Raw genomic sequence first — 111,459 nt, 5'->3', positions numbered from 1 at the left:
ACACACACACACACACACACACACACACACACACACACACACGCACAAGTATGGAACTTTCCACACATCCATGAATCCCCTTGAATCCCCTTGTGCTCCTTTCTTTTTCTTTCTTTTTCTTTTTTCTTTCTTTCTTTCTTTCTTTCTTTCTCTCTCTCTCTCTCTTTTTCTTTCTTCCTTTCTTTCTCTCTTTCTCTTTTTCTTTCTTTCTTTTTCAGTCTTTTTGAGGCAGGGTCTTCTCTAGGTCAGTTTCTAGTCAATTCTTCCCCATCCGCAGTCCCAAGTTTATCATTATTATAACTTTGGTCACCAATTGAACCTGACTCTTCTAATCTCTGATCTCCCCACCAGGAGACTGACCCACTCTAACACTGAGCTGCACCTCTAGCTGTGTTCTCAAACCCTGTAAAATATATAATCATACATGTGCAGTTTGTTGTAATGGATTTCACATTTTATGTTGTAGCATTTATCAAGAGTTTGAATCCCCTATGTTATATTGTATATAAGAAAAAAATGCCAAGATATTCTTGTTAGAATAAGTATACTCAGGGTAAAATCAGTATGCAGGTGTAAAATCAATATGCAGAATCACACTTCTATCCATTTGTGACCCCAAGAAATTGAGAAAGCAACTGTGTTTATACCAGCATCACAGAGAACATAATATTTAGAAATAAACCAAGAAGAGCTGCAGCTCAGCTCTTCCAGAGGACCCCGGTTCAATTCCCAGCACCCACATTGTGGATAACAAGTCCATAACTCCAGTTCCAGGGGCTCTGACACCCTCTTCTGACCTCTGTGGGCACTGCATGGCACAGTATACTTACATACATGCAGGCAATACATGCATGCACATAAAATAAAAATAAATTAAATATTTTAAAATATATTTCATTATTTTTATTTTATGTGCATGCATGTATTGCCTGCATGTAGGTAAGTGCACCCGCGTTGTACAATGCCAAGGAGGACAGAAGAGGTCATCGGATCCCCTGGAACTGGAGTTATGGACAGTTGTTAGCTGCCATGTGGGTGCTGGGAATTGAACCTGGCTCTTCTGCAAGAACAGTCTGTGTTCTTAACCGGTGAGCCATCTCTCCAGCCCCAAATATTTTTTTAAAAAAATAAATAAAACGGAGCCTTTTGTTCCAGCACTTGGGAAGCAGGGACAGGTGACTCTCTGTGAGATCAAGGCTAGCCGGGACTACATAGCAAGGGCCAGGCCAGCTGGGGTTACAGGTAGACCTTGTCTCCAAAAGACCAAAAATAAATAAATAAATAAATAAATAAATAAATAAATAAATAAATAAAAGTGCATAGCCAGCTCTGGTGACACATACCTGTCATCCCAGCATTCAGGAGCTGAAGCAAGATTATTACAAGTTTGAGGCTAATGTGGGAACATTGTGAGAACTTGTCTCAAAACCAAACCACAAGGAAACTCTGAAAACTACAAACTGTTAATGAAAGAAAATAAAGATCTAAGTAATTAGAAAGACATCCTGGGACTGGAGAGATGACTTAGTGGTCAAGAGCCCGTGCTGCCCTTACAGAGGACCTGAGTTCAGTTCCCAGAACCTGCTTTGGGTGGTTCACAATTGCCTGTAACTCCAGCTCCAGAGGATCCAATACCCTCTCTGCCCTCTGTGGGCATCTCTGCACACAAGTACACATACACAAACACACACACACACACACACACACACACACACACACACACACACACTGCACAATTTAAAAAAAAAAAAAAGAAGGGTATCTCATGTCCATAGATGGGGACGTCAAGATGCTGGTAACTTAGCTGGGCATGGTGGTACACACTTTTAATCCTAGCACTCGGGAGGCAGAGGCAGAGACAGGCAGATTTCTGTGAGTCTGAGGCCAGCCTGGTCTACATAGCAAGTTCTAGTCCTGCCAGTGCTACATAGTGAGACCCTACCTTAAAAAAAAAAAAAAATGTAGTAACTCCAAATTGATATACAGATTTAACCTAACCTCTATCAAAATCTCAGCTGACTTCTTTGCATAAATTATCAAGATGCTCCTAAAATTCATATGGAAGGTGTCCTAGTTTGTCTCTCCATTGCTGTGACAAAACACTCTGACCACTACCAACATGGGGAGGAAAGGGTTTATTTTATCTTACATCTCCCGGGCCACAGTTTATCAGGGAATCTAAGGTAGGAACTCAGGGCAGGAACCTGGAGGCAGGAGCTGGAGCACAGGCCATGGAGGAACACTGCTTACTGGCTTGCTCCCCTGGCCCCTGCTCAGCCTGCTTTCTTATGCAACACAGGCCCACCTGCCCAGGGGTGGCACCACCCACAGTGGGCTGGGCCGTCCCACATTACAATCAAGAAGGTGTCCCATGGACATGGCCACAGGCCAATCCAAAGAAGGCAATTCCCCAATTGAGGCTCCCTCAACCCAGACGTGTCGAGTTGACACTAAAGCTATCCAGCACAGAAGGGGCTCAAGAGTAGCCAGAACAATATTGAGTGAAAAAAAAAAAAAAAAAAACTCACATTTCCTGTTCTCAAAACTTAAGAAGTGCCGGATGTGGTGGCGCATGTCTTTAATCCCAGCTCTAGGGAGGCAGAGGCAGATGGATCTCTGTGAGTTCAAGGTCAGCCTGATCTATGTAGTGAGTTCCAGGTCAGCTGGGGCTACAGGGAGACCCTGTCTCAAAAAGACCCCCCCCCGAAAACACAACAACAACAACAAAAAACTTATGAAGTAACAATAAACAAGATGACAGGGTACTGCCACATACAGTGAACTAGAACTAAGTCTAAAAATAAACCTTATGCTTTTAGTCTATTGCTTTCTCATGCAGTGGGAAGGGTTGGAAGAAGGAAGCTGTCCAGCAGGGGATCACACTTGTAAGCCCAAGCGAGGGAGGCTTGGGAAGATGGTCAGTTTGTGACCAGCTTCGATAATATAGTGAGACCTCATGTCAAACAAACAAACCCTCAAACAACATATAAAAGTATTATCATTTGGGGCTGGAGAGATGGCTCAGCGGTTAAGAACACTGATTGTTCTTGCAGAAGACCCAGGTTCGAATCCCAGTACCCACATGGCAGCTAACAACTGTCCATAACTCCAGTTCCAAGGGATCTGACAGCCTCTTCTGTCCTCTGAGGGCATTCACTGCACAACAAGGTGCACTTACCTACATGCCGGCAATACACACATACACATAAAATTTTAAAAAAATAGTAAATAAAATATATTTATTTATTTATTTATTTTTGTCCTTTTGAGATAGGGTCTCCTTGTAGCCCCAGCTGTCCTGGAACTTACTATGTTGACCAGGCTGGCCTCAAACTCACAAAGATCCGCCTGCCTCTGCCTCCCAAGTGCTGGGATTAAAGGCGTGAGCCACCACGCCTGGCCAAAATATATTTTTTTAAAAGTATTATCATTTAAAAATTTTTTAGACAAGGTCTCACTGGGTAGCCCTGGCTGACCTGGAACTCACTATGTAGACTAGGCTGGTCTCAAACTCAGAGATCCACCTGACTCTGCCTCCTGAGTGCTAGGCTTGTGCCACTATGCCTGACTTAAAATGAATTAGAAATCAATAAAAAAATCTATTTTGCTAAACTCATGAAATCTTTGAGGAAAATGTAAGTATAAATTTTTGTGACCCTGGGTTTCAAAATGTTTTCTTAACCATTTATTAACCTATTAAGGGCTGAACTGTGCCCCTTCCAACTCATATGCTGAAGTCTACGTTACCTAATACCTGAGATTGCAATGTGTTTGGATAGAAGTTCTTTGCAGAGGTAATTAACTTGAAAGGAGGTCTTCAAGGTAGGCCCTAATCCAATTTGACTAGTTTTCTGGTTAGAAGAGGAAATTTAGACTTAAGGAACTCACACCAGAACTGAGTTCCTATAGAGAAAAGGTCAGAAAGAAGTCAAAAAGACAGGCCACAGAAGAACTCAAACCTGCCCACCCTTGAGCTTGGATTTCTAGTTGCCAAAACTAGGAGACATTAAATTTATGTCTTCTAAGCCACCCAGTCTGTGACATTTTGTTATGGCAGCCCTAGCAAACTCATATAATACCAAAAAATTGATTTAATTCCCCAAAGTGGAAATAAGCCAAATATCTATCTACTGATGAAAGGACATACATTGTGGTATATCCACACAATGAAATATTATTTGGGAATAAAAAAGAATAAAGTTGCCAGGTGTGGTGGCATATGCCTTTAATCCCAGTTACCCTGGAGGCAGAGGCAAGGCTGATCTCTGTAAATTTGAGGCCAGCCAATTCAGTGAGCCACTAAAAAAAAAAAATATATATATATATATATCAGACAGTTAAATCATATAATATATATAAATTTACGTCACAATAAAACTTACCTTCTAAAAAACATTTTAATACAGAGAAATAGAGAAATATTTCATTGTATATACCATATACATTTGTTTCTTTCTCTTCCTTTCACAGTTTGTTACTGTTCAGGGTCCATGAAATTCCCTAAATTGACCATTTGGACACTGAGTCTCACTACAAAGGAGCGCTTTATTGGAGCCAACCGGTTGGGGACACAGACAGTCTCGGGAGCTGTACTGCGACCCTGAGCAATGAAAATGCAGGGCTTTTAAGCAGAAAAACCACAAAAACCACAAAGCAGGGGATGTCCATAGAAACTATACACAGAATAATCAAGAAAGGATTGAAACAGTCTAGGGCTGATTTCCAGAGACTTTACCTATACAGTCATTGGCTGTCTTACCTGGGGCAGACGTTCTTTCTCTTCTGCCCCAGATTATTCCCATAGAAACCATACACAGATGTATCAGGTATACTGCCATTGGCTAGCTTCCCTGGGGCAGAACGTTCTATCTCTTCTGCCCCAGATTATTCCCATAGAAACCATACACAGATGTATCAGGTATACTGCCATTGGCTAGCTTCCCTGGGGCAGAATGTTCTATCTCTTCTGCCCCAGACCATTTCCATAGAAATCATAAACAGATACCAGGAAAGGGTTTGAACAATGGAGGGGATTTCCAGAGTCAGGTGGAAGGCAGCTTTTTCTCAGAGGATAGGGAGGGGGTCTGAGGGGCACTCTCCTTCATTACAAGTCTTTGACCATTATTTGGTAGAGCTGCTGTGACATGGGCACGCATCTTTGCATGAATAAGTTGTGGTAGATCCACATGATGTAATGTTATTTGGCAAAAGAAAACAAAGTTCAGATGTGTACTTCAAAATAAATGAACCAAGCCAGGCGTGGTGGCACATGCCTTTAATCCCAACACTCGGGAGACAGAGTCAGGCGGATCTCTGTGAGTTCCAGGGCAGCCTGGTCTGCATAGTGAGTTTAGGCCAGCTGGGGCTACAGGGAAACCTTGTCTCAAAAAGACCAAAAAAAAAAAAAAAAAAAAAAAAAAAACCTTAAAAGTACTTCATTCCACCCAGCACTAGAATTGAAAAGAAGTCAGTGCCAAAGTTGTTGCATCGTTTTACATTCCCACTGCCCCTCCCCGTTTTGCATTGCCTGTATGTAAGTGCAGAGAGGACAGAAGAGGGTGTCAGATCCCCTGGAACTGGAGTTATGGATGGTTGTTAGCCACCATGTGGGTGCTGGGAACCGAAACCAGGTCCTTTGCAAGAGCAGCCAGTACTCTTAACCACTGAGCCATTCTCCAGCCCATCTCTCTCTCTTTTAAAAAATATTTTTATAAAAAAAAAGAGAGCAGGTGGCCTTGGGGGCTGGGGAGGTGATTTGCTGGCTTTCCCCTGCCCCCACTATATATTTTTAATTAATTCTTTGAAAGCTGCATACAATGTATTTTGATCATCTTCCCCATTCCCTAACTCCTACCAGATCCACCCCCACCTCCCTACTCACCCAAATTTGTGTTGTCTCCCCACCCCATTGAGACCAATTTATGTTGCCCAAATACTCTTGGGTGTGGAACCTACCCTGGAGTGTGGCTGATTTACTAGGATCACAACCTTAAAGAAAACTGATTCTCCATCTCCCAGAAGCTGTCAATTGCCAATAATCCCTCCACTGAGTATGGAACTTCCTGCTTTCCCCTACCCTCCATGCTGGGGTTTTGTCTGGCTTAGACTTGAGTAGATCTTGTACATGCTGTCACAACTGCTGTGAGTTCATATCTGCAATTACCCTACTGTCTGTAAAACGTGTGTGTGTGTGTGTGTGTGTGTGTGTGTGTGTGTGTGTGTGTATTGGCTTCTACAGTAGTAAGTTTCCATATGTTTTTTCAAAAAGCCTTTAGTGCTATTTTACCCATCTGCTTATTCCCTCCTCTACCCTCCCCACCTCCTTTAATCCTTCCGTTCCATTATTCCCTATTACATGGTTCTATTCTGTCTCCCTTAACTTGAAAAATCCCCTCTCCCCCATGTCCCTTTACTAGTTTTCTAACTGCTAGGGGTATTCCAAATGAAACACGCAAAACTAAAGAAAGCTAACATCCACATATGAAAAAAACATGTGATGTTTGTCTTTCTGGGTCTGGGTTCCCTCACCCACTATAAGTGTTTCCAGTTCTATCCATTTACCTGAGAATTTTATAACTTCCTTTTTCTTAATAGCTGAATAGTAGTCCATTGTGTAAATATACCACATTTAAAAAATTAATGCATCAGTTGATAGACATCTAGGATGCTTCCATTTCCTAACTATTATGAATAGAGCAGCAGCGAACATGGATAAGCAGGTATCTCTGTAGTAGGATAGAGAGTCCTTTGGGTATATTCCCAAGAGTGATATGGATGGATCATGTGGTAGATCTATTTCTATGCTTTTATGGCACCCCTGCACTGATCTCCATGGTGGCTACACCACTTTGCACTCCCACCAACAGTGAACAAGTGTTCCCTTTCCTCCAGATCTGTGTCAGCATTTGTTGTCATTTGTTTTTCTGAACTTAGCCAGTTGTGATTGGTGTAAATGAACTCTCAAAGTTGTTTTAACTTGAATTTCCCTGATGACTAAAAATGTTGGACATTTTAAAGAAGTGCTTCTCAGACATTTGTAGTTCATTTTTTGAGAACTCCGTTTAATTCCATGTTCCATTTTTAATCTCAAATTTTTTATTTATTTAATTTTTAAGACAGGGTCTCACTATGTAGCCCTTGCTGGCCTAGAACTTGCTGTATAGAGAAGGCTGGTCTTGAACTCACAAAGATCTGCATGCTTTTGCCTCCTGAGGACTGGGATTAAAGGCATGTACCACCATGCCCAGCTATGCCCCATTTTTAAGTTGGGTTTGTTGATTCCTTGTTAGCTTTCTGAGCTTTGTGTATTCTAGATAGTAGCCCTCTGTCAGAGGTGTAGCTGGCAAAGGTTTTTCCCATTCTCTACGTTGCTCCTTTACTTCAATCGTGATATCTTTTGCTGTTCAGAAGCTTTTTAGTTTCATGTGATTACATTTGTCAATTTTTGGTCTTAATGCCTATTCTATCAGAGTCATGTTCAGAAAGTCCTTTCCTGTGCCTATAAGTTCCAGGATGTTCTCGATTTTCTCCTCTATCAGATTCAAGGTGTCAGGTCTTACATTGAGGTCCTTGATCCATTTAGAGTTGAGTTTTGTCCAAGATAAGAGATATGAATCTAGTTTCACTGCAACTATCCAGTTCGATGAACACTATTTGCTGAAAATGTTCTTTTTTTCTAGGGTCTATTTTGGCCTCTTTGAAAAAAAATCAGGTGGCCACAGCTGTGTGGACTTATATGCAGTTGTTCAATTATATTCCACTGATCAGTGTGTCTGATTTTATTCCAGTACCATGCTAGTTTTATCACTGTAGCTCTGTAGTATAATTTAAAACCAGGGATGGTGACATCTCTAGCTCTTTATTTGTTGTTCAGGATTGTTTTGGCTATTCTGGGTTTTTGTTGTTGTGGTTGTTTTTTGGTGTGTGTTTCCACAAGAAATTTAAGATTTTTTTCTCTCAATTTATGTGAATTGCATTGGAATTTTGATGGGGATTGCACTGAATCTGTAAGATTGCTTCTGGTAGGATGGCCAAACTGATGCTACTAATTCATGGGCATGGGAAGTCTTTCCATCTCCTAGTATCTTCTTCAATGTCTTTCTTCAGTGTCTTAAGTATTATGCAAGTCTTTTACCTCCTTAGTTAGATTTATTCCGTGGTATTTTTTGATGCTATTGTGAATGGAATTGTTTCCATTTCTTTCTTGGGGTGTTTGTCATTTGTACATAAGAAGTCTACAGATTTTTGTGTGTTAATTTTGTATCCAGCTAGTTTGTTGAATGTGTTTATAAGTTATAGGAGATATCTCACAGTCTTTAGGGCCTTTTATTTATAGAGTTATATCATCTACAAATAAGGATACTTTGACTTTTTTCTTTCCTATCTGTGTCCCTTTTATCTCCTTTGTCTTATTGCCCTGGCTAAGACTTCAAGCACTATACTGAATAAGAGTGGAGAGAGTGGGTATCCTTGTCCATTCCTGATTTTTGAGTTCTTCTCAGTTTAGAATGATGTTGCCTGTGAGCTTGTATGTTGTCTTTATTATGCTGAGATAGGCCCCCTGTATCTCTAGAGTCCCTAGGATTTTTATCATGAAGGGGTGTGGGATTTTGTCAAAGGCTTTTTCTGTTCATGTGGTTTTTGTCCTTGTTTATGTGATAGGTTACACTTATTGATTTATAAAAGTTGACCCATCCCTGCATCTCAAGGATAAAGCTGACTTGATCATAGCGAACAATCTGCTTGCTGTGCTCTTGCATTCAGTTTACAAGTTATTTTACTGAGAATTTTTGTGTCCATATTCATCAGAGAGATTGGCTTATAATTTTCTATTTTTGTTGGCTCTTTGTTTGGTTTTGGTATCAGGTTAATAGTGGTTTCATAAAAAGAATTTGCAAGTGTTCCAAATTCCAAAGTTTTCTATTTTATGGAATAATTTGCTGAGTATTGGTTGTTAGCTCTTCTTTGAAGATTTGGTAGAATTCTGTACTGTATCTGTCTAGTCCTGGACTTTTGTTAGTTGGGAGAATTTTAATTACTATTTGTATCTTGTTGGTTATTATGGGTTTATTTTTTTATTTTATGCATATGAGTATATTGCTTGCATGTGTATAAGTGCACCTGTGTTGTGCAATGCCCACAGATCAGAAAAAGGTATTAGAGTCCCTGGAACTTGAGTTATGGATGGTTTTTAGCTACCATGTGGGTTCTGGGAATTGAACCCAGGTCTTCTGTAAGAGCAGCGAGTGCTCTTAACGCCTGAGCCATCTTTCCAGCCCTTGTTGTGGGTTTATTTAAGCTGTTCATTTTGATTTAATTTTTGTAGGTCATACATACCTAGAAATTCACCCATTTCTTTTTAGGCCATCTCTCTAGTCTCACCCCCTTCCTTTTTTTGGAGACAGGGTCTTGATAGGTAGCCCAGGCTGGCCTTGAACCTGTGATCCTCCTGCTTCAGTCTCCTGAGTGCTGGGATTACAGTCGTGCACCACCATACCTAGCTTCAGACTATATATATATAACTTTTATTTTATGTGTATGTGTGTATTGCCTGCATGTAGGTAAGTGAACCCATGTTGTGCAATGCCTGAGGAGGACAGAAGAGGCTTTGGATCCCCTGGAACTGGAGTTATGGACAGTTGTTAATTGCCATGTGGATGCTGAGATTCAAACCTGGGTCTTCTGCAAGAACAGCCAGTGTTCTTAACTGCTGAGCCATCTCTCCAGCCCCTTGAGGAAACTTTCTTTCTTTCTTTCTTTTTTTTTTTTTTTTTTTGGCATTTTTTGGAAAGGATCTCCCTGTAGCCCCAGCTGGTTTGGAGCTTACTATGCAGACCAGGCTGGCCTTGAACTCACACAGATCCTCCTGCCTCTGCCTCCTGAGTCCTAGGATTAAAGGCATGCACCATCACACCCAGCTTGAGTACACTTTATGTCCTCATATGTGATTGATTTTGGAGAAAGTTCCACAGGCTGCTGAGAAGAAAGTGAAATGTATTTTTAAGTGTTTGAGTGGAATGTTCTGTAAAGCCTGTTGTGTCCATTCAATTTTATGATGATGCCATTTAACTCCAAGTTTTCTCTGTTTAGTTTTTGTCTGCATGACCTGTCTGTTGGTGAGGGTGGGGTATTGAAGACACCCACTATCACTGTGCTGGGGTCAATCTGTGATTTTAGATCTGATAGTGTTTCTTTTATGAAATTGAGGCTCTTGTGTTTGGTGTGTTTATGTTTAGGATTATAATATCCTCTTGGTAAATTTTTCCTCTAATGAGTATAAAATGTACTTCTCTATCTCTTCTAACTAGTTTTGATTTAAAGTGCCTTTTGTCAGATATTAGAATGCCTACGCCCACTTGTTTCTTAGTTCCATTTGCTTGGAATACCTTTTTCTAGCCTTTACCCTAAAGTGGTGTCCATCATTGATGGAGAGGTGTTTCTTGGAGGCAGCAAAAAGATGGATCCTGTTTTCTTTTTTTTTAAGTTTATTTTTATTTTATGTGTATGAGTATATTGCCTGCAAGTATGTAAGTGCACCCATGACCTGCAATTCCCGTAAAGGTCAAAAGAGGGTGTTGGATCCCCTGGAACTGGAGTTACAGATGGTTGTTAGCCACCATGTGGGTGCAGAGTGTAAGAGCAGCCAGTGCTGTTAACTGCTGAGCCATCTCTCCAGCCCCAGATCCCATTTTCTAATCTAATCTGTTAGTCTGTGTCTTTTTATTGGAGGATTCGAGAGTGTTAGTATTGAGAGTTATTACTGACTAATGTTTATTAATTCCTGTTATTTTGTTGTGCTGTGTTCTTTCATGACTTGTAGGACATGGGTCCAAGTCCTTCTGTCTTTCATAGTCTCCACTGAAAAATCAGCTGTTGTTTTGGTGGGCCTGCCTTTATATGTGATTGGATCATTCTCTCTTGCAGCTTTCATTTTCTTTTCTTTGTTCTATATATTTGATGTTTTGACAGTTTTATGACATGGAGAGTTTCCTTTCTGGTCCTGTCTTTTTGGTGCTCTGTATGCCTCTTGCGCCTTGACAAGCTTACCTCTTTACCTCTTTCCTTAGATTGGAAGCTTTTCTTCTATGATTTTGTTGAAAATATTTTCTGTGCCATTGACCTGGGTGTCTTCTCTTTCTATACCTATGATTTTTAGGTTTGGCTTTTTAAGAGTTACTGCATGTTCTGTTCCTGGGTTATTTTAGATTGAACATTTTCCTTTTTCTTTCTTTATTTATTTAAATTTTATGTGTATGAGTGTATTGCCTGCATGTATGTGAGTGCACCCGTGTCGTGCAATGCCGCAGAGGTCAGAAGAGGGCTTCCGATTCCCCTGGAACTGGAGTTAAGGACAGTTCGTAGCCACCATGTGGGTGCTGGGAATCAAACCTGGGTCCTCTGCAAGAGCAGTCAGTGCTCTCAAACACTGAGCCAACTCTTCAGCCCCTGAACATTTTCTTTGACTGAGTAATCCATTACCTCTACGCTGTCTTCAAGATCTGATATTCTTTCTTCCATTTGATTCAAATTATTATTGAGGCTTTTTGTTTGACTTTCTGAATTTTTCATTTCAAGTTTTATCTGTTTGGCTTTTCTCCAGAGAATCTATCTCCTTATTAAATCCTAATTTAATTTCTTGAATTTTTACTTATTTCATTCAACTGTTTATGATTTCATGGTCTTCATTTACCTTTTATTCTATCCTCTTTGAGTTCCTTAAACATATTTATAATTGCTATTTTGAAATCATTGTCGGGGCTGGAGAGATGGCTCAGTGGTTAAAATCACTGACTGCTCTTTCAGAGGACCCAGGTTCAAGTCCCAGCACCCACATGGCAGCTAAAAAACGTCCTTAACTCCAGTTCCAGGGGAATCGGAAGCCCTCTTCTGACCTCCGCAGCTTTGCATGATATGGGTACACTCACACACATGCAGACAATACACTCATACACATAAAATAAAAATAATAAAATATTAAAAAAAAAAATATATATATATATATATAATTGCTATTTTGAAATCATTGTCGGGGCTGGAGAGATGGCTCAGTGGTTAAAATCACTGACTGCTCTTTCAGAGGACCCAGGTTCAAGTCCCAGCACCCACATGGCAGCTAACAACTGTCCATAACTCCAGTCCAGGGGATCCGACAGCCTCTTCTGACCTCCATGGGCATTGCACGACACAGGTGCACTTACCTACATGCAGTCAATACATGCATACACATAAAAGAAAAATAATAAATAAAATTTTAAAAAAAAGAAATCGTTGTCTTGTGCTGGGCATGGTGGCTCATGCCTTTAATCCCAGCACTGGGGAGGCAGAAGCAGGTGTAACTCTGTGAGTTCACGGCCAGCCTGGTCTGCATAGTGAGATCCAGGCCAGCTGGGGCTACTGGAGACCCTGTATCAAAAAGACCAAAAATAAAATAAAATAAAAATAATAAAATCATTGCCTTGTGTATCAGCTAAATTGCAAGAGAAATTGTCTTGGTTATTCATGTTGCCTGTGTTTTTGCAATGGGACCTAGGGATTTTGAGCTATGTTTTGGTGTTTCTTGGTATGGATAAGCTGATCTCGCCTCTATTATGTGGGTGTTTGAATTTTCGTTTGCTATTACTCCAACTGGACAAGTTGTGGACCAGCTGAATGGTGCTTGCTGTTCAGTCTTGGGGACATTCTGCCTTGATGTGTGAACAGGGTGTCCCATGTGGACTTATTTCAGCTAGGGGTAGGTGCAACTTCTGAGCCTAGGAACAAACTTTCTATAGGCTTAGAATATTTGTACTGCTGATCTTGTAGAGTCTGTGGAGTTTCTCACTAGATTCTACAAGTAGTTGTTGGGTGGCAGGGTCTGGGGTCACAGTATGAGTGGGTGGTGCTCCATGGGGGTGGGTGCAGGGTAGATGCAGGACATCAATACTGTTGTTAGGTGAAGTAGCTATGGAACACAGGACACCATGTAGTCCCAGAGTGTCTTGGTAGGTGGTATGGTGGGCTGGCCTTGGAGGTCCTGATCTGGGGTCATGGTCACAGGATATCACGTGGTTCCTGAGCTGAGCTATGGGTGGGATGACTGGCAGGCAGGCAGACTAGGTCTGGGGAGGCCCTAACTGCAGTTCCAGGTAGGACTTCATGTGGTCCTGGAGCCCTGAGGAGGGTGGGGTAGATGATAAGTTAGCTAGACGGTAGGCAGACTGGGTCTGGGGGTCCCTATCTGTGATTCTGGGGTATCTGCTAAGCTAGATCACTACCTTTCTTGTTTCATTGGGGGGATCTTTTTGAGACAGGGTCTCCCTGTAGCCCCAGCTGGCCTGGAACTTGCAATGTAGACCAGGCTGGACTTGAACTCACAGAGATCTTCCTGCTTCTGCCTCCCATGTGCTAGGACTAAAGGCATGTGCTGCCATGCCTGGCATTTCATTTTTTAAAAAAATTTTTTAATTGAACTTTTGTGTATTTCATATAGAACATCTTAATCAGCTTTATACCCCCTTGGCACCTCCCATAGGCCACCCCCCCCCACTGGAATTCACACATTCTGTCATTTGTAAGGTCTATCATGTCAAGTTAGTGTCCCCAGATGTCCCTCAGTGCATGTTTATGCTTTATACATAGTCATACAGTACTATGAATTAAGTTATAAATATGCATATTATTGAGTTGCCTAATAAAAACATTTGATATGTGAGAAAAATATTTTCCCTGACAGAGGACCCTGAATAAATGAGTTCTACAGTTGGGGCTAGGAAAAAGTTGGTGTTGATAAAGGGCCTTGCATTAATTTCCTATGGTTGGGTATAGTGGTGTATGCTGGTAATCCTAGCACTTGGGAGGCTAAGACAGGAAAGATCATAAATTCAAGACCAGCTTGTACTACAAAAATCTCAACAAGAATTTCCCCCTAGGGATGCCCTAACAAAGGATCTACAGGGGTCTTTTTTCAAGTGAGGTCACAGTCACAGGTTTTGGGACTTAGGACACACACATTTTTCTGAGAGGATAGTTTAGCCCACTACTAGCCTATATGCAGAAGGAATGGAGAGGTGGGGTGCAAGAGACAGTGTGGTTTGATTTATTTGGTTTCCTTTGTTCTGGATGGATTTGGTGGCAGAGTAGATGTGGCCTTTGGAGCATAAGGGACCCAGTGTCAGGGCTCAAGTTTCCAGCTTAGTTGACAGAGAGTGAGTTCTGCCCGAGACTTTCCCAGACTCTGTCATGGCATTTCCCTGGGTTCTCATTTTGCTCAAATGTCACATCCTCAGAATGGCCTTGTCTAAAATGATACCCCAGCCCCTCATTTGTTTAGTCTGTGTGGGCTAGGAATAGATTTGGCTGGTCCTGAAAGAAAACCCCCAAACAGCAGTAAACAATGGAATTTAACTTTTCTCTTACTTTTAGAAATCTGGATGTTGGCCAATAGACTGATATGCCCCTGGGTCACTGGGCCATGGGCTTGTCTTTTATTTGTTCCTTTATTTTGTATTGCTGCCATTTCCAGCGTTGTTTTATAATCCATGGAGCCAGCAGGAAGGAGGAGAGTGGGATTTGGGAGGGAAAGCTGCATCATAGCTGTGGTGCCCTATAGGGCAGGTTTCCGTAAGGCTTGGTCCTATGGCCATAGGTAGCCGCAGAAGGGGCTGGGAACGTGATCTTTATTGTGGGGACCTGGGTTCAGCTAGAAAATGAAGCATTTATTAGTTAGGCCAAAGGGGGAGTAGCTGTCATGGACTGTGCCTGTGTAGGCTACATCCTGCTGGCTTAATGTACATTTAATGTATATTTATTTAGTGATTTATTCAGTCTCTCTCATCCCTAGAATGTTGGGAGACATTCTGTCTTGTTTACCGCCACACTGGGAGTGACCAGGGAAGTTTGTTGAGTGAATACATGACAAGGTGGGAAGTCGAGGACAAGTTTGATTCTTTTGTTTTGTTTTTGATTTTCTGAGACAGGGTCTTACTATGTAGCCTCTGGCTGGTCTGGAACTCACCAGGTAAACCAAGCTGGCCTTGAATTTGTGGAGACCTTCCTGACTGTGTTACCTGAGTGCTGGGAATATAGAGTGAGCCACCACACCCAGTAAGAATAGGTTTAAGAAAAAAAAGACTGTGGTGGGAGGGAGGCATACCACATTTCTAGTGTCTGGGACAGAGCAGGTTTGATGTTCAGAGGAGTTGGAAATATGTATCAGAGGCTTGGGAAGGAGATGGAGGCTGAAAGTCTTGACAAAAGTGATTCTTTAAGACATTCACATTGAGATAGAGGGGCTGGTGAGCTGGCTAATCAGGTAAAGGTGCAAGCCTGACCACCTGAGTTCGAGCCCCAGGACCCACATGGTGGAACGAGAGAACGGACTCCTGAAAGTTGTCTTCTAACCCCCATATGTGCACCATGGTATGTGCACATACACATACAAATAAATGTAATAAAACCTTTTTAAAGATAGATACTCCTATAGAGCAGAACTCCTTTATTTTTATCTTTTATTTTTTTGAGATAGGATTTCGCCTATATATCCCTGGAGAATGGAACTTGCTATGTAGACCAGGATGGCCTCAAATTTGGAGGGATCCTCCTGCCTCTGCCTCTTGATAGTTTTGGATAGAACTGGGCTAAACTTTTTCTACTTGTGACTTATTTTTGCCTGAGAATTTTTTACATTACCCTGAGTACATAGCCTACAAGACAGATATACAAATCAAACATTTACTGTTAACAAATGATAAAGAAATTTATTTTAAAACATTTCTTTGGTATACATAAACTTCAAAATTTTTTAATTTATTTTTGAGACAAGGTCTCTTTATGTAACTCTGGTGTGGAACTCACTCTGTAGGCCAGGCAGAAGCTAAGAATGATGTGTGTATGTGTGTGTGGGAGGGATCTGGCCCTCTCTGAGCAGTGGTGAATGGGTTAGGCAGGCAGGCAGAAGCCTTTATGATAACTTGAAGGGCAGGTATCTGGGGGAAACCTAGAGAGGTATCCAGTGTGCAAAATCTACGTGCAAAACTTAAATTCTGCATCCTATTCACCTCTTGCATCATCTTAACCCTGGCTCTAAAGCCTGAGGCACTTTGCCTGTAAAGTCCAATCACTAGGAAGAACGAAATGCCATCCAGGCACTATCAGAGTGTCAATCAGTGAGTGGGTAGGTTGGGTGGGCTTGGTGCCTGTCCCTGGCTGAAGGGGTCAGTGACTGCTCTCAGATCTGACCCAATCTTGCCACATAATCAGTCACCCATATGGGTAGTGTGGCTAGACTAGAGATGCCAGAAACCTGAGTTTAAAAGTAGTCTTTTAATGTTAAGTGTTTGCTCATAGTTTTGAAACATCAGCTGCACTAAACAAGACACTATAGAGCACAGCTTTAGCCTGACCATTGCTAGCCAGTTGACCCTGTTATGATGCTGGAGGGAAGAACTTTGGGCAGACGAAAGAGGGAAAGAGACAAGCCGAGAATATTATTTTACTGGTCCAGCCTGGGGTGCTCGTGCATCCTCCCCAGACTTCTCATGAAAAACCCAGAGGAGCTCCAAGTGAATTTTCACCCCTTCCTGCTCTGGATCCTGAGTCCCGGCAGGCTGGAGAAGCTGCTAGAAACATCACAGGGCAACTCATTTTATTTTATTTTATTATTTTTCTTTTGTGTATGAGTGTATTGCCTGCATGAATGTAGGTGCACCTGTGTTTGTGTAATGCCATGGAGGTCAGAAGAGGGCATCAGATTCCCCTCAAACTGGAGTTACAGATGGTTGTTAGCTGCCATGTGGGCGCTGGGAATTGAACCTGAGTCATCTGCAAGAGCAGCCAATGCTCTTAACCACTAAGCCATCTCTCCTGCCCAGGGCAACTCATTTTAGAAGTCATTGTGTCCCTATATGCCCATGGGAAGTCTGGGTCTGAATGAGCAAGTCCCATTAGGCAAGTTCTCAGCCAGGTTACAAACCAGGGATGCAACTCACAGAAATGCAAATGCAGTGCAGGCGCTGGGCTGTACGCTTTTCTTGCTCTCTCTGTGAGACTGTGGGCCCTACAATCTTCCCTCACACCTCATTGATTGATTAAGTGTGGATAATGATATTTGCCCTTCTAACCTCTCCAGGCTGTTATCAGGAGAAATGAGGCAATAAATGAAAGGCTGCTCTGTAAACTGTCAACGTTGTGCAAACATAATTTTCTGGTAGGATGCTGGTAGGAGTGCACGCCCAGGTGCTGGGTGTCTGTGCATGTCTGCTATGGATCATGTGGAGTAACATTCCTAGTGCTGTGGGTCATGTGGACAGGAATAGAGATGTTCTTAGTACACAGCCTGCATTGTCTGCTGAGCAGGTGTGCTTGGTGGGGTGGCAACCTGGCAACATTTGATCCCCCAGCTTGTAGTAGGAGAACCACAGTAAAGGAACTGAGAGTTCAGGAGACTTGAGGGAGAGGACATTGCCCAGAAGGGGAGGAAGCTTGTTGAGACTCTGGGATGAAGTCTTCCTGCGGTCTAGGGAGTAATAATCAAGGCAGCTGGGCTGGGGTTTAAGACTTGCCTGGCACAGGCTGGGAATAGAGCTCTGGTGGTAGAGTGCTTGCTTAGTATGGGAGGTGATACATGCCTGTGATCCCAGCATTCAGGAGGTGGAGCAGGAGGACCAGGAGTTCAAGGTCATCTTTGGCTACATAGAGAGCTCAAGGCCAGGTTAGACTATATGAGAACTTGTCTTTTAAAAAAAGAAGTAAAGAAAAAAAGATGTGAGACTAATCAGGAGCCATGCATGAGGTGATCTGTGGCTTGATTAAAAGGGAACACAGCACTGCCCCAGTGCAGGCTTCAGGAAGCAGTCTGATGGGAACAGATAAGACCAGTCCCCAAGAGACAGTCACCCTTATCAGGGAGGCGGTCCTGACTGTGTGTTGCTTATCTGGGGCCCAGGCTGCCTGAGGTGGTGGGGTAGGCTGGACCTAGAGCTCTGGCTGGGCATCAGAACTAGGTTTGAGTCCTGGCTCCGAATTCTACTGCAACGTGCCACTGGGCAAGATGGCCCACCAGTTGAGCGTCAGGCTCCTCATCTGTAAAGAAGAGCCTTGGTCTCCATTTGGATGGACTCTGAGCACTGTCCGAGTATGCCCTGTGGAGGTGCTGGAGCCTGGGAGGCCAGGGTGAGTAGCTGAGGTCAGGGAAGGCTGACTGAGGAAGGAAGGTCAGATGTGCCTTTTGTGACAGTTGACATTTGGCCAGGTGCAGGAATGCAGAAGGCAGGTGAGCAAGGTAGTATGGAATGGACCTGGTGGGGGTGAGAACAGTGGGACGTGGCCTTGCTATAGCCAGGGGTAGAGGAAGAGATAAGTGGGAAAGAGTGGGGTCAGATTACAGAAGGCCTCAGCCACTAGGCCAAGATGTTTAAATTGGCTCCATCAGGACAGAAGGCCAGGGAGGGACTGTGGCAGGGGCATATGATTAGGCTACTTTTTAGCAGGATTAATGTGACCTGGAGCTTGGAATGACTTGGATGGCAGGAAGCCAGCAACCAGGACAGCTCTAATGCTCTTGTTATATTTCTGGCTAGGGCAGAGAAGGACTAGGGGGTTGGAAGCAGCAATAGGTCTGGCCTAGAGATGTGTTATCAGGAAATAATGCTAAGCCTTGGAGCCTGTGTGTGTGCGTGTGCATGTATTGAGTCACCTTTACTAGGGCTGGGGGAAGGGACAGCAGAGACACCTACCTGACTACAAGCATGGTCAGATTCTTCCCAACTCTAGCTTTTGGATGATGGATGTAGTGGGTACAGGTGGTGGTGACTGGGGGCTGGCTGAAGGCTACATCCTAGTAAGGCTTGGCTCATTCCGCTGAGTGGTACCCTAGGCTAGGTGTGTAGCCAGAGCAAAACCTTAGAGTTCCCAGCCTTGAGAGCTGGTAGAAACACATTTTCAGATTCAAATGGCAGCTCACAGCAACCATGTTGTCCTTATGGCTGTGTTGGTAGTTTCATATACACCAGAAAACCACATTGTTCCTGGTTTATAATTATCCAGGGGCAGACTGAGGTATTAATGGGACTTGAAACTTAAATAAAAACTTTTTGGAAGGGAGTCTTTGGAAAAATGTAACTGCTATGCCCTCTCGAGGCCTGGAAATGGAGACATACAGGTGACAGGCATCACAGTTTTTACCTGTTAAGTTTCCAGTCCATTTCATAACATCGACCAGTTATTGTTAGATGCAGATTTTTATTTATGGTGTTTTATAACCACTACAGGGGCATGGGCATTAGTAGCTGCAGCGCCATCTTATGGATGAAGAAAGAGGCTCAGGGAGGTGACTCTGGGTACATCTGCACCTGCATTAGGCAAGGTGGGGATGCGCTGTAGTTTGAGACCCCTAGTCTCCAGGCCTCTGGTCTGAGCTCCTCTTCGGTGGGTGATGGCAGCTGGCAGGGCCTGGGGTATTTGAAGGCTGCCCTGGAAGCCAGGCCATCTTCCCCTTGATGCAAGGCCTCAGTCCCTGGATGATAGCTGGCCTGTCAGCAATCCTTGAAGATACTAAGACCCAGCTTTAATCCTGATCCAAAACTGTAAAGTGGGCCTCAGGTTCCTTACCTGTTTGAATCAGGGCGGTAGTCACTTCTGTATGTTTGGATTCTTATACGTCTTGTAAGGCACAACGCCCCACCCCAAGCCCCCGCCTCCAACTTGGGAAAAAGAAAAAGACAGTATATTGGAGGGGCGCCGGAACTGTATCCCCCAACCTCCGTGGGCCTGGATGCCCAAGAGCCAGAGAAGGAAGGGTGAGTGGATGGGGACCCGCTGAGGCCTGTGGCTCAAGTTCCTCCCGGCAGCCACGCGCTCTGCTGGGGAGTGACCAGCGGGCGACGCGGGGGAGCTCAGGATTTAGTGATGCGAAGTCCCCAGCCTGGGTTGTAGGAGATGCTCCGCCGTTCGGGTCTAAGGTGATCGGCTCCAGGATCCGTGAGTACCAAAGGCGCGAGAGCCTGGCACTAGAGCCCAGAGACCGCTTCCGCTCGCTTTCCACGCCTACTTGTGCGCGTCCCCGTCCCCGTCCCCATCCCAGAGGCGGCGGCGGCGGCGGCGGGGGGCGGGGGGTTTAGCCATGATTTCCGAGAAGGGGTGTGACCCCGCATCTTCCAGTCTGCGGTCTCCCGCGGCAACACCGGGGTCCTCTGGTCCCCTCCAGATGGCGCGCGCGGCACCTCCCCACGTCCTGCCCACCGGCTCAGGCACGGCGCCGCCACGCGTGACAGTGCGCTCTCGAGCGCTCCCTACATGGGGGACGTGCAGGGTGATGCCCGTCCGGGGGCTGGGGACTCGGTGATGTCGCCTGCTTCCTTTCCGGAGCAGGAAGGAGAGACCGCGGCTCCCGGGCTCCAGGCCCGGATGCCGATGCCCCAGCCACGCGCAGCATCGCAGCATCGCAGCCAATGGGCGCAGAGGAGGTGGGCGGGCGGCGCCAGTCACTCGGCCGGGGACGCGATCGGGAGCGCGCCGGCTGATGCCGCGCCTCGGGTGCTGCGGGGGAGGAGCCAAGAGAGGCGGAGGAGGAGGAGGAGGAGGAGGAGGAGGAGCTGCGGAGCTGCCCTCGGAGGACCACTGCTCACCGGGGCTGCGGAGAAGCCACCGGCCCCACGTCTGCTTCCCCGCGCCGCCGACCGCCACCATGATCGCCGCGCAGCTCCTGGCCTATTACTTCACCGAGCTGAAGGATGACCAAGTCAAAAAGGTGAGCCCCGCCCGCGCCGCCGCCGGCGCCCTGGCCGCAGCCTTTCGTTCCGGCATCCGCTTGCTGCCGCCGTCTCCTCCGTCCTCCAGCGCCCGGCTTCTGCCAGGCAGCATCTAGTTGGACTGAGGGCTCAGGCGAGAGGCCTCGTGCTGGGACTCTCCCGGGCATTGTCAGCGTGCTTGCGTGTGTATGTGTATTGAGGAGGGGGGGCAGCGGGCCACCCTCTCTCTCCCCAAGGCTGGATTTCATGCTGCAGTGTCCTTGAAAAGGGCCGTGGATGTTAGATAGTTCCCCGTGCATCTGTGCCCAGACTAGGCTGGATGGGCGAGGGCTGGCCTGTCTGCAGAGCCTGTTTGGAAAGGTCGGTGTGCTGTGGGCGGAGGGAGGTGTGATCTCTGAGATGCTGGGGAGGTGAGTGAGCAGCTGGTGGGGGTGCTGGCTGGAGGCCAGGCATCCCATATTTGGGGTTCCCAGCGGAGAACGTGATGGCCCCGTGAAACAGTCAGCGGGCTCCCTCAGCTGTTGCAGTTGCTCCTTAATCTGAGGACGGGGTGACCCGCCTGGCTTTCCGGCGCGGGGAGGGAAGCGGAGGCCACCGGAAACTTTGCTCATAGGCCTCAGGTCTGGAGCCGCACGTCTGAATGGAATTTTTTATTCCTCCAAAGCTGTAATTTCCAGGCAGTCTCAGCCTAGGAATGCAAATAAGAGACTTTGGTCACTTGAAGAGCAGGGAGGCCTTGACATGTGTTGCTTGTGGCATGTGTGCTCTTGCACATGGACACATGGGCTTGCCTTATGGGTGATGTCTGTCTAGTGTAAAATGCTTTTTGTTGGTAGGTCATAAAGTTGTCTCTCACCTTTCCACCAGTTTAGACAGGATATTTTTCCAGAAACCTAAGATGTACAGAAAGCTTAAGATACAGGGAAAACACCTGTTTTATCTGTGCTAGAGCTCCTTCCCCCACCTAGGGTGGGTGATATTATTTCTGAGGTTAGCTAGGATGTAGTCAGCCTGACTTTGATGGTCAAACCAGGAGTGCTGTCTACAGGTGAGAGGCAGAACTGACAGGCTTGATCGTTCTGCCCCAGTTAACCATAGGATGACCTGCCCCACCTGAGACCCCCTCATCTGACACCTTAGGAAATAGGCCTATAGTGGGCAGTGACCTCTTCAAGGGCACCCAGCTAGTTAGAGGTGGAGCCAGGGCTGGGCTCCTGCCTCCCTCCACCCAAGAACTTGACCAGGCTCCTCCTGGGAGTCAGCTGAGGGGGCGGTGCTCAGGGACCAGGCTGCTGGAGATGCTGTTCCCTTCCTGGATCTTGGGCTGGGTGGGGACCAGGAGTAGGGTAATTAGGAGACAGGCTTGGGAACCTGCTGTGAGCCAGGGTTGTCACACCTTGGGATGCACACCCACTCCTCTGGAGAGGCTTGACCTCTGGGGGCCTTGCGTCAACTCATGTAGTTCCCAGTTTTCTTCCCTGGTGGTTTGAATTGCTGAGACTCTCCCCATTGGAAAGGGAGACAGAAGTCCGAGCATGGCACAGTGTGCCCAGAACAGGCCTTCTGAAGCCAGGTCTACTGACCTGCTGATCATGGTGTCCTCTATAGCTTCAGAACCACAGATCCTGGGGTGAAGGCCCAATGACCTTGTAAAGGAAACTGCCAGCATCACACCCACAGCCACCTGTGTGACTGCCAGCTGCTCTGGTTGCTCCTTGCCCGTGGGTGGCCTCCAGCAGCAGGGATGTACTAAGGTTTGGACTAAAGCTCTCCACCTCCATGAGTGGCCTGATTCACCCCATCACATTCTATCTATCAGGCCCCTGTAGGTATCTGAGTATGTGACTTCTGATTCAACTGATGCCTTAACTAAAGCTCTCCTCTGTCTGTGACCTGAGATTGCAATGTCTCTTCCTTGCTCTACTCCAGAACCCTGCTGGAGGAAGGTCCTGAGGCCAAAACTATCACCTTATTTGTCAAGGAGATGATTCAAAACAAGAGATCGCTCCTGCACCTCCTGCACCTCACACAGGACTTAGACTGTTTCTTCTAGGAGCTGAGTTGATTCCTGTCAGGCATCACCTCTACCTACATGGTCAGAGTGTGACACTGCCATGGGTGGGTATGGTCCCTCAGAGGCACAGAATGGGCACTTGCTCTGATGACCCAGAATTCCCCACTTCTGACTACCTCTAGGGCTCAGTACTTACAGAGACCTGCCCTTCCTACCTACTACTCATCATGGGAAAGCTGCCTGGGGATGCAGGACTCTAAGCCCTGCTCTTTTTTGTGAAGCTGGGTCCTGCATGCTACACTGAAGGGGACCCAGGAGAGACATCTGAGTGTGGGCAGCCATGATGATTCAGCCCTCCAGCCCTAAGCAGCCTCTGGGCCTCTGGGCCTCTGGAGACTCTGTCTCCAGTAATTCACACTGTCTTATTGCTCTCCAGTAGGAGGAAGGAAGTTGGATCATACTGGGGAAGGTTTTCAGGGTTGCACAGAATACAGAAACACCGGTGAGGGGGTACTGTTTCCCTCCACTGCCTGGGAGACACATCAGTAATCCAACCTCACAAACTATGTTCTGAGCTGAAAGAGCTGAAGTGCTTGACCTCTGGGCTAGGAGCCATGTGCTCCAGGCTGGTTTTTTTTTTTTTTTTCTGAGATGGTCTCACTATGTAGCCCTGGCTGGCCTGGATCCTGGCTGGCCTGGATCTTGCTAAGGAGACCAGGCTGGCCTCAAACTCACAGAGATCTGCCCGTTTCTGCAAGAGTTTGTATTGTACTGCTCTTGAGGCTGGAGAGATGGCTCAGTGGTTAAGAGCACTGGCGGCTCTTGTAGAAGACCCGGTTTGAATCCCAGCACCCATATGGCAGTTAACAGTCTGTAGGTTCAGTTCCAGGGGATCCAATGCCCTCTTCTGACCTCATTGCTTGACACAGGTGCACTTATGTACATGCAGTACACTCATACATTAAAATAAAAATAAATAAAAGTTTGTACTGAGTTTGTACAGAGCTCGGTGCCCATCACCTAGGTTGGATGGCTTACAACTGCCTGTAACTCTTAATTTTGGAGCTCTGATGCCTCTGGGTTCTGAGCACCTGCACTCATGTGCACACAGATGCAATTGAAAAAGGAAAAGAAAAAGAAAAAAAGGAAAAGGAGGATGTTGAGCCAGGAGTATCAGAATATGGTCTGAAAAGAAAGACTGGACTCTTTTTTTCCCTCTAGGTTTATCAGAACAGTAAGCAAACTCACTGTTAAAAAACCAGTGGATTTTCTCTGGGTGGGTCCCTGACATAATCCCCATTAGCAGTGAGCAAACAGGTGTGATTTGTCCAGTGGCCCAACCCAGGAGTTCTTGGCCCAAGAAGGCCAGATAAAGTATACTTGTCAATGATAGGGCTGCCGAAAGCCATTCCCTCGGAGTGGAGCACGGGTGTTGTGGCTGTAGCACCCTGTGAAAGGAAGGCAGAGAAGGAAAGAAAAGGAGATGGACAGGGAAGGAAAGACGGGAGGCGGGGGCTGACTGTGGTGGCTCATGCTTGTAGTGCTGAGACTTGGCAGGCTGAGGCAGGGGAGCTGAGAGTTCTAGGCCAGCTTGGGGTACATAGTGAGACCTGTCTCAAAAAAAAAAAAAAAAAAAAAAAGGAAGAGGGAGCAAGCAGTTCTGTTCCTTATTGCTGGGAGGCATGGGTGAGTTAGAAGATTATGAAAACTGGATGAGTGAGATGGCTCAGCAGGTATAAAATTCTTGTTATACAAGCCTGATAGAGCTGTGGATCCCACAATGGAATTAGAGAGCCAACTCTCACAAGTTGTTTTCTTACCTCCACACAAATATGCCTGTACTCACAATAATAATAATAATAATAATAATAATAATAATAAATTATGAACATTTTCTTTTATACTTTACAACTTACTGTTGCCCAAGCAGCAGGGGAAGGTCTCCTTGAGTGAGTCTAGCTGCCATAAACCCTGGTCTCTCCACCGTGGGTGTTCCCAGAGCAGTGGCTCATCCTTCATTGTCAATTGGCTCATGAGAGGATGTCGTGAGAAAATAAACTGGGCAAGTGGCTGGCTGTGAGGTGTCTCCTTGTCTGACCACGCCACATGGTGCTGCCGCCCACAATCCTGCTGTTCTCCAGAGAAACTGTGGACAGCTTTCTCCCTAAAGACAGACTGGGTGTGATGGGGACTGCCTCCCTGCCTGTGTGCAGGATTCCTGACTGATAAAAAGTTAGCCTCTGGGGCCAGCTCTGTGCATGCCTGAGGAAAAACTGAGAGAGACGATGGATAGACAGAGGCAGCTGCCCCCCTCCCTCTGTGAGACAAACCACCCCCACTTGCTCATTGACTTGAGGTCCTTTAGAACCAAATCCAGTCCTAAGAGGACCACCATCAGAGCATGGAATGGGCAGAGTGTGGGTGGGAAATCACTAGCTCCTGGGCTGTGTAAATCAATTCCAGATGTGTTCCTCGGGGGAGGGGTGGGCAGTAGTTTGGTTGGGGAAGGAGGACAGGTGCCACTTCAGCCTAATAAACCACATCAGTGGGATCTTAGGAAGCCACTTAATACATTGAGTTCATCGTATCTATCCTAAAGAGAAACAGTTAAACATTTTACTGATAGATAGGTTTTTATTTCTGGAAATAGCTTTGGCTTCTGGTAAACTGTACCAACGGATAGTAGAAGCTTCGGAAGGTGGCATTAAATGGATAGTAACCGTTGTGTAGTTTTGGTTTCTTATTTTAATGATTTCTTAACTCTGAGCATTCTGAAATACTTTGTCATATCAGGTGACACACACACACATAATTGAAATTACATCATGAAAAAAATGCAAAGTATATATGCTTTCTTTGATGTTTCAGAAACCTTATGGAGGGCTGGGATTATAGCTCAGTGGTAGAACCTTTGCTTAGCATATGCCAGGCCCTGGGTTACAAACCTAGATTACAAACCCTTTTACCATTATGTTCCCCATTCAGAAGCTGGGCTTGGAGCCTACATACAGTCGATAAGCCTTCCGCTCCTCGGTTGTAGGGAAATTGTGAATGAATGGGATTCAGAGGGCTCTTGTTCTTTCTACCTCCTGTAGGAGAAAAACTCAATTGCTGTTGATTTTAATGGTTTACCTTGGAACCTATATTTAAGTTCTTTCCCCCACAAATAAAAACATGTGAGTTATTTTGATTAGGAAATAAGTGAGGCACATAAAAATATTGTGGTTCATGTACCCAATGTATATGTACACATTTCTTGATTTAAGAAGTAAGACACAGTTAACATTACAGACACTTCAGACCCCATTGTCTTCATTTCCCTCTCGAAGTAGGCCATCCTGACTTTTTTATTTTTAAAATCTTTTATTATTTTTATTTTGTGTGTATGAATGTATTGCTTACATGTACGTAAGTGCACCGGTATAGTACAGTGCCCTCGGAGGTCAGAAGAGAGCATTGGATTCTCCTGGAACTGGAGTTACATATGGTTGTTAGTTGCCATGTGGGTGCTGGAAATTGAACCCAGGTCCTCTGCAAGAGTAGCCAGTGCTCTTAACTGCTGAGCCATCTCTCCAGCCCCTGAACTTTTTATATTTATTTATTTGGTCTTTTTGAGACAGGGTCTCCCTGTAGCCCCAGCTGGCCTGGAACTTGCTATGGAGACCAGAATGACCTTAAACTCCCAGAGATCGACCTGTCTCTGCCTCCTGAGTGCTGGGATTAAAGGTTTGTGCCACCACACCTGGCTGAACTTTTTATTTTTAAAGATCTCACGTGAGACCTGGCTGACCTGGAACCTGCTAAGCAAACTAGACTGGCCTGGAACTCACAAAGCTCTACCTGCCTCTGCCCCCTGAATGCTGGGATGGGACTAAAGGTGTGCGTCATCATGCCAGAAAAGGGCATCGGATTTCCTGGAGCTGGAGTTATGGGCAGTTGTGAACCACCCAATGTCGGTGCTGGGAACTGAACCCTGGTCCTCTGGAAGAGCAGTAAGTGCTCTTAATCACTGAGCCATCTCTCTAGCCCCTTTGCATCCTGAACTTGGTGTTTATCATTTCTGTGCATGCTTCTGCAGCTGTATTACACACATGTGTATACACAGCATCTAGAACTATGAATGCAGCTGTGCTGCCTGTATTCAGGTGGTGCTAGTGGCGCTACTTTGTGTGGTTTTAGGTTTTATGATCGGTGCTAGACTGTGCAATCTCCTGCCAACTTCCTCTTCTTAAACTCAACATTATATTTGAGGATCTTTTTCATGTTGATCATGTAGTTTGTTTAAACTGCTATGTGGTCTTACGTTATGTATCTACAGTTAATTTAGCTGCTCTTTTGATAGGCATTTGGGTTTCTAGTTTTCAGGTAACAATGTCTATATATGACCTTTCTCTCAACCCCTCTAACACCTTAACAGCCTTCTCTAAGCTACCCTGTTACCTCTGGCTGGAGGGGGGAGGGAGTGTGTGTACTTTGCTATTCATCAGATTTTGCCACATTGCCATCCTTGATAGTTGTGCCCATCAGAGGTATGTGTTAGGTATTTGCTGGTCATGCCAACCTTGGTATAGTCAAACCTTTACATTTAAAAAAAATTTATGCATTTATTTAATTTATTTGTGTGTGTGTGTGTGTGTATGTCCCTGTGTACCATAGCATGTGTGGAGGTCAGAGGAAAACATCTGGCAGTTGGTTCTTTCCTTCCACCTGGGATCAAACTCATGTCCTTAGACTTGCATTGCAAGTACCTTTACCCACTGAGCCATTTCGCAGGCCCCTAACCCTTTATGTATTTGTAATAAATCACTTTCAATGTTTCTTTCAAGTCACTTCCATTCACATGTCAGTTTTGGAGTATATAGTTAAAATTAGCCTGTTTCCTAATTTACCTTATCCAATGGCCTTGGTGGCACAGTCTCACCTAGTGAACTTGACAGCTTTAGTTGTGAGTTGAGGGCCCTCTTTCCTGCTGAAGCTGAGCCTTTTGTATGAGATTGGGCAAGGGGGTGACTACAGAGTGCTCTCTTTCTCTCTCTCTCTCTCTCTCTCTCTCTCTCTCTCTCTCTGGATCAACCTCTGGCAGAGCAGGCTTATCTGTCCTCTAAACGTGCCCAGCCCTGTTCAGAGAAAACTCAAGCCAACAGCCTATTTTCTGTAAAAGGAGAGGGTGGTTATGTCCCCCATGCTTCAGGGAAAACTGAACAGCGAAGCATGTGGCCCAGCCCTTGGCAAACAGTAGCTGAGCCTGCCCAGGACAGGAAGAAAATGTCTGCACAGGCTCCATTCAGTCCACACCTATTCTAGGCTCCAGAGGCTTGGGGACCATCCTCTGGGCTAGGGGCACTGTGCATGCTACAATCTGTCTTTACTTTTATTTATCCTTTTTGTGTGAGTGGTATATATTTGTGTGTGCACACATGTACATGATGTATGTTTATGTGGGGAAGCCAGAAGTTATGTTGTGTCTTCTTTCTCAGTTGTGCTCTATCTTAATTCTAATTTCTTTTTTTTAAAAAATACTTTATTATTTTTATTTTGTGTGTTTGAGTGTATTGCCTGCAAGTATGTAAGTCCACCCATGTCATGCAATGCCTAAGGAGGTCAGAAGAAGGTGTCAGATCTCCTGGAACTGAAGTTATGGACAGTTGTTAGCCGCCATATGGATACTGGGAATCAAACCCCTGAAAAAGAGTAGTCAGTGCTCTTAACTGCTGAGCCAACTCTCCAGCCCCAATTCTTTTTTCTTTTAAACAGGGTCTCACTATGTAGGTAGACCAGACTGGCCTGGAACTCACAGAGATCCCCCTGCCTCTGCCTCCCAAGTGCTGAGATTAAAAGTGTGGGCCACCACGTACAGCCTCTACCTTATTTTTTGAGACAAGGTCTCTCACTGAACCTGGAGCTGATGGGTTTGGCTAGACCGCTGGCCAGCAAGCTCCAGGGATCCACCTATCTCTGCCCTCCCCCTGCTTTCCCAGTGCAGGTGTTACAGACATGTGTTACAGCGTCCATCTTTCATGTGGGTGCTGAGGATCTAGACTCGGGTGCTCATGCAGTTCAGTGTGCACTTTACTCACTGAGCCATTTCCTAGCCCTGAAAAAAATTCTTTTTAAAGATACCATCTCTCTAATCCTGGCTAGCCTCAAACTCCCAATATAAACAGACTGGCCTTGAATTCATAATCCTCCTGACTCAGCCTCCCGAGTTCTGGGATTACTGAACTGTCTGCCTGGCTTCACAACTCCCCATCTTACAGTGTACAATACAGTGAGGTCTAATACATTCACTAGACTGTGTAACTATTACCACCACCTGGTTACACAACATTTTCATCCCTCCCAAAAGGAACTTGTCCTCATTAGCAGTCCCTCCCCATTCCTCTGTCCCCCAAATCCTGGCAGCCACAAATATACTTTTGTGTTCATGATTTACTTTTTCTGGGTATTTCGTATGAGTAGAATTATACAAAATGTGACCTTTTGTGTCTGGCTTCCTTTGCTTGGGGTAATAAGGCTCACAGGCTGTAGCATGGATTGGGATTTCCATAAGACAGTGTCTGCCTTGTTTGTTTATCCATTTATCAGTCGATGGGCATTTGACTTGGTTCCTTTGGGCTATCATGGAGCATTGCTGTGAACATTCGTGCATGAGCTTTGGCTTGGACATGTGCTTCTATGTCTTTGGCTATATGTGTAAGGCTAGAATTTCTGCATGAGTCCCTGCTTTTAACTCCCAGAGGAAGGCATCATCTCCATTTAGAAATGAGGAAATTGAGGCCCCATAGTGGGGCAGTGCCTTGCTAATGTCAACTGGGCTTGTGAGTGATAGGGCAGGAGTGTTAAAACAGCAGGTCCCCTGACTCAGAAACCCGTTTTGTTATACCCAGCACTCTCAAATTGCAGTTTAGGGAAAGGCTGGGCTGGAGAGGGGCAGAGCTGGCTTTGGATCATCCAGGTCCCTGACCTCCTCGTCCCCATCTCCTGCTCCTCTCCAAAACCAGCTCCCTGTCAGAGTGTAGAAGATCCCTTCCATTTGGAAAGGAAATTGATCCAGCAAGTTCATTTACAATGACTTGTGAACGAATTGCAAATTTCTTCCATCCCCTTCCACTAGCTCTGTTTACATTTAAAAGGGGACCCCAGGGAGGGCAGTGCTTACCCCCACAAAGGAGCCCCACTGTTGACCACTGCCTGACTGCACAGTGAGCCACTGTTGATTTCATCCATTGATCAATGCAGTTTGCCTTCAGTGGTTGGCTTGTTCAGACCTCATTTCTCTTGGAGATCCTAGTGCCTTCTGGGACCTTCCCTGGGTGGGTGGGGTGAGTGGAGTAGGAGATACAGGCCACCACAATAATGACAGCACCTCCCCTTTGCAAAGTTTACTCCCATTTACTTGATACAGAAAGTTGCTTGGTTTGGTTGAGTCCTTCTAGTGAGCTTGGAGATAGGTATTTCTTTCTGCATTTTACCTAGGGTGCAGGTGAAGCCTTAATACTGGGGTTGATGTCATCCCAGTGACCAGAAAGCAGTCAGGCCAATCTGAGAACCCAGACTTCCTTGATACCATGGGGAGCTCCCACTGTGGTCCAGGACTTCAGATTCTCAAAGATATTGATGGGGCTCTAGGCAAACTGCCCCCTAATATCCTTTCACATTTGAGAAAGTACTCGAAGCTCTCCCCCAAAGCAGGAAGGATTTTTCTGGCATTCTACTAAAACAAGTCTTAAGACAGACCCTCATTCACAAACACACTCCCACATACCTGCAGTAAAAGACCATTCTGATCTCTTAGCATACAGGCCTTGTGTAGTTCTCCCCAGTTTATTTTGAGTCAGGGTCTTTCTATGTAGTCTAGGTTGAGCTCTTGAGCCCCCTGCCTTAGCTTCCCAAGTACTGGGATTGCAGACTTGTGCCATGGCCCCCAGCTTGGAAATCCCCATTCGTGTTGGGGAAACTGAGTCTCTAGAAACAAGAACATGGACTCATCCTACCCTGCACTGCTTGTAACATGGCCATGAATGTTCTCATTTTACATAGGAAAAACCGCAGGCTTCATGGTTAAGTGAAATTGTCTCAAGCACCCCTGGCCACACAGGCATGTAACAAACAACAAACAGCACTCTTCCCTTGTTCCTTACTCCTTTTGCCAGGAAGACCAGAGTAATACCCAAGTCAGGCTCAAGGTCCTAGCCAGTGACCTTGGCACCTATTATATTAACAAGAGGTTCCAGAGAGGGGAGAGTGGCCAGCATCATGCCCAGGAAGAGAACAAAGCTATCACTTTAAACCAGCTAAAACTCCAGGAGACTGTGCCTTTCAGGGAAGACAGTGCCCTCCTGGAATGTGGTGGGGCAGGAACTTCTGGCCCAGTCCTCAGCTTCCTGTGACTGGCAGGGCAGGGGACCAGCCTTCAGCCTCCTAATTCCCAGTGTCCCAGGCTCTCAAGACAAAGAGAGGGTGATACCTGAAGTGCAGACAGGCTTCCTATCAAGACGCTTCTGTGGAGGGAGGAGAGAGCAGGCCACAAATGGAAAGTCCTTGGGTCTGGTGGCTCAGCAGGTGGGAACCGTGACAAGTCATTCCCATCTTCACATGCTTCTACCAGTGAAACAGCAGTAATGAAATATGGCAGGCGCACCGATGCCTCAGAGTGTGTACATTTCAGATGCCCACAGTGGCTTTTTATCTGACTGTTTGTACAGGGAGTACGGACACTCACAAGGGCTGTGAGCTTTCAGACTGAGTTAGAGACCAAGGCAGAATGGTGCCCAGGAAGGCTGGAGAGATGGTTCAGCGGTTAAGAGCACTGGCTGCTCTTGGAGGGGTCCGGGTTCGATTCCCAGCACCTGCCTGACAGCTAACAACTGCCTGTAACTTCAATTCCAGGGGAATCTGACGCCCTCCTCTGACCTCTTCAGGCACTGCATCACACAGGTGCACTTACATACATGTAGGCAATACACTCATACACATAAAATAAAAATAAATAAAATATTAAAAAAAAAGAATGGTGGCCAGGATTCTTGCCCAGGACTCCTGGCTCTGATTACCCAGGAAGCCACCCCCCTCACCTCCCCCCAACACCTGACTGTTGAAGGTGCCTGCAGGTGTGTTATGGGTGAGCCACAAAAACAACACCTGGTATTTGTGGAGTCCTGAAAGCTTTCCAAACAGTTCTACATTTTCCTCTAATTTGGCAAGTGGATAGGTAACAAGGCAGGAATCATTTTCCTCATATGACAGGTAAGGAAACTGAGGCTCAGAGAACTTGATGGCCACCTTATAATACTGCCAACCTGGACTTCCATAACCAGTTCCAGGCCAGCCTGAACTACACAGCAAGACCCTGTCTTAAAAAATAAACAACAGCAACAATAAAATGGGTCTCAAGAGATGACTCAGTTGGTAAAGTTGTGCAAGTGTGAGCCTGGGTTTGGATCCCCAGAACCCACATAGAAAGCCTGGTATAGGGGCTGGAGAGATGATTCAGTGGTTAAAAGCACTGGCTGCTCTTACTGAGAGAGGACTTGGTTTCAGTTCCCAGCACCCACATGGCAACTAACTATGTGTAACTCTAGTTCCAGGGGATTCAATACCCTCTTCTGATCTCCATGGGCATTGTCTGACATGGGTATACCTACATATGTGCAGACAATACTTTCATACACATAAAAATAATAAATTAGGCTGGGCATGGTAGTGCACGCCTGTAGTCCCAGCACTTGGGAAGCAAAGGCAGGTCAGCCTGATCTACATAGTGAGTTCCAGGCCAGCTGGGGCTACAGGGAGACCCTGTCTCAAAAAGACCAAAAAAACCCAAACCTTTTTTTTAAAAAAAAAAAAAAAAAAAAAAAAGTAACTTTTAAAAAAAACCAAAAAACCTGGTACAGTGGCCTTATCCTGTAATCCTAGCACCTGGGACTGAGACAGGAGGATCTCTGGGGCTTGCTGGCTAGCCAGTCTAGTTGAATTAGGGAGCTCCAGGTTCAGTGAGAGACCCTGTCTTTAAAAAAATAAATAAATAAATAAATAAGGTAGAGAGCTAGAGAGATGGCTTAGCGGTTAAAAGCACTTGCTACTCTTGCAGAGGACCCAAGTTCAGTTCCCAGCACCCATGTCATACAGTTCATAACAGCCTTTAACTCTAGCTCTAGGGGCCTGTGAGACCTCTGGCCTCAGAGGGCACCCAAACTCATGTGCACATCTCTACCCAAACATAGGACATAAATAATAAAAGTAAGGTGGAGAGAGATTAAGGAAAACACACAGCAGCAGCCTTTGGGCTCCATAGGCACATGTGCATGTGTGTGTGTTCACACACACACACACACACACACACACACACACACCTCATAGAAAAGAATGGGTATCTCCTTTTCCTTTTGTGTTGTGAATAGGGTTGTGTAAAGAATCCTTGGGGCTTAATCCACATGTTCACTAAGGGCAGAACAAACAGTTCAGATGCATAAACCTTAGGGTAGAGAGCTGTGTGTAAGCCTGGGGGAAGAGAGAGGATCTTTTCCTCATTGTTTGTTTTTTACTTTGGGGATATTTGTACCAGGTCTTTGAGGAGCCTATACAGGGGAATTCAATTTCCAAACTCATTTCCTCATTCCCAAGTTCCTTGGTGACTTGTGGACAGCTGAACAGCCTCTGGGAGGCTTGAACAGGAACATGAGAATCTGATTAGCTTTAGGGCCCTGGTGTCCTCCTGGATCTCAGCCAGCTAAGGAAGATGTATGAGGGGGCAGAGGGAGTTGGAATGGCTTAGAACTCACAGTTTCTCAGAGAGGGGCTGGTGATGGGACGGAAGGGCTGGGCCATTTGGGGAAGAGGAGACAGACACTAGGCTTTATCTGAGCCAGCAAACCCTGCCTCCCTGGAGGGCTAAGTGGCACCAGAGGCCTCCCGCTCAGAGGAGGAGCCACCTCGTGGCATCATCTCCAGGACTTGGGGGCACATAGAAGGTGTGGACAAGGCACCTTCACCTTAGGTACTTGAGGTCCAGTAGAGATTGACTGTGTATGTGTCCCTGTGGCATCAGGAGAGACACACATCATGATCTGTGCTCTGGGCCAGTTGACTTCTATATAGAGGACACCTAAGGCTGGGGGGATGCTGAGGAGAGGAGCAGATGGTGTGGGGCCAGGTGGATCATGGCATGTCCTGTGCTGAAGGTGAGTTTGAAGGTGGACTTGGGAGGAATAAGAAGCAAGGGTCACAGAAGCCTTTGGATGGTGACTCTGCAAGGAAGCACTTTGAGGGGTAAAGTGCTTTTAGGGTACTGGCAGCATGAGGGTAGTTGATGACTGCCCTAGGCACCCCAACAGGTCGCAGTTGCTTCCCCTGTGGTTAACTCCATCCCTCCTTAGAAACTGCTGACCAAAAGTTGGAAACAAACCAGTTTCCTACTGAGGTGAGGTTGGCCCACTGGGGAACCACGTGCCACAGGAAGTGGAGTCTCAGGCTGGCTCTGCTCTGGTCTGGCACCAACCACAGTGGAGGGTCAGGTGGGCCCAGGCTCTCCAGCTTGCTATGACTTCTGAGCTTCCTGTTCAGGGTTGTGTGACTGGGGAAGGGAGCGGATACCTGGGCTGCTGGCCCCTGCCAGAGGGTGAGCTGGACCTCCTGGATAGCACATAGACATAGAGTACTTTCTGCAAAGCTCAGCAGGCATGCTGCTTAGAGGGGTGGATGGTCCTGCAACATTAGTGCCACCTGTGTTCAGGTGTCTCATTACCCCAGGAAGCCCCAGGGCTGGCTGTTGAGGAGAGCCACAATCTTAAACGTTGGACCCACCAGGCTTAGAGGAAGGAACATAGGACCAGCGTCCACACCAGTTATTTAACTGGCCAGTGAGTCTCCTTGGCTAATTGAGGAACCTTTCCAGCCTCTGACTTTTCCTTGGCACATTGGAAATAACAGTATCTGTTCTGCTTCTCTGGACAGGATGGTATAGACCAGTGATGAAGTGCTTGCCCACAGGGGTCTTTGTAGATCAAGGTCACTGAACATATCCACAGAACAGATGGGTGGGAAGGGGAGAAAGGCTGAGGTGTGTTGACATTGTCCCTTCTGTGTCTTGTGTCCAGCCAGCCAGGGTCCTGAGCAGGGTTCTGTTTGATTCAGGGAGGTCTTAAGGCAATTCCCAGCAGCAAGAAAAAGGCAGAATTAGGGAGTAAGTGTTCATGACCTGATAATAAACAACAAAATTTAAAAACCAGCATCTGTGTATGTGTGTGCTTGTGCAGGTGGGAAAACACTTTGAGAACACAGAGTTCTTATTAGTAGGAGTATTTTAGGGGTGGGAGAGAACTCAGACTTTTCATTTTGGTGCATGAATGTGTATTTGGCTGTTTTAAAAAGTAGATTCTTATTATTACTATTCTGTCTGCTTGCTTATCTGTCTGTCTATTGGCCTAAATCTCCTTGAACTCTTTGTAGCCAATGTTGACCTTGAACTCTGATCCTCATATCTCAGCCTCCTTAGTGCTAGGATTACATGCTGGACCCAGCTTATTTCTGCTGTTTGTTTGACAGGGTCTCCCTAGTCCCAGACTGCCTGGAAGTCACAGTGTGGACCGTAGCCTTCTTAGGTGGAACTCTTATCTCCATTTTGAAAGTGAGGACGAAATCAAGACTCAGGGAGGCTAAGCAACTTACCTAAAACCACAGAGCTAAGAAATGGCAGACGTCGAATCCAAAGCCAGCTCTCCCCACAACCCCTTCTTTTCTCTGTAACACATGAGAAAGAAGGGGAATGCTTAAAGAGAAGCCCCAGATGAGGGTACGAGATCTAGAATCTAGACCCTGCTACCACTTAGCAGCCGTAGTCTCAATTTTCTCTCCTATAAAATAGAGACATGGACCTTTCCTGTCACCTGTTGTAGGGGGCGGGGCTTATGGATGGACACTTATATATTGCAACTCCCCCTTCTTGTCTGGCACCTGGTGTTTGGCCCTTTTCATCTCTTCTTCTGAAGTTCAAGTGGGATGGTGTAGGTGAAAGTCCTGGGTGCCAATGGCAAAGCCCTCTGTGTGTGATGTGAATTAGCACCAGACGCAGTGTCAGTCACTTAGGAAAGGGAAGTGAGCCCTGTGTTGAAATATCCATCCTGCCCATAAGCTAAGGTCCCTCTTAACCCTTCGCTGGCCGTTGCCCAGTTTCCTTTGTAAAGTGTCTTGCTCAGAAGCTCGTGTTAAGGCTAGCACTGAGCACTTTCAACCATACCTCTTGCTTTACCTTACTATTTTTTTTTTTATTTCTGTTTTTGAGACAGAGTCCATGTAGCCCAGGCTGGCCTCAGACTCCCTATGTAGGTGACCTTGATCTTTGTTTTTTTTCTTTTTCGTTTGTGTGTGTGTAGATTTGGTGTATGGGAATGTTTGTGTGTGTGCGTGTGTCCATGTGCATGCATGTGGAGGCCAGAGGAGGGCATTGTGTGTGTTCCTCTGTTGCTTTCTACGTTATTTTTTTTTTTGTTTTAGATGAGGCCTCTCACTGAACTTGAAGCCCCCTGTTTCTACTAGGCTGGCTGGTCAGTGAGCTTCTGGGAATAGTCTGTCTCTACCTCCCAACACTGGGGTTACAGCGTATGTAGAGCATGCCCTGCTTTTGTGTGGGTGCTGGTGATTTGAACTCAGAACTTCTTTGCTTTTACAGCAAGTGCTTTTACCCACTGAGCCATCTCCCCAGCTCTGACCTTGAATTTTTTTTTTTTTCTTGTCTTTTTGAGACAGGGTCTCCCTGTAACCTCAGCTGGCCTCAAACTCCCTATATAGACTAGACTGTGTAGGCCTTGATCTTACAGAGATCTGCCTGCTTCTGCCTCCTGAGTGTTGGGATTAAAAGCATGTGCCACCTTGCCTGACTGACCTTGAATTTCTGATCCTTCTATCTACCTCCTCAGAGCTGGGATTACAGGTATGAGACACTGTGTCCAGTTTATGTCTAGGATGTTGTACATGCTAGGCAAGCATTCTACCAACTGATCTACATCCTTAGCCCCTGTTATTTATTTATTTTGTGACTTGCCATGTAGCCCAGGCTGGTCTCATACTCATTATCCTCTTGCCTCCGCCTCCTGAGTGCTGGGGTGTGACAGGTGTATGTTACCACTCCCAGCTCTGTCTCATTCTGGATCCCCATGGGAGAGTGAATGGGAGAGGGAGCGAAATTTTCCATAGCCATGCCCTTCCATGGGAAGTGCGAATGCCCAGGTTGCCAGTCGTTACAGACAGTCCTGTCATGACTGGCCTGCTCAGCTGGGCATGCCCAATCTTGAATTGTTTTTTGTGCCTGTTCTGTTGGGATTAAGAGGTGGGACTGGGGTCAGACACAGTCATGTGCAGATCTACTGCTAGGCCACTTCTGGCCAGTGGGCTTGGCCAGGATGTGTTTTCTATGCTGATGTTGTCTACTGCCTCAGTCTGCCTCCCACAGAGGGAGGTGCAGCGCTTCAAGGCCCTCTTCGTCTACACCAAAAACTAGTGAGGAAAGTATTTGGGTAAGAGCCCTGCCCTGTGCAGCTGCTGTGGCTCTGACCCTCCTAGAAAACTCTTCTCATGGAGGGTGGTGGCATAGGCCCTGGGGGCTAATCTGACTCAGGGAAGAACTACAGGCCTGGCATGGACTGTCCATGTCCTGGTTAGCCTGAACAGAGCCCTGTATATGCTTGTGAGGCACCATGTTCCAGAGTGGGCACATGGCAGTCAAGGCCTCTGTAATAGCTCCTGGGGGCCCCTGTCATAGGGCAGACTTTCCAAAGGCTGAGACTTGCAGTAGGCACCAGAAGAGGTGCTATGCTGAGCCTGCCCCATGATCAAGCATAGAATAGGGTTAGAGGGACAGAAGGGTTCTGTGCTCACCAGCTGCTGGCCAGAGGGCTAAGCAGCTATGGATAGGACCCCAATCCCTGATAGAAGTGGAGGACATGCGTATGTGTGTGAGTGAGTATGTCTGTGTGTGTTTATATGAATGTGAGTATGTGTATGTGTGTATGAGTGTGTGAGTACGTGTCTGAGCATATATCTGCGAGTGTGTATATGAATGTGTGAGTACGTGTGTGAATGTGTGTATGGGTGTGTATATGAGGGTGTGAGAACACGTGTGTATGTATGTGTGCAAGTGCGTGTATTTGTGTATGTATCTGTGTAAGTACGTATGTGAATGCATGAGTACGTATTTGTACATACGTATGAATGTACATATGAATGTGTATGCGAGTGTATATAAGCTTATGAGTATGAGTGCATATGTGTGCATGGGTGTGTGTGTGTGTGTGTGTGTAGTTGGGAGAGAGGAAAATATCTTGAGCCCTCTGCTTATTGCTTATTACCATGGATTCATGTCACCCCCACTCCCAGCTTGTGCACTAACCACCATGCCTTCCTCTCCATGGTGGGCCGTGTCCCCAGAACTGAGCCAGGATAAACCTTTCCTCCTTTACAGCAAACAAACAGCATCTGGAGATAGATGAGAGGACAGAAATAGAAAAGCCCGAAGGGTTGTAGCCGTCCTGGCAGGAGCTAAGACATTCTAAAGGGAGACATTGAGCCCCTCCCTTGGGCTGTTGAGACAGTGGACCCCAAGGAATTCAGATTTCCCTAGGAGTCTCATGCTGGGAAAGGAAAAGGCTGAGGCCCTGGTGCCAGGCAGAGGAGAAACTTATCTCCTGGGAAGAAACTTCACACAGTGCTGACAACTTGCAGAACTGACCGGGATCCCAGAACTGAGACAGTGATTTGAGGCCGCATTTGACAGGGACTGCTTAGCAATGCATGCTTTTTACCATTTATTTCCACCTAAACCTCATGTCGGGACTCCAAGATACACTTGCACTAAACTCTTTTTGCTCCTCTTCCCAAGGTGACCTCATTTAAATCTCCTTTTCACTGTTAGGTGTCTCTACTCAGTCTATTGAGGACAGGTGACCAAGTCTAGCTTGTTAAGGCTACCAGAGCCCAGGCCACGACCCTAACAACTCTGTTCATCCAGTTTCAACATCTCTTTTGAGAGGGGTCCTAGCCCATGATGAGTCCCAGGCCTGAGTGGGAGGGAACTCTCCCATGTAAAGCATGCCCCCAACTGGCTTTGTCATTTGTACTTCCGGGCTGTATCTGGGCTCGGCTCAACTGTTCCAAACTGTTAGGGTTTGTGGATTAGTGCCTGTGCTGAGATGCTCCTCCAGGTAGGAGGCAGGATGGCTGGGGAGATTCAGGGAACTCTGCCTTTTCTATAAGCTTCTCCCTGTCCAGCTGGAAAATCTCAACAGCTCTCTTTAGGTTGGCCCTCTGTGCAGTAAGGGGACTGGCTTTCCCCAAGGGGTGAGGACTGCACCGTGAGCCTTAGGCCTGCAGGCTAAGACCTCACTCCCCTGGCTATGTTCTTTGCATTTGATCACTTACCTTCTTGCAGCTCTGTTCTGTAAAGTAGCGATCAAGAAGGTTAAATGACAAGCTGGACTTGAAAGCACTTGCTTTATGGAAATTGCAGTCTAATCACAAAGCAGCATTTCAGGGCCAGCATTACTTGAGCTCCTCCTCAGTGCCAAGTGACTTGCAAAGCTCTATTCAACACACTTCCCTTCCCTGGGGCATCCACACCTTGTCAAAGGGGATGGGCATGTCCATCATCAGACAGTCAGGATGCTGTGTGAGAGGGTGGCAGTTGAAACGTGTCCAGAAGGCTGGGGTGGCTCTGACTATTTCTGGAGGGTCCGGCCCCTGCTTCCTGTCCTGCAGCTTGGTCCAGCAGACAGCTTGGTCCCTTGGAAACACTGTCACACCTTGGATCCTACTTAACACTGTCGCGGCCATGCGTTCAGATCAGGTCTGTACTTGTTGGTGTGGCTCAAGGGGTTCTGTTACCTCGCACTGTCTGCCCCATCCATTCTGAACTGATTTTCATTCACCGTACACACACACCCTCCCTCACCTTTGGCTTCTCACACTCCTGTTTCTGCTTGGACACTCTCTGATGTCACCCCTCAGGACTTCATTAGCGTGCTTATACTGTGACCTCTTTGTTGATGTACCCAGACCAAGGACGCCATGCCTGCACTTGTGTTGCTAGCTTTGGGGTAGAATGCTGTGTGTCTCCTCCCAGAGCTATGCTTCTGGCAATTTCTGTCCTGCTCTTTGTGGTTTCTGATTGATTGTTCTTCATGTGGTTTTGTCATTAAGAAGAAAGAGAAGGGTGGTTGGGAGGTGACAGGCACTGGAGGCAGTGATCCCCTCTGGCCACAGAGGATTGATTGATAGACTCTTGCTGGCACCATGATTGTCATGAAGCAGGTAACAGGCAGGGTCTGGAGGGAGCATGAGGCCTGAAGACCAGAGTAAAAGTGACCTAGCTTGGGGACTCTATCCTCCAAGAGTCAGGACATTCCCAGCCACCCTGAACCACAGGCCCAAGATGCCATTCTTAGCAGCCGGTCAGCATCCAGGTCTTTTGTTAATGTTACTGGGTCATAAATCCAGCTCCATGTGCTGGGAGCCTTCTTGTGTGCAAGGCTCCGTGCCTTGCACTGGGGAGGTCAAACTGAGCACAAACACTGCGGCAGTGACGGACAGAAAGTTGTGACACAGGCTAGATGTAATGAGACGTCAGTGTCCAGGGAGGGGCTATCTCCAGCCTCAGTGGGAACTTGGGCATCTTGGGGAAGAAGTGATATCTGACCTGAACCTTGAAAAGCTGGTGAGAGCTGGCTAGTTGGGACTAGAAGGGAGGCGTTTCAGGTGCCACAAGGGATGGGGAGCACAGTTGGGTGAGCACAGAAGGCAGGGAGCCTTGCTGCTGAGAGTGGGAGACTCTGGGATGGGAGGGAAGGAGAGGACTAATCAGGTCTACCCTGAGAGAAGCTCCTTTGGCAGCGGGTAGAGTGTGTTAGAATGATAGTGAAGATGGAAAACCATGGGAACGGAGGCACCAACAGTATTTCTAGCTCACGGTCAGCTAGGTTTCTAAACCAGAGGAGCAGCCCAAACCAGAGGGCTCCAATGCACTCCACAGCACCGCAAGGACAGGTGTCTAGTTCCAGGTCAAGCTCAGAGTAGGGGCCAGGAGATGCTTTAACCCCTCTGTGGTGCTGACCATGTGTATATTAAGCAAGTGCATGTACCACTGAGCTGTACCACCAGCTCCCCAGCAGACACTTTTGTTTTTGTTTGAGACAGGGTTTCGTAGAGCCCAAGCTGGCCTTGAACTCCCCATGTAGCCAAGGATGACTTGAGAGCTTCATCCTCCTGCCTCCACCTTCCAAGTGCTGGGATTACAGGCATGTGCCATACCAGAATCAGGTTTAATCCAGGACCTCATGCATGCTAGGCAAGTACTCCACCAGACGAGTCACATACCCAGCTCCCACTAGCCACTTTTTGAGAGAACAACAACAAAAATGGAAAGAGAAAGAATAACCAATGGCTACTCACAGGGTAGAGATTAGGGGTCTGAGATTAGGAGCATGGTTGAACTGGAGAATTGGGGACCCAGGAAGAGGAGCAGATGGAAGGACAGGGTGATCTACTTGGAGGTGTGGACACATTGACCTGGCCAGAGTCCTCATTCATAGGCAGGGGCCTCCTGAGATATCTCTGTACATTCTGAAAGTGGGGTTAATGTCTGCCCTTTTGTCTTGCTACCTGTGTTCTCGGAAGGGTTCTAGCCCTTTCACTACCATTTCTGCCTTCTTAGAAGTCATATCCAAAGAAACACACCAGCACTACTGTCTCAGCAATTCATTCATTAATAGCAAATTTTGCTGTGTAGCTCAGGCTGGCCTGGAACTTGTGATCCTCCTGCATCAGCCTCCTGAGTATTGGGATTATAAACATGCACCACCATGCCTGGTTGGCCCTATTCGGTTGAGAAAACAAATTCTACACAGCTATTAGGCAACAGGGCTGGAACTTGCAGCCAGCTGACAGGCTCTAGAGACCTTATTCTTTGTTCCCTTTTTCCAGTGTGTCTGGCGGTCAGCTGTGTGGGGCACCAGTTTCCCATCCTGCCCTACCCAGGTAGACTGGAGCAGAAATGAACTTCCCTTGACCTCGGCCTTATTCTCCTTTCTTGTCTTCCCCCAGATTGATAAGTATCTGTATGCCATGCGGCTCTCTGATGAAACTCTGATAGATATTCTGACCCGCTTCAAGAAGGAGATGAAGAATGGCCTTTCCAGGGATTATAATCCAACAGCCTCAGTCAAGATGTTACCGACCTTTGTAAGGTCCATTCCTGATGGTTCAGGTGGGTTTCTGCAGGATCAAATACTGAGGGCTGAATATTCTGTAAAACCATCTTCCAACTGGTATTTGTCCATGGGTCCGTTTTCACTCGTTCACCTTTCTGTCCATCTCGTTCTCCCACCGATCCATCCATCTCTCCCTCTACCCACCCACCTATTCATTACGTCGGTCCTTCTGTCCTTCCCTCTTTCCTTCCCTCCCTCCATCTATCCACTCTTCTGTCCATCCACCCTTCCATCCATCCATTCATCCATGTTGGGAGCCTCTGTTATGCAAAGTCGAAGCCCCTTCACACTGGACAGCTCATGCAGCTCGGAAATTATGTGCTGCGGGCTCCTTTCATAGCAAGATGTCTTCCTGGCATCTTTCCTGTCTCTCCTTTTGAAGTGTCCGCCACAAATGCCATAACATAAACATGGCCTTTGGTTCTAACAGGTACCATGCCTTCCTGTAATTTCTCCAGGCAGACAACAGTCTAGCAGTGTGGCAGAAATCCACTTCTATATGTAAATACAATGCCTCACAAAGCATCTAACAGCCAAAGCTTTTACCACTACCCCCATGGTATAAATGTCTTAGTCAGAGATTTGGGCTGCAGAGATTTGGGCTGCAGAGAACTGGGTCGCAGAAAGCTGGGACACAGAGAGCAGGGTCTCAGACAATAAAGCTGTAACACAGACTAAGTCTTGAGTCTTGTGTTACTACCGGCGGCCCAATCTCTCCAGGGGGCGCACTCCCTCGTGACCGGCTTATGGACATTCTAGCTTTCGCCGTCTCCGTACTCTTCCCTGCCGTGGTTCTGTGGCCAGGAACCTTGCATCCTGAGGAATAGTACACGGGTGGATTAGGGACGGGATTTCAGCTGAACAATGCTTCAGTAGCAGAGGAAGCTCCAGAGACACGGGCCCGAGCCGCCCGGAAAAGCCTACAGGGCACCCGCCGCTCCCAGAGAGCCGTGGCCAGAGACGCCTGTGGGCGACTAGCCAGGTGTGGTAGGGGCCCCGAGATCCAGGGGCCCGGAGCGATATCCACGCACACCACGCCTGAGGCCCATAGAGACACGGAGAAGCCAACGGGACCAGACCAGCTTTCTTCCAGACGCACAGCGGGGGAGTGCCATCCCAGGAGTGCGCCCAGAGAGAGCGTACCCCCCCCCACATCCATCCCTCCATATACCCACCCACCTGTCATGTGTCTACTGGGCATCTGCCACCAATGAAGCCACATTGGACAATGCTGACCTGTCCTCATGGACAAGGCTGTGTTGTGGCTTGTGACTTTGGAAGTGTGGCATTTGAGGATTTGAAGATACTGTGTAGGTTGAGCTTATGTCTCCAGAATAAACCATGAGTTCATTTTAGGAGAATCCCAAGCACCAGGCCAGCTTCCTTTGGAAGATAAGTGGCATTCCTAGTGACTGGGAAAGTGTTGGTCTTGGGGGATTTGAGTCCATTTGAGCAAATTCCCTACATGCTGAATCAAGGTACCCACAAAGCAGAAAAATGGAAAGGGGCAGATAAATTCTCTCAGTCTGCATCCCTGTGCCTCCTGCCTGACTGGGGACTATCAACACCCCTCTCCAGAGAAGTGGCATTAAACCTACCCCGGTGGAGTGGAAGCTGGGGGATCTGCAGCCTCACTTGACAGTGGTAGCTGTCTTACCCAGCCAACCCGTAGTTATTGCTCGTTCATAATATGGATGCCAAGCGCATCCCAGCTCAGCACCGACAGGAGAATCCCACTTGCAAGCTGCATCCGTATGCCAGGCTGGGGCTCACCTGCTGCACACCATGAGGGGAGGTAGGCTCTAGGTAGGTAGGTTCTAGGTAGGTTCTAAGTTTCTTGTGTGAGTTCACTCCTTTGAGTGTGGCCTCCGAACTCCTGATTATTGAGGCTTGTACGCAGATGCCAAGAAAGCCACTGTGAGCACCAAGTGCTTGGCTTGCTGTGTGTGCAGTCTGGCTGAAGCAGGCAAATCCTGGCTACAGCTGGCCTTGAGAATGTCCTCACCGAGACCTGGGGCTGTACAGCGCTTGTGTGTGTGTGTGTTTACTCTGGTGTGGATGGGATTCGCCTCCCTCATACACATTGCCGTGTCTATTTTCCATGCTTCTTTGGCTGTTCAGAAATTAAATTGGCCCCACCCATGACCTTTTGTTTCTTTGAGGTGTTGGTTACCTGCAGTTTAGCTTTTGAAGGGGTTCTGGCCAGCTGAAGGAGCCTGGGCACTGTGTCCTGGGTGTGCTCTGCTGCCTGTGGGGGAAGGGACCGTTGTATTTAGTGCTACTTTTCCCCAGCCCTGGGTGGACCCACACCCAAGAGCAGAGGAGCCTCTCTGGTCCTTGCTGAGTTCAGCTGTGCCTGCAGGGCCTTGACTGTAATTTGCCGAGGAAAAGGAGGGGGTAGTAGCTCCAGGGAACACCTGCTTGGGCTGGGCTTGGGAGAACTCTGAAGGCTACCTGATCACAGTGCCCATGGAGGCCAGAAGAAGGTGTCAGATCCCTTGGAACTGGAGCTATGGACAGTTAGCTGCCATGTGGGTGCTGGGATCTAAATCTCAGTCTTCTGTAAGAGCAGCCAGTGCTCTTATCATTGAGCCATCTTTCTGTTCCCCCCTCTCCTCCCCTTTATTTTTGAAGACAGGGTCTCATTATGTAGCCCAAGCTAGCCTGGAGCTTGCTGTGTAGACCAGGCTGCTCTGAAACTCAAAGAGATTCATCTTCCTTGCCTCCCAAGTGCTGTGATTAAAAAGGCATGTGCCACCATGCCTGCCTAATAGTAACTTAAATGTGATGTCTCTACACAGTTATACACCTATGTTGGGATACACTGTTAAGGGTTTGCAGGACTGAAGCCAGTAGCCAAGGCCCAGGATTCCTTTGGCCCATGTCTGTTTCCTTCAGTGCCGATAGGACCAAGTGCTGGATCCTCTCAGGAGCACAGACCATTGTTGACAATGAAGGAGGAGAGGAGGGGGTGAAGCCAAAGCCCTGAGCCACAGGGACCTCTGGGCCTTCTAGGTCTTTGTAGTTTGTCTTAAGGATACTGGCCATCCTGGGTTAGGGCCCACACCAGTGACCTCTTTACTTGATCATGAAGACCCCATTTCCAAATACAGTCCCATTCACAGGAATCAGGGGTTAGGATTTTAACAGATGTTTTTAGGGGATACAGATCGACTCAAGGCATATCTTTACAGCTTTTCTCCGGATGAGATGACTAATCCTAATATTGATGGGTGGGCTTAGTTCGTGTACTCTAGAATGGTCCCTACAGCCATAGACATTGGTCCCAGCTCAGTCCATGTCCCTTTGAGAAGTGAGATGCTGCCTCCTTCACCACCCCTCCTCTGGGCTCCCTTGTCCTCTAAGGACAGGAAGATTTCCTGATGTGATCCAAAAGCAGGTCCCTAACAGGAAGCCCGAGGTGCTGTTCCCGTTTTGAAATGTTAATCACTCTTCCATCGTGGTAATTAGTGAGCCACAGAACCAGTGTTAATCCCAAACCAGGGCTGGAGAAATGGAGCTCTCCAGACATAGAGCTCAGGTGATGGGAAACGCAGCCTGGGATGGGAGATGTGTGGCTTTCATGGCAAAGGGAGAAGAAACTGGCCTTCCCACTCCCACTGTCATTGACCCTGTGAACTGGATTGAGCTTTAAAACTACTGATTTTTCAGGAAGATTTCTGGAGTCATATCTGACCCACATTCTAATATATACTGGGCCTTTTTTATGACCCCTTCTCTTTTTGACATTATTTTTCACATACATTAATTATATCTAGTAATTGGTTTCATGCTGACATTTTCGTACACATATGTGATGTATTTTTATTGTATTTGACCCCTGCCCCATCACCTTCTTGTTCAAGCCCCACTCCCTCTAATTCCTTTTCTTCTTAGCTTTGTTACATTTCCATTACAGGGTTTTGTTTATTTGTTTTGTTTTGTTTTTGAGACCCATCCTATTCGTTTAGGGCTTCCTAGAGGATCCTGGATGAGGAGTTATTTACAAGAGCGTGAGCTCCCTGCCAGTGGTTACACTTGAGGAAAGTGTCCCTGCTGTCCCCAGCAACCATTAACTATCTATAGATGCTTAGGGGTGGGGCCTCATGAGCCCCTCTCCCCTAGCTACCATTGTATCTGCTATAAGTTCTCAGGGAGGGGCGGGACCTCATCCCTTCTCCCTCATGGCTGGATGTTGGCAGGCCCAATCTTGTGAAGGTCTTATGCTGATTGACACAACCTCAACCTCTGTGAGACCCAGACCACAGCTCTGCTGTCCCCCCCCCCCCCCCCCCCGCCTTCTCCAGCTTTTTTACATTCTTTCAGCTCCCTCTTCCTGTGATGTTTCCTGGGCCTTGGTGGGGTAATGTAGGCATGTTCCATTTATGGTTGAGCAGTCAGCAGTCCCTTTTGGGGACTGTTTTGCCAGGTGTGAGTCTCTAATTACTGTTACCCACTGTGAAAGGGAGCTTCTGAGGCCAAAGGTGCTGTTGGCAGCATTAATCTATAGGTATAAATACTTATTTGCAAGGCAGTGTCCCATTGTACATTTAAAAAATCACTTAACTATTTGTATTTTGTGTGTATAAGTGTTTTGCCTACATGTATGTCAGTGCACCACAGGTACAATGCCGGCAGAGGCCAGAAGGAGGTATTGGATCCCCAGAACTGGAGTTACAGATGGTTGTTAGCTGCCATGTGGGTGCCAGGAACTGAACCTGGGTCCTCTGCAAGAGCAGCCAGTGCTCCTAACTGCTGAGCCATCTCTCCAGCCCCACGTTGGATGATTTTTTAGTGGACATTGTTTCTTGTTGAAGTCCTCTGAGTCAGCATTGCTGACTGCCTCATTTATGCAGCCCCCTCTTTCCCCCGTATTTAGTGCCAAGGATATTGTAGATACAGGTAGACTGTTTCTCCCTCACAGTTCCTGGCACAGAAGAAACCAAAATATATTTCCTGGAACTTAAGGATATTTTCATCCTTTTTCATGCAGAACAGAATTTGTAGTGTATGCGATGATAGGGTTTTTGTTGTTGTTGTTATTGTTTGTTTTGTTTTGCTTTTTAAGGCTATGTCTTTTTATGTAGACCAGGCTGGCTTGAACTAGCAGTTCCCCTGCCTTAGCCTCTCAAGGGCTAGACTTGCAGGGTGTGCCACCATGCGCAGAATGGTCAGAGATATTTTGTGTTCTACATTCCAGCCAAGGAAAGAACTCTTTCTTCTTTCCTTCCTTTTTTGACCCTGGGTCTCATGGCCTCCAAGCTGCTGTGTACCCAAGGATGACCTTGAAGTTCCCCTTTCTTCCTGTGACAAGCTTGTGGGTTCTGGCTTTCCTGTCTGGAAGGATGGTGAGATCACTGGCAGTTGTCTCTACTTGTGAATCCACATGGCTGGTTCTGGTAGGCTTTGGGATGAAGGCTGTCACTGGGGCTGGCTTGCAGACAGGAGGGAATGCCTTTAGTCGACCCACAGAGCAGAGCAGAGGTCCACTCTTCATGAAGGTGTTTCTATTTGCCCTGTGTTCCAGTGCAGGGCCTGGACTCGAGACATCTGCCCATGTGTTTGTCTTCCTCTATTTGCTAGTAATAATGATGGTCATTAGAAAGGAGAGAGATGTCTGGTCCTTCAGAGCTGTGCTTAATGAGCCTTCTCTTGAAGAGTGGCTCCCTGCCCACAGCAGAAGTGGGAAATGGGGTGGGGGTGGGGTTCAGATGGAGGCTACTGGAGTGGGAGGGCAGGTTTGAAACCAAAGATGTGAAGAGGAATTTTGAGAGAAGCCCGCTGCTATAGAAAGAGGCTGAGCTTGAAGCGAGAGGGGGGTAAAAAGAAATAAAAATCCAAACAACAGGCTCCAGCACCTCCACTCTGTCTAGTTCTACGTGACCTTGGACATGAGGGAATCTGGTGGCTCATGCCTGTCATCCCAGCACTTGGAGAATTGCCATAAGTTCCAGAACAGCCTGGGCTACAGAGTAAAACCCTCTCCTGTCTCAAAAAAAGCAAGTGGGCTATTAAAATAATAAACACCTAAATAGAGGGCATGATTATGCCTGCCCTGCTTGCCAGCAGAAGGGCTTTGGGCCCTGGAGGCCAGTGGAAGGGGCATCCTGAGTCCTGTCAGTATCACCTTTGCACTCTGGTACCCAGCTCTGTAAAAGTTCTTTGGGAAGGTCTTTCTGAAGCAGCCTAGCCAGTTAGTTACAGGACCCTGTGGTGGGGCAGACCTGTGGAAGCCCAGCCTCTGGAAGAAGGATGTGGAGGGTTTTAGAACTCACTGGTATCTCTGATGTACAAGGAGGCAGAGAAAAGGGCATGGCAAAGCCAAAGTTTTCCCACCTCCACCCCCTTCCCAACTAGTCACATAAGGTGGGGTGAGCCTGAAGGGGGCCTGTTGGTACACACCTGTAACCCTAGCACTCAGAAAGTGGAGACAGGTGGATCAGAAGTTCAAGGTCACATTCAGTTACGTAGGAAGTTCAAGAGCAGCCTGGACTACATGAGACCCTGTCTAGAGAGATGGGAGAGGAGAGAGCCTGAACTGGACCAGACTCACTGGTGCATACTCTAGTCCTAGCTTCTTAGGCTAAAGTAGGAAGATCCTAAGTTCAAGGCCTTGATGACTGAAACAGGAGGAGTGTGATGCCAGGTATCCACCAGAGCTTGCAAAAATCTTTGTTGTACTTACCTGAAGTCATTCCTTCGTGTCCCTTGCCTGACAGAATGTAGGCACAAACAGACCACAGGTGACCAACCTAGGTGGTTCTCGACAACTCACACACTCAGGTTGTTTGCTGTCTGTAGGTGAGATCACCCTTGCCTCCAACTTGCTTATCATCAATTGAGGAAGATAAGACCTGCAGATATAAAAGAAAACTATGAGCATTATAGTTTGCAGTCTGAGAGGAGGGAGGGGTCCCCCTGGCCACAGTTGGGACCAGTTTGGTTATAGCTTCCTTATCCATAAACCAGAGTGTTGAGTTAATATTTTTCCAGCATTTCCTGAGCTGTAAAAGTGAAAATAGGTGTGGCCACCCTTTTTCTCAGTAAGCTTTACAAAACACACCTTCAGATGGAGCCAGGGTCAATGCAACGAGGGAGGATTCAGACCCTATAGAGGTCCCTTGTCACAGCCCTCAGCAGCCACCTGCCAGGCCCCTCTCAAATCTGTCACCTCATTCCCAGTTGTCCAGAGCGTTTGGTTTTTTAGCTTTGTCCTGGCATGTCATGACTACCCTTTCTGCTCTGACTTGATCTCCCTGGGACGCTGCTGACTTGTGTGTGAGCCCCCAGAGGTGCAGTCTGACTACCAGCCCTTTCTAGACAAGGCACAAAGCTGTTTTGTGTGGGCATGATGCTGTTAGCTGAGTTCCCAGGCATCAGCACTTGGAACCTAATTGACACAGAACCTCCTGCAAATGAGTCCTGGCTGACAACTGAAAATTTCCTATGCTATCGTTCAGTTCATGGGGAATCCCATGTAAGTATGTATTGGCTATAAAAGAGAATACTTTGGGGGGGAAGAAACAAAAAACATTCTTCAAAAATAAAAATAAAGTCCAAGAGACCCAGAATAGCCATCTTAGGATCGAACAGGGCAGGAGATTTACCACAGATAGCAGTAACCAGGACTGTATGGTCCTGGAGAGACAAGTAGATTGATCAGTGGAACCAAACTGAGAGTTAAGAAGAAACAAATTCACAAGCCGAGTGTGGTCGCACACATCAGTAGTCCCAATACTTGGAGGCAGAGGCAGGTGGAGCTCTATGAGTTGAAGGCCAGCCTGGTCTACACAGTGAGTTCCAGGCCAGCTAGGGATATAGGGAGACCCTGTTTCAAAAAAAAAAAAGAAAGAGAAAGAAGAAAGAAGAACTGGGCACTAGAGAAGGAAGGATTTGGAACAGCCCAGTGGGAGTGAGGGAAAGAAGTTAAATGAGGAACTGGAAAGGTAGTTCAGTATTAAGAGCACTGGCTGCTCCTGCAGAGGACTTGGGTTCAGTTTCCAGAATCCACATGATGACTAACAACCATCCGTAACTCCAGTTCTATAGGATCTGATCCCTCTTCTTGCCTCCATGAGCACTGAATGCATGGGTGCCCTTACATCTATGCAGGCAACACCCTCATACACATACATTAAAAATGAAGAAAGGGGGTTGGGGTAAGCTCAGTGGTAGAGCGCTTGCCTAGGAAGCTCAAGGCCCTGGGTTCAGTCCCTGGCTCCGAAAAAAGAAAGAAGAAAGAAGAAAGAAAGAAAGAAAGAAAGAAAGAAAGAAAGAAAGAAAGAAAGAAAGAAAGAGAAAGAAAGAAAGAAAGAAACTCATAATTCTGTGGTCAACTGGTTTTTGGCAAGGGTACCAGGACTTTGGTAGCCTTTTCAGCCATTGGGGCCAGGACCCTGAAAAGCCAGAGAATGAAGTTGGACCCTTACCTCATACCATATACAAAAAAATTAACTCCAAATAGATCAAAGGAACTATAAAATGCCTCATAAAAAACAGATGTGAAGCTTTGTGACCTTGGGTTTGGCCATGGATTCTTGTGCACAATACCCAAAACAAAACTGAAAAAAGATAAATGAGACTTCATCAGAATTAAAAACTTTTGATAGAGCATGTGCCCAGTGTGTGTGAAGTGCTGGATTCCACAACCCAACCCACCCCAGCACCACAAAACAAACAAAAACAAGTTGAAAACCTTCTGTGCCTTATTTGTTGTTAGTATTACTATTTTGAATTTTTAGAAGTTTAATTTATTATTGTGTGTATTGTGTGTATTTGGGGGCGTGTGTATGGCCTGGTGTGCATGTAGAACTCATAACACCCTTGTGAGCTGGGCATGGTGGCACACACCTTTATCCCAGCACTTGGAGGCAGAGGCAGATAGATTTCTGTGAGTTCAAGGCCATCCTGATCTATATAGCTACTTTCAGATCACGTGGGGCTACAGGAAGGCACTGTTCCAAAGAAAGACTATACCTTTGTGGAATTGATTCTCTCCCTCCTTTAAGAAAGAGGTTTTAGGGGCTAGAGAGATGGCTCAGTGGTTAAGAGCACTGGCTGATCTTCCAGAGAACCCGGGTTTAATTCCCAGCACCCACATGGCAGTTAACAGCCACCTGTAACTCCAGTTCCAGAGGATTCAATGCCCTTTTCTGGCCTCTGCAGGCTTCGTTCGACACAGGTTCACTTACATACATGCAGGCAAAGCAGTCATCATGTAAGATAAAATAAAAAGAACATTTTCTTTAAAATTTTTAATTATGTGCCTCTGTGTGGGTTTATTTGTGTGAATGAGTACAGTGTCTCTGGAAGCCAGAGAGGGCATCAGATCCCCTGGAACTGGAGTTAAAGCTGTTGTGAACTGCCTGATATGGATACTGGGAGCTGAACTCAGGTCCACTGGAAAAGCAGCAAATTCTCTTAAGCTGCTTAACCATCTCTCCAGCCATATTCCTTCCACCTTTACATGGGTTCTGGGGACTGAGCTCAGATCATGAGGTTTTTTGAGGCAAGCACTTTTATCCATTAGCCATCTTGCTGGTCCTGTTACTGTTGTCGGTATGTGTGTGTGTCGGGGGGTGCATATTCATGTGGGTATTTGTGCTGGATAGCTTTAGTGTCAACTTGACACACCTGGGTTGAGGGAGCCTCAATTGGGAAATTGCCTCTATTGGACTGGGCTGTGGCCATGTCTGAAGGGCATCTTCTTGATGAGTGATGTGGGGAGGCCCAGCCCACTGTGGGTGGTGCCACCCCTGGGCACGTGGGCCTGTGTTGCATAAGAAAGCAGGCTGAGCAGGGGCCAAAGGAGCAAGCCTGTAAGCAGCGTTCCTCCATGGCCTGTGCTCCAGCTCCTGCCTCCAAGTTCCTGCCCTGAGTTTCCTACCTTGGGCTCCCTGATGAACTGCGTGCGACCTGGGAGATTGTAAGACAAATAAACCCTTTCCTCCCTAAGTTGGTACTGGTCAGAGTGTTTTGTCACAGCAATGAAGAACAAACCAGGACAGTATTCATGTGGATGCATGTGTACTTTTGTGTGTGTGTGTGTGTGTGTGTGTGTGTGTGTGTGTGTGTAGGACATAGGTCAGCTTCAGCTGTCATTCCTCAGGAGGGCATCTACTTTGTTTTTAGAGACAGGACCTCTCATTGACGTGGAGCTTGCCAAGTAGACTAGGCTAGTTGGCCAGCAAGCCCAAGCGATCCACTGGCATGTCTCCACCTCCCAAGTGCTGGAATTACAGGTGCATGCTACCATGTCTGGCTTTTTTTTGGATAATGAGGTACCCCAAGAAATCTGATATTTACAGCCATGGGATTGAGAATTACTGTAACTTGGGGAGGCAGGGGTGGCTGTCACCCCCTGGCCTAATGACACGGGCTGCATCATGGATGAACTTTGGAGACATGTTGAATGAAATGGCAATCACACATACATAAAGACAATTTGTGCCCAGTTGCATGTACATGACATATCCAGGACAATCTAAGGAGATGGTAGAGTAGAGGTTACCAGGAGTGGGTGGGACAGGGAGTTACTGCTTAATGGTTACTGAGTTTCTGTTGGAGTGATAAAAAAGTTTTGGAAATAGGTAATAATGAGGGTTGCTTAACAATTATGAATGTCCTTAATGACTGAACTATGCACTTAAATGTTTCCAGCAGTAAATCGTATGTTGTTTATTTTTTACAATACCAATGGAAAACCAACCCCAGGAGGAAGTGGAGTTGTGGAAGAGCAGTGATTGGCATCTGAGCCGACATGGAAGGAACCCAGGGCATGGGATGGATGGCAGGTGTAGGGTTTTCTCTGAGCTGAAATGCTGGGTGAGCTGGGTGTGGTGGCACACATCTGTAATCCCAGCCATTGGGAGGCTAAGGTAGGAGGATCAGGAGATTGAGGTCATCTTTGATTGTGTAGTGATCTTCGACTGTGTAGTGATTTTGAGATCAGCCTGGGTTATGTGAGACTATGTCTTAAAGAACAAAAACCAAGCCGGGTGTGGTAGTACATAACTTTAATCCCAGCACTCGGGAGACAGAAAAAGATGGAGCTCTGAGGTCAAGGCCAGCCTGGTCCACATAGTAAGTTACAGGCCAGTGGGGACTACATAGTGATAGACCCCAAAATAACAGTTGGTTTTGGAGTTGGTCTCTCCAATGTTGTGAGATCTTTATTTATGGGTAACTTTTAAAAAATATATTATTATTATTATTATCATTATCATTATTTTGGACTTTTTGAGACAGATTCTCTCTGTAGCCCCAGGTGTCCTGGAACTTACTATGTAGACCAGGCTGGCCTTGAACTCACAGAGATCCGCCTGCCTCTGTTAATATTATTTTTTTGTGTATGAGTGTATTGCCTGCCTGTGTGTAAGTGCACCCATGTCGTGCACTGCTCTTGGAGGTAGAAGATGGTGTGGGATCCCCTGGAACTAGAGTTATGGAGGTTGTTAGCCTCCATGTGGGTGCTGGGACTCAAATCTAGGTCCTTTGCAAGAGCAGCCAGTGCTTTTAACCACTGAGCCATCTCTCCAGCCCCAGCAGTGTTGTTTTTAAAAAGGGTAAGAAATTAGAGGAAGGTGTGATGGAGCTTTGTACTTCGTCAACACTTCCCTCCTCTGCAGTTTGAAAGGAGAGGCTGGGGTTACTAGGGCAGGGCCACACAAGGGTAGCACAGTTCCTTCTGCTGACAGTACAGTGTGGTGGTGGTGGGAGAGGCAGATAGGGCCGGACCCAGAGAGCGAATATGGTCACAGATTTCTCATGCTTGAATCTAATATACCTGTTATCTTCCTCAACAGAAAAGGGGGATTTCATTGCCCTGGATCTTGGCGGGTCTTCCTTTCGAATCCTGAGGGTACAAGTGAATCATGAGAAAAACCAGAATGTCAACATGGAGTCGGAGGCCTACGAGACCCCAGAGAACATCGTGCATGGCAGCGGAAGCCAGGTGGGCCCGTGTTCTCTTCAGTTTGGTCCCCTTGGGCCACCGTCCCTTGAGATACCTGCAGGGACCAGACTTCTGAGCCCTGTTGTCCTGAGCCTTGGCAGGATGTTTGGAGGTTTGTTGTAAAAGTCTGTCAGTCCTAAAGGACCCATGGGGGGGAGGAATTCTGCAGCCAGTTGGGGCTGGGTGTCCCCACCCCCATGTACCTTTTCACATTCACGTTCACAGCAAGTTCCTCTTGCCACTGTCCCCATCTTCCAGCCGCTTCCACGTCTTCCCTTCTTAGACCCAGGAATACTTTGTTTCCTACTGTCTTATTTCTTCCTTTGTCTTCTAAGTAGTATAAAAAGATGATGATGATGGTGATGTGGTGTCTTATTATAACACATACTAGTATCATGTTTTTATATGCAAGTCCCTGGTATGCGAGCACTTGGTACATATTAACTCATTTAATCATCACAACAACCCTGTGGGATAGGTATTATTATTTTCATCTTACAGGTGGGGGGGAATCAAAGCTCAACTGTTAAAAGCTGTTCGGATTCAGAGTTCAACCTAGGGGTCTCACTCTTGACTATAGTTATGACTTCAACTATTCAGAATCTTAAGACAAAGTTTTCTATTTATCTTTGTTTTCTTTCTTTTTAAAAATTTTTCTTTTTAAGACAGGCTCTTACTATATAGTACTGGCTGGTTTAGAACTTACTGTATAGACCAGGCTAGCTTTGAACTCAGGAAAGATCCACCTGCCTCTGCTGGGATTAAAGGCATGCATCACCAGCCCCAGTTTCTTTCTTGGATATTTGATGGTGAGAGAGTGCAGTGTGATGTGGTGGCTGTGGGCAGGGACTTAGACCAGGGAGCGAAGGTGACAGGCTTGAAAGATGGACCCTGGTGAAGCCGGAACCTCTCCCACGGCAGTCTGGTGTATGTTAGCAGGTATTGGGTGACCCATCTCCTAAGATCTCTGACTGAACTGCTCCGTGGAGTCCTCTGTGACCCAGGTCTCATGTTACCCATGGAGCTGCTCAAGCCCATAGACTGTGAGCAGTGGGGAAGTCTTGGGGTCAGGATCATGAAGTAGTCTCATCCTCTGTGATGTGTGAGTGTTTTCAAATAGATTTTAAACCTTTCATTTGAAAACACTGTCAAACTTAACAGAGATGAGTACAGGAACTTGTATTCTCTCTCTCTCTCCACACACACACACACACACACACACACACACACACACACACACATATTCATACCTATAGCATCATACCCAAAGTCTCAGTGCTGTTTTAAGCTTCATGATTTCAAAAGCATAAATGCAGTGTTGTTGGAACATTATTTAAGGGGCTAGATGGTGGCTTAGTGGTCAAGAGGCCTTCTTTCATTACTTGACATAGTTCTAAGAATTATGAGTAATATTTAAGGGTTTTTTTTTGTTTTGTTTTTGGTTTTTTTTTTTTGTCTTTTTGAGACAGGGTCTCCCTGTAGCCCCAGCTTTCTTGGACTCACTATGTAGACCAGGCTGGCCTTGAATTCACAGAGATCTGCCTGCCTCTGCCTCCCAAGTGCTGGGGTTAAAGGCGTGCACCACCACTGAGCCAGTTGTCATGAAAGAAGAAATTAATGTGATTCATTCTTAGTTATTTTTCTTTTGTGTGTGTGTGTGTCGGGGGTGGGTGGGTCCTAGGGCTCAAATCTTGGACCATGGAAATGCAAGAAAAGTGCTCTACCATTGAGCTACATCCCCAGACCATTTCTTACTTTTTAGTTTTGAAGACAGGGTCTCACTAAGATGCTTAGGCTGGCCTGAACTCACTGTAGCCCAGGCTGGCCTTGACCTCTGGATCTTCCTTCCTCAGCCTCTGGAGACCAGGATCATAGGTATATACCAATACCCAGCTCAGCTTGGCCTTCTCAGCTGCTCTGGGAAGATGTACTTGGCTTGGATTTGGGTACTGGGTATGGGGACTTAGTATGACTCCATTGCCACAGCAAGCTATTCCCAGGCCCTAGCCCCTGCCTTTTCTACACAGCCTTCCTTCCTCTGCTCACTTGCAGCCAGGGGTGCCTGGAGCTCCTGGTGCTGATGGCGTGGGGCTCAAGGACTGACTTAGAAATGGGTTTATAGCAGTCTGAAATAGGTCCCAGGCAGCTTAGCATGGCTTCTCCAGGGAGGAAGGTCACATGTCTCTTCAGTCAGATCTGCTGCTGCAGCCATAGCCTGAGTAATAGTGACTCAAGAAAAGAGATTCCCAAATCAAGACGGACTAGGTGTCCCTTTACCCCAGCAGTGAGTCAGGTCCAGCTCTAATGCTGGGTCAGGGTGACTGTGGTTTATCTCATTGAACACTGTCTTCTGGGCTCTAAGAAATTCTGTGACTGTGTTTCCAAGGACTTGCTACTGTTGACAGTGTATATACAAGACCAGGCTTCTTTCTAGTGGATTCCTACCATGGGTGTATACCTATGACTCAGAACAGGCAGGCTTACATGGCAATGCAGTATGTAAATAGATGTATCTAACATGGTATATTCACAGTAGTACTCTGATGCACACAGAGACAGTCCTTAAAGATACATGGATGACTCAGAACAAACACCCAAAAGCAAGCCCTGCACCATTTCATTTATATACAAAGAAGACAAACTGTCAAAACTGAGCAAGAGCATTAGAAATCAGGGAGGCAAGTGGTAGTGACCCCAAGGCCATGAGAATGGCATCTGGGTTTATTGCTGTTACTCTGTCACCCAGACTGGCTTTGAATTAGCTGCTAACCTCCTGTCTCAGCCTCCTAAGTGCCAGGATTCCAGGCACGAGGCACATACAAGTTTGGCATCTGGATTTTCATAGCATTATATTTCTTTGGGTTTTGGTGCTAAAGAGCAAACAGAGACTTGTGCCCAGGTAAGTGCCCTGCCACTGAGCCACACCCCCAGCCCAGCTTGTATTTCTTGACATGGGTGCAACATGTGAGAACCCTGTGACTGCCACACTTAGGATACAGACATGCACATAGAGGGTATGCATAAATCATTCAATAAAAAGCAAAACATGGTCTTTTGAAGACTGTTTGGCACTGCAGTGTGTCAGCAGCTGTGGGTTGCCCTGCAGGTCCTGGGATTTATAGAGACCAGCCTGGGAAGGGGTAGAAGGCTACTCCACGTACGCAGCTGATGGAAACCCGTGGCCAGCTTGTCATGGAAGAATGCTGATTCTCTATTGTTTCTAAGTTTTCCTCAGTGCCTGGACAACATGTGGCTCATTGCTGAGAGGCCAGCCCTTCGGAGGGTTGGAGGTGCTCTCTGAGAGCTATGCTGACCCACAGACATTTCCTCAAACATATAGCCTGGCTTTCCAGGCAACCCCAACACAGCGTTCCCTTTCTCCCACTGACTGTTCTCTCTTGTGCCCACCAGCTTTTTGATCATGTCGCTGAGTGCCTGGGAGACTTCATGGAGAAAAGGAAGATCAAGGACAAGAAGTTGCCTGTGGGGTTCACATTTTCTTTCCCCTGCCGACAATCCAAAATAGATGAGGTAGGATGTTTGGGGTGACTGAGTTCTGTAGATGGTTCATCACTTTCTTCACTTTTCCTTTTGCTTATGGGATGACCTATGTGTCTAATAGTTTTAGAATTATTTGCCAAAATCATTGTGAGGTCATGGTGTTGTGTCTCCCCCCTCTTCTTCCTCCTCTTCCTCCCCCCTCCTTGTTTACCTCCTTCTTCTCCTCCTCTTCCTCCCCCTGCCCCAGCTTCTTCCTTTCTCCCTCTTTCAAGGCAAGGTCTCATGCATCCCAGACTGCCCTCTGTATAGTAGTCAAGGATAACCTTGAACTTCTGATCCTCCTGTCTTTACCTTCAGAATGCTGGGATTATAGGCCTGTGCCACTGCGCTTGGTTTGTACGGTGCTAGGGATTGAACCCAGAGCTTAGTCCATGCTAGGCAAGCATTCTACCAGCTGAGCTACATTTCCATCCTGTTTTTGTTTTTTTTTTCAGTTATTTTAGTTGCTGGTGTATTTTGAAGACCAATTATGGTACTTGTAGACACCAGGTAGAGGGTCTTATGAAGCTCAGGAAGTGAAGAGAAACAAATTAGGCCTTGGAGAGAAGTGGGAACATTTTAGAGTTGCAGTGTTTACCTGGAAGCCTCCTGGTGAATGTGAGTCTGGGCAGGGTCTCTTCCTCAAGTGCCAGGGCCATCTTCTGCACAGCCTCTGCTGGAGAGTGGCTCCAACCCCAAGAGAAGCCCTTGGTTCTCTTGTTGACCTCTTTCACCGACTTGGCACACTGTCTTATTTTGTCAATTGTTCATTCATGCATCTGTTTGGCAAGGATGTGCCCAGATCTACCATATGATAGCATTCTCTTTTTTTTCTGTCTTTTTGATACAGGGTCTCCCTGTAGCCACAGCTGGCCTGGAACTCACTATGGACACCAGGCTGGCCTCAGTCTCACAGAGATCCACCCACCTCTGCCTCCTGAGTGCTGAGATTAAAGGTGTGTACCACCTGATAACATTCAGAGATACAAAGAACATACACACACACACACACACACACACACTCACCTGTGAATATACTGTTAACTGACTGACGGTTAACATTGTTAAGGATGTGGCAGGCCCCAGGTTCTGTTTTAATATGCATTTCCCAATTAACACATTTAATCTGACACCTTTATGAGTTCAGTGCTTCTGATTCCCATTTACCAAGAGGGAAACAGAGGCAGGCTGCGGGCCAGGGAAGGGCAGTTACTGTGCTAATCACACTAGTCTACTTCATACCATGTTTGGGTACTGGGTGCCTGTGCACTTGCAGCACTCCCCCCTTTATTGATGGGGTCCGTGCCCCTATCTGCGGGCACTGCTTCCTGATTCTAGAGCCTGTATGTTTGTATGGTATGTGGAATCAGCAGAAGGAGTTGCAGAGCCCAGTAGGTCAAGCCCCTCATTTTAGGATGGAGAACAGAAGCCTCTATGAGGTGACAGATTATTCATCACAGATCCAGGAGCACAGTCCTGGGTCCCAGCTTGCGTTTCGTGTCCTCCCTTTGAATGCCTCTGAGTTATTCTCATCTTGTCTCCGTCTAGGATTTCTGGGGTCTCCTAGCATCTAGCAGGTATCTGACAGTTCTACACCTCCAAGGTGTTCAGATCAGTTGAGCCTCCAGAGTGCCTCTCCCAGCACTTTCTCAAAGCTTTTAATGAGCGTATGGTAGCATGGGAAAATTGTTCCAAGGCCCTGGGCAATGCCTGAACCTGTAGATAGTTCTAACTATGGATATGTATGGTTTGTTTGTTTTTTTCCTATACATACATGCCTAAGATAAAGTCTTGTGGTTTTTTAATTTTTATTTTATTTTATGTGTATGAATATGTTGACTGTGTATGTAAGTACACCCATGTACAATGCCTGTGGAGGTCAGAAGAGAGCATTGGATCCCCTTTAACTGAGTTACAGATGGTTGTTAGCCGCTTTGTGGGTGGTGTGAACCAAACTCGGGTCCTCAGCAAGAGCAGCCAGTGCTCTTAACTGCTGAGCTATCTCTTCAGACCCAAAGATTTATTTTAAATTAGGTACAGTAAGAGATTAATTACCATAACTAATACCAAAATGGAACAGTTCAAAGAATATACTATTGCCAGGGATGGTGGAGTAGGCCTTTAATGCCAGCACTTGGGAGTTAGAGGCAAGCAGATCTCTGTGAGAATGAGGCCAGGCTGATCTACATAGCAAGTTCCTGGCCAGCTATGACTAAAGGGAGACCCTGTCTCCAAAAAAAAAAAAAAAAGTCAAACAATATACTATAATAAAAATGGTATGACTGTACTTTCCAAATACCAATTGCTGGGCTGCAGGTGTTGCTGTTTCATGCTAGCATGCATAAAAACCCAGCACCACATAAACAAGGTGTAATGTATGTGTCTGTAATCCCAGCACTTGAGAGACAGAGGCAGGAGGATCAAGACTCAAGGTTATCCTGGGCTACACAGCAAGTTCAAAACCAAAGTGGGATACGTGAGACCCTGTCTCCTAAGTCAAATTGCTTTGTGATACTTGGCAGTTGATCTAATAACCAAGATGTCTACTGAGTGACCAATGTGATAACTAAGTGTTTAATAGGCTCTGGGCCAGGTCTTGAGAGAGAAGGGCCAGGGGATATGGCAGAAGGCAGTCTTCCAGGGAGGAAAGTGTGGAAGAAGCAGGAGGGAATATCCTGGGCACAAGAATCTGCAAGATGAAGCAGATGTGTCTGGAGGGGGGATGGGGGCAGAGGAGCCAAAGATGGGGCTTGCCTTCTGGCCCTGACTTCCATCTTTGGAGGGGTCCAAGACCGAGACCTCCATGATTGTCCAAATCTAGACCAGCTCTGTTATTCTAGATGTATAATGTATATGTCTAGGAGGCAGCAGCCCACCAGGAAGTGGGCAGAGCTTGGAGAAAGGGCCTGGTCTCCAGACGTCCATGTTCTTCCTGCAACCCCTGTGTTTCTTTCGGTGGAGGCCAAGGGGGAGAACGCAGAGTCCATGGCCATTTGCAATGCTGGGCTTGGTTGTAGTTGGTCCTGAGTGAAGAATCAGAAACTCACTGAAGAGCTTGCACCCCCATGCAGCCTGCACTCTGCGGGGCTCTCAGAGTGAGGGTGCATGAGAGCAGGGGCCTCATCTCCGTCATCATCCTGTCCTCATGCTTCTATAGCAGCTTTCCCCAGTCACAGAAAAGCAGCCAAGTAGAACAGTTTTTTTAGTGTCTTTGATTTTTAAAAAAGCAATGTGTAAAACTATTGAAATAATACACAACATAATACAAAAGGTGAAATTCCTAGTCCTGCGTGTCCCCAGGTGACTGGTCCTTGGATGTCCCCTACTTAATGTTTCTGCATTAAGATGCCAACAGAAATGGACTTGTACTATACAATTACTAGGCACACCACTTACAAATGCAGTTTGTTTGTTTGTTTGTTGTTTGTTTGTTTGTTTTTATGAGACAGGGTCTTACTATGAAGCCCTGGCTTATCTGGAACTCACTATGTAGGCCAAGCTGGCCTCAAACTCACGAGGTCTGCCTGCTTCTCCCTCCCAAGTACTGGGATTACAAATGGGATTTTAAGTTCCCCCAAAGCACAGATCATGTTAGTCAACATTATCCCTTTGAGACTTCAGCTCTGGCTTGAGCTCTGCCACCAAGAGTTCTCTTAATATTTTGTTTTTCTTTCCACTTAGTTGTGACTTGCTTACCTGGGGGCTGTGGGTGTGGAGGCCTGGCTGGGAAGTTGAGGAGGTGGCCAGTCAGCTCCAGCTTGTTTCTTTTACTCTTTTTTTGATGAATTTTTTATTATACTTTGTTGCGGGGGCCATGTGTACAAGTGCCCACAGAGGCCAGAAGAGGGTGTTAGAACTAGAACTGGAGTTATAAGCAATTGTGTGCTGCCATGTGGAAGCTAGGAACCAAACTTGGTACTCTACCAGAGCAGCAAATGCTCTTAACTGCTGAACTGTCTTTCCAATCCCATTGCTTTCTTTTTGAATGGGATCTGACGCCATCTGGGTTTGTGTGTTGCGTGGCACTCCTGGACTGGTTGGCCTTTTGGTGAATTCGACAAGCCAGAGATTACAACCCTGTTTGTTTTTCCTCCCTAGGTTTCTCCCAAAGAAATCTATTGGGTGGATAGACAAGTAATGGGCAGATCTGGCTCCATCTCTGTGCTGGAGCAGCCCCCAGCCTTGGGAGGCCCTCATTCTCCTTGTCCCCTCTTCTCTGCAGGCTGTTCTGATCACATGGACAAAGCGGTTCAAAGCCAGCGGTGTGGAAGGGGCCGATGTGGTCAAGCTCCTGAATAAATCCATCAAGAAGCGAGGGGTAATTGCTCTTGTGTTGTGCAGGATGGAAAAAACACTTACTCTGGGGGACAGTAGTGCTGTGGTCTGAATTCCCTTATAGGGGAGAGGCAAGGGCCCCAGCCGGGGGAGTGGTTCAGCTGTGAGCTCTCAGAAGTGCAGCTTAAAGGCACCTAGCCTGTGGAGAGCTTGGCAGAAGTGCTGGCTACTGGTCACAGTGCAGGGTTAGAGCACACACAGAGGAGCTGCTTTCCCATGTGCATGTGCATGGGAGTCTCCAGATCTGCAGAAGAATAAAATCCACTCCCCAAAGAATCCTAAGCTGGATAATTAAGGGGACTGTGTAGTTTCCATAATGTAATCACTGCTCTCTAATCCAATTACTTTAAGTCCTGGCAGTGATGAAGCCAGCACCACCACCAGTGCAGTGGCATTGTGAGAGTGGAGCGTCCCTGCCAGTTGTCTCTAAAATTGAGCTCCCTATAGGAGCAGACGGTGACACCTTCTTTCTTCTTGGGCCCCAGGACTATGATGCCAACATTGTAGCTGTGGTAAATGATACAGTGGGGACCATGATGACTTGTGGTTATGATGACCAGCAGTGTGAAGTGGGCCTGATCATTGGTAAGGTGCCCCCCCGCCCCAAGCCCTGCACCTCACTCAGCCCATGTTCCCATCAGGCACCCTCCTCCTCTTGTGTAGTGCCAGCTTCCTTCCTTGTTTATCCCAGGCACTGGCACCAACGCTTGCTATATGGAGGAACTGAGACATATTGACCTGGTGGAAGGTGATGAGGGGAGGATGTGCATCAACACAGAATGGGGGGCCTTCGGGGATGACGGTTCCCTGGAAGACATCCGCACTGAGTTTGACAGAGAGTTAGACCGGGGATCCCTCAACCCTGGAAAACAGCTGTGAGTAGACTTTGTGTATAGCTGACTTGGGGGACACATAGAAAAAGATTAGGGGTGGGAGAGGAAAGGTAGTAAGCCCAGTGATCACAAATGCCATAACCCATCAGATCTTTTTTTGCCACACTGAGGATGGACCCCAGGGCCATGTCAGACCAGTACTCTACCACTCTAGCCGCACCCCAGCTCTTATTTATTTATTTACTTATTTTTATTTTATGTGTATGAATGTTTTGTCTGCATGTATACAAGTGCATCTTTGGGTCCAAAACCTGCAGAATCCAGAAGATGGCGTTGGAATTAAGGATAGCTGTTAGCCACCATGTGACTGCTGAGAACTGAACTCTGGTCCTCCCTCAAAATGCAGCCAGTGCTCTTAACTGCTGAGCCATCTCCAGCACCACCTCCCCGCTTAGCTTTTTAAAACTGTTATTTTGAAACAAAGTTGCCTGGGTTGGCCTTAACTTGCAGTCCTCCAACAAGATTGACAGCCTGTACCGCCAGCCCCTGTTCCACTTCAGATCTGCATGACTGGTCTGTTGTTTCTTGCTTGGAAGATGCACAGCTGTGAAGTCTAGGACTTCAAAAGCAATTTTAAAATAGTTGTCGGACTGGCAAGATGGCTCCGTGAGTAGACACTATGCAAGCCTGATGACCTGAGCTTGATCCCTGGAACCCACATAAAGGTGCATAACCCAAGTTTGATACCCAGAACCCACATAAAGGTGGAGGGAGAGAACTGATTTTACAAAGCTGTCTTCTGACTTCCACACGTGCACTATGGCATGTGTGCTCACATACATATGTACATCATGTACGCACATAGTAATAATAATATTCTCTCTGTTTAATCACCTTATGATTTTGGCTAGGGATGTAGATCAGTTGTAGAATACTTGTCTAGCATTTATGAGACCTGGATTCCTTCCCCAGCACTGTATGAACTGGGTGGAATGGTACATGCCTATAATCCCCACATCTGGATGAGGTAGAGGAAGATCAGAAGTTCAAGGTCATCCTACATTACATAGCAACTTCAAGGCTAGCTTAGACTGTGTGAGACCCTATCTCAAATAATTCCAGCCCCAGCTCTATAGGGCCGTTCCTGCAGAAGCCTGAGCAGCCAGGCCACAGAGGGTGCTCTCCTGCCAGGGAGCTTCCACTCCCTACACTGTCTCTTGAGGCTGTGTGGGCCTGCCTGAGCCTGTTCAGGAACAATGGGATCTCTGTTTCTAAGGAGGTTCTGCACTGTACTGACAGGCCAGGGCTGGGCAATCAGGACACAGCAGCATCTTTGACTGCTGGGTGGCTCTGACACAGATTGTTTCGCTGAGTTGTTGCCAACTCTGGGGGTGCCAGCCAACCACCCTCTAAAGGAGACCTCCAATGTGGGCCTGCCTCTGGTCTGCCCTGCTCACAGCTTCCTCCTGATCCCTGGTCAGCCGTACTTGGGTCTAAATCTGGCTCAGATACAACATTGAGCCCCAGGAACCTTTCAACTGGGTCTTCCTGTTCGAGTTAATTTCCATCTTAGGCTCCATGAAGCCACGTCTCCCCTGCAACACTTGGGCCCAAAGTGGCTGCAGCAGTTACTGAGCCACATCTCACACCACACTCTTGTGGGGAGGGAATTGTTTAAGAAAACCAGTTCATTCTGGGATTGGCCCATTCTTGAATGTGGCCAGGGCAGGGGGATGAGCTGATTGGCTATCCTTGTATGTTAGGGTCTGGGGAGGAATGCATCCTGAAAAAGCAGCTTCTTGGTCCTTTTGGTTGGCAGAGGATAAAATGAGGGGTTGGCTATAGCTCTGTTGGTAGAGCTTATCATGCACAAAGCCCTGGGTTTGGTCCCCAGTATTGCATAAACCGAACCTGGTAGCACACACCTGTAATCCCAGCCCTCAGGCGGTAGAGGTAGGAGGATTGGAAATTCAAGGTTATCCTTGACCTTATAGTGAGTTCATGGGCAGCCTAGCTTATATAAGACTGTCTCAAAAAAAGGGGGGAAAAAAAGCCCAAAACAAACACTTGAGTTGATCCTATTAGCTCTGAACTGTTTACCAGCTCCAGGCCTCAGTTCCTGCACCCAAGTGAAGAGTTAGGGCTCCAGGGCTGCAGGAACTGAGTTCAGAACCCAGGTCTTTTCTTTCATGAGCAGAAATGACTTCTGAGCTTCAACTTTCATGGTAGAACAATCTCTGCCCCTTTGTTATTGGGAAGCTTCCAGGCAGCTGTGAACTGAGGTTCTCAGCACAGTCTCTGACACCTGTCATCTCCGTCTTCATCACCAATGTCTTACCATTGTCAAGCACCACGGCTGAGATCAGCAGATGCACAGGGGCTGGAGAGATGACTCAGCAGTTGAGAGAGAGAGAGAGAGAGAGAGAGAGAGAGAGAGAGAGAGAGAGAGAGAGAGTGTGTGTGTGTGTGCGCGCGCGCGCGCTCTTGCAGAGGATCTGAGTTCAGTTCCTAACACTCATGTTGGGTACCCTACAACCACTTAGAACTCCAGCTTAAGGAGATCCAGCGCCCTCTTCTGGCCTCTAGGCCAGCTGTGGCCAGAAGGAAACTCTGTTGCAAAAAAAAAAAACAAAACCATATATATATTTTTAAAAGAGTATCTTTTTAAAAATGTGCAAGCAACAACAAAAAAAATAATAAAGGACATGAAATCAAGGGGGTGGGTAGCAGGATGGAGGTGGAGATGGGGGAGGGGTATGAATATGATCGAAATAACATTTGTATAGAATTCTCAAAGAATCAATAAAAAATGCTGTTTAAATTTTTTTTTAAAAAATATTTTTGAGACAGGGTCTCTCTGTAGCTCCAGCTGGACTGGAACTTGCTATGTAGACCAGGTTAGCCTTGAACTCACAGAGCTCTACCTGCCTGCCTCTGCCTCCTGAGTGCTGGGAATAAAGGCTTGCGCCTCCATACCCAGCCTTACTTAAACAAATTTTTAAATGAGCAAACAGCCTCCTCCCCTGTGGAGAACAGCTACTTTTCCCACCCCCTCAAGAAGACATTTCCCTCCCTCTGAGCTGGGCTATGGGGAGGGCACTTCCTGGCTACTTTATCTCTGGAGGGCTTGATGATTGAGTGATGGGGTGGTGATGACCCTGTGAAGAGTAAGAGATGACGATGATGTTTTCATTTGTGTGGGGACCTTCTTACCTGTCAACCCCAATCTCAATCCTAATATTCCTGCACCTTGGGGCAGTCTTCCCTGCCTGCTCCTGCCCCAACGTGTCCTCTTGGGCACAGCTGTGGGGTCTGCGTGACCACCCTGTGTGGAATTGGCATCCTTGTCCCCCCCTTATGAATCACACAAGAATATTATCCTGTCTATCAAGGAGACTAGGAGCTTGTGAGGGAGGAAGTGGGGCCACCTCTGCTTTTATATCTGTCCCCTCCCTGTGTGCTGTTCCAGCATTGGGACAGAGGGAGGTACCTGTGGACTTTGCTTCTTCAGGTTCGAGAAGATGGTCAGTGGCTTGTACATAGGGGAGCTGGTCCGCTTGATCCTGGTCAAGATGGCCAAAGAAGGTCTCTTATTTGAAGGGCGCATCACCCCAGAGCTGCTCACCAGAGGGAAGTTCAATACCAGCGATGTGTCAGCCATTGAACAGTAGGTACCATCTGGAGACTTAGGGTGGAGGGAGACAGGGCCTTGTTACCTGTTGAGGCCAACTAAAGAGAAGATGGGCCAGGTTGTCTGGGCCCATCTCCCCTCACCTTTTGTAACTTTTCCCAGTTAGTCTTCCTGTAGGATCTCTGTGGCTAGTCATTAAGAACAACCTAGTTAGTTAGCACAAATGATTCATGGGTGATTTTCTTGTTTAGTTAGCAGAACAACCCCTTCCCTCTCCTTTCTCCACACACATATACATGTCTGCACACACGTACTCAGGGTGAGATTTGGGTTAAGGAAGCCGATGAATCTAGTGTTACATGAGGGACTGACCAAGCCTGGGCCTGGCATCTTGAAATTCCCTCTTGGAATATGACCTTTTTCAATCTATGTCCTAGGGAACCCTGGAAACACCCAGACAATACCTAATTGGTTCTGTGGGAAATAACTATACATTTATTTCATTTTAGAGGTTTACAATGTTCATTAGCATGCTGAAGAAACCCTATTCACTTTAATCCTTCATTTCCAAAATTTCTTTTGAGCCCCAAACCTCTCACAGCCTCTACATGTTCTCAGAGAATGGCCTGTGGGCAGCCATGTTCCCCAAAACACACGTTGGAGAAACACTGATTAATAGATGAGGCCAGATAGTCCAGACAACAACCTGACCTCTGCCCTTTGGCACCCTTTAAGGTACCCAGAATTCACTGTCTTGATTGATAGTCACTCTGAGAGGGACACAGTGTGGTGCAGTCTATAGGGCCTCCAAGTCTGAAGGACTCCTGTGCTGTGACTGGCTTCTGTGTGCCACCAGTTCTGTTCCTGATTCAGGAAGAGTCATGTAACCACATGTAATCACCAGCAAAGAGCTGGGCGTGCCATCCATTCCCACATGAGCCACCTCCACTGCCCCCTCTGTAGTCCTGGATATTCACATGCCATCAGTGGCTGTATTACTGTGGCTCTGACGGGAAATGTTCATCACCTGTTTCTGTGGTTAGAGGAGGCTACTGGGAGGGTGAGAGTTTCCCTAGACTTATTCTCTGTCTAATCTATGTATCAGAGTCTGTCCTGGGATTCTTCTTCAGGAGTGATTATTACTGCAGAGCCACGGTGGGTAGAGCCCGACTCCTGAGTTTCTCTGTGTGTGTATGTGTTGTAGCTTAACTTCAGAGTCACTGGTGACGTCAGAAAATGCCTGCCTTCTTCATCCTGGCCAGGGGTGGGGGAGGGACGGAGGGAGAGAGGGAACGAGAGAGAAACTTGAACACTAGACATGGTGGGACAAGATCGTCCTTGATCATATAGTGAGTTTAAGGCTAGTCAGAATTCCACAAGACTCAAACAGAACAAAAAGAATCATAAACTACTTTGACTAGCTGCAGAAATTGTGTATTATAAGCCTGTCTCTAAAAAACACCCTACAAGGGTAGGTGTGAGAAACACTCCTGGAGACTTAGGCAAGTGTTTCCAAAAGGAAAGGAAAAAAGAAGACAAGAGAAGCTTATGAATCAAAGTAGGGAGCTGGAGAGATGGCCCAGTGTTTAAGAATGCTTGCTGTTCTTCCAGAGGACCTGGGTTCGATTCCCAGCACCCAAATGGTAGCTAACAGCCATCCATAACTCCAGTTCCAGGGGATCCAACGCCCTCTTCTGACCTCTGTGGACATCGCCCGACATGGGGATGCACTTCCATACATGCAGGCAATACACTCACACATAAAATTAAAAAAAAAAAAATTTTAAGGAAAAGAATCAAAGTAGAAAAAATAAAGCTGTCTTGATTATAGGTGGTGAATGTCTATATGAGACTCCCCCCAACACCTACAGATGACTGAATAAACAAATAGACATTAGACAAATATCTGGAGATGAGTCTATGGCTGGCCACACTACCCTCAAACCACCCAATCTCTTATGATCTTGGAAGGTAAGCTTAGGCTGGTTGGTACTTGGATGGGAGAGGTGTCTGCAGATATGAGAGAAAAGTGAATTGTATTTTTGTCTCTTCCTGATTCATTCATGTATATACATATATATATACATAAATTCTTGAAATTCTCATTTTATTTTTTTAATATTTTATTTATTATTTTTATTTGTATGAGTGTATTGCCTGCATGTAGGTAGGTGCACCCATTGTATGTAAGTGAACCCAGGTTGTATAGTGCCTTGGAGGACCAAGGTGGGAATCAGATCCCTTTGAACTGGAGTTACAGAGAGTTGTTAGCTGCCATGTGGATGCTGGGATTTGAACCCGGGTCTTCTGCAAGAACAACCAGTGTTCTTAACCGCTGAGCCATCTCTCCAGCCCCGAAATTTTCATTTTTAGAGTAGGTTCAGATTTATAGAAAATCCCAGTGGTTTTGTAGACAGTTCTAGCATGTTCCTTGCCAGTTCCTCCATGGTTGACTGTGCAATCCGGGGGGTGGTAATTTTTAAAACTTGTGTACAGTAGCATCAGAACTATAAATTACCTATGAATCCACACAGAATACACAAAACATGTATGCAGGAAATTGGAATTTTACCAAAAAAATCAGAAAGGATGTATAAGCAACTCATATACCCCAGGAGCAGGAGGTCCCCCTTCACCATGAGGCTGAGTCCAGCTACCTCTCTGTCTCTCATGGGCCATGTGGACTCGCCTCTCTTAATGCCTGGCACGATGTAACCTAGCTTAGTTTCCTGCTACTGGCCAGACATTTCTTATGCAAGCTTGAGGCTCTTTTCAGGCATTTGATGGTCTCACTGCCATGCTAGCCACACTTGGTGAGCCTTGAGTTCTACTTTCCCTAACTTTGCCTTCCAGCTCTAGTGCTCCCCTCTGCCTGACATGATACTGACTCATAAATTTTGGCCTCTCACCTCACAGGAATAAGGAAGGCATCCAAAATGCCAGAGAAATCTTGACCCGCCTGGGAGTGGAGCCCTCTGATGATGACTGTGTTTCGGTCCAGCACGTGTGCACCATTGTCTCCTTTCGCTCAGCCAACCTGGTGGCTGCCACGCTGGGTGCCATCTTGAACCGCCTGCGTGACAACAAAGGTACCCCCAGGCTGCGGACCACGGTTGGTGTGGACGGCTCTCTCTACAAGACACACCCCCAGTGAGTGGATTTGCTGTATTTGGCTATTAGTACCCCATCTGCGGCCAGGTCCTTTCTCCAGAATCCAGACTCTACACCCAGGGTATAATTTGGGGGGACAAGACCATGCCCGGTTCTGGACAGAAAGGTTAGAGTTGCTCATTCGGAAAGTCTCAACCTCAGTGCATTCTCTGTGAATTGCGTCTGCACCGCTCTTTCCTTTCACAAGTTGGATAGAGGTCTCTCCAGAGCTGACAGGAATGTGAGGTGTGGTGTCTCTGCAGCCTGTCTGCATTTCATCAGAAGAGACTCCGTCCCTTATAACTAGAGCTTGGCTCGTAGGTGCAGGGTCCATATTCTTTTTTTTTTTTTTTTTTTTTTTTCTGTTTTGAGACAGGGACTCATATAACCCATGTTGGCCTTGAACTCAATATATAGCAGAGGCTGGCCTTGAACTCCTGAATCTCCTACCTATGCCTCTAAAGTGCTGGAATTAGGGGAGTGTGCCACCATGCCTAGTGGCATCCATGTATTCTTATCTCAGAACCTCCTGTTACCAAACCCTCACACATTGCTGTTCTAAGTGGGCAACAAACATGTTGGCTCTTGGCTTCTGAGAGCCAGTGATAAGGAGCTTGTAAGTAATCTCTGCCGACCAGGAGAGACTCTGCTACTCAGCTGCTTTCTTGTGTGCTGAGTGCCTTGGCTAGTCCTAGTGCTGGCCCATCTTAGCTTCAAAGGCCTCTTTGGCCAGTGAAAACATGGCTAGCAAATTACAAGTCTTTATCTGATCCATTTTAGCAATATCTGCCTGTGGCATGATTCTTGTGTGATTCTTACATCAGGAAGTGCCCCTACAGGTCCTGTGCCTTTGCCCCAGCACTGAGGATGCTTGCACAAAAGCTGATTTAAGTTGAAATAGTTCTGGGTTGCTGAGGACCTAGGGCTTAAGCTAGTTAGGTGGTGATGTCTGCTGAGATCATAATTTTGTTACTTTAAAATAAGCCTGATGTGGTGGCGCACACCTTTAATTCCAGCACCCGGGAGGCAAAGGCAGGCGGATCTCTGTGAGTTCATGGCCAGCCTGGTCTACATACATAGTGAGTTCCAGGCCAGCTAGGGCTATAGGGAGACCCTGTCTCAAAAAGATTTAAAAAAATTTTTTTTAAATATTTAAAAATGAAAACTAGCTTCTTTTATTTTTTTTTGTTGTGCCACTTAAGAAGTAGAATCTCACTATGGTACCCATTCTGGTCCTGAATTTCTGGGCTCAAACAATCATTGTGCCCCAGCCTCTGGAGTAGCTGAGACCATGGGTATGTGCAAATGCATGCAGCTTTTTCTGTGGAATTTCTTGGCTAATTTTTGGACAAGATAGCTTAAGGATTTGCATTGTCACATTAAGACTTTCTTAGAGCTGGGCTTGGTGGCACATGCCTTTAATCCCAGTACGTCGGAGGCAGAGGCAAGTGGAGTTCTGTGAGATCAAGTCCAACCTGGTCTACATAGTAAGTTCCAGGCCAGCCAAGGCTATATAGTGAAACCTTGTCTCAAAAAATAAACCCACAAAACTTCTTTAGGCTGTAAAATACACATTATAAAAGCTATATCACCTTAACCCTTTTTCAGTGATGTTGATTGAATTCATATTGTATAGCTAGCCATATTCAGAACTCTTTCTATTTGCAACTTCACATTTGAAAGAGTAACTTTGGGGCCCAGGGAGGTGGCTCAGCCAGTAAGTTGCATGTTGCATAGGTGTGAGTTTGAGTCCTCAGAACCATGTAAAGAGCTAGGTACAGGAGTGTGCACCTATAAATCCAGAGCCAGGGAGGATGGAGACAGGAGGACATCTGAGACCATCTGGCCAGTCCGTCTAGCCAATTGATGAGGCCTAGTTTCAGTGAGAGACCCTGTCTCAAAAAGTAAGGTGGAGAGCAGTTGAGGAAAACACCTGATAGTAACCTGTGGCTTCCACACATGTGCATATATGGGCTCTTGCATACCTGCACATATGTGTGCACATACACATTCACAAAAAATAACTTTGAGTAGGTAGTTCTTATTTCAGAGTTGATAGAAACTTGAGACAGTTTGAAAAGTAACAGAGAGAATAGAAGTCATTCTCAGTCCCTCTCCTTGGAGTCAACTACTGCTAATATTTTGGGAGAAGCACTTTTCCTGTTTTGGCAGAGGCCTTCCATACAGCAGACTGTCACAGTTCTGTGCCTCACACAGTCTGGTCGGCTTTTCTTCTGGGGAGGTGGGGAAGAGCCAAGTGAAAATAAAACCTAGGAAGGATTATTGAGCATTTCCCCAGCACTAGTTCCTGATGTAAACATGTTAATAAACCCATCCCACTCCCAGAACTCCATCTTTGGCCAGCCACAGATCCCCATTAACTCCAAAGTTAAGTCCTGGCTCAAGGTCACTTGATGTGAACGTGGTGGACTCTCATTTTTGGGTCTAACTGTGAAGCACTTGCCTTTGACCCCTATGGCCACTTTGACCTAGTGGTGGACAAAATTCTTTTCTTTTTTCTTTTTTGTTTGTTTGGTTAGTTGGTTGGTTTTTTGCAGCAAAATCTTGCTAGGTAGCCCTAGCTGGCCTAGAACTCACTATGTAGCCCAGGTTGGCCTCAAGCTTCCAACAATCCTTGTGTTTCACACAGGATTGTTTTGGTCCTTGAATTTTTTGTATGTGATATTCCTAAAATCACAAGATGATCCTTTTTCCAAGTAGTTTTGGAATTTCCTTTATGCTTTTCCTGTCTGTGCTTGCCGCCCTTTCTGCAGTGGGTGCGTGACACTTGTATGATGAGAAAGCAAGAATAGAGAATGAGATTAAAACATGGTGACCAGAAGGGTTACCAGAGATCCCCGATGGGGGCTCAGCGGCTGCAGCACACCCACACCCACCCTCTTCTCCAGGTATTCCCGACGTTTCCATAAGACCCTGAGGCGCCTGGTGCCCGACTGCGACGTGCGCTTCCTCCTCTCGGAGAGTGGCAGTGGCAAGGGTGCTGCCATGGTGACTGCAGTGGCCTACCGCCTGGCCGAGCAGCACCGGCAGATCGAGGAGACCCTGGCCCGCTTCCGCCTCACCAAGCAGACACTGCTGGAGGTGAAGAAGAGGATGCGTGTTGAGATGGATTTGGGGCTGAGTAAGCAGACCCATGACAAAGCTACAGTCAAGATGCTGCCTTCTTTTGTCCGGAGCATTCCAGATGGGACTGGTGAGGGCCTGTTGGGGCTGTTGTGCCCCTGTTCCAGAAACAAGGGGCCTGGGGGAGGGGTGTTGGATTCTTAAGATGATGCCTTTACACTGGCCCTGCAGGATTTGACAAGAGCATCCAGAACACTCTCCCCGATTTCCATTGTCCGGCTGGCTTGACATTTGTGTGGCTCAGGGCAGTTTAGTACCTCTAATGGGACCTCCCAGGCTAGTGCTATTTGTAAAGCAATGTTAGAATTAGAAAGTAGGAAACCACACACCTATAATCTCAACATTCAGGAGGTAGAGACAGAAGGATCAGGAGTTCAAGGCCAGCACCAGCTACATAGTGAGTTTGAGGCCAGCCTGGGCTACATAAGATCCTGTCTTTAAAAAGCTAGACCAGCAGTAGAATTAACACAGTGCTCTGTTTTTAGGTTCTAGCCGAGTATGTTGGAGGGAGACAGGTGGGGGCTTTTCATACTTGAGCAGGTTGTACAACAGCATTCTATCCCTCATGGAAGTGGGTTCTATGAGGAGGCCTAAAGGGGATGCTGAAGAGTTTTTTGGGTGGATCCTCTGGAATATAAACACATCTTATGGATATGCTTATTTATTATTGTATTATAAACCACCTTCAAACTTAGTGGCATAAATCAACCACTGTTTACTCTTGCCCAGGAGTCTGTGGGTCAGCTGGACAGCTCTGCTCATTCAGGCCAGCCTCTGCTGATCTCTGCTGGACCTGTTCCTGATCCCTAGTCGGCTGGGGGTCAGCTGGGAGGCTGACCTCAGTCTGTCCTGGTGCTCAAGATACAGGGGTACCTGGTCATGTGTCTTTTCCATTAATGAGCCACTGGGCTTGAGTTATTTCGTGGTAGCAGCTGATCTACCAGGGACAAGGGAGATCTCTGGAGGCCGAGGCTTCGCTTTGCTCATGTCCGGACCTTTTGGCCCCAGAATCCAAAAGGAGAAGAAACAGATTCCATCTTTTGGTGGAAGGAACTGCACACCCACATTGTAAAGAAGAAAGGAAGGTTGTGGACATTTTAGATTCCCTAATTACGTTGACATAATTACGAATTTTTATAGAAGGTTCTCTAATATTAGGGCATTGCCCTTAGGCTTTTCAGTAACCCTGGTGAAGTTGGTTTAGTTGCTATGACAAGTGGTTCAGCCTGGAGACTCTTGCCCTTCTGATGTGGCCCTGTTTCCGAGTCAGTAACTCAGTATCTGGCTCTCCTTTGAGTCTGTGCTGTGTATCCCATGGGGGAATCATAGCATCCCCTTAATACAGATTAGGGGTGCTCCACTTGCAAGTTGGGAGTGTTGGGGCTACTGGGTGCCAAAATACATTTGACCATTTGTGGCATGCCCTGTGTTCTTCCTGTAACAGAGCACGGCGACTTTTTGGCCTTGGATCTTGGAGGAACAAACTTCCGAGTCCTGCTAGTGAAAATCCGAAGCGGGAAAAAGAGAACAGTGGAGATGCACAATAAGATCTATTCCATTCCCACGGAAATCATGCAGGGCACCGGAGAGGAGGTAAGGCAAGCCCATGCTTGCACACCTGTCACCTGTCACATGTGTGAAACCAAAGACAGCCTGCGTAACCCCTTCTTGTCTCCTAAAGCTGTTTGACCACATCGTCTCCTGCATCTCCGACTTCCTGGACTACATGGGGATCAAAGGCCCCCGGATGCCTCTGGGCTTCACCTTCTCTTTTCCCTGCAAACAGACAAGCCTGGATTGTGTGAGTCTCTGTCCTGTGGGCATCAGACCTCCAATAGTGTTGAATTCATGTGGCTAGGGTGGGCTGAAAGCTTTTCCTTCCTCGGTGCAATCCTTAGACGTCTATACTGTCTCACATGTCACAGTGGGTCAACCTATGCTTCATGTCGCCCCCTCCAGAACATCCTAAGACTACTCTGTCAATTTTGAAAGTGTTCACTCCTCTGAGAACCCTTTGGGGCCTCCAGGCACAGAGAATCTGACCTTTTTCTATCTTGTCCCCGTGTCCATGCCTTCATCACAGCACTGTACAGACTTTTCAGTAGTTCACTCCTTCCTTTTTCCTTCCTCCCTCCTTCACCTCCTTCCTTGCTCAGTACTCCCTTCTCTCTTCTCTCCCTTTTCTCCTCTTCTCTCTCTTTTTTTTTCCTGGTCTCCTTTATTCCAGGTTGGCCTTGAACTTACTGTGTAGCCACAGATGACCTTGATCTTCTGATCCTCCTGCCTCTACCTCCAGGTGTTGGGATTACAAGCGTGCACCACCAAACGTGGTTTATGTGGTACTGGGGATCAAACCTAAGGCTCTGTGCATGCCAGGCAAGCACTCTGCCAATTTGAGCCACAGCCCTAGCTCTTAGTAGCTTTCTTTTTGGCTGATTGCATTGTGAGGAGCTTTATGTGTAAGCCCGAGCACAACGCTGTATTAGAATAGACCTTCAGTTAATGCTCACTCAGTACATAGGATGGAAAGGGTCCAGGTCAAGGCTCGAGTGCCCCACTGAAGACTCAACTGTGGGCACCAATAGAGACTACAGTTTCTGTCCTTTGGGAGCCCTTGTGCCAGTTGCAGAGTCAGGCTCTTGTGCTAGAGCTCAGCCCCTGAGCAAGAAGGGCTGGGCTGGGCTGGGCACTGTGGGCCAAGGTGGCAGATTGTGTAGTGTCACCGAGGCAGGAACTAGCCTGTCTAGAAGAGAGGCAGGCAACTGCATGGCGCGGGTGAAGGCATGGCCAAGAAAGGTGCCCAAACCAGGGTTTAAGGCTGGATTGGCAGCACTGGGGAGCCTGGGAAGGTGATCTCATAGGGTCACATTGTTGACCTTTATACCCTTTCACATCTCAGCACTTGGATCTCTGTAAGCTTTTTGTTTTGTTTTGTTTTGTTTTGATACAGGGTCTTATGTGCCAAGGCTGGCCTCAAACTCCCTATGTAGCCAAGGATGACTCTGAACTTTTAATCTTCCTGCCTTCAGCCTCCCCATCCTAAGTGCTGGGATTATAGGTATGCACCACCATACCCAGTTTGTGCTGTGCTGGGGAACAAACCAGGGCTTTGTGCATGTTAGGCAAATACTCTACCAACTGAGCTTATCTCCAGCTAATCTCCAGTTCACTTTTTTTTTCATTTGTTTTAATATTTTATTTATTATTTTTTATTTTATGTATTTTATGTATTATTTTTATTTTATGTACGTGCACCTGTGTTGTGCAGTGCTCGCAGAGGTCAAAAGAGGGTATCAGATCCCTTGGAACTGGAGCTCTGGTTGGTTGTTAGCCACCATGTGGGTATGTGGGTGCTGGGAATTAAACCTGGTTCATCTGCAAGAGCAGTCCCTACTCTTAACTGCTGAGCTAGCTCTCCAGCCCCTAGTTCACTTTTGTTTATTTCAGTTTTTAAAGGTCTGTTTTTGGTTTTTTTTGTTTTTGTTTTTGTTTTTAAAGGTCTCATTATGTAGCTTAGACTAGTCTGGAACTCACTATGTGGACTAGACTGGTCTTAAACTCATGGATGATCCTCCTGCCTCAGCCTCCTAAGTGCTAAGATTCTGAAAGTGAGCTACATCTAGTGGGATGACTTTCTTTTAAAAAAAATATTATTTTTATTTTCTATGTATCAGTGTTTTGCCTACATGTGTATAAGTGCACTCATGTCGTGTAGTACCTGTAGAGGTCAGAAGAGGGGGTTGGATTACCCTGGAACTGGAGTTGTAGATGATTGTTAGCCTCCATGTGGGTGCTGGGAATTGAATCTGGGTCCTCTGTAAGAGCAACCAGTACTCTTAACTACGGAATCATCTCTCCAGCCCCTAGGATGACTTCCTTTTTTTTTTTTTTTTTTTGTTAGTTTAGTTTTTGAGACAGGGTCTCCCTGTAGCCCCAGCTGGCCTGGAACTCTCTATGTAGATCAGGCTGGCCTCAAACTTAGAGATCCACCTGCCTCTGCCTCCCAAGTACTGGGACTAAAGGCGTGTGTCACCACGCCCGGCTAGGATGACTTTCTTAGAGCAGGTTGCTTATTCACCTCCCATTCAGCATGGTGAGCACTTACCTGTGGCACTTTTTTCCCATCGGCATCTATAGCTGCAGTCCTCTGAAACCTGTGGTCTGCCTGAGATCGTAATAATGTTACAACTGTTTTGCATTTCTTCAGTTACATGGTCTGTAATCAATCTTATGTGCCTCAGTTTCTCCTTCCATGAAGTGGGGATTAAAAAGCAGACATCTGTGAGGATGGTGGGAGGGAATCTGTCTGTTGTGTTGAGCACAGTCCAAATCGATGTTGGCACATTGGTGAGGCTTGGGTTGTTGCCTGGGAGGGAGGGTGTGGAGCTCCGTTCTGCTTAGAAGGGCTTCTCATCTGGGTTGTCCTCGTGCCTTTCATGTTTCAGGGAATCCTGATCACCTGGACAAAGGGTTTCAAGGCCAGTGACTGCGTGGGTCATGATGTAGCCACTTTGTTAAGGGATGCGATAAAAAGGAGAGAGGTAACTCAAATAATGTTTTTAAAACTCCTTATGACTTTGGAGGTTATAAAAATTATATGTGCTCTTTTGTAAGAACTGGAATGATGCAAAAGCATGCCAACATTAAAGTGACAGCTATCGGTTTTGAGTTATTAAGGGGATGATATGGGGCTAGTGAGATGGCTCAGCAGGTAAACGTACCTGCTGTCAAGTCTGACAACCTGAGTTTGCTCCCTGGAACACACATGGTGGAGGGAGAGAGCCAGCAGTTCCTGTGGGTTGTCCTTTGATCTCCACACGTGTTATGGTGTAGATTTGTGTGCATGCTTCTGAACATGCATACACACGTACATATATACACACTCCAAATAAATATATAAATGTAAAAGGGATAATGTGTTCAAAGAAAGATAAAGCCACAACACTTAGAGTAATGGAAGAAAATAAAGACAGCTCCTAACAGCCAGGTTCTGCCAGAGTTTCCCAGAATGCATCAGACATGGATGCCCTGTTGGTGGGCATGGATATAGACAATACAGCCATTCCGTAATCATGAGGGCTCAGAACACAGTCAGAGGATCGACCCTGCTTCCCAGCAGCATCCAGTCCAAAACAAAGGATGAACCAGCAAGGATCCGAGCTAGATAAAGTCAGGCTGTTCCTTCCCTAAGTCAGTGTCCCTTTCTTTCCAAAGGAATTTGACCTGGATGTGGTGGCTATGGTCAATGACACTGTGGGAACCATGATGACCTGTGCATATGAGGAACCCAGCTGTGAAGTTGGACTTATTGTAGGTAAGGGTCCTGAAGGGGTCTTCTCTCCAGGAAGGGGAAGCTGGGTTTTTCTGTTTTATAGAGATCCAGCATCACAGTTCTTCATGTTGGACAATTGGTCTGTTGGTACTGTCCTTTTACCTGCTCTGGAATTCTGTGTTGGAGAAAGGTCCCCCCTTGTCAACACCCCATAATGGTTCATATCAGTTGTGATCAGACTGTCCGTCAATGGGTTTGTGAGGAACGAAACCACAGTAAACTAGTGTGGCTTGAGTAGATGGGATGGGGTACCTGAAGCCCACATAACTATGTGGAAGAGCATGGGTACTGCAGCTGACAAGCAGAAAAGGAAGCAGAGCCATCTCCACTCCTGAACGTACTCAAGCTAGAGAGGGCCAGTGTGCTCTTGGGCACCATTTTGCCTTTAACAGCTACTGTCTGTGAGTGACCCCAGCTCCTGAGTGGGTTACAGAGGGGTTAGCTATCGGTTCTGTAGGTGTATGTCCCTGATGTGCCAGATATGTCAGTGGCCTGAACTGCCAAAGCATTAAATTATTTGTGTATGTCTGTGTGTGTCTCTGTGTGCCTGGGTACATGTGGGCTGCACAGTGTGTGTGAAGGTCAGAGGACAACCTTGGATGTTGGTCCCACCTTCCACCTTGCTTAAGACAGGGTCTCTCGTTCTCCACAGTGTATCCCAGGCTAGCTGACCAGAGAGTTTCTCCTGTCTCTACCTCCCATCTAGCTGTAGGAGCTAGGATTGTAGCATACACTGGGTTTTACATGGGTCCTGGGGATTCACACTCAGATCTTCATGCTCTCTTTGCAAGTGCTTTATCCACTGATCCATCTGCCCAGCCCAAGAGCATTAAATTCCTAAAGCACATTGGCTGGGGCTGGGAGAAAACCCTTTGTCCTGCATCTAGTGTCAGGGGATGCTGGGAAAATGCTGTGTCACAATTTCATTTCTGTTGCTGTAATAAGATATCCTAACTAGAATCAACTTAGGGTAGAAAGGGTTGATTTTAGCTCACAATTCCTGGTCACATAGAGTCCATCACTGTAGGGAGGTCAAGGCAGGAACTTGAAGACAGCCGGTCATGGCACATCCACAGTTAGAAGAGAGAAGTAAATGAACACTTCCTTGCTTATGCACAACTTGATTTCTCCACTACTACTTAGCTCAAGGCCCCTACCTTGGTGTAGAAACTGGGGCATGGAACGCTTCATGCTCGGAGAAGGCACCAGGAGATTCACGTGGAGAAATGGGAACAGTTTATTAATGTTGGTGTACTTTAGGTGGAGTTTCCTCTCAAAGAACTCAAGCCCTGGGTTTAGTTCCCTCACAGTTTTTATAGGTCTCCCAGAGTTACTCTTTAACTGTTACAACATTGGTGGGTTTAAGTTCCAGCCTGTGTGATTACCAGCACAGGTGCTTACGTGCCCCAAGACCACTGAAGGGAAATTCCTTCTGCAGGCATGCTTGCAAAGGCAAATATTTAGAGCAGGGGCTAAGGTATTCTCTTAGCAGAGAGTATTTCAGGCACCCTTAGCAAGCAAGGTGGTTGCAAACAGATGTTCCATTAGATAATGGTGAAATGTTTCTCAGGATAGCTCTTTCCATTTTAGATTTGATTCCTTTTTCAACACAAACTTTAGTAAGCATTTATAAAACCACTATAAGGTGAGTACTATGTTTTAAAGTATATAGTCAGTCATAAAACAGTATTAGACGCACACACACACACACACACACACACACACACACACAAGTGACATTAAATGCATGGGTATTTTTTTTTCATCTTGTAGGAAATGGTATTGCCCACAAGTGGGCTGGGTCTTCCCACATTAACTTAATTAAGACAATCCCCCGTAGACATGTGCACTTGCTAGTCCAATGCAGACAGTCCCTCATTGAGACTCTTCCCAGGTGATTCTAGGTTGTGTCATGTTGACAATTAAAGTTAAGCATCACATGCCCCAAACTGTCTTAGCTACCAACATCTACAGACTCTGCTTGGAAAGCGTGACATGTCACCCCTTTCTCAGGACCATTCTCTGAGTATCTGGAGATTGGGATTGGGCCTTTATGTTTGTTATTAAGCCTGCTGGGCAATTCTTGAAACTGAAGGAATCAGGAAGCAGATCCAGATAAAAGGTTGTTTAGGGCCTGGCTCTGAGACACTATTCCTTTCTTTTGGCAAAGCCATCTCCACCTAGCCCTGCCCATCCTTTGGCTTATGAATGGGCTTAGGTGGGACTTAGAATGCCAGAGTGATTTGGCATCATCTCTTCTTCCAGGCCAGGCCTCACCTTCCTGCCTGGGAGTCCAGGGCTGTCCCAATCAGCATTAGATGTGCTAGCACCTGGATCCAGCCAGTTTTTTCTTCCCACCATCAATTGATCTCTTTGTTCAGAACACCTGAGGGCAAGAAATACAGTTTACATGTTTTGACTTTGTGTTTCTCCTTCCAAGGCTCATGTTTATGCTTTCAGTAAAAGGGAGCTGAGAGATCAAAACCAATCCAGCAGCACAATCAAAAGTGCCCAAGAATTCTGCTTAAGTTTTTCAGAGGGGTTGTGCATTTTGTTCTGGCCAGGTGGCATGCCCTTAAGTTGGCCTAAGGATACTAAAAGCGGGCCTTCATCCCTGAGGGCTTTGCCTTGGGATGTGCAGGCCATAGACTAGCAGCAGCAGCCATCTAGCAGAGCTGGTTGCTGATGCATTCTCGGCCTCACCCCAGACCCTCCCTGAGTCGTCATCTGCATGAACACAGGCTCCTCAGGTGGCTCAAGTGCATCTTGAAGTATCTACGGGAAGGGGTCCTTGGCTGAGTTTTTAGACTCTTCAGTAAGACAAGTCCAGTGACCACAAGCCCGCAGTCATGGCATTAAAGCGGCTGTGAGGGCTGGCAAGATGGCTCAGTGGGTAAAGGCGCCTGCTGCCAAGCCTGAGGACCTGAGTTGGATCCCCAGGATCCACCCCATGATAAAAGGAGAGGACTCACTCCTGCAAGTTGTTCTCTGGCCGCCACACATATGCCACGGCATGAATATACCCACACATATATAGACACAGGCACATACATACAATTTAAAAATAAAACTGCTGTGAACATGCACCTCTTAGTTTGTTTACCTAGCTCCAGGGAGTGGAACAGCAATCAGTTTGTAGTCCTTCCATAGTCTTGTGGGGGACAGTGAGTCATGGTGCTCTAGGGAGTTCAAGAATGGAAACCAGAGGTTCTGAGCTATAGAAACCATATGCTATGTTCTGTGAGTTGGGGGTTGGCGGGGCGGTGGCGGGAGGTTCATCCTGAGAAATGTTCCTTATCTCAGAATCATCAGATTTTCCATGAGGTTGAGATACCAGTGAGGTCAGAAACCTTTGCTTAGAAGGGACTTTTCCCCCAAACACAGAAGTTGGTTAACTAGGTATGGTGTATGGACTAACTTGGTTAACTAGGTGTGGTGTATGGACTAACTTGGTTAACTAGGTGTGGTGTATGCACTAACTTGGTTAACTAGGTGTGATGTATTGAACATCTGAGTTTGATGGTAGACAATTCTCTGGTTGATACATGTGTCCATACCCATAGTATGTGTATCTTGTGGTGTATGGACTAACTTGGTTAACTAGGTGTGGTGTATGGACTAACTTGGTTAACTAGGTGTGGTGTATGGACTAACTTGGTTAACTAGGTGTGGTGTATGGACTAACTAACTTGCACGAGAAAAGCTAAGTGAACATCTGAGTTTGATGGTAGACAATTCTCTGGTTGATACATGTGTCCATACCCATAGTATGTGTATGTGTGTATAAGTTGTGCTTGTATGTGTACATGTATTTTTTTCTTCTGAGCTGAATATTGCATTTCTCCCATTGGAGATATATTCTTTTGTTTAAAGACTTATCTGTTAACATAAATATAGCCCTGCTTGGGCAGATCAGCATGCGGGGCTTTTGATATAAGGTAATTCAAGTTGGGTGTCATAGCACATACCTATAAATCCTAACACTTGGGAGGTACAGGCAGAAGGATTGCCATGCGTTCAAGGCCAGCCTGGTCAACATAGTGTATTCCAGGTCAGCTAGGGCTACATAGAGAGACTCTATCTCAAAAAACAAACAAATGAAAAAAGATAAATTAATCTACTATTCTCTGTGTAGCTTAATAACTCTGATTTGGGGGCTGGAGAGATGGCTCGTTAGCTGAGAGCACTGGCTGCTCTTGCAGAAGACCCGGGTTCGAATCCAAGCACCCACATGGTGGCTAACAACCATCCATAACTCTAGATCCAAGGGATCCAACACCCTCTTCTGACCTCTGTGGGCATTGCATGACATGGGTCCACTTACATACATGCAGACATTAACACTCATACACATAAAATAAAAATAAATAAAAAATTTTAAAGAACCGAGATTCACTGGCTATATTTCAAGTTTTCCTGAGACACCCTGAGAGAACAAAACTGTTTTTTTGTTCATCTCAAAAAAGTACCTCTGAGGGCTAGCAGTTGGTAGAGTGGTTGTCTAGCATACACATAGCCCAGGATTCCATCCCTAGCATCACATCAGCCAGTCATGGTGCATGCCCAATAATTCCACACTTGGGAGGTAGAGGTTGGAAGGTGAGTAGTTCATCCGTTCTTGGCTGCATGGTGAATTTGAGGTCTTCCAGGGATATACCAGACAGTCTTTTTGTATCTGAACTGCTGGGCCCTAGGTCTGAGGGCCAGGCATGAGCCTCTAGTGGGGGTACAGTCACTCACCTCTGCCATGTGTTACAGGGACTGGCTCCAATGCCTGCTACATGGAGGAGATGAGGAACGTGGAGGTGCTGGAAGGGAACCAGGGGCAGATGTGCATCAACATGGAGTGGGGCGCCTTTGGGGACAACGGGTGTATGGATGACATCAGAACGGAGTATGACAGAGTGGTGGATGAATTCTCTCTGAATGCCGGGAAACAAAGGTAATCCAGACTGATGGAGGCAGCAGCCAAGGGTCAGGACAGGGACAATGTTTGACCACATTCTGCCTACTGCAGAAATGTTTCTAGAGGGAGTGAGGTCTGCAGAGGCTTGGAAACACATTCCTCTGGTTCAGTACTGACCTTAGCTTTTGACCTAGGGTGAGGTAGAGAATCCTGGAGGTTGACCCATGACATGGTAGATGTCCCCAGAGGACTGGTGACTTGCTGCCTCAGTGGCCTATTCTGGCCTTCCCTTGCTGTGTTTCTTCCTTAGGAGAAGGATAAAGGGTGGGGTGAGGGTGTGGCTGAGGTGGCATAGAGCCTCTATGCTTCCTGCTGTGATCTCCTCCTCTCTCTAGTGGCTGTTTGAAGTTTTACATCTCAGGTCTCAGGGCCTAGCTCTGAATTGGCAGTGTCTACCCAGAAATGTAATGAATGGTCTTTTTTGTCCCGTCTCCCAGGAATCAGACTGTCTGATGCTGTGTTCCCTGAACAGAAAAGGGTTCCCATTTAACCTTAGATGTGTTGTGGCCTGCCCAGATTTTCCTGGCTTTGGGGCTGGCTTTGTGCTGTGTACTTAATTAGCACTCTGGTCCCTTTAAGACTCAGCCTATGGGCTGAAGAGATGACTCTACAGTTAAGAGCACTGGCTGCTCTTGCAGAAGACCCAGGTTCAATTCCCAGCACCCACATGGTGGCTAACAACAGTCTGTAACTCCAGTTCCAGGGGATCCAACACCCTTTTCTGTCCTCTGTGGGCATTACATGACATGGGTGCACTTACATACATGCAGGCAGTACGTTCATACACATAAAAGGAAAAAAAAACAAAAAAACAGCCTAGCTGTTTGCTTAGACTGAAACTATGTTCTGAACACTTTGCCAAGAGCCTTAACTCCAAGCTGAGCTGAGTGAGACACCCCCCACTTCCTGTCCTCTCAGGCCATCCAGCACTGTGGTATGATGAGAGGCAGGGATCCTGAGTGTGTTCTGTAGAAGGATGAGGTGTAAGGGAGCCTAGAACAGGTGAGAGCTAGTCTGGGTCAGCTTCTCTGGGGTCTCTGCATGTGGTCAAGAGCTAGGCAAAGGCTAGAAGGCACAGACCATGTAGCTGTTCCACGTGACTACTGGGAGCTTTGTGTCTGGGTGTGGGGAGGGTAACGTGCCTCCTAGTCCGCCTCTGCCTCTGGGGAGACACCTGTTGCTGTGATCTTCTGAAGGGCAGTCAGATTGGGAGTGGTCATGAGGCCAAGGGTGAGTGGTTCCTCCTGCTCACCAGCTCCTTCCTCCTCCTGCAGGTATGAAAAGATGATCAGTGGTATGTACCTGGGGGAAATCGTCCGCAACATCTTGATTGACTTCACCAAGAAGGGATTCCTCTTCCGGGGACAGATCTCTGAGCCTCTCAAGACTCGGGGCATCTTTGAGACCAAGTTTCTCTCTCAGATTGAGAGGTGAGTGGGGAAGGTTTCCTGTCATTCTGTTTCTGTGAATCTGACCTCTCCAGGCATCTCTTGCATCTCACTTATTTCTCAGCATACTTTCAGGGTTCATCCATGTTGTAGCCTGTGTCTGAATGTCCTCCTTTTTAAAGCTGAGTGATATTCTGTTGTATGGACCTACCACTCTTTGTCTCTGTGGTAACTTGGGTTATTTCTACCTTTTGGCTTCTGTGAATGATGCTATCATCTGGGGATATAAGTATTTGATGCATATGGTCACACGTGGACTTGCTGCACCCTATGGTAATTCCGGTTTCAAGTGAGTGACTCCATCTCCCCCAGCCTCTATTTCTTCCTCTTTGAAATGGGAATGATAAAAACGGCATGGTGGTACATTCCTATGATCCCAGCACTTAGGAGGTAGAGGTATGAGGCTCAGGATTTCTCAGCCAGACTCAGCTGCATAGTGAATTTGAGGCCAGCCTGTCTCAAAAACAGACTGCTGGGCATTAATCCCAGCACTCAGGAGGCAGAGGCAGACGGATTTCTGTAAGTTTGAGACCAGTCTGTTATATATTGCAAGTTCCAGACCAGCCTGGAACATAGTGAGACCCTGTCTCAAAATAAATAAATTAAAATTTAAAAGTTACTTTGAAGGAGAATAAACCCCCATAATGCTATTCATAGATGAGCACAGTGCTTTGGGGCCAATCCCATGGTCCCAGACTGTTCCGTGGGCAGTGCTCCATCCAGCCCCCTGGCTTTTGTCCTCCACAGTGACCGATTAGCGCTGCTCCAAGTGCGGGCCATCCTCCAGCAGCTGGGTCTGAACAGCACGTGTGATGACAGTATCCTTGTCAAGACCGTATGCGGGGTGGTGTCCAAGAGGGCCGCACAGCTGTGTGGCGCAGGCATGGCTGCCGTGGTGGAAAAGATCCGAGAGAACAGAGGGCTGGACCATCTGAATGTGACTGTGGGAGTGGATGGGACACTCTACAAACTTCATCCACAGTGAGTATGGCTTCTGCCTAGGATGGGGAAAACTCACTGGGCTGGTGAGTTCCCTTGAGAGTTATGGGGTTTCATTGCAGTTTTCCATGCAAACACAGCAGCCTGAGGCTATGTGTTTGGGGACAGGAGCCTGAGATCAGGAGTAAGCTCTGGTATCTGGACTTGATCCTTGGGGAGCTGGGAAGGGATGTCACTGATATGGTAACACTCTCCTGCTTCTCTTGGGCCCTCTGAGTATGTGTGGTGGGTGAGAATGGGTGCAGGTTGATGCATTGGCCAGCCGCAGTCTAGCTGGTCATCTGTGCTTGGTTAAGTTGGAGAGAAGACTGAGAAGTGGAGAGGCAACTGCTTAAAAGCAGTCCTGGGCTGGAGAGATGGCTTAGCAGTAAAGAGTACTGGCTGCTCTTGAAGAGAACTCGGGTTTGGTTCCCAGCACTCACATGGCAGCAAGTAACCATCTGTAACTCCAGTTCCAGAGGATCCAGTGCTCTCTTCTGGCCTCCTTGGACATTGCACACAGGGATGCACTTATTCACATGCTGGTTCACCAGCAAAATGGGAGCTTTCAGGACTTAGAAGAGTAAGCTCAATGATGACACAGTGACTGTCTGAACAGGGGAGCTTCTTACCAGGACACAGAATCCTACTAATAACTACCTGAGACCATCCCACATAAACCAGGCCACAGTGCCACCTGCTGTCTAGAAACATTACTCACCTATGTCATGACTGCAGCATGCATCTTGTTCATTCTCTCTTCCATCTCTTCCCCCTTCCTGGCTGTCTTCATCGTAGCCAGAGACAGCCTTGTGGCTGGTGTAGAGCTAGGCTTCAGAGACACGTGCTCTAGACTCAGTCCTGGATCCATCAGTTAGAAGCTGTTGCCTAGTGGGGATGTGGCTCAGTTGGCAGAGTGCTTGCCTAGGATGAATGAAGCCCAGGTTTCCATCTCTAGCACTGCATCAACCAGGCATTTGAAGGAGTTTGCGGCCAGCCTAAGTGCCTGGCCTTGTCTTTCATGCTCACCATGGAATGCCTGCCCTCAAAGTTACCTCCCTTTATGGGGGGCTGCTCTCTGCTGTAGGTGCTGGGTGCTAGCTGTGGAGGTGGGCTGGCAGTCTCGAGACTTCAGCTAGGGTGTACTGTCCTTCCCATGGGTCTTCCTGAACCAACCTCATGTTTGACCACCTTGAGGATCCCTGCCCAGGACTCAGCATCCTTCTTGGTGTTCAGGTCCCCTAGGAGCACCACAATCTGGGGTGGGGGTATCTGAGTGGCTCATACAGGCCCTAGCACTCACAAGTCGCTGGGTTAGGGATTTGTACTGGCACCTCCTTGCTGGAGACTGTGATGATAGAGTCGGCCATACACCCATTTCTCCCTAGTCTGTCTCTACTACGCCTATTTTTTGCTTGGGGACTAATTTAAATTTTATAAATATATTTTTTTTCTTTTTTGAGACAGGGTCTCACCATGTAATCCTGGCCAGCCTAGAACTCACTATATAGACTAGGCTGGCCTCACACTCACAGAGATCCATTTGCCTCATGAGAGCTGGGATTAAAGGTGTGTGCCATCATGCCTAGCTTTTTGTTATAGTTTTAAGATAGGGTTTCATGTAGCTCAGGCTGGCCTGGATCTCAATATGTAGCTGAGGATGGCAGTGAATTTATGATCTTCCTTGCCTATACCTCTCCAGTGCTGGGATTATAAGCAGGCCCAGTAGTGCTAGGGCTCAAATCCAGGGCCTCTTACATACTTGGCAAGCACTCCACCAACTGAGTAAGCCAGGTCCACAGTCTACCCACAACTTTTTATTTTTTAAGCTTTAAAAAGATATTTTAGGGCTGGAGAGATGGCGCAGCCATTAAAGGCTAAAGCTAGCAACCAAAACATAAAAACCATTTTATTTTTATGTTTATGAATATATTGCCTACATATGTGTAAATGCAACCATGTCGTGCAATGCCTGCAGAAGTTGAAAGAGGGTGTCAGATTCCCCTGGTACTGGAGTTACAGTTGGTTGTTAGCTGCCTTGTGGGTGCTAGGAATTGAACCCAGGTCCTTTGCAAGAATAGCCATTGCTCTTAACCACTGAGCCATCTCTCTAGCCCAACTTTATTTTTTTAACATTTAAAAAAAAATTTATGTGTATGAGTATGTATGAGTGTTTTGTATGCATGTGAATAAGTGCATCCCTGTGTGCAATGTCCAAGGAGGCCAGAAGAGAGCATTGGATCCTCTGGAACTGGAGTTACAGACGGTTACTTGCTGCCATGTGAGTGCTGGGAACCAAACCCGAGTTCTCTTCAAGAGCAGCCAGTACTCTTTACTGCTAAGCCATCTCTCCAGTCCAGGACTGCTTTTAAGCAGCCCCTCCCAGTCACTCTCAGCCCCTCCTGGCCAGTCTCAGTACCCCTGTCACTGCAGCTGAGCCCAGGTCTCCAGGTTTCATCTCCCTTTCCTGACTTTCTCTCCCTTTCTTTGTCTTTCCAGCTTCTCAAGAATCATGCACCAAACCGTGAAGGAACTGTCACCAAAGTGTAGTGTGTCCTTCCTCCTGTCTGAAGATGGCAGTGGCAAGGGGGCTGCCCTCATCACAGCTGTGGGCGTGCGGCTCAGAGGAGAAATTACGAGCAGCTAAGAGCCAGAATCCCCCCATCCCCATCCCTCCACCATTCCCTCCAGCATTCCTCTCTAAAACCAACGACCCCATGTTCCACCCAGCCAGCCCTGCTGGAAGACCCATTGCTGGAGCCCACTATGCCACAGCAGGAGGAAAGGAACCCAGTTAATGAAGTGTAATGTAGGCAACACCAAGCACGTGCTGTTGATAATCTCTCACCTGGACCCCTCTCACCCACCCTGCCACTCTGCATGATTCGAGTTCGACCCAGCCGTGCATTGCCCACTTGTGAAATGTAGTGGCACCCATGTCTACCACAGGTGCCCAGCCAGGTGGAAAGATCCCCCTTTTGGACCCACCTTCTGGGCCTCCCAAGCCCATCCTTGGGGTCACCTCCCCTGTGTGGAAGTGTATTATCACCAGCAGACACTGCCCGACTGCCCCTCCCAGGGGACATGGCCTGAAGGGCGAGTAGGTGCAGGTCTGCTTCCTCCCTCCCAGGACCCTGCCATCCCATCTGGATGTATCAATGCCACTGAATTGTGTGTCCATTGAACCAGTCCTAGCCACATTGTGACAGTTTTGCATTTTGTTTGTCTTGTAGGGTGGGGGAGGTGGGCAGACGTGTGGGAAAACGTCTTGTCTCCATTGGGGCAAAAGGAAACAACCCACAAACAATGCCGTCATTGGACTCTCCCATCGCTTCCGTGAGCCATGTTGTATGACTAGTAAACTTTGTACTGATTCAAAGGCTGGAGTGGTGCTTCCTGGTTGGGAAGAGGGGAGGGGAACTTGGGTTATGGTGACAGTCCCACAGTGGGATTTTTTTTTTTATGGTCTTCTGGGTTAGTGGAAAAATCTTAAAGTCAAATTTTCATAGGCGCAGTGCTGCACACGTGTATTCCCAACACTCCAAAGGTGGGGCCAGGAGGATCAGGAATTCAAAGCCATTCTAGGCTACATAGTGAGTTCCAGGCTAGCCTGGGATACATGAAATCCCATCTCAAAATGAATGAATAAATAAAAATAAACAAGTCTTCATACCCCAGCATTGCTTTGGTTCAAGGGCTTTTCTGCTTATCATTCCAAAATGTCACAGAAGTACCAGCTGACTGGATCTCAGTACCATCCTGCCAGCAGCCTAAGTCCCTGCCCTGGGGCCTGGAGAAAAGGAGCAAATAGAAGCCTCTGTCCTCACTTGTTGGACCCTCAGGGACTGCAACACTGTGTCCATCACCCCAGAGCAGAAGCAGCCTCACCTCCCACTTTTGCAACCTCCAGAGACCGTGAGATACACGCCCTGCTCTGCCATGCCAGTATCCCAACATGGAACACAGCCCTAGGAGGCAGGATGGCTGTGTGTGCCCTCCCCAGACTCAACTGCCCTTTCTGGGTCCCTAGCCCCTACCCCGCCCTTTTCCCACCCTAGCCCAGAAGATTGCTGCTTTGTTCCAAGGCTGCAGTTTCAGACTCTTCCCTCAGCTATTTGGTGGATGGCCCATGAGTACCCCCCCGGACCCTGTGATGACTCAGACCTACATCAGAGCCCTTTATTGGGGGTACTGTCAGAGCCAGCATCTGTAGCACAGAGATCTCTGAGAGCACAGACATTGAACTTCGAACACACATGCACATTTACAGCTTATCTGGTTTTCAGAGGACACTGGATGGGTGGAGGGTGAGTCACCATGCAGGGAAAGGTGCAGTCTTGGAGTGAACTAGGCTGGGTCTGCCGCATTTGGGGTTCTCTGCCTGCCAACTTGTTGCTACAGGAGTAAGGGGGAACCTGTTCCTGACTACGGATGGCTTTTGTGTCTTAACAGCCGATAAAGCGATGATTTAATTGAGCACCCATCTGAGGGTGGCCTGCCTAGCTCCTAGGCGTCTCTTCCATTGATCCTTATAATGTTCCTGCCATTGAGAAGAAGAGGCTGAGGGTCAGAGTGACTTGTCCAAAGCAACTCAGCTGAGATTCTTTGGTTTCAACCACCCTCTGTTCTGGGTTATGTCTGAGTTAGATTCTGAGGCTGAGCCACCCTGGGTCAACTCATAACCAAAAAGGAACTTCCTTCCTTGTGTCTTGGCAAGAAATGGGGTGTCATGGTCATGGTTGTATCCTGATTTGTTTGACTTACCCAGCATTTATGAGCATTTTCGTGAACCAAATTTAGTAAGACTGGAACTTTCACATATAAATGTGGATTTCGGGCTTTTCTAAAAAATCTGGCAGCAGTGGTCTAGGGTTAAGCAACCTGTCCCCTACAGCCTGCTACCTTTTTCTATGACCTTGACACTGGGAATTTGTGTGTGTGTGTGTGTGTGCATACATACTTGTGGAGGTCAGAAGATACCTCATAGGCAGGGGATTCTTTCCTTCCATTATGTGGGTCCCAAGGATTGAACTCAAATCTTGAGGCTTGGTGGCAAGCGCCTGCTGAGTCTTATAAGTGCGGTCTTTCTTTTCATGGGATCCGATTTTCCCATCATGTCCAGGAAAGCATTTCAGTCCGCAACACCTGGATTAGCTAAGTGCTGGTTTTCAGTTGTCAGGATCCCTTCCTGGATCCCTGGAGCATCACACTGGGTGGCTGGACTCTTGAGATCTGAGTCAGCATCCCCTGTGGGATTCCAGGCACCATCTTGTTTTCCCATCAGTGTACTGAAGGGTGGGACATGGGACAAACTATCACATCTGGGTTTCTCCATCAACTGCTTCACAAAGGGTGCTAAGCCTGGCCCTGCAGATGGGCTCAAGGCCTTCAGGGTCCCTCAGGTTCCCCATCTTGTGGACTCCCAGCCTGCCCATTGGTAGCCTCCGAGGGGTTCACATCCCCAGTCATAAACAAAGTCTCTTTTGTGTGACACCTGTTGACCCTCATGGAAAGGGATGGAGTGTGATTCAGTTCCAGCCTGTCTTCCTCAGTTGGTGTCACCCAGGGGCAGCACCGGAAAGCCAGCCGGAATCCAGAGCGAAACCTGGGGGATGGGGAGGTCACCTTAAGCAAGGGAATTAGGGGTACAGGAACAAGCTGCCATGTGACTGCTCCCGGCTCCAGGAGATCTGCACCCTTGCCAAGGATTGTCACTGCCTTGCTTTGAAGAGCCCACCAAAGGCTCAGGGCTGTTGAGAGATGTATGCTTGAGATTTGGTTTTTAGGAATAGTCAGAAAAACCAGTGTGTGGGGCTCATGCCTGTAATCCCATCAGAGGCCAGAGGATCACTGAGAGCTCCAGGCTAGCCAAATGAGACCCTGCCTCAAAGAGGGAGGGAGAGAGAGAAGGAGGAAGAAGGGGAGGTAAATCAAACACAATTACAGAGAAACAACAGATTTTCTGATCTGACTTAACTGGCTTCTAATGGGGAATTCAAAGAGAAACCTGTTTTAAAAAAGAATTGGGGCTCTGGCCATGAGGGTGGAACAGGGATGTTACCCCCAGGAACTGCTTCAAAGGAAAATTAACATGTGGCACTACCAAGTGTGGGTATATTTGGTTAGAAAATGAACAGTTCTCATTCAGGCCTGGTGGTACAGGCCTGTAATTCCACCTACTCAGGAGAGTGGGACCAGAGGATCCAAGTTCAAGTCCTGCCTGCTTAGGCAGCTTAGTGAGACCCTGTCTCAAGAAAAAGGGGTGCTGGAGAGATGACTCAGTGGTTAAGCATTCATACTGCTGTTGCAGAGGACCCGAGTTTGGTTCCCAGCACCCATGTCATGGGGCTCACAACTGTCTGTAACCCCAGCTCTGGAGGACCTGACATCTTCTGGCCTCCATGGACATGCACACGTGTCATACATACACACACATACATGCAAAAAAATAAAGTTTTTTAAGGGACTGGGGATGTTAAAATATACATGCATCAATGCAACTAGGAATGTAACTTGGTGGAATGCTTGCCTCGCATGCAAGAAGCCCTGGGTTCTGTCCCCAGCACTGCACTGGTGGAGGGCAGAGCCAGGGCCAGACTCACCTGTGGTTGAGACAGCAGTAGATAACGGGATTGTACATGGTGGAGCTCATGGCCAGCCAGAAGAGCGCCAGGTAGACCTGCTGGATGAACTTGTGGTAGTAGATGTCCTCTTGGAAGCTGCCCAGGATGAAGTAGAGGTGGTAGGGCAGCCAGCAGACTGCAAATGTCACCACCACTAACACCATGGCTTTCACAAACTGGTCAGGGAGAGGCACAGGTCAGTCCTTGGCCCCTGAGTCCCAAACCTTAGCCCTCCTACCAGCCTGGGGAGCCTTCCATAATCAGACCCCGTCTACCTCTCCTGCCTCTGTCCCCTGGAACTTATACTTCCCAGGCACTTGTGTAACCCCCTCCAGCACCACCACCACAGGACATCTACTCAGGTCTGCCCACACTGCTGTCCTTCATTGAATTTCTCATGTCTAGCAGCCCAGTTCTGTGGTCCACTCCTATAAGGTGTCCAGGACCCTTTTCCCTGGAGGAGCTCTCTCCCTCTCAACCCCTCCCTTGGGAGGGCCCAAGCTCTGGGACCCAAATGGCTCCCCTCCTGGATCTTTTCCTGCTATAGCCCTTCTACCTGTGGACAGTGAAGTTCCAACCAAGCACCCTAGCTTCTACTTAGTCCCTGAGACCTCCACATGCCTGGCCTCTCCAGGCATACCCATTCCTGCACTGCCTCTGCCCAGCACCTTGAGAACTGAAAGGCAAGCTGGAGATGGCAAAGGGGTACCAATTCCCCAGTAAGAGGGATACCAAGATAGTATCCCCATGTCTGCATACCTCCCTTAGCCACCCACTAAAGTGCCTGGCATTAGAACAGGGAAATACAGGTCTAAGATCAGCCTCCAGATCACCCAAGCCTATAGTTCCCGTATTTGAGGACTCTAGCAAGAGACTTGGCTCTTGTGTTGGTTGGTGCCTCACTAGTGGGCAGGCTTTGGGCCCCAGGTGGTTCCCCAGGGCAGGGCTTGCCAAATCTGCGCCCGGCTCAAACCTTCTTCTTGGCCTGAAGGTGACGCAGGTTGGCACCGTGCGCCTGATGACCGGGGACTGCACGCTTCCACAGGGTGAGACCGATGATGCTGTAAGCCACAAACATCACCACCAGAGGAAGGAAGTAGATGAGGGCCAACACCAGAAGATGGTACCTGGAGAGAGAGCCAGGGAGGCAGCAGGTGACAGCGTGACTCGGCCTCTTTGGATTCCATGACCCCACCATGCTGCCCCACTCTGGGGTTCAGTTTAAAGAAAAATTAAAACAACACTGGCTAGCATATGTACCCAAAGAGGGCTTTTCCTGCAAAAGTCACCATCATTAGCCCCGTCTTCCTTATAACCGTCAAGTGCTTAAAAAGGAAAGAAGGGAAAGCAAACTGCATTTTATGTTTGTTTAAAATATAAACATGATGGGTGCCAAGCTTGACAACCCAAGTCCTGGAACCCACGTGTGAAAGAAAACCCACTCCCAAAAACTATCCTCTGACCGCCACAAGACTCACACACACACACACACACACACGTGCGCACGCACACACACACATGCACAGACACACACGCACACACACACGCACGCATGCACACACACGCACGCACACACACGCACAGACACGCATGCACGCACGCACACACACACAGACACACACATGCATGCACGCACGCGCACACACACACACTTTAAAAAATAATCTTTAGGGGCTGGAGAGATGGCTCAGCACTGGCTGCTCCTGCAGAGGACCAGGGTTCAATTCCCAGCACTCACATGGTAGCTAACAACCATCCATAACTACAGTTCCAGAGGATCTGACGCCATCTTCTGAAATCCGTGGTCATGACACAAGTGCATTTACATACATGCAGGCAATACACTCATACACATAAAAATAATAAATCAAAAAAATTTTTTTTGGTCTTTTTGAGACAGGATCTCCCTCTAGCCCCAGCTGTCCTGGAACTCACTACGTAGACCAGACTGGCCTTGAACTCACAGAGATCCACCTGCTTCTGCCTCCCAAGTGCTGGGATTAAAGCCATGTCCCACCACGCCTGGCTAAAAATACTTTTAAATAATAATCTTTCAGGCTGGAGAGACAGTTCAGTGGTTAAGAGTGTGTGCTGTTCTTCCAGAGGACCTAAGTCCCAGCACCTACATCGGGAGGCTCACAACCGCCTATGACTCCAGATCCAGGAGATTTGAAGCCTCTGGCTTCCACAGGCACCAGCACTCATGTGCTCATACCCCTACACACAATTTTTTTAAAATTTTATTTAAAAAGTGAAAAAAATGTTTAAAAAATCTTTAGCCAGGCTTTGTGACACACAGTCCCAACACTCAGGAGGCAAAGGCAGACAGACATTCACATAGTAGCCAGCAACCCATTGTAACTCTAGTTCCAGAGGATTTGACAGCTGCTTCTGGCTTCTAAGGGCACCAGGCACATGGTGTGTGTGTATGTGTGTGCACATGGTACACAGACATACATGCAAGCAAAGCTGTCATATACATAAAATAAAAATAAATAAATCTTGAGCTGGTCATGATGGCACACTTGGGAGGTAGAGGCAGGCAAATGTCTGTGAATTCAAGGCCAGCCTGGTCTATATAGTGAGTTCCAGGCCAGCTGGGGCTGTAGGGAGTGCCTGTCTCAAACAAAACAAAGCAAAACAAATGAGGAAACTTCACAAAACATAAAATACAATAAACTTGATGTGGTGGCACATGCCTATAATCCCAGCAGCTGGGAGATGGAGGCAGGAGGATAGAGAGTTCAAGGTCATCCTTGGCTACATAGCATGTCTGAGGCCAGCCTGGGATACATGATACTGTCTCAAAAAATAAAAACCATTAAGCAGGAAAGCTAGAGTTCCTAAACTATTAACAATTTATGTTTTCTCCCAGAACCATGTGTGTGTAGAGGTATGTAGTGTGTACAGGAACATACACGTATATATGATATATACATATTAACTAGATTATATAGGATATTATATGGATAGAAGCCACCCTGTAACATCAACCCTATCCAGAAATGGGCAGGGGAGAGTTCCACACTGCACAGCCACTGTGTCCTCTGCTTCGTGCCTCTGTTCCCATGTTCTTGGGAACATGGCTGTGTCAGCAAATGCCTTTGAGCACATGGCCCACACGCCACTGCACCTACCCAGTCCCAGGGAGAATGCCCAGGTTGTACTGATGCTTTTTGTTTCCTTTGGGACACATATCACTGGCTCCATTTCTAAGGACGCTGCAGTCTCCTGGATACACCACAGCTTCAGACTGACTCCTGGGCAGGCCTACCCAGGGGCCCTTGGAGCAACCAGGAATGAATCTGAGGCCCTATCCACCCTTTATCTTTCTTTCTCCGCCCCCCTTTTTTTGTATGTATATGTGTGGTATGCATGCGTGAAGGGTATGCATGCATGTGTGTTTGAATGTAAGGGGGTGCACATGTATGTGACATCCAGGTGTCTTCCTCAGTTGCTCTCCACCTAATGTATTGCAGCAGAATCTCTCACTTGAACCCAGAGCTCACTGATGTGGCTGGTCTAGCTAGCCAGGTGCTCCCCCATCTTCACCTCCTGAGTGCCAGGATTGCAGGCAGGATGCCATGACTGTCTGGCATTTACCTTTCAATATACTGTACACACGTGCACACACAATCTGTTAACACATACAGACACAGGCACACACACAGTGCTTATTCAGCTCACGTTCAGCCTTGCTGAGGCGGTCAGATTGGGCTCTGAGGCAGGCTGCCAGCAGTTGGGTCCCTGCTTCACCACCCCTACTGTATCGTCTGGGGCACATCATGCCATATGGTTTCTCCTCTGCCCCCCCAAATGGAATAATGACACATTTATGGGGTGTGGTGGTGGTGACCTGTAATCACAGCACTTGGGAGATGGAGGTAGAAGATCAGAGTTCCAGGCCAGCTGGGGACTACTTGACTGTCTCAAAACCAAAATAAGGGGCCTTGGGGTGTAGCTTAGTTGGTATAGTGCTTGTCTAGTATGCACAAGGCCCTTGGTTCCATCTCCAGTACCACATAAAGTCAGTGGGTGACACCAAAGCCAGCACCCTGTCTTAAAATTAAACAAACAACAAAGAGCCCACCAAACCTTGAGTGATGTTTCAGTGGTTTAAGAGCACTTGCTACTCTTCCAGAGGTTCCTAGCACCCACATGGGGCAGTTCACAACTGCTTGTGATTCCAGCTCCAGGGGGTCCGATGCCCTCTTCTGGCCTCGGAGGGCACCCACACACATGTGGTGTGCGTGCACACACACACACACACACATTTTTTAGACTACCAAAGTAAATAAAAATAACAATAATACTTGTCCTATAACTTTAAGAAAATTAAAAGTGTCAATAAAAACAAACCTTTAGGAAAGAAGGCTCAGTGGTTAAGAGCACTGGCTGCTCTTGCAGAGGATCCATGTTCAGTTCCCAGCATCCACATGGTGGCTAATAACCATCTGTAACTCCAGTTCCAGGGGCTCCAACACCCTTTTCTGGCCTCTGTAGGTACAGCATGCATATGGTACACTTAGGTACATGCAGGCAAAACACTCATACACCTAAAAAATAAAAATAAATAAAGAAATTTAAGGGTCAATATAAGTACTTAGAATGGGCCTGGCACTTGGCATTGTTTTTAGTACAGACAGTCCCCAACTTATGATGGTTTGACTCAATGACTTAACTTTCTGGAGACAGAAAAGCAACAAATGTTCAGCAGCAGCCACACCTTGATTCTGTACCTTTTTCCTTGAGCTTCTCTCAAGGCGGTAGCAGTGCACTGTGGCTCCCACTAGGCTACAGTCTTGAGATTACCCACATTCTACAGGGGATATTTTCCACTTACAGTAGGTTTGTTGGGGTATGGCCTTGCTGTTAACTTTTGTTGTTTTGTTTTGTATCAGGATCTTATGAATCCCAGGCCGACTCTGAACATGCTATGTAGAGGAAGATAACTTGGAATTTCTGCCTCTACACCCTGGGTGCTGGGATTGTACATGTGCACCACCACACCTGGTTTATGTAGTGCTAGGGATCAAACTCGGGGTTTCTGCAAGCTAGGCAAGCATGCTACCAACTGAGCCATGTCCCCAGCTCCTCACTGTTACTTGTGGAGGCTCAGAATAAAACTGCACTCACAAAGTCACATATGTGCTCCCAGAGGCCTGTACACATCGTCAGTCACACAAAGACATGAGTCAACATGCAAGTACATGTGCCCCACCCTTATCCCCAAGGGGGCTTACAAGAGGAGCATCTTGCCCCCGCTGTCCTTAGGCCAGGCTACCACACACTTGGTGGCTCCTTGGTCCACAGTGATGGTGGAGTAGAAGCACTGGGGGAAGGCAAGAGCCAGGGCAACCAGCCAGATGCCAGCGATAACTGCCTTGGTGCCAGGAGCTGACAGCCGTGGCTGAAAGGGATGGACGATGGCCATGTACCTGTGGGCAGGGCACAGTGTGAGCAGCGGGCATTCTCACAGCAAACCTTCCCCTCCTCCTTTTCCCTGCCCAGGCCCATACCCTCCAACCCTTCTCCATACCACTGTGTGCTGATGATGAAGTCCCACCCAATCTTCAGAGAACTGGGGTGGAGTGAGGGACTGGTGATTGCTTCCAGCCCTAGAATCTAGCCCAAGCACCCAACTCACTGCCTCCCTCTGGGCCTTGACAGATCCCTGGACCGTCACAGGTAGCCGAGCAACCACACTGTGATCCAACTTGCAGTGGGACAGAGTGTCTAACATTAGCCTGAGGCTCCGCTCTAACTGAGCATCTGCACCCTCAGCCTCTAGGCTGTCCCTCTTCTATTCCACATAATATGACAATCTCCTGAACAAAGCCCAAACTAGTGATGTCCTCCAGAGCTTTGTGCAGCAGTGGCGATGTCCAACACATGCAGGGTCCTGTTAAGTAACAACTCAATACACATGGGCCAAGGAGCATAGACAGCGTGGCTAAGACTGAAAGATTTGAGTTTATTCTATTTTATTTTCCTTTGAGACAAATTGTCATGTAGCTCAGGCTGACCTCGAGCTTCCTATGTAGCCAAGAACGACTTTGAACTTCTGGTCTTCTGGCCTACACCTCTTGTGCATGGGAATTTCAGGCACATATTCTCATGCCTGGTTTATGCAGTACTGGGCCTCGAACCCAGGGCTTTATGCATGCTAGGTGAGCACTCTACCAACTGAGCTCCTTATATAAACCGAACTGGAACACCTAGGATAGCACAGGCCTAAATCTTTAAATGCTGCCCGTGACTAATGCACTGTGCAGCTTCTTCTCGACCTTTCCCTGGAATAACCTGCACGGCCCTCTGTGGGCTTTCCTCTCCTCTCCTCCTGGAGCTCCGCCTTCCTCTCTGTATGCAGTGAAGCCCAAGCCACATACCACCTTCTTGGTGAAGTTGGCTGGACCGGGCTCAGCTGATGCCCTCCTGGGGTGGGAGGAGGTTACAATGCAGCGGTCTTAGGTGGTGATTTTCATCTCCATTTTCCACATCAGGAGACATGAACAAGGGGAAGCAGAGGACCACCAGCTTAGAAGAGGCAACCCTGGTTGGTCCCAGCTGTCTGTCCCTGGTTTTCTCTGCTTCTTCTACCCCAGGATCCACATGGCCACTGTAGGAGTGCCCTGGACCTACTAAGGACTCAAGCCTCACGGGCCTAGGGCCCAATTAAAGAAGGCCAGCTACTTGCTTTTTGAAGGTCAAAGGACTGAAAGGCATCATTCACCAAGGACAAAGCCCCACTCTCCCAACAACAGTCTGACCTGGGGCTTTGGTTTCCTCTCAGCAGAGCAATAAGGTGAGACCAGATTGGAAACCATGTTTTTTGGGGTGTTTTTACATTTATTTTATGTGTATGAGTGTTATGTGTGCATGTATGTAAGTGCACCCATGTGCAGAGCCCAGGGAAGACAGAAGAGGGCGTCAGATCCCCTGGAGCTGCAGTTACAGACCATTGTTAGCCACCATGTGGGTGCTGGGATTTGAACCTGGGTCTTCTGCAAGAACAGCCAGTGCTCTTAACCACTGAGCCATCTCTTTAGCCCCTATATGTCTGTTTTTGAGATAAAGTCTCACTATGTAGTCTTGGCTGGCCTGGAACTCACTATGTAGACCATGCCGACTTCAAACTCTCAAGTGCTGGGATCACAGACATGCACCACCATGACAGACAGATATGGTTTGTATGTCTCTGTGTGTGTGTGTGTGTGTGTGTGTGTGAATGCATGCATGTGCCTGTGTATGCAGGTATATGTGCAGGTGTGTGGAGATCAGAGATTAACCTCAGGTATTGTCCCTTAGGACACTGTCCACCTTATTTTTTGAGACAAGGTCTGTCACTGGCCTGGAAATCACCAATTTGGCTAGGCTGACTAGCCAGCAAGCCCCAGGAAGCCTCCTGTTTCAAGCTTCCTCTTGCACAGGGATTACAAACGTGGGCCACCATGCCTGGTTTTTTCACATTGATTCTAGGGATGGAGCTCAGGTCTTCATACTTGCACCGCAAGCATTTTACTGATGGAGCCTTCACCCCAGGCCCAGAATAAAACTTTTAATATAAAGAAATTATAATAAATGGGATTACAAAGACTATCAATCATACTGAAGCACAGTTAGCAAAATATAAAATAAGTCTGGGTGAGAAGAACAGATCACTGACCTTGTTAGTGGAGGGACAGGTCTCAGGACTTTGGAATCAGACTGATGTGGATTGAATCCTGTCTCCACTGCTTTCTGGCAACAAGGTCATAAACAAACAGCCCTATTAGCTCTTTGGACCTCCATTTTGCCTCTATGAAATGATACTAGTCATTCCTACACTTGGCTTGTGTGAAGGAAGTGGTGTGTCTGCATATGAATGTGCATTTACCACCTTTAAATTCACCAAAATTGTTTTAGTCCTGGATGATGCCTGGCCCTTCCTCTCTGGGATGAACCCAAGCCTTGAAACGAGGCGGGGACAGTAGACTATAGCGTGGCTTTGGATCTTGTGTGTCCCTTGCCTGCTTGATGTTCACATCACAGCATCTTGGGTGTTAAATTGTGACCTGAAGCTGGGCATAGTGGTGCACACCTTTAGTCCCAGCACTGGGGATAGAGGGGCAGGCAGATCTCTGTGAGATGGAACCCAGTCTGAGCTACATAGTGAAACCCTTTTTGAAAAAAAAAGATCTCTGAAGAAAGGAAGGAAGGAAGGAAGGAAGGAAGGAAGTTCATGTCCAGCAAATACTGCCGTCTTTCTTCTGCCTGGAATGTTCACTGCCCCCTGCTAGAACCCTTCTGTCTGACTGTGCGATTTCCTCCTGTCTTTACTCAGATCCCGCCCTTGCAACGAGACCCACTCTGACGCCCATTTAAGTCTATATCTTCCCTACTCTAGTGTATACATCCTGGCAGCCCAAGATCCCTTTCCTTGAGCTAATATTTGTCCACAGCGCTCATGATCGCATACAATGTACAGTTTATTTGTTCCCGGACTTAGGATTTAAATTCTCACCACAGCAGGCACATACATGGGTGTTCCCCCAACTAATACCCAGAATGATATCTACTCAGCAGACACTGAGGTATTTATTGAACGAAGAAATGAAGAAAGGGGGCCGGTGAGATGGCTCAGCAGATAAAGGCACTTGCCGCCAAGCCTGCTAACCTAAATGCCATCCCTAGGACTCACATGGTGGAAGGAGGGAACTGACTCCCATAAGTTCTTCTCTGACTGCCACATGCATGCCATGGCAAACACACATGCACACACAGACACATAGACACACACATGCACACACGTACCCACATGCACACACCCAATAAATAAATGCAAAAAATTTCTTTAAAGGAGTGTTAAGTCTCAGCTCTGGTCAACCTGATCCAAGCCCCTACTCTCGTCCCTGCATTACCAGCCTCCTGCTCAGCCTCCAGGATCCCACCCTGCCTTCTTCAGCCCAGCCTCCCTCTGAAATGGAAGCTCTGACAATGTTCTGAAGTTGTTTCTTCCCATTGGCGGCGGACCCCAGCACCTGGAACTGTGTCTGACACCGCAGAAGCTCCCAGCTTTTGCTACATGACTGAAAAGAAACACTTAAGGGACATCCTCAAATATACAGGGAGCAGGAGGGGATGTTTGGTGGAGGCCAGCCCTAGTTTGAAAGACTTTCCCTTGTGCCTGCAGCTCACAGGGTTCCAGGCCCCTTGCTCTGACTCTGACTTGATGGTTGACCTTGGATGTCCCTGATTATCTCAGTTTCCTTGGGTATAAAATTAGAAGTTGGGCCTTATGTAGCCCAGGCTAGCCTCAAACTGCTATGTAGCCTAGGATGATATTGAACTCCTTGATCCTCCTGCCTTCACCTCTTGAGAGTGGGGATTAGAGGCACGCACCACCATACTCTGTCAAATCAGTGCTGAGGATCAACATAGTGCTTCATGAATGCTCAGCAAGCAGTCTACAAACTAAACTACACTCTTCTCATTGTTAGTGAGTAGAAGACATTGTCTCAAAGGAAATCTCCAGAAAACTCCGTATTAAAACATTTATAGTGCAGTGTGAGAGGCTGTGTGTGATGATTACTGGGAAAGTTGAGGTGGGGCCAGTGAAGGAAGATGGAGAGATTCACATCTATCCAACCAGCACCATGAGAACTCTATGTGCCTGAAGGTCCCAGAGCCCTGGCCCTGCCTGCCCTGTACTAATGTGTCTTCCCCTCACCCCATTCTATTGGCTGTCAGTGGCTCCCTGATCCCTCAAATCCTCCTTCATCTGAGTCCTACTAGTCCCTGGTGGGCCTGATGCAACTTCCTCCACCCTGATCCTAGGCTCACCCCTCCGAATGTCGCAGTCAGCAACCCACATAAGCAGCATCAGAAAAATAGGCCTGTTCTAAGCAGATGCAGCATTCTGGCCTCACACAACACACCTTGTATTTCCAACATACAAAATCAATAAGAGTAATTTCCTTAGAGTTCTAGAAAGATAGCAAGACACAGAGAAGTGCACTTTAGAAGTCACCCGGAGCATCTTCCCAGACAGCGTTAGGCAACCTTCAAGGGCAAAGTCGTTCTCATGCCTAACTTCAACTCTCCCTATTTTAGCCCCACATTCCCCTGTCTTCCAGCTCCACAGCTCTGAATCAAGATCAAGACTGGGAGGCAATTCCCTGGCCTGTCCCCCACCTCGCTATGGGACCCTCCCAGGCCAGTCTCCACTCTGCCTGAGCCTTAGCAAAGTGAGACACCCACCCCCTTCCCTGCTGCTCCCTCTTGCCTGTCAGCAGCAATGGCCGTCATGGAGTAGATGCTGACGAACATGGCTGTGATGGGGAAGAGGTTCTGGAAGTAGCAAAAGGCACGGCCAAAGTACCAGATGTTGTGGCTGGCATAGACGAAGTTGAAGGCAGTGTTGAAGGCAGCCATGCAGAGGTCAGCCAAAGCCAAGTTGATGATGAAGTAGTTGGTGACTGTGCGCATCCTCTCATGGGCCAGGATGATCCAGATAACTGTGGCGTTGCCTGTCACAGCCACCACCACCAGCGCCAGGTACACTGTGGCCCACAGTGCCAGCTGCCAGGCCGGCATGGAGAAGGCTGTAATGCCCGTGGTGTTGCTCTCAAGGCCAGACGAGATGTTGGTGTCAGTTGCAAGGACACGGGCTCCCATGGCTGTTTCTGGGGCTGGGACACAGGACCTGGCTGTGCAGCTCCCCCAGGATTGCTACAGAAGAGAAATCCTCTTTGACATGTAGATATATTAGGTGAGGAAGATACAAAACCAGGCACGTGTAGTCAGGAGACCACGCCTAGGACTCAACAGAAATGAGTCACTCTGAGCACAAAGCCTAGTCAAATCCCAGTCCGATCTCTCACTAGTCGAGTCCCAGTCTGACCTCTCAAACATCAGGTGGAGATCTAGAATTCAAAGCACAGTTTCTGAGCAGGAGACATCCTTATCACATGTCAGCTCATCGCCTTCTCTGCAGAGACAGAAGTTTGAGAGTCCAAGAGGGGACACATCTGGACAAGGGCGCTCAGGAAATTGGTGACAAGCCAGAACTTGAACCCAGATCTCTCAATGCTATTCAAGGAACATTCCAGATGAGAGGTGTGCGCAGCAGGAGTCTGTGGGTCCCACAAGCCAACTGTGTATGTAGCAGGTGGTGGCTCCAGGCTTTGTAGTGCATGCCCGGCTAACACTCCCAGCACTGCCAGCCCTGGGCTGCTGCTCCCAGCCCCTCCCTGCAGGGCAGGCGCATGCCTTGGCAGAGGTGCTGCCTGCTCTGAGGTTGAGCTTTTTCTCCCGCCCTCTTTCCACCCCCTGCTTAAATGGCTGGGCTTTGTCTCTAGAGAGATTTAGGACCCACTGGGGAGCAAAGAGAGATCTTAGGGAGTGAGGCACAGCCGGGGTGGGGGTGGCATGGAGGGAATGCGACCATGGTGTTTACATTCTGCCCAAGCAGGAACTGCCCTACCAAGTGATTCGTGTTGGCATTTGGGAGAGTGACTCTCAGCCCAGGCCGGTAGCCCCCAGGAAACTTAATCTAATTGAAAAGCAAGTCTTAGTGGGGGTGTTCAGAAATATCCAGGGGATATAAGGGTGTGTTTTATGGGAGTGACAGTGAATGATGAGAGGTAGCTGAGAGGGCTGGGTTCTGGGACCCCGCCTCTGCCCTGACTTACTGACTTACTGACTTCTATTGATTCTGCTCATTTGTCATCTTAAGCCTCAGTTTCCTTGGGTGTAAAATTAGAAGTTTCAAGGCTGGATGTGGTGGCACATGCTTTTAATCCCAGCACTTGGGGGTAAAGGCAGGCAGATCTCTGTGAATTCAAGGCCAGCCTGGTCTATATAGTGAGTTCCAGGTCAGCTGGGGCTACAGGAAAACCCCATCTCAAAATGACCCAAAAAAAAAAAAAAAAAGATTAGAAGTTGAGCTTAGACAAATAGGGTTCAAACCTCTCTTTCTCCCTCCCTCCCCTCCTTTTCCAATTTTTAATTTTGTTTTATTTTGACAGGGTCTCATGTAACCCAGACTGACTTTGAACTTGCTATGACCTGAACTTCTGATCCTCCTGCCTCTACCTCCCAAATGCTGGGATTACAGGTATGTGCCACTTAGCCCAGTTTATGGGGTGCTAGGAATTGAGGGCTTTATGCATGCTAGGCAAGCCCTCTATCAACTAGGCTTCATCCTCAGTTCTGAGGTCTCCAGTGTTGAAAAGCCAGTGCCACTCAAGACTCCAAGATAAAAACAACACTAAGCCGTATATTATAAAACTTTGGGGAGGAGGCTCTTCTGGGGAGTCCTACCCCTCCCTGGGATAAGCTGGAGGAACCTGGGACTTCTGAGCTCTGTACAGAGCTGGTCACATTCCTGGCCAGGCCACTGGGCAAAAGACCTGTTTCCTCTCTGGAGTGGACTACTGTGGGCTGTTTGTACTTTGCTCTCTTACTGGAGGGTCTCTGCCTTTGAGAACTTGGCGGCAGTAGCAGTATCCAATCACTCTGGGCTTGTTTCTGTTCCATGATTGTTTGTCCTGGGAGCTAGAGGGTGAAGTGTGTAGAATTAAGAATTCGAGGGGCTGGAGAGATGGCTCAGCAGTTTAGAACAATGGTTGTTCTTGCAGAAGACCCAGGTTCGAATCCCACACCCACATGGCAGCTAATAACTGTCCGTAACTCCAGTCCCAGGGGATCTGATAGCCTCTCCTGACCTCCACAGGCATTGCATTACACGGGTGCGCTTACCTACACACAGGCAATACACACATACACATAAAATAAAAATAATAAATAAAATTTTTAAAAAGAGTTAAAAAATGCGAGCCAAGACAACGCCCCCTCCTGACCATCCTGGCCACCTGCTCTCAGGCAGCTGGGCTTGGTTGAGCTTTGGGGCACAAACCCAGTGCAGGTCTGGGTTGCCTGAGAAACTGTCACCAGCCTCAAAGCCGGGAATAGCACCTCCCCCCAGCTCCCCGCCACCACCTCCATTGTGTATTCAATGAGGATTATATTTTGGAGCTACTAAATGTGAATTTTTATTTCCCCCTTAAATCATACAGTCCTGCAGCTTTCCAACTATGTGCTGTAAGGCTATGTGCCTCAGGGAAGAAGAGAGTTGGGGGCCACCCAGAACAAAAGTGTGGCTGCTTAGAGCCTTGGGGCCAGTGGCTAGATGGTGGTTTCCAAAGGTCAGTCTTCTTCATTAAAAGAGAAAAAATATTCTAAATTCCTTGCTCTCAAATTGGCATATCAAAATGGGAAAGTTAAAACATGCATGGTGGTTTACCCCTGCCTGTGATCCCAGCACTCAAGAGGTAGAGGCAGGACGATCAGGAGTTCAAGGCTATCTTTAGCTACACAGCCTGTTTGAGGCCAGCTTGGACTACTTGAGACCTTCTCAAACAGTCTAGGGGGATGTCTCAATCAGTAAAATATTTGCCTTGCAAGCACAAAGACCTGAGTTCCATCTCCAGAACCCACACAAGAAGAAAGCCAGGTATGGTGGTATGTGTTTGTAATCCCAGTGCTGAGGAGATAGAGACAGGCAGATCTCTGGGGTTTGATGGTCAGCTTACCTAGTCTAATCAGGCAAACAGGTGAGCCCCAGGCCAGTGAGAGATCTTGTCGCAAAAAAAAGAACTGGACAGCACCTGAGGAATGACACCCAAGGCTGTTCTCTGGTACACACACACACACACACACACACACACACACACACACACCAATCCAGAGAGTTTCCCAGCAAAGGTGTGTATGAGAAATCCCACAAGCAGAAAGGGAGTTGGAGAAGGGTTACCCAAGGCTCTGCAGGACTGTGGAGCTGATGGTGGAGCTCAGGTCCCTACAATAAGCAGATTCTGATTCAGTGCCTAGTGTTCCTGATGCTGACTGGAGAGTTGCCATTGGGATCTGGATCTGGGGAAGGCAGGGAAGGAATCGAGGACAGTGAAGGAAGGCTCTGAGTCCAAGGAAGGCCTGACAGCAGCCTTGAATAGCTTCAGGCTTGCTGGCAACTACAGGGTCCCATCAGGGCTGCTCTTAAAAGTAGATTCCATGTTGCATGTGGGTTACCCAGGAGGAGAGTGACCACTGACAAGGTAGCTCTTGGTGCTGGGGCAAGGCCTGCCTGCTGAGAATGCTGTCTCTCCATAACACAGCAGGCTGCTGGAGGGTCTGGGAGGAACAGGACAGAATCTGCTGTGGAGGAATATCAGCTGTCCCCTTTAGATGGAATGTGTGCTCACAAGTGTGCCTGGCTGGTTTGTATCATTGTGACCTCTAGAGAAAGACTGGAGGACTGGAGTGAGGTGTCTTAGTCTGTTTTCCTCTATGAAAAAAGGCTGGACAACTTATGAGGAAAAGAGATTTATTTAGTTCTGTTTTATAGGCCTCAAAGTCCAAACAGCATGGCACCAGTTCTGGGAAGGGTCCCCTGTGTGTATGACAGGCAGAGACAGGAAACCAGAGATACTGGGAAGGGGCAGTTTTACTTCTTTATAATAATAACTCTCCTTTGACAGCTAATAGGACTGCATTAAGCCCTTCCAAGGGTGTCTCCCCAGTGACCTAACCAGCTTCCACCGGGCTCTACCTCTTAAAGGTCGCATGTCCGATCCACACTATCATACTGGGGACCAAACTTCCAGCACGTGAGCCTTTGGGAGACACACTAAACCCATATAGAATCCACAGCAAAAAGGAATTATCGTTCAGGGAGTTTGGAGGATAAAAAATGGGGGCAGATACACAGTATGAGGGGAGAGACGAAAAGGGAGACCAGGAAGTTTTGTAGGTTAGGTGTCTGTCCACAGTGTTGAGAGATGCCTTTATTTCTTTCTCTAAAGACCTTATGTTGTCCAGGTTTTACCTTGAACTCATATGTAAGTATCCCAGGTTGGCCTCAAACTTGAGATCCTTCTGCCTCTGCCTCCTGAGTCCTGGGCTACAGGTGTGCTCCATCATATCTGGTTCAAAAGATGCCTTTAGAAATTGCCAATTAGTCTCTGCCCTGGAGACTGTGTTGGGTCATGCTTTGCGTGGGACGTTAATGTTGGTCATTACCACAAGTCATCTAGTCACCATGGTGACTAGAATTTTCCTGGACCAGATGAAAAGGATAACATGGTGAGCCTTTTATTCAGCTCCATGAACCAGTTTATATATTTCTAAAATATGATTTATTTTCATTTATGTGTATGTGTGTGGGTATGCTATGTATGTAGAAGAGGCCAGAAGTGGGTGTTAGATCCCCAAGAACTGGAGTTACAGGTGATTGCTGGAAACCAAACCCAGGTCCTCTGGCGGAGCAGCAAGCACTCATAACACTGAGCCATCTCTCCATCCCCCATGAGTTCAAATTTAAAGGATTGTGTTTGCCTGATGTGACGTTAAATGAAAGCAAACCTAGCCCTTGGGAGGTGGAGGCAGGAAGATCAGGAGTTCAAGGCCAGCCTGGGCTATATAAGACACTGACTCAAAAAATATAAATAAATAAAAAGATCATTCCTCACTCTGAGACTTTACCCTTTGTGCTCCTGGCATTAAAGATTGTCCCTCCTTTCGTGAAGTAATGGTGATGTCAGGGTTAGAATGGGTTTTGTTTCTTCTCTCTAGTCCTTCATTTGGTGGGATAAAAAGTTGGTGGATATACAGTTCCCTCAATTAGGTCATTTTTTAAAGTTTTATAAATTAATTTATATATTTATGTGTATGAGTGTTTTGCTTATACCTATACAAGTACAGCATGTGCATCCAAACCGACAGAGACCAGACGAGGGCATTGGTGTTACAGATGGTTATTAGCCGCCATGCTGGGTCCTCTGGAAGCCAGTGTTCTTAACTGCTGAGCCATCTCTCCAGCCCCTTCAATTAGGTTCTTAATATTTTTCCAGGTCCATGATATTCCAAAGCCCAGAGCCCTGGTTTAGTTTTTCACTTAGAGAAGAGTTGTGAGCCCTGCAGAGGGAAAGAATTACCTAGGTCTCATTCTCAATGGGCTGTAGGCCATAGCCCTCATCCCTTCCCTCTGTCCTACGTGGTCTCTACTGGTATAAAGTTCAAGATCATCCTCAGCTACATTATGAGCAAAACCAAAGCAAAACAAACAAGAACCATGTTTCTGTGAAGGCTGGAATGGAACTGGAGATCAGGTCTATAGCAAACCCAGGTTAATTGTCTCCCTGCCCCCCACCTGTAAATCACAGGCGCCAAGGCTGGCTCCTTTGGGGCTGAGCTCTGTGCCCCTTGGCTGGAGAATCAGTGGCCCAGAATTTGGGGTTTTAGCTGAGAGACAGAGAGTTAGCTTCTGCCAAGAGTGCAGGCTGCTGCTGACATCTTCTTTAAACACAGAGAGCGTGCTGGGGCAGCCGCCTTGCCCTAAAAGCTTGAAGTTTATCTAGCTGGAGGAGAGAGGCCAGAGTGTTTATATCTGCTGTGCTGCTGCTGTATACAGAGCTCAGAGGCTCTTAACACACCCAGCATCGGGCTCCCGTAGAATCTGTCCATCTATGGCAGGCAGGGGAGGAAGTGGTGAAATATCCTGACACCGCACGCTGGGTGGAGAACAGTGGGTCATCTCAGAGCCAACCTGGGTGTATCAGACAGAGAGGGCTTGACATCTGTCCAGGCTGTCAGCCAATGTGGTACCAGGTAGTGTGGCCTGGCTGAGATTAGGGAAAGGGGCTGCCAAAGGGTCAGTCCATCTGCCAAGTGACTCCATCCCTTCCCCTAACCCCAGCCCTGTGCAGGTGGCTAACTGACTAGGTGCTTAGATGATCAGCACAGAGCTAAAAGAAAGGGTTATGTCTCTATTTCATGAATTCCTTAATCAAGTTGAGGAGCCAAGTCCCAGCTGGGAGTAAGAACATCCCCAAAGCTTTCTATCCAGTGGGTTACATCATGAACCTTGTGCTTCAGGGGAAGGCAGAAGAGGCCTCTAGGGGCAGCAGGCAGTGAGAGGGGACTGATGTGGGGTGGTCTCTTGAGGCAATGGGAGAAGGAATGTGGGAATAAGCTATGATCCAGAAGTAGGTTGGAGCATCCTGGCTGGAGTGGGCCAGGAGGAAAGGTGTGGGCGGTGGGCTGAGAACAAACCTCAGTTCCCGACTCTGGGGTGCTAGAGAAGCTCTGTTTCTTCTCTGAAAGTCAAACTTTGCCTTGGCCCTGAGCCTCCATCCTGTTGAGCTGGCAGGGACTCCAATGTCATTAATCCTGGGGTCGCTCTGTCCAGCTCCCAGGGCTGTCTACCGTGCCAAGGTTTCTAGGGTGGTGCCTTCATGGCCATAAAGATTTCTCAACTCCCTGTTTCTGCTGAGTTTCAGAGGATGGAAGGCTGTCATTTCTGAGATATGCTTGGGGCCTGGGAACTCGGGATTCAGCTAGGGAGTAGGGACTGAAGGCCCACCTCGGCAGAGCTCCACCTCCACACCCTGTTACGGTCACTCTTCCTAGCTCCCCTCAGGAAGAGGACATTACTTCTGGTCTCTTTCCATCTTTTTTCCTCCCTGTTCTCTGAAGCCTTCCTCTGAATCTACTACCCTCTATTCTCTCAGGGTGTTCTGATACAACAGAGTATGGTGGTGGTTGGGGTGGTGGTGGTGTGATAATATGATTTCCTCCCTGTCATAGAAACCTTTCATCTGGGGCTGGAGAGATTGTTCAGCGGTTAAGAACACTGGTTGTTCTTGCAGAAGACCGGGGTTTGAATCCCAGCACCCACATAGCAGCTAACAACTGTTCATAACTCCAGTCCCAGGGGATCCAACAGTCTCTTCTGACCTCCGTGGGCACTGCACAACACGGGCGCACTTACATAAACACAGGCAATACATGCATACACATAAAATTAAAATAAAATTTTTTAAAAAGTTAAAAAAAAAGAAACCTTCATCTTCAGAGTTTCTTGGAAAGTGAAAAGAAATATTTGCATTCTATCCTTTCAGTGTGGGAAAGAAAGGCAGGAAAAGTTAAAGATACATTTCCATGTTAAAGCAATCAGGAGCCAGGCACGATGGTGCATTTCTTTAGATCTAACACTTTGGAGGTAGAGGTAGGAGAATCTGAAGTTCAGGGTCAGGCTCCACTACATTGTGAGTTTAAGGCCAGCCAGTCATACTTGAGACTTTGTCTCTAAATAAATAAATGACTAAAGAAAAGAAAAAGAATATAGACATCAGAGCATTATTCCTAGGAGGCTAGGGAGGGCAAGGGGGAGGTACAGGGATTGAACCAAGCCCCCATTCAGGCTATGCAAGCACGACCAGTAAGTCCTACTTCCCAGCTTTCTTATATTTTCTTTTTTGAGAAAGGGTCTCCCTGTAGCCCCAGCTGGCCTGGAACTCACTATGTAGACCAGGCTGGCTTTGAACTTACAGAGATCTGCCTGCCTCTGCCTCCTGAGTGCTGGGATCAAAGGTGTGTGCCACCACGCCTGGCTCTATTTTCTTTTTTAAGAAAAATATTTTATTTATTATCTTTTGTGTATGAGTGTTTTGCTTGCCTGTATATAAGTACACCCATGTCATACAATGTCCACAGAAGCCAGAAGAGGGTGTCTGACCCCCAGGAACTGGAGTTAAGGACAGTTGTTAGCCACCATGTAGGTGCTGGGAACCAACCCAAGTCCTCTGCAAGCAACCAGTGCTCTCAACCCCTGAGCCATTTCTCTAGACCACCTCTTATTTTTTCCTATTTATGTATTTATTTATGCCATTACCTGCTGAAACATCTTGCCAGCTCCCTTTATTTTTATTTTTTATGTTTATTTATTTAGAGGCAAGGACTCACTAAGTAGCCCTGGCTGGCTTAGAAGTCACTAAGTAGATCAGGCTAGCCTGATGCTCACAGAGATCCACTTGGTTTTGCCTCCTGAGTGCATCAAAGACATGCACCACCACATCTATTTTTATTTTTTTATTTGTGTATGTTTGTGTGTGTACAGGTGCATGTGCACATGTGTCCACCTATGTGTGGAGGCCAGAGGCCAACCCTGGGTATTGTTCTTCAGGAACTGACCACTGTTCTTTGAGACAGGGTCTCTCACTAGGACCTGGGGCTCACCAATTAGGTTAGGCTGGCTGGCCAGCAAGCCCCAGGATCTTCCTGTCTTTGCCTTCCCAGCACTGAGATTACAAGCATGCACCACCATGCCTGGCTTGTTACCTGGGTTGTGGGGCCCAAATTTGGGTCCCTATTACATGGCAAGCATTCCACAGACTAAGCTACTTTCTCAGGGCCTTTTTTTTTTTTTTTTTTTTTCTTTTTTGATAAGGTCTCACTTAGTTACCCAGGTTGGCCTTGAACTCACTCTGAAGCCCAGGCTGGCCTTGAGCTAGCAATTCTTCTTCCTCAGCCTCTGGAGCAGCTGGGAGTAGAGGTGCATGTCACAGGCTTGGCTCAAATGGCCTTATTTTTTATTTATTTATTTTTTTAAATTTTATGCGCATGAGTGTATTACCTGCATCTGTGTAAATGTACCTGTGTCATGCAATGCCCACAGAGGTCAGAAGAGGGCATCAGATTCCCCTGGAACTGGAGTTA

General features: G+C 47.2%; 2 protein-coding genes across 3 annotated transcripts; one reads left to right on the top strand and one right to left on the bottom strand.

Moving 5' to 3' along the window:
• The first annotated feature begins 20,529 nt into the window (after positions 1-20,529).
• Positions 20,530-88,679, top strand: Hk1 (hexokinase 1). Of its 2 annotated transcripts, XM_008827807.3 has the most exons (18): positions 20,532-20,722; positions 41,824-41,986; positions 53,795-53,943; positions 57,355-57,474; positions 61,706-61,801; positions 62,304-62,403; positions 62,510-62,693; positions 66,163-66,318; positions 69,199-69,432; positions 72,342-72,646; positions 74,021-74,169; positions 74,258-74,377; positions 77,022-77,117; positions 77,791-77,890; positions 82,667-82,850; positions 84,149-84,304; positions 85,070-85,303; positions 87,800-88,679. In XM_008827807.3, the coding sequence occupies exons 1-18, from the start codon at positions 20,660-20,662 to the stop codon at positions 87,945-87,947; spliced, it is 2,757 nt and encodes a 918-aa protein (XP_008826029.2). In that variant the 5' UTR covers positions 20,532-20,659; the 3' UTR covers positions 87,948-88,679. The 2 variants fall into 2 exon arrangements, with proteins under 2 accessions (XP_008826030.2, XP_008826029.2); XM_008827808.3 differs by lacking the exon at positions 66,163-66,318 and having other exon boundaries at positions 20,530-20,722.
• Positions 88,680-90,667: 1,988 nt separating this feature from the next.
• Positions 90,668-102,757, bottom strand: Tacr2 (tachykinin receptor 2). Its single transcript, XM_008827809.1, has 5 exons — positions 102,188-102,757; positions 97,167-97,361; positions 92,897-93,050; positions 91,903-92,099; positions 90,668-90,905 (listed from the first exon to the last, which is right to left on the bottom strand). The coding sequence occupies exons 1-5, from the start codon at positions 102,577-102,579 to the stop codon at positions 90,689-90,691; spliced, it is 1,155 nt and encodes a 384-aa protein (XP_008826031.1). The 5' UTR covers positions 102,580-102,757; the 3' UTR covers positions 90,668-90,688.
• Positions 102,758-111,459: the final 8,702 nt, after the last annotated feature.

Source organism: Nannospalax galili, unplaced genomic scaffold (genome assembly GCF_000622305.1).
Source record: "Nannospalax galili isolate Female #2095 unplaced genomic scaffold, S.galili_v1.0 scaffold853, whole genome shotgun sequence".
In the NCBI taxonomy this organism is placed as follows: domain Eukaryota; kingdom Metazoa; phylum Chordata; class Mammalia; order Rodentia; family Spalacidae; genus Nannospalax; species Nannospalax galili.
Note: the sequence above shows the minus strand (reverse complement) of the source record. Positions and strands in the feature narration are given on the sequence as shown.

What these genes read in the sequence shown, in the direction of transcription:
- Hk1 (XM_008827807.3), top strand. Translation starts at nt 20,660, where the DNA reads ATGATCGCCGCGCAGCTCCTGGCCTATTACTTCACCGAGCTGAAGGAT. An exon ending in TGAAGTGGGCCTGATCATTG is followed by an intron (nt 62,404 to 62,509) that starts GTAAGGTGCCCC and finishes TGTTTATCCCAG; the next exon opens with GCACTGGCACCAACGCTTGC. An exon ending in TGAAGTTGGACTTATTGTAG is followed by an intron (nt 77,891 to 82,666) that starts GTAAGGGTCCTG and finishes CATGTGTTACAG; the next exon opens with GGACTGGCTCCAATGCCTGC.
- Tacr2 (XM_008827809.1), bottom strand. Translation starts at nt 102,579, where the DNA reads ATGGGAGCCCGTGTCCTTGCAACTGACACCAACATCTCGTCTGGCCTT. An exon ending in GGGGGCAAGATGCTCCTCTT is followed by an intron (nt 93,051 to 97,166) that starts GTAAGCCCCCTT and finishes CTCTCTCTCCAG; the next exon opens with GTACCATCTTCTGGTGTTGG. An exon ending in ACCTTCAGGCCAAGAAGAAG is followed by an intron (nt 92,100 to 92,896) that starts GTTTGAGCCGGG and finishes CTCCCTGACCAG; the next exon opens with TTTGTGAAAGCCATGGTGTT.